This window comes from Theropithecus gelada, chromosome 2 (assembly GCF_003255815.1).
Source record: "Theropithecus gelada isolate Dixy chromosome 2, Tgel_1.0, whole genome shotgun sequence".
Taxonomy (NCBI): domain Eukaryota; kingdom Metazoa; phylum Chordata; class Mammalia; order Primates; family Cercopithecidae; genus Theropithecus; species Theropithecus gelada.
This window is the reverse complement of record NC_037669.1, coordinates 187,911,623-188,055,801: the sequence shown is the minus strand read 5'-3', so window position 1 is coordinate 188,055,801 and position 144,179 is coordinate 187,911,623. Positions and strand designations below refer to the sequence as shown.

Genomic DNA, 144,179 nt, shown 5'->3' with positions numbered 1-144,179 from the left:
TTGGTTTCACAGGTGGGTATATTAGTAAAGTATTTGGGGGTTGACATTTGGGCTGTGATCCAGTAGATGGTGCTTAAGTGTAATGGCCGGTAGACAGGCTCATACTCAGCCATGTGGCTTCTCTGTATTTCCTAGAATTTGCAGCCATGCTCCCTTTCAATGCTCTGTGTGGGCTCTTCTCACACTTGAGTGCTGGCTACAGATCTCAGCTTGGAACTCCTGAACTAGGTACTGTAGCCTTGGGGTGATCTCAGGCTTTTTGTTCCCTCTCTAACTCGAAGGACAGCAAGGCTGGGGACCTTGGTAGTGGCAATGGCAGAGGGCCTTTCATTTGTCTCTTGGGGCTCCTCCCCAGAGAAAGGCAGAGCTTCTGCCAATTGGAACAACCAGCTGGGGATGGGGCAGCTGCACTGTGAGCCCAAGCCATGAGGCCCTGCCCAAGAAAAAAAGGGTTGGTGTGGGTGGAGGGTCAGTAGGGAAGAAAGTCTGACCTTTTCTCTAGGGTGGCTATGGCATGCGGGAGGTGCAAGTAAATCACTCAGGCTCTTTGTTCCTTCTTTAGGCTGGTGGCGGCAAGAGTAGTACTGCCCAGTACTGCTGCAGTGTCAGTGGCAGAGGGGCCATCATTTGCCTCTAAGGACTCCATCCCAGAGTGACAGAGAGCTGTTGCCAATGGGAATGTTCAACTAGGGGGAGAGTTGCTATGCTCTGGGACTAATGGGCATGGGGGCAAGGGCCTGTCTGTTGAAGGGCAGAAGGTGGGGGCTCACAGGCTAGAGAGACTGTTCCTTTTGTACGGTGGCTGTAGCATGCTGGAGGTGCCAGCAAAGTGATGAGAATCCTTATTCTTTTCCCAACCCAATGGTCAGAAAGGGTGGTACCACCGCAGAGGCAATAGCAGAGTCTGGATCGTCCCTGGAATTTCCTTCCCAAAGAAACACAGAGCCATCACTGACTGACATGATCAGGCAGGGGCAGGGCAACTGTGCCGGGGACCCAGGTCAGGAGGCCTCGCCCAGTGAGAGCAGAGTCAGGGACCCATGTGCAAAACAACTTGGCTGCTTTTCTACAAGGCAGCTGTAGTGTGCTGGAGGCCCACAGTAGTTCTTGGGCTCTTTGCTCCCTCCCTAGCCTGAGGACAGTAGGGGCATGGGCTGCAGAAGCAGCAAAAGCTGTGGGTCTGTCAGTTACCTCTGGGTGCTCCATCCTAGAGAAATGCAGAGCTGCATCTGGCCCAAGCGCCCAGTCAGAGAAGGGGTGGCTTCACTGGGTTCCCGGCTTGTGGGCTTTGCCTGATAAATTGTAGTGGAGGTGAGGCCAGTAGTCTGACCACTCCTCAGCACCATGGATGGGGCTTCTATTCTAGGGGCATGCAAGAGAGCTTGGCCTCTCTTGGTGAAGCTACCACAGCTAGTGCCAGTGTGCTCAGGAGTCCAAAGCCCTTGGGCTTCATGTGAACCTGAGTGGTGGCTCTGGTCAGGCCCCAGGCAGCTCTGTGTCAGTTTGGAGGCCCCAGAGGGACGGATCAGGGGAGATCACCAGTGCTCAGAACTGCAAAGCTCTGTGGCAAAAGTGTAGCACCCCAGGCGCTCCTGCCCACTCACCATTTCCTTGTGATAGGGAGCCTCCCTTGCTTTCATGCCAGTCCTGAGTGGGCAGCTGTCCTGTCTCACTCCTCTCTGCTCTCCATGGGTCATGGTGCTTCCTTGATGAATACCAACCAGCGTGTCTTCCTGGATAATCCATTTGAAGACCTAGTGTTTACTGCCCACTGGATCTCCTCTCCATGAGAGTAGCACACACTAGCTGCTTCTCATCAGTCATCTCGGCACCTCCCTGTCCTGTATATTTATATAATATATGTAATAATATTCACTGCGTCTAGTCCAAGTGCAGTGGTGATTCTAACTGATTAGTCGCAACGAGTTACAAATTTCTTTGTTCCTTCTCCACTCTCAGTGCTTCACTTGACCATATATATATATATGCACGCACACACACACATATATAATGTTCATCATATATACAGTTCATCACAGATATATAATGTTCATCATATATACAGTTCATCACAGATATATAATGTTCATATATTTTATATGCAATGTATATTTATATACAACAAATGCAGTTGTAAACACCACTGCATTTGGAGGAGACACTGTAAATATTATTGAAATCAAATGTAAAATATTGTATTTTTAGCACTCTTTTATTTCAGCCATTAGTTGACTACAGCGTTCATTTCTCCTCTTCCCTCATTCAGTTTTAACTATTTTTTAAAATAATGTGGGATTTTAAATTCAGCCAGACGCCCTGGCTCACACTTGTAATCTCAACACTTTGGGAGGCTGAGGTGGGTGGATCACAAGGTCAGGAGATCGAGACCATCCTGGCTAACACGATGAAACCCCGTCTCTACTAAAAATACAAAAAAATTAGCCAGGCGTGGTGGCGGCGCCTGTAGTCCCAGCTACTCGGGAGGCTGAGGCAGGAGAATGGCGTGAACCCGGGAGGCGGAGCTTGCAGTGAGCTGAGATCTCCCCACTGCACTCCAGCCCTGGCGACAGAGTGAGATTCCATCTCAAATAAATAAATAAATAAATAAATAAATAAATAAACAAACAAACAAATAAATAAAATTGTGGGATTTTAAATTCTTTTGTAAATGTTTAGTCTGTAAATTGCACTTGTACACACCATTGTTATTAGAGATTACACCATCCCTATCTTGGGCTCTTAAATTTGCCTTGTCAGTTATTTAGAGTGCATTTTCTGGTTTGTTTAAGAAGGACATGCAATTGTCATTTTTTTTTTCTGGTGAATACATTTTTCAGAGTCTTTCTGTTTCCTTAATTCAGAAAGAACTACTTGGCAGCATATGAAAAATCTAGGATGACAATAGTTTTCCTCAAAACTGATTATTTCTCCTAGATGTTATTAATATTGCTGAAAATCAGAGGATACACTTATACATTTCTAATTTCATTCTTTTAAATTATCAATGTATATAGAATTTTTTATGTATTGGCATAAATATCTTTCCCATTGTTTAACCTGCAAGATAACTATTATTTTTTGATCTGCATTGTCAGATCTTAGGTCAAAGAAACTATTTTTCTGCTATTGTTTTCAATTCGTTTATTTCAGACTTTCATTCAAAATCTTGCATTAGTTTTCCAAAATAAAATTTCTACAATTGTGATCTTCTTTTACATAATTTTAATATTACTTTTTCAGCGTATTCTGAAATCCCCAAACTGGCACTTCATGCTATTGACACATATGCCTTCAGAATAAATTTTGATTTTTTTTTTTAACCATTTCCAATGCTAATTTATTTCTTTTACTACATTTTACTTTCTTTGCAATCCCTTTCCTGTGTCATCCATTTATCTTTTGTATAACATTGAGTTGCCCTTTAAGTTCAGACCATTTTTTATGTCTGTTTCTAATTCATGGAGTTGTATATCCTAGTGCTATATTATGAAAACCACGATGAGATACCATCTTACGCCAATTTGAAGGGTGATTATTAAAGGGTCAAGAAACAACAGATGCTGGTGAAGCTCTGGAGAGATAGCAGTGCTTTTGGTTTGTTTGTTTTGAGACGGAGTCTCGCTCTGTCGCCCAGGCTGGAGTGCAGTGGCCGGATCTCAGCTCACTGCAAGCTCCACTTCCCGGGTTCCCGCCATTCTCCTGCCTCAGCCTCCCGAGTAGCTGGGACTACAGGCGCCGCCACTATGCCCGGCTAATTTTTTGTATTTTTAGTAGAGACAGGGTTTCATCGTGTTAGCCAGGATAGTCTTGATCTCCTGACCTCGTGATCCGCCTGCCTCGGCGTCCCAAAATGCTGGGATTACAAGCAGGAGTCGCCGTGCCTGGCCAGGAACGCTTTTACACTGTTGGTGGAAATGTAAATTAACTCAGCCATTGTGGAAGACAGTGGGGCAATTCCTCAAGGACCTAGAACCAGAAATATCATTTGACCCAGCAATGTACCCATTACTGGGTATATACCCAAAGGAATATAAATCATTCTATTATAAAGATACATGCACACATATTCACTGTAGCACTATTCACAATAGCAAAGACATGGAATCAACCCAAATGTCCATCATTGATAGACTGGTAGACCGGATAAAGAAAATATGGTACTTATACACCATGGAATACTATGCAGTCATAAAAAGTAATTAGATCACGTCTTTTGCAGGGGCATAGATGGAGTTGGAAGCCATTATCCTCAGCAAACTATTGCAGGAACAGAAAAACAAACACTGCATATTTTCACTCTTAGATGGGAGCTGAACAATGAGAACACATGGACACAAGGAGGGGAACAATATACACTGGGGCCTGTTGCAGGGGGGCAGGGGAAGGGAGAGCATCAGTGAAAAATAACTAATTCATGCTGGGCTTGTTACCTAGGTGATGGGTTGATAGGCGCCGCAAACCACTATGGCATACGTTTATCTATGCAACAAACCTACATATTCTGCACATGTACCCCAGAACTAAAGTAAAATAAATTTTGTTCAGCTTATAAATTATTTTCAGAGGAATTCTGTAATTGTGAATCTTCATTTTTCTTGTTCTGTAGTTTTTAATTGGCCCCTTTAAAAAAATCTTTATGTATCCTCAGAGAATATGGAATCTATACAGATGTTCTATTTTTAAACAAATGGGGTAGTGGATTGCTTTTGTCTCACTCTCAGCCTATTGATATGGCTGCTAAATGCAATTTACAGGTCTCCAATGGAGAACAGATTAAAATGTACACCTCCAAGTTTCCATCAGCCTTCTATCCAGGTTATGTCTGCTCTTCGGTAGTGCTATCCTCCTCTTGTCTTCACGGCATGACTTTCTAGTACTCTGGAACAGCCTTAATTCCTAGTGGTTATTCCTGCCAGGGCCCTTTCTGTTTCTGCCTTTCCCTATGATGCTTGTTCAGTACCCGATAAATATTCCACAAATATGTAGTTTCATTGTCTGCTGTGTGCCAAGTATTCTGCTCGGTGCCAACGTACGGTGCTGATCAAAATAAACAGAGTACATCATGTCCATAACCTCATCAAGAATATTGATCACAGGGGGATGCAATCAAATAACTACACAGAGAAACATAAACACAACTCATAAGGCTCTGATGAATGCCATTTAATCACTAATTCAGTTAGTCAATGAATATTCACTAAATGCATTCTTAAAAATAACCACGAGTCCAGGTTTCGTGGCTAGATTACTAAAGAAACGCAAGTTTCCTGCTCCCATTATAAGTGTGTTCTTTCTGGACTAGCTCATTGTTAAGATAAAATATAAAAAGTTATCTGATCTGCTTTAGTCCTTCGTAAAGGCTTCTCTTAGGATATGACTTTTGTACCTAGATACGAAGAATCAAATCAGTCAAACCATCAATCTGTTAAAAGTGAGTAGGGTAGAAGGAAGAACATTCCAGGCAGGAAAACAAAAACGCAAAGGTCCTGAGGAAGGTTGGAGCAGAAAGCTATGTAGCAATATTTTTTTTTAAATTCTGAGTTGAAATATCTATTAATTATTTCCTCTCAGATTCAATAATTAGTTTCCTATCAATCTTTGTTTTCAGTATTATAAAAATGGTTATTTATAAATTTTTCAGTAAAAAATTGAGCAAAATCTATTAAGGTTCTTCTAGCCAGATGACATTTTAAACAACAGATACTAGCCCCTTTGTAATAGCAATTTTAGTTTCTTCACGCTGTTTCTTATCTCATGTGGTTCTCTCTTTATTTCTGCCTCTCAGCCAGCTGCCTTTTCATCTCAGTCTGTTTTCTCAAATTGTTGCTTTATCTCATCTTTGAACTTGTTTCATAGATTCTATGTTTACTGAATTATATCGGCAGCAAAATCCAGAAGCTGTGTTAAATTGCTTTGTTTCCTAATGGAAATCTACAAATAAATGTTCTTCTTCTGTCATCCTTTAGTATTACATGCATCTCATTCTTTTAGATTGCAGAAGTTTTTCATAAATAGCCTATCAGTTGTACCCATTCAATCAATCTCTAACCATTTAGAAAAACAAATAATTCAACCTGGAATTGAATTATTGAGGACTGGAGAATCTGATTCTCTTGGAATCTGAGTTTTAGTCTAGCGCTGGATCCCATACCATGAGCTAAAGTAAAACAAGCAATCAAGAGGATCCACTTACCCCTCTGTTGAAATTGATTGATACACACACATACACACACGCACACACACAAACACACACAAAAAATATTTTATTTATGTATATCCGTCAAGTGGTTACAACAACTCTAGGCACTAGAAAGAGGTACTTAAAATTTCACTTCATTTGATGTTGCATGTATTAAGTCACGTCAAACCATTTTTAACAAAAACAAAACAACAAATAATATGTATAAATGCAGATAACAAAGTATGTGTGCATAATGTATCTATATGGGAACAAGCTTCATTCTTGTCAATCTACTGAACCTAGAAAGATAATTTTCAAGTCATCCGAATACTCTGATCAACTCTCAAAAAGTAGATATTAAGATGAGTAATCTTATTTCCCAGGTACTTCAAATACCAAATCTTGAATACCAAAACATCACCTTCTAGTCACTGAAAAGTTAATTTCCCCCATACGTTTGGCTTCTCTCAATTTCAAATAATTATGATTAATGTGAATCAATTTCCAAAAATTGATAGCTTTTGATGGAGCCCATAGATAAACTATCTGCACTTGTAACATTAAAAATAAAACTCTGGGCCATCATGACCTCAGAGAAGAATTGCTCCTGAGAGGAAAACCAGATTTGTTCTCTTTATCATCCTTTTAGCTATAATACCTCTAACCAGAGCCAGCTTAAGCATTGCTAAACTCTGCAGCAGTGCTAAAATCTGTAGCTCTCACACATTGACAACCCTTTAACTGCCAAATATCTTTCTCTTTAAATCATCCTTGTGCTCAAAATGCCACTTTTCAAAACTAATTGATTTTTCTCCCAAGAAACCTCCATTTAAAAAAAAGAATAGACTTGGGAACTATGTTACTACTTTAAATCAATCTCAGATAATAATGGGAACACGTGCACTCAGTAATTCCAATGAGTAATATGATGCTTAACTCAAAATAATCGTCACTCAGCATAGAATTTTGGGACTGGTGTAGTAATATTTTAATATATGTCTAAAAATATTTGTTGAATGAATTTTGGGAGAAGCAGTATTTTGGTTCCAGGCCAAAGATATTCAGGCAGAAGGAACAGAATTGATAATTCCCACACATAAGCAGCTTTTGTTCAAGTAAATAAAATCTATGAATTTCTAAATAATCATATCAAGATAGTAAAAACTTATTTTAATAAATTATAATCTGGTGGTTCCTACCTTTAGATATTGAATATTACTTTATAGGTGATAAACAAGCCCTGTTTTCAGTCATAGAAGAAGTAATATTAGGAAGGGATCTGATTTCTTATAATTGAATTATGTTTCCATCAAAGTTAAAAGTATACTATTTACAGATGCCTATAAATTTTTATATTTCATTTTTCACTGTCATATTCCATTCTATGTATCTTTTATGTCAATGACATTCCACTCTACAATGTAATAAAATTGCTATGAAAACATTAAGTAATCACATTTATCTATTTTATGACTAAATATACTATAAATTAGATTTCATTAAAATTTTCCTGTTTTAGGTCTTTAAAAATATGAATATTCTGTTGCTGTAAGAATGATTAATTTGGTGTGGGTGTTTATAAAAATATTCTTATGCACAAATAAAAGACTTCAGGTTTATATTCATTGTATTCTTTCCTTTAAACGTTTACAAAAATATAAACTTGGCTTTACAAATCTTTTGATTAATGGAAGTCTAAGTTTAAAACTATATACTTTTCATTTTCATAATTGAGATATCAAGAACAAAATAATGTGGCACCTTGTTCTGTTTCACGAAGTTTGCATTAAAAAGGGAAAATATAAAAACCAGCATCCTTTTTCGTTTAATGAACACATATGTTCAATGAATTGTGCTGATATTCTAAGCCACAAAACTGGGAGTAAGGGACTAAAAGAAAGATGAGGGGATTTCATCAGAGGAAAGAATCTCTCTTCATCACAGCTGTCGGCCTAGGTGGATCTTTTGAATTCTGTTTAGTAATTCCCTTCTGAAACACCATCGCTCCAAATCACTTCAGTAATATTTCTCACCAAGCTGTTTGGCCTTGACGAGATTCTCCTGCAGTGTGAAGGCGTCTTGCTGCTACACTACCTGGGGCTGCCACTTCTTTGTCATACTTCAAAGCTACAGTGAGGAAGGTTGGCTTGGATGGCTGCCCAGAAAACCAAATAGGAATTATGCTTTTTTTCCCTCTGAATCACATTTCTGCTTGACCCTTAAAGTTGGGCTGGGTTGTGGGTGGGGAAAACAAAAAGCCTAAATTTCTAATTACTTGCAGAGATACATAAGAGATTTCAGTCTTTGGTACATCATCAGTAAGATGTAAAAAGTAGCTTTCATATTAGATTCCATAGGCAATAACTACTGGATTACTGCTCAGTTTCCTAAAACTTAATAAGTCATCAATATGGCCAACACTTTCATCCTTGCTTATTTGCCACTAAAGACTACACAATATTAATACTGATCTCTTCTCATTTTAATGGTATACTCATTTCACTTGGTACTATTATCTTGATTGGGCTTGCTTATCATAATCAGCTTGGGAAAACCAAAACAATTAGCCTTAATCCAATAGAAAAAAACAAAGAGGGACACTTTATTAGAGCATGTAGATGCGTACAGTCAGGACAGAATGGCTAGTTAAGCAAATGAACAAGCAAAACAATAAATTGCATACTGAAATGCTAAAATTGTACATTACTGATACATATTGCCCTTACGTTAAACAAATGTACAGCCTCCATTACTGGTAGTTAAGAATGCATGCTCAGTGTGTCTGTGTGTGTACATGTCAGTATTTCTATACTCCCTAACACTTAAATCTGCCTAACATTACATCTTGCATGATCCAGTGTTTCAGTTCATTACTTTCGTAGGCAGAGGAAGAGGTGGAGCTTAAACATTTTCACAAAGAACATCATGATATGAAATTTTTCAATTATGGCAAAATAACCAGAGGAAGAAAAACAGGACTGGACTAACTTATTATTATTTTTATTAGCAGTGTGTAAGGAAGGCAGGGAAAATCTTTGTATGGGCTATTAATACACAAGGTACACCAATGGTGAACCTTTAATGGAACAAAGAAGTATTGTATTTGCGGTTTCATAATCACTTCAAATAGAAAATACTTCTGGCTATAAAGGTCTGCTCAGCTCTGAAAGCTCCAGTTCTTCTGGGTAGATATTACTTTCTCTATCATAAGACCTAGAATACTAGCTTCATAAAAAGGAGTAGTGTCCACCAGCCTGACTGGGGATTTATCCACGCCGCCTTGTTGTGCTGTACCTTGTTAGGACTCTGTTAGTCTTCGTTAAAAACAAAAAGTCTGTGAAAATCGACACAGTTTTCTTAGCAGCAGAGGTACCAGAAATCTTTTGATGAGTATCTCTCATTTAATGGATCCATAACCCTAAAAGTTTGGTGCTTTTCTCCCATTAAATTCGAACCGGAACCAAGATCTCCCCAACTAATACATTTATACTTTGCAGCATTGTCCAGAAAACACTTTTGAGATGGGAATAGAGATCTAGCACATTGTGATTCTGATAACCACAGATTTAAACTCTTAAATCCTGGGAGACTCTAAGAGACAGGAGTGCTATGATATGGTGAAATGATCAGGGAAATAAGGTCCAACCAAAAGTCTCAGCTTCTCCACTTATTTATGGCAGATCATTTTATCAGTCTCTAAATTTGTTTCCTCACTTATATAATAGAAATAAAAATCTGTGTTTTACAATCCTCCAGGATTGTTGAAAGGATTAAATAAAGTAATCAAATAAAGACATTTTGCACATCTATGAAACCCTGTCTAAGTACGATGAACTGTTGCCTTGTAGGAAACACTACAAACTATTAGTGGCTGTTTTATTAGCAGATTTTTCTCTCTGCATAAAAATAAATCATCTTCATTGTTTTAAAAAAGGAAAAAAGTGCTTCTTGTAAATAAACTTGATTCACCACCTTCCTTTCTAATGCATGATGCTCAAAGGTAATTGTAAAATGATAATACTCTGTTTCTCTGCATTAGCGTTCTTTTCATTCTGCTGTCCTCCAGTGCCCGTTAATATGGTTGATGTATCAATTAATTTTTGGCCCAAAGCTTATCTTTTTGAAAATATTATTAAAAAGAAAAGATCCTTTTTCAAGCTTAATCATGAGGAAATGTCTAATGATTCAGTACAGCCATTATAAAGCAACAACCGTATGAAGATCTGGACCATTAGAAGTAACAGCACAAAGAAAGGCCCCGAGGTGCCTATAATTTACATCTGTAATTAAAATAAATTTCTAAAGAACTAGAAAAATAGTTCTCTTAACTATTTTTCATGAAAAAATCCTGATGTTTCTGTTATCTCATGAGATAAAATTTATTATCTATAAAATAACTAATATCTGTATTTTAGTATCATTTGTTTACATGAACAATTTTTAAGTATCTCATCCTTTACTGAAATGAAGACTTTTTTAATTTTTATTTTTGAGATGGAGTCTCGTTCTGTCCCCAGGCTGGAGTGTAATGGCGCAATCTCAGCTCACTGTAACCTCCACCTCCCTGGTTCAAGTAATTCTCCTGCCTCAGCCCCCAAGTAGCTGGGACTACAGGTGCGTGCCACAACGCCCAGCTAATTTTTTTGTATTTTTTTACTAGCGACGGGGTTTCATTGGGTTGGCCAGGAGGGTCTTGATCTCCTAACCTCGTGATCCGCCCACCTTGGCCTCCCAAAGTGCTGGGATTACAGGTTGAGCCACCGCGCCCGGCCGAAAGTGAAGACTTTCTAAGGAAAAAGGGGAATCAGGGAAAATGAGATTCTTACCCTGACTGACCACCAGCTTGCTGCCGAAACTTGAGAAGTCCCTTACTTCTGGATATTAGTTGCCTCATTTGTAAAAATGGGCAGCTTAAAATGCATGATTCTAAGTTAAGTGAGTTCTAAAGCAAGTTACAGATCTAAGTTTTACTTCACGTCTTTTATGATTCTGAAGTATTTGAAGAAGAGTATGCAAAAAACAAAATCATTCTGCATATATTACATGAAGTGCAGAAGAAACGCTTTTTTCTTCCTCTTTTAGACAACTATCCTGTGGTTTCAGTAGCTTCTTTTCAACTGTCAGCATTTAAGTATGAAGATTAATAGCTGTATTATTTTTATGTGCAAAAGCTAAGAGCTTCCTAATTGTTTTTAATGGAACATTTTAGAAGAGCTCTGTTTTCTACATTGTAGTACATTTTTTCACCATAAGACCTCTGATTTAACACAGTGCAGTGTCAGTCAGAAAAAAAGAGATCACTTAAAATACTGAACTATTTAAATCAAGCAAATGTGTAATTATTTCACCACATAATTATATCACCATGTATTAGGTTGGTGCAAACTCAGTGCCCAAAACTGCAACTACGTTTGCACCAACCTAACAACTTTGACTCAACTGTGGGTAACATTCAGAATGCAGTTGATAAGACTTGTGTTCTTCCCAAAAGGACAGTTTCATACCAGGACTGGGTAAGACTTTTCTAAGTAGGTAGGTCAAAATATTGCTACCTTATTTTTGGTGAATAGCCTGTAATGTGGAAAGAAAGGCACTAAAATCTACTGAAAATTCAAGATGATCAGAGAAGATTGGCAAAAATGTCATTTATCTGATACATTTCTAAACATAAGTACCCTCTCTGAATGAGCCACAGCATCAATAAGGGCCAGAAAGCATAATGGAGAGACCTGGGAAAGCTTTAGTTAACCATAACGAGGATTGTGTTGAGAATAGAATAGAATAGAATAGAACTGAAGATTAGGTTGCCTCATTTCCATCCTTTTTTCATTTATACAAAGAGTTGTATGGAAAATCACCTTGCAGGGGCCTTTAAAAACAGTATGCTAAGAATAAATAGGGCTCAAGGACAGTATCTCCAATTGAACTTTTAATAAACTCCCGTAGGCGCCAAGAAGGCGGACAGATAAGGAAAAGCATAGAAACAAAGAACTGAGTAGAAGGTTACATGTGGGAAAAGAAAGTTTGTTTTGCATTGCATTCTTTCTGCTGACGTGGGGTTTATGGAGTATAAATAAAGTGAGGCGGAGGCTCTGAACGCGGCCGCCATGTTCTCTGTGTGTCTTTGTCTTTTGTGTGTTCTTTCATTCTCCACCACCCCCGGCACGGACCCCAACATCACCTCCTTTATTAAAGTTGTTTCCTCAACTGGTAAGAAAACTATGGACTTCCTACATCTTATCCCATAGCCTTACCACCAGAATCTACTCTCCAGCAAGCATTTAGCTTCTCAGAAAACCACACAACCATGTACAATTACCAGTCATGACAAGGTCCTATGTCCTGTGACCCTCTGTCGCCTCCTTGCTATCCACCTGCCTGTGCCCTGCATTTGTTATTCCAACCTCTGCACCATCATTTCCATTTCTTGATCATCCCAATCTGACTCTAATCTCAAAGCTTTATCACTTGTTCTTTTTGCTTAGAACACTCTTCCCTAGTAGAAAACATCACTGCCATCTTCTTTTTATATTGGTTTTAATTCAAATATCTCTTATTAAAGAAGCTTTTTTAGCCTAAATTAACTACTTCTTCAGGACTAAAAGTTACATGCAATTATTTATTTAAAAAATCTATCTAGTGTCTCTCTGCACTCAAAAAGTATAAACCCCATAGGAACCAGAACTCTCCCTATCTTGTTCGCTACTGTATCTCAATATCAAAGAACACCACCCAACACATAGTAGAAAATCAATAAATATTTTTGATTGACTAAGGAAGATGAGCTGAGTAACCTGTAAGGTTTTATCTGCTTGATATTTTGTAAATGCTTGATATTTATGTAAAAAGGGGAAATCGTGTAAATGGCAATGCTTTTTCTACACACCTCCACTCCTTGAGGTGTCATTCAGGTCTCCAATTCTGTAATTGTGAAAACTTGTAATTGTTCCTTGGTTGTCTTTTTTACTGTCATCATGCTTATTCCATTTGATTGCTGTTTTAATAATGAATCCAACAAATACTGTAGTAGAAATTGCAGGAATACCAAGAGGAAGAAAGACCATAAAAAGGTAAAATGAGGATGGGAATCACTTCCCTTCTGAAGAAGGGAAGGACATCAGAAAAGAAAGTAGAATTCCAGACCACAATAAGATAGCAGCCACTGGTGAAAGGACTTAGAGAGTTGATACAATTCTATTAAGCCTACAATTGATATGCCTTGGAAGACCAGAAGAAACTAAATATGGCTGCTAGCTTTCACAAGGTAAAACTGAATCCAAAACAGTCCAGGGAAACTAAAAGGTAGAAGTGAAATTGACTATTTGACTGGAATAGAGCTTCAGGATGCATTCTATCTCTCTGCAAGTCACATCTCAAAACAGTGTCCTGAAGAAAACATATAAATCCTAAGCCATGAATCTAGTGCATCTCAGAATGTTATGTGCCATAAAGGAAAAATAAATAAAATGATTTAGGTGAATAGGTTCACAGCCAAAGTTTAGTCTGGATCATCACTCTCCATATGCAAACTACATAATGAAAGTTGATGTTTGTGACTATCCTATTCATCAAAGGATTATATCATTAAGTGAACACATTCAGACGTTTAGAAAAAGGGGTGACACTGCCTGGCAACATCTCAGGGAAGAGTTTCCTGGAAGGAATTCTGAAATATGACAGGACTTAGTAAGCTACCTTGTTAAAGAAATCTTAAAGAGAATGCAAGTCACAAGGCTGCTGGCAGATCCACAGACAGATCATCAAACACTAATCATAGAGGGTTTTCCTGAGAAAAGAACAAAATAACAGTTTACTGAGGAGTGAAAAGAAATATGGGTCACATCTTATCCTTTAGGCTTAAGGTTCCATTTTAAGCTTGAGAGCTTTCATGTTCCCACTCACTGTCAAAATGTTCTATGCTTTGTATAGAAACATCGTTGTCATCCAGAAGCTCATATCTTTATAACCATTAGAGGTCCAGAAACAACTATAATCCCGAATGCTTGTATATTTCTCATATGAACTAGCAGTTTCTGAAAGGCAACTATAGATGGATACTCTTTTAAGTAATACAAACATATTAACCTATTTAATTCTTTAAAAAAAACTCTCATATGTAGGAATATTATTTTCCCCACATTGCGGATGAGAACACTTATGTTCAAAAGGTGAATGACCTATTCTTTACACAGCTCTCTAGGGCTTTCCTCTTAACTCTTTAACACTTGTTAGAGTTTCTAGCTCATTTTTACACAAGTATATGACAATATGTTCCCAGAATCCTTACAGTAGTCCTATGAGGGAACCAAAGTGGGTTTGATGCAGGGCAGGCAAAACCCAGGACTGGGGCTTAGTCTGGGAGAGTTCTTGGATTCACCCAGGAAAGAATTCAAGGGCAAGCAGTGGTGTTAGTCAGCAACTTGTATTGAAGTACAGTACCCAGCAGCAGCAGAGGTACCGCTTCTTGTGGAGTCGGACTACCCCGTAAGCAGTGTGCCCAAAGTAGCAGCTCAGGGGCGGTTCTGCACTCATATTTATACCCACTTTTAATTACATGCAAATTAAGGGGTGGATTATGAAAACATTTTTAGAAAAAGGGTGGTAACTTCTGAGTTGTTGCCATGGTAGGGGGCAGTAACTTCCAGATGTTGCCATGGCAATGGTAAACTGCTGTGGCACTGATGCGTGTGTCTTACGGAGAGGTGCTTTCACCTCTTTCCTGTTTCAGCTAGTCTTCGATGTGGTCCAGAGTCTGAGCCTCACCTCTGGAGTCAAGTCCCATCTCTCACCTTGGGTTTATTCCCATTTCACAACTGAGAAGATAAATTCATAGACTGGAGAACAATATTACTCCCTCCTCCCCCGGGTTTAGTTACTGGTATAGCTAGAAATCAGAAGTTTTAACTTAATAGTTTAAATTTTCTTTTTTTCACTGCATTCCGTTATAATATCTAAAAACTTGCTTTTCCTATTAAGAAAGTCAGCCAGGTCAATGTCATGGAATTCAGTGAGGAAAACTAATAGAGTGTGATTGTAAAATCCCAGAGAATTGCTGAACGACGCAGTCTGCAGTGCTTTCCTTTCCTGGCATGCATTATAGAAATAAATAAATCAGAGAGGCATCCTGTGTTTGCGGAGCGGGGGGGAGAGAGAGAGAGGCAGAAGTGGTGATCCATTATGCATTGTTTCCCAGAGTGGGACACGGATCAGCCAGCAGTGCCAGAGCCAGAACGTAAATATTCATGAGGATGTGGGTGGCTACCCAGAATAGGTCGCACTCCAGGGAAAGCCATCCCACATCTTCTTGTCACAAGATGCACTATGCAGTCACAGAGAAGTAACACTCCCCGAAGGGGCAAACCCTGGGTCCTCTTAGAACAATCTTTGGTAGCTTCTACTCAGGAATAGTAGCAAAGTCTGGGAGAGATGGTCTGATGGAATCTGCAAAGAAATTTCCTTTGCAGAAAGCTGGGGAAATTATGGAATTAGTGTTTCACACAGGCTTTATGCCTATGATTCTCATCATTTGCTTTGCCTCTAAATCTGATACGGCGCTTGCAAAACAGCTTCAGTAACAGAGCCAATGTTCATGACAGTTTCTCAACCATAACAATAGAAAATACATTCTGCGATTATTGTGATCTTGTTATTTTAGAAAAGAAATTATATCTCTAAAATAATGCACTTGGGTCCAAATAACAATATTTATGATTTCATGGGAAAAAAAGGTAATTATTTTATAGGAACTAAGAGAATTCCAATTTTCTCAAATATGATTGATTGGGCTTAAATAAATATATATTCTAAGACATGTGAATAAAGAAGAAGATTACAAAATAATCCTGTAATATACTATTAATAGCTGTCCAAAGGCATGTTAAATATCTTACATTTGTTTTTACATTTGTTATGTACAACAGTTTTAAAAACATTTACATCTAAACGAAAGAGAGAGAAAGAGTAAAGGCCCCAGAGAGAGAGAAAAAAAGAGAGGGAGAGAGAAATAGGCAGAGGGAGGGGAAAGGAGAAAAGAAAATACAATTTTTGTCACTAAACAATACTACTATTATTATGTGTAACGCATGCTGATATTTTCTATTCTATTCCATTTTGTTCTATTTGATTCTATTTCCTAAAATAAGATTCATGACACCTTAAATTGACCATATGATGCACCATTCAGTCCCTTTACATTTCAGTAAAGATATGTAAAAAACTCTCTCAACTAAAATGATTAAATTGCTGAATCACATGTTAAACATATGTATATATTTCTTTATGTGATATATATTCCTGGAAAAGTAGCCAGTGCCAAAGTTTGCCTCCACTTTAAATACATCCGTGTAACTCTGGAGAATTGAGATTTTATTTATGCAAATTTTCAGTGTGTGGATATCAGGAAATAAACCTAAGTACCAGAAAAGGGTATCATATAATAGGAAATGCCCACAATTAGATGAGACCCCAAAAAGTTATAAGCAAAATATAATGGTGACTGAGAACTAAGCAATGGAGCTCAGTAAAGCAAAGCAAGACATACTCATCAGTTATGAGAACAAAAAAGTCTTCCTTGAAAAGCCAGAATCAAACAATCCTCAATCAATATTCCAGTCTGAATTCAGGTACTAATATAGATAAATAAGCCTCTAAAAGATGATTTAAAGTGTTTTAGGTTTTTAATTACTCTCTCCTCACAAGCAACCACCAAATGCAAGTGTAATTCTTAACTTCAATCTAAGACTCAAATCATTTCCACAGAAAAAATTCCTAGATAAATAAACAGGTCAAGAGTCAAGAATTACAAAACCTAATACAAAAAAACAAGCCACTATAGGCGAATACAGAAAAACAAACAAGCAAATAATACACAGTTGAAATAAACCCAAAAGATCTTGAAATACTGACTTTTTTTTTTTCAAATAACATGGATGACAGAATTAGCTAACTAAAAGTTATGTCCAAAGAGACAGGATCCAGAATGCAGCCAGAGAGTAAAAAATTGCAAAGAAAGTATGATGAATTAAGAGCTATGGAGGTTAGAGTAAGGGAATCTAATGAATATAATCAGAATTTCAGAAAAAAAGATAAATGAAAGAATGGGAAAGAGGCAAAATTGAAAGAATTAATGGCTGATACTTTTCCACTGCTGAAAAACACCGACAGATCCAAGAGCCCCAAGAAAGATACATAAAATGAAATCCCCACCTAAACACAGCAAAGTAAAATTATACATACATAACAATATATACATACACATAATGGCAATAATTGGTTATATAATTGGTTGTATCAAATTATAGTTATATTGTCTAATTTTGAGGAAAAGCAGGCTAAAACTAAAATTCTTAATGGCAGAATGTAAATCAGAAAAGGATAATTGGACTTGCAGTTTCCTTGGGCATTTAATGTGTTTGCAAGGACTGGCTTTATATTTGCTAAATCTAATAGATATATGGAAAGGACTGAAGTAATCTCTAAGATAATAAGCAGGAAGTGAAATTTCTAAAAATAGACAAGGATTCAAGCATTTCAGGCAAGAAAGAAAGTAGAAAAAATTAAAAGTAAGACATGTAAGAATAGTATTTGGAAATTTGGTATATATTAATCCAAATATATGAGGATTATACATTTAAACTGGTTTGTGGTGGATTAAAGGTTGCTGCAAATTCTTTATTACTCTCCTTTGGAAAGGTAGCATTTATTTCCTTTCTTATTAAATCTGGGCTGGCTCTGAGGCTGCTTAATAAATAGAATGCAGTGGAAATGACACTGGGCAATTTCCAAGCTTAGCCTTTAAGAGGACCGTCAGCTTTCACTTTCTCCTCCTTGGAATATTCACAATTAGAATGTTCCTGGGCATAGCCCAGCAACTGCATGGAGAGGCCTCATGTAGGCACAGTGGTTGAGAGTCCCAAAAAACTCCTGCCTGACAATCATGTTAGAGAGCTGTTTTGGATATTACAGCCCAGTGGTGTCCCCAAGTGATTGTGTACAGTCAATGCCATGTGGAGCAGAAGAGCTGCCTAGCTGAGCCCGGTAAACCTGGGGAATCATACAAGATGATAAAATGTTGTTAACTCAATAGATTTCAGCATGATTTGTTTCACATCACAGATAATTGAAATAGGATCAAAATCTCCAGTTATTATACCAAGATTATAACACTGAATTAAAAAAAAACAACTCCAAAAATAGACTACATTTTAAAAACAAGTTTAAAACTATACACTCTTCTTAACACTTATTTGTATCATTCATTCCACACAGCACCTCTAGGATGTAAAGGTATTATTATCCTGTTTTACCGATGAGAAAAACAAGAACTGAAAAGTGGTTTAACTTGACCAAGATCACCTGGGTCATAGTTTCAGAGCAAGATTTCAAACCCAGGGCCTGTAATTCTAGATCCTGAGCTTAATCTCTATGTATGCTACATCTTATCACTTATTGGGCACTTAATATGTGTCAGTCTGTGTTCTAAATTATTTACAGTCTTTTTTCAGATGCATATTATGTTCATTTATTTATTTTTTATTATACTTTAAGTTCTGGGATACATGTGCAGAATGTGCAGGTTTGTTACATAGGTATACACGTGCCATGGTGCTTTGCTGCACCCATCAACCCGTTATCTATATTAGGTATTTCTCCTAATGCTATCCCTCCTCCATCCCCCAACCCCACTATAGGCCCCGGTGTGTGATGTTCCCCTCCCTATGTCCATGTGTTCTTACTGTTCAACTCCCACTTATGAGTGAGAAAATGTGGTGTTTGCTGTTCTGTTCCTGTGTTAGTTTGCTGAGAATTATGGTTTCCAGCTTCATCCATGTCCCTGAAAAGGACATGAATTCATCTTTTTTTATGGCTGCATAGTATTCCATGTGGTGTATATGTGCCACATTTTCTTTATCTAGTCTATCATTGATGGGCATTTGGGTTGGTTCCAAGTCTTTGCTACTGTGAATAGTACTACAATAAACATATGTGTGCATGTGTCTTTATAGTATAATGATTTATAATTCTTTGGGTATATACCAGTAATAGGACTGCTGGGTCAAAAGGTATTTCTGGTTCTAGATCCTTGAGGAATCACCACACTGTCTTCCACAATGGTTGAACTAATTTACACTCCTACAAACAGTGTAAAAGCATTCCTATTTCTCCATATCCTCTCCAGCATCTGTTGTTTCCTGACTTTGTAATGATCGCCATTCTAACTGGCGTGAGATGGTATCTCATTGTGGTTTTGATTTACATTTCTCTGATGACCAGTGATAATGAGCTTTTTTTTTACATATGTTTGTTGGCCACATGCAGAAAACTGAAACTGAACTCCTTCCTTACATCTTATTCAAAAATTAACTCAAGATGGATTAAAGACTTAAACATAAGACCTAAAACCATAAAAACCCTAGAAGAAAACCTAGGCAATACCATTCAGGGCATAGGCATGAGCAAAGACTTCATGACTAAAACAACAAAAGCAATGGCAACAAAAACCAAAATTGACAAATGAGCTCTACTGAAACCAAAGAGCTTCTGCACAGCAAAAGAAACTATCATCAGAGTGAACAGGCAACCTACAGAATGGGAGAAAATTTTTGCAATCTATCCATATGACAAAGGGCTAATATACAGAATCTACAAGGAACTTAAATTTACAAGCAATAAACAAACAACCCCATCAAAAAGTGGGCAGAGGGTATGAAGAGACACTTCTCAAAAGAAGATATTTACACTCTTAACCACACACCTGACTACCTTTTTTAAAACAATGAAAATTTAAACATAGAAAAATACATATTATGCCAATGCTACTAAAAAGCATGCTGGAGTAACCTAAATAATGTCTACCAAAATAGACGACAAAAACAATTACTAGAGACAAAGTAAATCATTTGAAATGATAAAAGTTTCAATAAATCAGCAAAATATAATAATTCTAAATTTATAATCACCTAGTAACAGTCTGTAAATATAACAGTAATTTATAGGTTATATTGAAAATTTTAAAACCCAGCATTAGAGTATTTTAACATTAGTTATTTCAATAATTTATACATTAAACAGAGAGTAATTCAGTAAAGCAACAGATTGGAAAAGTACAATTAAAAAAATTAAATTTTGCATAATTCACATATCTAGAATATTACACTAAAATTAAAAATTATGCATTCTTTTCATGCCTATATTAAATATAATAAGTATTAGTCAAATTTGGTGTTAGCCAGCAGATTCTAAGAAGTTGGTGGATTTCAAATAATCTTTTTTTTACCATGATGCAATTAAGACAGAAATCAGCAGCATAAACATAACTAGAGAAAATCTGCATGCAGTTAGCCAGTCTTATGAATAAGCATGGAAGCAGAATCCTTTATAAAAATGAGCAGACTGAACCCAACAATGTACTGAAAAGTTAATTCATTAAGATCAATCTAGATTAATCACAACAATAGAAAATTGATTACACATACTATGTCATTCTATTAGGTTAATGTAACCATTATATATATAAACTTACGAAAATGACAAACTCTCTTAATCATCTGTCTTCTGAGCTGTAAAATGGTGATAAAGCTCACCATTTTCTGTTCTATCTCTGTTCTATCTCTTTCTAAATTGATAAAGATGAGCAAAGGAAAATAGGTTTAATGGTTGTAAATGTGGTTTGTAAACTGAAACACACTGTAGTATTCATATGAGTTATATTACTATGTGCAAAAATTGTTACTAGCATTTCCTTTTTACTTTTCAACCCCTGTTATATAGTTAATGAGCTATATAGAACAGCATTGTCTATATAAGGAGTTTAGTGTGTTCTTAAGATGAAATTGTTTTGAACGATGCTACATTTACACTTGCTGTCCATATCTCATTGTGTCTGAGTGTACATGTACAAGAGTTTATCTGGATTTTACACCTAAAACTTAAACAATTGTGTCAAAAGTTGCCATATTTAAAATATACTAAGAAATTCCCAACTCTTTCCTGAAGTGTTTGTACCTATATATATTCCCATTAGTAACGAGTGAGTGTTATTATACTACATCATCAAAATTGAAGATATCACCCAACTTCTCAATTGTTACTTTGATGGATTTGAAATGGTTTCTTATTGAGGTTTTACTTTGCATTTCCTTATTTACCATTAAGGTTAAGTATATTTCCTTTCTTAATTAGTCATTTATTTTCTCTTCTGTGAAATGCCTCAATGTCTTCTGCCCATTTTATTTATAATTTTTTATTATTAAAGAAAGGTACAAAATAGTAATTAAACAATATGCCTAAGGCAATACCATGAGCACTCCTATACTTTAAAAAAATTATCTTTGAATTTGCCATGTGTCCTGTATATCCTTCCTGATCCCATTCTCCTTCCTCACCCAGCAATGTAACCACAATACTAAATTGTGTCCTTTGGCTTTTGTTTTTAGCTTTTCAGTCTTCTGTATTTTTTAAATATTGTTTTACTATATATACGTGAATAACAAACTTTTCTCCCCATCTTCATGCTTAATAACACTTTTATTTTCTGTTGGCATTAGCTGGACTAGTCAGAATTACTCAGGAGAGTGATTAAACAGCATTAAATAAAATGCTGCTGCTACTTACCCTTCAGAGAATTACATAGATCTGCCGACGTGAGCAGGTGCTTAATTGCAAATCATTGCCAACAGTTCAAAGCCCCAGCTCTTCTGACTTTCAATTTGGGGGTTATGTTTGAACTGAGTTGGTGTTTTATTCTTTCTCCCCTTTGTATTTAATGTGATGTTAACCTTCACGTCTGTCTTTTGACTGGCATACACTCAGGACTTAGATACATCTGAACAATCAATATTGAAGGGTGTATATATTCTCTTCATGTTTTTCTAATACTAAGGTTGAATATATGTTCTCCAAAACAACACGCAATATTGGTTTATTAATTTGTAAAATTTAAGTAAAGATTTTCATGAAATACATTTTTTTGTTTATAGAATGTTCCCATTTAATAGGTATAAAGGCAGTGTATTTATTTGAAATTTTGCTTTTATTATATTACTACCACAACCTATTATTTTCACTTAGTGGACATTTTAAAAATGTAGCTGGCTAGGTGTGGTGGCTCATGCCTGTAATCCCAGTACTTTGGGAGGACGAGGCAGGGGGATCACTTGTGGCCAGGAGATCGAGACCAGCCTGACCGACATGGTGAAACCCCGTCTCTACTAAAAATACAAAAATTAGCCAGGCATGGTGGCAGGTGCCTGTAATGCCAGCTACTTGGGAGGCTGAGGCAGGAGAATCGCTTGAACCCAGGAGGCAGAGATGGCAGTGAGCCGAGATTATGCCATTGCACTCCAGCCGGGTGACAGAGCAAGACTCTGTCTCAAAAAAAAAATAAAAATAAAAATAATAAAAAATAATAAATTAAAAAGAAATAAAAATGACAAATAAAAATAAAGATGTAGCTATAAATGTTTTTAAAAAGTGACATGCAAGACCTTTATGGACGTGTGAGTCAATACAAAGCATCACGCTTTTCATCATTACTGAGCAAATCTCTAAATTATGCCTTTTATTATGAACTCTCATTTATACTCTTGTCAAAATTTGGTGATATTCTTGTGGATACGTTATTGGAAATGTTCTTGCTTGTAATTTATTAGAGGTTATACATATATATACACATATATATCACAATATATTCTACATGTCTGTTAACTTTCTCTTCATATTTGAATTTTTATCCAATAATTGGAACAAATTTGGAACAATCAGAAAATAACTTTAATCTCTCCCCCTTCTACTAATCACATCTACTCTATGGGTTGTAATATTTCCTCATCCTTTGGTTTCCTGTGATCATTCTATGACTACTTTCATTATTCTATGATAATTCTGGCTACACTGAAAAAAATTTTTGAATTTTCTAAAATTTTTTTCTAGTCACTTCTACACACAAAATAATCTAAATCATGGAATGCAAATGACCATTCTTAGAAGTTCTAGATCCACTGTGGCAGAGTAAGCTCCCAGTAGCCCATGACTCCTGAAAAGCACAACTAACACATCTGGAAAAAAGTACAAAATTGACCAATTGAGGATATGCGAAAATAAACAAAAACAGGTGTACTGTCGAATAACAAAATTTGAAGAAATAACTTGATGAGGAGAATTTCCTGCTTTGTTTCATGATGTTTGTTTATTTGTTTGCTTGTTTTTAAGTGGAGTCTCACTCTGGCACCCAGGCTGGGGTGCAATGATGCGATCTCGGCTCACTGCAACGTCCGCCTCCCGGATTTAAGCGATTCTCCTGCCTCAGCCTCCTGAGTAGCTGGGATTATAGGTGCCCGCTACCACGCCCAGCTAATTTTTGTATTTTTAATAGAGATGGGGTTTCACCATGTTGGCCAGGCTGGTGATCCACCCACCTCAGCCTCCCAAAGTGCTGGAATTACAGGCATGAGCCACTGTGCCCGGCCTCATGATGTTTTTCCCTCATGGTTTTGCCCTGAATTTGAGGCCCACTCCCAGAGCTGTGTAGGGGCACTGGAGGCTAAAACTCAGACAGAAACCTGACAACTTCCTGGCCAGAGGAAATGTCCTGAGCCAGAGACTGGGAGGAGAATGCCAGAGGGAAGATGTTTTTTTACTACAATTTAATTTGTAATTGTGGTTTTTTTTTTTGACTTTTCGTTTTCTTTTTTTTTTTTCTTTTTTTTAAATTATTATTATACTTTAAGTTCTAGGGTACATGTGCATAATGTGCAGGTTTGTTACATATGTAGACCTGGAATTGTGTTGTTTTAAAGAGGAATTTCACATACTTTGAGATGTGGAAGCTTGAAATTTTAGTAACATACTATTTTGAAGTTTCCTGTGTACTTCTGCTGGGCTCTTATTCATTTTATTCATGCAATAGTTATGCTCAATTCTCAGCTTGAGATTTCTGTAACTATGTGCATACCACACATTTAGACTTCACCCTCACATATGTTAGAGGTTGTGTGCCACTGGTGAGGATGATTCTTTTTCCATCCAAGGTTCTCCCCCACCCTCTCTGTCTCTCCTTTCCTCTCTCCCCCTTGTCAAACATTTCGCTTTCCTCCATTCTCTCTTTCCCTGATTCCAGGCTTTATTTATTTTATGTGATAATTTAGTACCTACTTCTTTAATGCATGTGCTGTCTCTCCCAGTGGGAAATACATGGTTTGTGCTGGGATTGAGTCATAATCATTCTTTATATATTCTGGATACAAGTTCCTTATCTGATATAGGATTTACAAATACCTTTGCCTTTTCTATGGACTGTCTTTTCCTTTTTTTGATGGTATCATTTGAAGCATAAATGTTTAAAATTTGGTGTGACTCAATTGATCTTTTCTTAAGAAAAAACTCATTTGTGCCTTGGAGTCATTTCTAAGAAGTCATTACCTAATAAAGGGTCACAAAGATTTGCTCCTGTGTGTTCTTCCAAGAATTTTACCTTTTAGATCTAGGTATATGATCCATTTTAAGTTCATTTTTGTATATTGTGTGAGATAAGGGTTTAACTTCATTCTTTCACAAATAGACGTCCTGTCATCCCAGCACACCATTTGTTGACAAGACTGTCTTTTCTCCCTATTGAATTGTCTTGGCACCCTTGAAAAACAAGTGATTCTGCATGGCCGTATGGCTCTATATTTCTGAACTTTGTTTCTGAACTTTAAATTCTATTCCATTGATCCATGTATTTGTCTTTATGTCAGTACCACAGAGTGTCAACTACTGTAGCTTTGTAGTAAGTCTTGAAACCAGAAAGCATGAGTATCTACTTTTATTTTTCAAGATTCAAGATGGTTTTGACTATTCTGGTTCCATTGCATTTCCACATGAGATGAGAGGTTAGTGCCTTTTCAGGCCTTTCCGGAACAGATGACCAATTCTGCTCATTAATGTGGCCTTTTAGAGTCCAAAGAATATGGCAGAGATTTTGAAAGGACCCTAAGGACCTCTCTTTCCTCAGTTCTTTCTTTCAGTGTTTTCAGTCAGCCTCTTTTTAGCCCCAACTAGCAGCACCACCTCAGGCAGCTGCAATGTTAAAATCTTGCTACTGATTGTTTTTGAAAACTTGGCTGGAAATAGGGCTACTAACTCAGAGTGAGTTCTGAACCAGGTCAAATAAGGAAAAGCTCTAAAATGAAACTCTTCAGTGAGCTGCCTGAGAGGTCAAATAGTGACATTTTCTTCTCTGTGGGCAAGGCTTTTGGGAATCTTCAAATCTGTTCTTCCCCCTCCAGTGACTGGTTGACTGCTGGATCCAAAGCCACTGTAGCTGTAATGCTGTTTATTTTCAAGGCTGCTATGGAGCTGGGGAGAGAATATGGAATTAGGGCAAGTTAAAATGTCACAAAACTCAATGTTACTACCGAGATCCAGCTGTTTTTCTAAATAACACTCTGGATTGTTTCAAGTCTTTGGTTAATTTTCAGAGTTCTGAAAAAGTTGATTTTGATAGTGCTCTCATTGCTTTTATGGAGAAGCAGATTTTTCTAAGGTCTTCATTCCATCATTTCAGAAATGCTTCTATCCCTGGTAATAGAATTTAAAATCCTCATACCCAGGTAGCTGGGTCTATATTTAATTTTGATTCCTTATAGGTTCTTTCCCATAGAAATTAGCATTTCTGCTTGCTAATCTTATACCTGTTCATTTGGATCTTTTCCTTTTATTATTATTATATTTTAAGTTCTGGGATACATGTGCAGAACATGCAGGTTTGTTACATGGTATACAAATGCTACGGTGGTTTACTACACTCATCTACCCATCATCTACATTAGTATTTCTCCTAATGCTATCCCTCCCCTAGCCCTCCAACACCCAATAGGCCCCACTGTGTGATGTTCCCCTCCCTATGTCCATGTGTTCTCACTGTTCAACTCCCACTTTTGAGTGAGAACATACAGTGTTTGCTGTTCTGTTCCTGTGTTAGTTTGCTGAGAATTATGGTTTCCAGCTTCATCCATGTCCCTGAAAAGGACATGAATTCATCTTTTTTTTAATGGCTGCATAGTATTCCATGGTGTATATATGTCACATTTTCTTTATTCAGTCTATCATTGATGGGCATTTGGGTTGGTTCCAAGTCTTTGCTATTGTGGATAGTGCTGCAATAAACATATGTGTGCATGTGTCTTTACAGTAGAATGATTTACAATCCTTTGGGTATATACCCAGTAATGGGATTGCTGGGTCAAATGGTATTTCAGGTTCTAGATCCTTGAGGAATTGCCACACTGTCTTCCACAATGGTTGAACTAATTTACACTCTAACAAACAGTGTAAAAGCATTCTTATTTCTCCACATCCTCTCCAGCATCTGTTGTTTCCTGACTTTTTAATGATCACCATTCTAACTGGCATGAGATGATATCTCATTGTAGTTTTGATTTGCATTTCTCTAATAACCAGTGATGTTGAGCTTTTATTCATATGTTTGTTGGACACATAAACAACAAACATATTCATATGTTTGTTGGACACATGTTGGACACACGTCTTCTCTTCAGACGTGTCTGTTCATATCCTTTGCCCACTTTTTGGTGGGGTTGTTTTTTTTCTTGTAAATTTGTTTAAGTTCCTTGTAGATTCTGGATATTGGTCCTTTGTCAGATGGATAGACTGCAAACATTTTCTCCCATTCTGTAGGTTGCGTGTTCACTCTGATGATAGTTTCTTTTGCTATGCAGAAGCTCTTTAGTGTAATTAGATCCCATTTGTCAGTTTTGGCTTTTGTTGTCATTGCTTTTTGGTTTTTAGTCATGAAGTCCTTGCCCATGCCTATGTCCTGAATGTATTGCCTAGGTTTTCTTCTAGGGTTCTTATGGTTTTAGATATTACGTTTAAGTCTTTAACCCATCTTGAGTTAATTTTTGTATAAGGTGTAAGGATGGGGTCCAGTTTCAATTTTTTGCATACAGCTGACCAGTTTTCCCAACACCATTTATTAAATAGGGAATTCTCTCTCCATTGCTTGTTTTTGTCAGGTTTGTCAAAGATCAAATGGTTGTTGACGTGTGGCGTTATTTCTGAGGCCTTTATTCTGTTCCATTGGTCTACATATCTGTTTTGGTATCAGTATCATGCTCTTTTGGTTACTCTAGCCTTGTATCATAGTTTGAAGTCAGGTGGTGTGCTGCCTCCAGCTTTGTTCTTTTTGCTCAGAATGAAGGCATCAACAGAGCAAGAAGAGCTAACTATCCTAAATACATATTTAGGATAGCTCCTGTATTGGATAATACAGGAGCACCCAGATTCATAAAGCAAGTCCTTAGAGACCTACAAGGAGACTTAGACTCCCACACAATAACAGTCGGAGACTTTAGCACTCCACTGTCAATATCACACAGATTAATGAGACAGAAAATTAACAAGGATATTCATGACCTGAACTCAGCTCTGGACTTAGCGGACCTAATAGACATCTACAGAACTCTTCACCATAAATCAACAGAATATACATTCTTCTCAGCATCACATTGCACTTATTCTAAAATTGACCACATAATTGGAAGTAAAACACTCCTCAGGAAATGCGAAAGAATGGAAATCATTATGAACAGTCTCTCAGACCACAGTGCAATCAAATTAGAACTCAGGATTAGGAAACTGACTCAAAACAGCACAACTACATGGAAACTGAACAACCTGCTCCTAAATGATTACTGGGTAGTTAAATAACAAAATGAAGGCAGAAGTAAATAAGTTCTTTGAAACCAATGAGAACAAAGACACAACATACCAGAATCTCTGAGACACAGCTAAAGCAGTGTTTAGATGGAAATTTATAGTACTAAATGCCTACAGGAGAAAGCAGGAAAGATCTAAAATCCACATCCTAACATCACAATTGAAAGAACTAGAAAAGCAAAAGCAAACAAATTCAAACGCTAGCAGGAGATTTTCTTTTGTTTGTGTCAAGGTGAAAAATATTTTCTAATGTGTACATCTCTGTATTTGAGATAGATTGGGATACATTTTTACATAACATCTATCCACGATGTTAAATAAAATTGTGAAAACACTTTTTTAAGTGATGGCAAGAATTTGGTAAAGTGAGATGCTTTAAAGATCAAGAACAAAAATGTAATGTTTACAAAGTAATGGGAAGAGATGGGATCCGTAGTAAAGGTGATAGCGTAATTCTTAATCACGTAAAAAGCCAACTCTTCTAAAATAGAGAGAAATAAGAATACAATGGTAGAATACCGGAAAGTCAAATGTTGGTAGGAGAACCAGTTAAGCAAATTGTTGTCTTATGTCATATTTTCCATGTGAATAAAAGGCAGACTTTTTTTTCCTCAGAAAAAGGTTAAAAAGGATAGAATATGTTCTTGGCAAAATGGATACACGTTAAGAGAACACACGTGGAAGATGGAGGGAGAGACCTAAGGATTCAGAGAATAATTTCTGTCAGCTTTGGGAACTTGGTAGAGTAGAGATCATAAATCGGTAGTGGCAATAATGTGCAGCATTGTGTGATTTAATATAACACTGGAGCTCCAGTAACTGCAGCTACAGCCCTGTGGAATCACTTTTATTTTCATAAATACATCATGTTCTTTCATTCCTTCGTTCCTTGTTCAATACCATTCTGCAGTTCCTCATAATATAGAGCGTCTTATCTCACTTCTTCTCTCATGTGCTTCTCTCCAAGGGAAATCTGTGACTTATCTGATTAATGAGTTGAATGAAGAGTCACAGTTTATGCATGGCACAACTTTATTCTATCTACATCTCAGATCACCCTTCATGCATGTAACCCTACTCTGATGGGGTTCACTTACGGGGAGAGGTCTTCCCTGACTTCAGTGGAAGAAACAGTTGTCTGACTGTGATGTGTTTGGATATATCAGTCATTTAGTATAGCTTGATAGTTAAAAACTCCATTTTTATATCTGATTCAGGTTTTGTTACCAAAAAAATCTATTCATTTGAATCTTTATGTTATGAACAAACAAGTTGGTTCATTTCTATTTATTTTATGTTACTATCATTCTCAAATGCTAGAGACTTCTTTAATAGAAATTCTAACATATTATTGATCATCTCTATGAGCTTATCTGTTGTTGTAAGCTACATTTTAACCACCTTGAGTGCAACAAAAATAATGGTCACTACTGAATACCTAGTACTTAACCAAGTGACAAAACATAACATTCACTGTAATTGTTGCAATTGTTGATTGGAGAAGAAGGCAATTTCCTTATGACAGAAGAAAGAGATCAGACCTGCCATTTTGTACTTTTTAAAAAAATTAATTATCTGTAAGAAACTGCTAAACAAAGCAGTATACTTTGAAAACAAGCTTAAAGGGAAAAGACAAATACAGCACAAATAATAGATATAATTTCTTTCCATGACTCTACAGAAAACATAAATGTCAGAGTTTGAAGAGCCCTTAAAAGTCATGCATTCCAGTTTTTTGTCTTTGTTTTGTTTTGTTTTGTTTTGAGACAGAGTCTCCCTCTGTCTCCCAGACTGGAGTGCAGTGGCACGATCTCGGCTCACTGCAAGCTCCGCCTTCCGAGTTCACGCCCTTCTCCTGCCTCAGCCTCCCAAGTAGCTGAGATTACAGGTGCCCACCACCACGCCTGGCTAATTTTTGTATTTTTAGTAGAGACGGGGTTTCACCGTGTTAGGCCAGGATGGGTCTCAATCTCCTGACCTCGTGATCTGCTCACCTCGACCTCCCAAAGTGCTGGGATTACAGGCGTGAGCCACAGCGTCCGGTTTTTTGTTTGTTTGTTTGTTTGTTTGTTTGTTTGTTTATATATTGTTTGTTTGTTTTAAGATAGAGTTTCGCTCTGTCGCCCAGGCTGGAGTGCAGTGGTGCAATCTCGGCTCACTGCAACCCCTGCCTCCTGGGTTCAAGCGATTCTCCTGCCTCAGCCTCCCAAGTAGCTGGAATTACAGGCACCCACCACCATGCCCAGCTAATTTTTGTAGTTTTAGTAGACACGGGGTTTCACCATGTTGGCCAGGATGGGTCTCAATCTCTTGACCTTGTGATTCACCCGCCTCGGCCTCCCAAAGTGCTGAGATTACAGGCATTAGCCACCACACCAGGCCTCCAGTCTTAAAAAGAAACAAGGAATAACTTTACATACTTCTATGCTGTGATCTCCAGGATATATTGAAAGTGAATAAATGAAGGTGGAGAAAAATTTGTATAATATGCTAATGTTTATGTAAGAAGTCAGAAATATGAATATACATAGGCATACGCTTTTAGTAACAATATATGTAATAAGTACTTAGAAGGTAAACATGTAATAATTAGCCTCCAATTATAACTTATAAAGGTGAAATTTTCCTTACCCTTTATAATAGAGATATCATTTTTTTTCAAATTCATACCCTCCTTTAAAAAACACTTGAAAACGTCACCTTTTTTGATCACATTATTATGTGCAATGAATGTGTGATGTTTTCTTCAAAGAGTGCATGTGTTTGCATGTGAGATATGACACTTGTGTTACTAGGGTGACAGTCTGCTTCTTGGTAACGGAAAATGTAATATTAGAGCAAAAAGATGTGCATATAGACCAGCTACAAAGTACATTTGAAAAAGAAAATGGCTTGTTGCAATATTGAATGAAACACAGGCAAATCAGGAAGTGTGAACTCTCAGACTCACATTTTTCAGCTAATCTCTACATCTGAGGGAGCTTCTCCTACCTCTTTACCCATGTTCCTAATGTTCTGTTGCATTTTCCTTCATTCCTCAGTTAAGCTTCCTCCTTTATTTGCTTAAGGTGTGAACAGTTGTTTACAGCTTCTAAAGTGTAACACTTCCTTAAAAATAATTCACTTCTATTCTAAAAAGGTAAAAGAGAACTTCACCGCTTTCCAATCTAGGACTTTCGAAGAGACACTGATGTGACAGCACTTAACTGCTGTCTCCTCAAGCCAGACACTGAGTTCATTGGCCTCATGAGATTATTGCATGACTATAACTATCTCAAAATCATTCATTCTGAGTTGAGAATATAAATTCTGAAATCCAGAAAGTAATTACCACAGGCACATAAAAATTAAGTCAAAAAAAATAAATCAACTATCTTAGTATTTTATATTTATTATTAATGACTTATCTAACTAAGGAGAAACCAGTACTCTCAAAATTCAGTTCCCTCTTTAAAATGAGATAGAACAACAAGATTCCATCTGAGAGCCAAATGAAGAACACAATTCCATTTAAAATAGCCACGCACAAAAAATAAAATGCCTATAAATACATCGAATCAAGGAGGTGAAAGTTCTCTTCAAGGAAAACTACAGAACATTGCTGAAAGAAGTCATAGATGACACAAACAAATGGGAAAACATTCCAAGCTCATTGATTGGAAGAATGAATATTGTTAAAATGATCATACTGCTCAGTCTACAAGTTCAATGCTATTCCTATCAAACTACTGTTATTTTTCACAGAATTAGAAGAAAAAAACTGTTCTAAAACTCATATGGAACCAAAAAGAGCCCAATTAACCAAAGCAATCCTAAGCAAAAAGAACAAAGCTGGAAGCATCACATTAACCAACTTCAAAATATACTACAATGCTACAGTAACTAAAACAGCATAGCACAGGTACAAACACAGACACATAGACTAATGGAACAGGTTTGAGAGCCAAGAAATAAAGCAACACACCTACAGCCATCTGATCTTCAACAAAGCTGGCAAAAATAAGCAGTGCAGAAAGCATTCCCTATTTAATAAATGGTGCTGGGATAGCTGGCTGGCTGTATGCAGAAGAATTAAACTGGACTATTACCTTTCACCATATAGAGAAACCAAATCAAGATGGATTAAAAATTTACATGTAAGACCACAAACTATAAGAATCCTAAAAGAAAACTACGAAACACCATTGTCCTTTGCAGCAACATGGGTGGACCTGGGCGTCATTATCCTAAGCAAACTAACACAACAGAAACCAAATTCTGCATGCTCCCTCTTATAAGTGGGAGCTAACTTTTGAGTGCACATGGACAAAAAGAAGGGAACACTAGACACTGGGGCCTACTTGAGAGTGGAGGGTGGGAGGAAGGTGAGGATCACAAAACTTTGTATCAGGCACTATGTTTATTACCTGGGTAATGAAATAATCACTACGCCAAACCCCCATGACATGTATTTTAACTATATTACAAATCTTCACATATAATACTGAAACTGAAATAAAAGTTTACAAAAAAAAGTAAAGAAAGCCAGATAAACTCACCGACTCTATCACTAATGTTGGATATTCTGTATTTCACACATTTCATGTCCTATTGTAAATACATATTTTCTTTAGCATCGTCATTGCAAAAGGAATCAGCATTCTCATTCCTGACTACTGAGGAATGATGATGATATAATAAAGTTTGACTGTATGACTAGTGAGCATAAAAACATATTGCTTCTCCTGCTGAGCTCTTACAAAAAGCCAATTTAATTGCATAAATAAAAATCAGCAAAAATCTAAAAATGTTAAAAGTGTTTATCAAATGACTGCTAGGTTACCTGTTTTGCTATCTGCCAGGAGGTCTAGATGAAATATTTGATTTCTCATCAAGAAAAAGTGCTATGCTTCCACTGATTATAAAGTCTTTTGTAGATAGCAGACATTAATTTTTAAAATTAGATAAAGACATATGATTAGAAAATGTGATTTAGAAAAAAACTGTAAAGAAAAACTACAAGGAGCTTAGACATGGTATAATAGAGTTTATACTCCAATGTAAAGATAAATTTGAGAAAATTTTCCCTGAGGAAAGTGTATGTGAAATGAGACCTGAAGCATGTAAGAGTAAAGTAGATGAAGAGCAGAGCTAAAAAACCAAACTTCTAAGTGGGAAGGATGGCATACACGGAAAACTGGAGATGGTAAAGGACTTGGTATTTACAGGAGTGAGAAGAGGGCTTATGTGGCTGGAACTAGGGGCGGAGGCTAGATCTTGCAAGGCCTTTAGGCAAGATGACGAATTTGGATTATATTCCATTCTATGCCGACTGTAATTAGGAATAGGTAGAAAAGGTGGGAAATGTTTCAGGCGATTGGCCTGTACAAAGGTCCCGGGTCATCACACAGCATGACCTGGATGTGAAACTGCACAGGGCACAAAATTGGAGGGACAGGAGTTAAATGGGAAAAGATGAAGCTGGGTGGTAAGAGAGAGCCCGATCATGTAGGGCTTTTGGTGCATGTTGAAGAGTCAGGGTTTTAACTCATAGGTAATGGAAAGACTAGGGAATTCCAGCATGATCTGTCATGTTAATGTCATCATATCTCATGCATTTCAGATGTTACATGACACAGTGTGCACTGCACACTACAGAAGGAAGAGATCTGAGGTAAGGGGGCTGAACAAGTTAGTAAGATATGCAAGAATCTAGGTACATTTTTAAAAGACACAATATTTGTTGAGCATTGTTACACGAAATATAGAAACACTGAAGGGTTGCCTTTTAATAGGTACATAACGTTTATTACAATATTATATTTGAAATAAAACCAGAGGTTGGGTTTTTGGAAAGATAAACAAATTCGACAAACCATTAGCTAGACTAAGAAAAAAAGAGAAAACTCAAAGAAAATTGTAATAGAAAGAATAGACACTACAATTGATATCATAGAAATACAAAGATTTGTAAGAGATTACTATCAAAAATTTTAAGCCAACAAATTGGACAACATAGAAGTAATGGATAAATTCTTAGAAATACATAACAAGACTGTAAGATCACAAACTATAGGAATCCAGGAAGAAAATCCAGGAAACACTGTTGTTCTTTGCAACAACACTGATGTAAATGGAGGCCATTATCCTAAGCAAACTAATGCAGGAACAGAAAACCAAATAGAAAATCTGTACCCCTCCCATCCTTTCCATGGGAGCCCCTAAGTCCCTTGTATCTTTCCTAGGTTTTTGAATTCTAAAGTAACTGAATTCAATTTCTGCATTGAAATTTTGCTGCATTGAGCCATCAGAACTTTCTCAAATTAACATCACACCTTCTAAATTATTTGATCTTTTAAATATATTTTAATATTTGGTAGAACAAATTACATTTTAATGTTTTTTATTCAAAAAAGAAATTATTGTACAGAGTACATTACCAAATACTAAAACAGAAAATAACTGGGAAAGAGATCAAGTTCATATTATCTAAATGAAAATTTGAATGAGATGAGTGAGAGAAATTATCTAAAAAAGTGGATGTGATTATCACATTGCGACCTTATAATCAAATATCTCCATCTCCTACTTCATTTTATTTATTTTGTAAATAATTACAACTTTTATTTAATATTCAGGGGGTACATGTGCAGGTGTTTTACATGAACATATTGTGTGATGCTGAGGTTTGGTATATAAATGATTCCATCACCCAAGTAGTGAGCATAGTATCCAATAGATAGTTTTTCAACCCTTGCTCCCCAATCCTCCTCTAGTAGTTCCCAGTGTCTATTGTTGTCATCTTTATGTCCATGAGTACCCAATGTTTAGCTTCCACTTATGAGTGAGAGTATGTGATATTTGCTTGTCTGTTCCTGTGTTAATTCACTTACGATAATGGCCTCCAGCTCCATCCGTATTGCTGCATAGGACATGATTTTGTTATCTTTTATGACTGCATCGTATTCTATGGTGTATATGTACCACATTTTCTTTATCCAGTCTGCTGTGGATGGGCATCTAGGTTGATTCCATGTCTTTGTTACTGTGAACAGCACAGCAATAAACATGCACATGTATGTGTCTTTATGGTAAAATGATTTCTATTCCTTTATATACCCAATAATGGGATTGCGGGTCAAATAGTAGTTCTGTTTTAAGTTCTTTGAGAAACCACCAAACTGCTTTCCAAAGTGGCTGGACTAATTTACATTCCCACCAGTAGTGTGTAAGTGTTCCCTTTTCTTTGCAACCTCGCCACCATCTGTTATTTTTTGACTTTTTAATAATAGCCATTCTCACTGGCATGACATGATATCTCATAGTGGTTTTAATTTACATTTCTCTGATGATTAGTGATGTTGAGCATTTTTTATATACTTGTTGATTACATGTATGTCTTCTTTTGAAATGTGACTGTTCATGTCCTTTGTCCACTTTTTAGTGGGGTTGTTAGTTTTTTGCTTGTAAATTTACTTAAATTCCTTATAGGTTCTGGTTATTAGCCCTTTGATTGGATGCATAGATTGCAAATATTTTCTCCCATTCTTTGGGTTGTATATTTACTCTGTTGATAGTTTCTTTTGCTGCACAGAATTAGATTTGACAATTTTTGCTTGCATTGCCATTGTTTTTGGCTTGTCATGAAATCTTTACCAGGGCCTATGTTCAGAATGATATTGCCTGGGTTTTCTTTGAGGGTTTTTATAGTTTGGGGATTCATATTTAGGTATTTAATCCACCTTGAGTTGATATTTGTATGTGGTATAAATAGGGGCCCAGTTTCAGTATTCTGCATATGGCTAGCCAGTTATCCCAGCACCATTTATTGAATAGGGAATCCTTTTGCCTTTTATTATTTTTGTTAATTTTGTCAAAGATAGGTGGTTGTAGGTAAGCAGCTTTATTTCTGGGCGTTCTATACTGTTCCATTGGACTATGTGTCTGTTTTCATAACAGTACCATGCTGTTTTAATTACTGTAGCCTTCTAATATAGTTTCAAGTTGGGTAATGTGATGCCTCCAGCTTTGTTCTTTTTCCTTAGGATTGCTTTGGCTAATAGGTCTCTTTTTTGGTTCTATATGAATGTTTGAATATTTTTTTCTAATTCTGTGAAGAATGTCATTGGTAGTTTTTCAATAAGTTGTATTAATAACTTGCAGTTAAGGAAGTAATCACTTAATGATTAAGTGATTATGATTTTCTTATCACAAAAATGTACAGTAGGTCAATATGCCTCAAAATTTGCACACTTATTTTAAACAGAAACTCAGTGACAGATTAAATGAGCAATACATTTCAGCACCTTGATTGGCTCAGTATTTAGCACATCATTGGAATTCAGTTCTCATCACTTATCTTGAATTATCTTCTCTCATACAATGTAAAATGATGAAGATTTAAATAAAACAGTCCTTCTTTTCATTGTAATTGCATATAAAGTGTTGTTGGTAAGGGATTTAAGAAAGAATAATAAAAAACATTCAGTACTTTTTTCTTTGAAAAAGCAAAAATCATGTTCAGAAAGTGATGAAAATTAGAATTTTGGTCTCCAGAACAATTGAATACAATTTTAGCAAATAATCTTTGTATGGATATTAATTTCTGCTGTCCTTTAAGGGTGATCAAATCTGTGGACTTTTTATTGCCTACATGTAATTGTTCTCTGCTCAAGGATGTGTTAAGTATATGCACAGAGCCTTAGGTTTCTTTTATACAAGTTCATGTTTTCTTTTGCAATATTTTAATGGAAGTTTTGCATATTTGACTGTGCAACAAACATATTCTCCATGAAAAATGCAAACAACTATTTCATTTTCAAGGAGAGAATGGCTCTCCCTAGTTTCAGCGTTGTTGAAGAGTATATCTTTTTAATTTCATACAACAAAATTTGCATGTTGATATAAATCTTATAAAATATTCTGACATTTCATATCTTTTTGGATCTTCAAAAAATCCTCAAGGATTGTTAGACAGGGTATATATTTCTGTTTGACTGATGAAGAATCTGAAGCCCAGAGAGACCTGATTTGCGAAAGGTTGTTCTTACAGTATTGAATATAAGGTTGAGCTATAGCCTTATTTTCTGCTCCTGCCTAGAGTCTAGCATGATATATATCTTGAACTGTATTGCAAATTATAAGTATGTGCATATATATTTCAAATAGCACAGACTCCCTTCCCTAAAAAGTGTGGGTCTGAGTGTGCCATATTTCAAATAGAACAAACACTCACTTTTAAAGAGTATGCGGTCTTGGCCGGGCACACAGGCTCATGCCTGTAATCCCAACATTTTGGGAGGCTGAGACAGGTGGATCACCTGAGGTCAGGAGTTTGAGACCAGCCTGGGCAACATGGTGAAACCCTATCTCTACTAAAAATACAAAAACTAGCCAGGCATGCTGGCGGGAGCCTGTAATCCCAGCTACTCAGGAGGCTGAGGCAGAAGAATTGTTTGAACCCAGGAGCCAGAGGTTGCAGTGAGCCGATATCGTACCATTGCACTCCAGCCTGGGCAACAGAATGAGCCTCTGTCTCAAACAAACAAACAAAAAAGGCAGGGCGCCGTGGCTCACACCTGTAATCCTAGCACTTTGGGAGGCTGAGGCGGGTGGATCACCTGAGGTTGGGAGTTCAAGACCAGCCTGAGCAACATGGAGAAACCCCATCTCTACTAAAAATACAACAATTAGCCAGGCATGGTGGCACACGCCTGTAATCCCAGCTACTTGGGAGGCTGAGGCAGGAGAATTGCTTGAACCTGGGAGGTGGAGGTTGCAGTGAGCCAAGATCACAACACTGCACTCCAGCCTGGGCGACAGAGCAAGACTCTGTATCAAAATAAATAAATAAATAAGAATGTGGGGCTTCAAAAATCTTGCTTTCAATTGAATTTTGCTCTCTATTGAAATATAATTGGGGAAATGTTGGTTTTGTGGTTAGAACACTTCTCTTCCTTTACCTTTTTAAAAAGCCAAATGTTTATTTCTCATTCCACGGACATGCTTTATCTGTGTCTTACTTTAGTCTGTGGATGTGTTTTATCTCTGACCTTCAAGTTTTTGTATTCTGAGATCTATGCAAAAAGTGCATCTCCCATGTGGGCCCTGTACATTCTTATGACCAAAGACTGAGGGGCAAGAGAGCAGATAGGGACTTGAAATGCCTTTAAGAGCTTTGATTATCTGTGGAGTACACCATGTTTACTAGTAATCTTGACCAAAGCATGCTACAAGGCTACATTCCATGTCAGTGTATTGCAGATGTAAATTCCTCCCATAGGCCAAGCGCGGTGACTTACGCCTGTAATCTCAGCACTTTGGGAGGCCAAGGCGGGTGGATCACCTGAGGTCAGGAGTTTGAGGCCAGCCTGGCCAACATGGTGAAACCCCATCTCTACTGTATATACAAAACTTAGCCTGGTGCAGTGGCGGGCACCTATAATCCTAGCTATTCAGGAGGCTGAGGCAGGAGAATCTCTTGAACCTGGGAGGCGGGGGTTGCAGTGAGCCAAGATCGTGCCACTGCACTCTAGCCTGGGCGACAGAGCCAGAGAAAAAAAAAAAAAAAAAAGGCCTCCCATAGGTGCCATTGACAAGTAACACAGTAATTGATGAGCAAGTATAAACCTCTCACAGAGAAGAAGTTAATAGCTGTGAAAAATAATGTGACCTACCAGAGACTTCACAAATACTTACATCTCTCTTCTGTGCGTAAAATATTCTACTTCTTTCCCCAATGAATATTCTCTAAAATTTTAACCAATACCCCAAATCCCATTACAGCTCCTCTTAATCAGATACCTATGTGCTAAAAAGACAAATTTTGCATCCCCATACACACTCATATACAAACCATTTTGACATGTGGAAAATGGGAAGCATCAAGAATAACTTGACTCTGAAAGTTCTTAATTTCTTTTGGGCAAATATTAGGCAATTTCTTACCCTAAAGATTGGTAATGTGCATTGATGGAGCCCAAGTTCCACTTCCCATATCATTATTCTCTATGAATTCATTATTCTCTATGAATATTTAATCCTCTGAGAGTACCTTTCCTTTCCATTATCCTTTTCTGAATTTGAAGAGAGCAATGGAGAACATGGCTTCCTTGGGAACTGAGAAATGTTCTCAGCCTCCTTTACTCCTATAGATATTTGGGAAACCAATAATTGTTTCACATTCAAACAGTCACAGTCTCTTTTAATTTAGGATACACCTGCATGTGTATATTATATATTTTATATAAAATATAAAATATTTTATGTAGGTATACATTGAAATAAAATATGTAAGTGTATAACAATATATATATTTAATGCAGTCAACTACATTTGTTATTATCTACCCCTACAATACTTTTTAAATTCTGCATTTCTCTATACTGAAGAGAGCACTTTTAATCTCTTCTTCTTGAGCCTTTGGGTCCAACTAAAAAGATTCGCTGGGGTCAGTGTTAATTCATGCACACATCAAGGAGCCACATCCTTGATTCTGGTTTATGCCTTGAGACTGAGTATGATTCTTTGTATAATTTCTCAGTTTTTTTTTCTTTTACATATTGGATAGGAGAAGTTGCAACTCTCAGCCCTGAAAGTTTGAGAATTTCTGGATTCTTTGCTTTTCCTTATTGCCCTGCTTGCAGGTGAGTCAATTCTTTTCTGAGCACATACGGTGGTACTTGTCTTGTAGTACTTGCTTAATGTGACTAACACACAAAAACTCTGAGAAAATTTTGCTTCTCAAAATCTAGCCACTAGATCTCACAAGCTTACTAAGTACATTGCTTGCTTGTAGTACTTACTTCATGTGACTAATAAACAAAACTCTGAGAAAATTTTGCTTCTCAAAATCTATCCCCTACATCTCACAAGCTTATTAGATACATTGCTTGTCTTTCAGGTTCTTAAAATCTTCAGTATTTTAAGGTTTACATTTAACCAAATGTTCACCAGTGCATGATATCTAGTGCCATTTTTCCATTCTCCAATAAAATGTCATCACTGGCATGTTACACATTTCTAATGATATAGCTTAGGTATTTTGTTAGGGCTGCATCTATTTCTGATACTACCTTTTGCATAGCAATTAGTTTTGCTGTATAAAAAATAGCACTAAAACTTCAATAGTTCACAGTAATTAACTTTCTTATTCATGTTACATGTAGGCTGACTCTTGTTGCTATGGCTTTATTTATTGCTGCTCCATATGAGTTTTCATGCTGGAAAATAGTCTTTAGGAGCAGCATCTATATAGAACATACTCATTCTCATGTCAGAGAGGAAGAGGAAGAGGTATGATAGCATTTTTAAGCAGAAATGAATTTTTCAGTTCTATGATTCGGATATGTCTCCCAGAATGTTGGAAATGTATGCATATGTTGGAAACGTAATACCCTTTGTAACAGTGTTAAAAGGTGGAGTCTTTAAAAGTTGATTAGGCTCTTCCCTCATAAAGGGATTAATGCTGTTATTGCTGGAGTGAGTTTGTTATTGCAAGTGTGGGCTTCTAATAAAAGGATACGTTTGGCCCCATTTCTTTCTGTCTTGCACACTTACTCTTCATGTGATGCCTTCCTCCATTAAATGACCTTCCATGTCATGCCCCTGGACTTTCCAGCCTCAAGAACTGTGAGAAATAATTTATTTTCTTTATAAATTACCCAGTCTGTGGTATTCTGTTATAACAGCAGAAAATAGAGTAAGACAGTTTCCAGGATAGGGCGCCAGGTTTGCTCTGTTGACAATCTTGTTTTGCTGTAAAAGAAGCTCTTGTGGCATTACTCTGAGGGAAGCTCTACAATAGTGCCTGTGTGCTTTGCTTTGCTGACATCCATCAAATCTTAGGTTTGTTGGAGTTAGTAGATCTCCAGAGATTAAGTAGGCAACATTATTATTACAGATGAGTACATCCAAGGGTAAAGAGGTGTATTTCAAAGAGCATGGCATTTCAAAGAGTAATGCCATGAATTAGTATCTAAACAAGGGATGGAATTTGGCTCATCTCATAAATTAGTATAGAGTTTTGTCTACTATTCCACTTTATGCTTCCTCAGAAGAAATATAAACCTATTTAGTGAAACTATTGCTTTTTATTGTTATTGCTGTTTGTGTTGTTAATACATAGAGGGAGTGGTTTCATCTCCTCTTCTTCAGTCTCAGACTTACACATAACTATCTGTCAGCTTAGGCTAAGTTACACAGCATGTCTGTGCCAGGTAATTTAGGCTATGTTATGGTAACAAATTATCTCACAATCTTAGACTTAAGACAACAAAGACTTATTTCTTAGTCATATTCATATGCATTGGAGGGTGTGACTTCGCTCCATGTTCATTTTTCTTCCGGAATGAAGGATAAAAAGAAGATTCTATCTGAGACATAATCGTTTCATGGCAATAAGAAAGTAAGATGGTAGGGCCATGCAATAGATATAATTTATTTTGCTGGGAGGTCACCCAAATAACTTCTGTCCATGTATTATTGGTGTATTAGTCCATTTTCACACTACTATGCAGAACTACCTGAGATGGGATAATTTATAAAGAAAAGAAGTTTCATTGACTCACAGTTCCGCATGGCTGGGGAGGCCTCAGGAAACTTACAATCGTGATTGAAGGTGAAGGGGGAGCAAGGCACATCTTACATGGTGGCAGGAGAGAGCAAGCTATGAGGGAACTTCCTTCCCCCTACCTTTAAATCATCAGAGCTCATGAGAACTCACTCACTATCACAAGAACAGCATGGGGGAAACTGCCCCCATCCAATCACCTTTCACCAGGTCCCTTCTCTGACACGTGGGGATTACAGCTGGCCATGAGATTTGGGTGGGGACACACAGCCAAACCACATCAATTGGCTAAGCCTGATGTCACTGTAATGGATTCAGTAGTCCTTTTATAGGTAAGGATTCAGAGCAGAACAAGGGAGGGCAGCAAATATTTTCACTGTAATACAATGTGCATGCACATACAATATCTCAGAGAAAATGATGTGTCCATCTTCATTATTTCATCGGAACAATAGATTTTAAAGAATGTTTGATCAAAAAATGACTGAAAATATATAGAAAATGGAGTTTTTATTGGCTTTATCATGATATGTGTATGAGGATTTCTGCTTGAAGCATAGAGGAGTGAGCTCCTAATAAATTAACCTTCCCACAAATAAGAGCTATTGACTCTCAAAAAAGAGCAACCTGAAGGCACCGGACACTGGAGATGGAAGCTGCGCAAGAACTTTTTGAAAGGGAATTGGAACGTGGAGCCTGTAACCAGCGTGGGCATTGAAATTTGGAGTGTGTATGTTATTTTTTAACTGCTCGACACAGAAGGCAATCACAGCAGTCGTACTGGGCATGAGGTGGCTCTAGCTCTGATAGAAAATAACTCCCCCTCTTTTAGGCAGAGGAATCAAGGAAGAGAGTTGAAGTACAAAAACAGCTTCTGAAAAGGAAGAATCCAGAGAAGAAGAAACCTAACACCTAAAATCTTGACATCTGATGAATGCATGAATAAGCAAGCTGAAAGCAATCAGGAGTTAAGATTTAAAGAACTAAACTGCACTCTGAGCCTCTGCCATCACAGATAGACAGTCTTTAATCTGAGCTTAAGTCATTTTTCTGCTAAACAATAGAATCAACACTTTTTAAAGTGATATGAAAAAAGTCAGAGCCTAGATTTTTATTCATAATTACATTCATAATGTCCACAATTCAATCCAAAAATCACTTCATATACAAAGAGCCAGGAAACAATGACTCATTTTTTAGGGGAAAAATGACCAAATTATCAGACATGAACTTTAAACAGAGTTAAAACTATGCTCGATCAGGTAAAGAAAGATACACGTGGAAGGAACAACAAAAAAATAGAAAATACCGGCATAAAAGTAGAAAACATAAAAAGGCATAAAAGAAATTTTAAAATTGATAAAAACACAAAAATATAAATTTTCTGGGTAGGCAAAATTATTAAAATAAAGATGTCAAAAGAATCTAAGTAAAACCGAATATAAATCAATAGAAATCATGCAATTTGAAAAAGAGACAAGTTTATGAACAAATACAGACTGGGACAGGTGCGGTGGCTCACGCCTGTAATCCTAGCACTTTGGTAGGCAGAGGCAGGTAGATCATGAGGTCAGGAGTTCAAGACAAGCCTGGCCAACATGGTGAAACCACATCTCTACTAAAAATACAAAAATTAGCTGGGCATGGTAGTGCGTGCCTGTAATCCCAGCTACTTGGGAGGCTGAGGCAGGAAAATTGCTTGAACCCAGAAGGCAGAGACCACGGCACTGCACTCTCCAGCCTGGTGACAGAGTAAGACTCTGTCTGAAAAAAAGAAAAAATATAAACTGAGCCCCAGAGAACAGTGGAACATTTCAAAAGGTCTAACACCTTAATTAGGTAATTGGAGTCCTAGAAAGAAAGGAAAAAGTTTGAGACAAAAAATATTTGAAGAAATGATGACCAAAACTTTCCAAATCTGGTAAAAGGCCTACATTTATAGATTACTAAAGGGCAGCAAACTCCAAATAGGACACATTTGAAAGAAGTGTCTACACAGGTATAGGTACCTCACGGTAAAACTGCTGAAAGACAAAAGGAACAAGAAAATCTTAAAAACACCCAGAAATTAATACTTTACATATGGTGGAACAATGATCAAATGATGGTGGATGTGACATCAGAAACCATTAAGGCCAGATGACAGTGGAGCAACAGATTTAAAATGCTGAAAGAAAAAGAAAATAATGGTTAACCTAGAATTCTAGATTTAGTGAAAATAGAACAGAGTTAAAGACATTTTCAGACAAAGTAAAACTATGGGAAATGCAAATAAAATTATTCAGGTTTGAAGAGGGAATTGATATAGAAAAATTCATATGTTAGGAATGAATAAAGTTTAAACGAATAAAGATGAAAGATAGTGACTGTATGGTTAAGTATAAACATAAAAATTTTCTTATAATGTTTAAACATAGAACATTAAAACAAAATTAATTGCATATTATATACTTTCAGCAAAGACATAGAAGATAAAATTTTAAGAATTTAACATACATTTACCCCCCCCCCAAAATTATGAAATGCTTACATAAAAACTTAACAAAATATACACAGGACTTTTACACTATGAAATAGAGAATAAAAGAAATTAACAAAAACCTAAATAAATGGAGGAATATTACTCATTAATGCATTGGAACAATCAATATTATTAAAATGTAAATTCTCTTCAAAGTGATCTATAAATTCCATGCAATCTCAACAAAATGTCTAGAAAGTTCTTTTATACAAAGTGACAAGTTGATTTTAAAATGTACGTGGAAATGAAAATGTTGTAGAATAGTAAAATGAATGTTACACAAAAGAAAACACAGAAAAAATACACTACCAGACTTCAAAAAGTACAATAACACTGTAGTAATCACAACAATGTTATATTGGCATAAGCATAGATATGTATATTGCTAGAGCAGAATAGAGTATCCAGAAATAGACCCAAACATATATAAAAAAATGATTTTTGACAAAAATGCCAAGGCAATTCAATAGGGGAAGAAGTACTTTCCAAAACATGCCACTGGGAGAGGTGTAAGGACTCACATCTGTAATTCTAGTGCTTTGAGAGGCCAAGGCAGGGGCATCGCCAGCCTGCACAACATAAGAAGACCCCATCTCTACACAAAATAAAAGAAACTAGCTGGGCATGGTGGCACACACCTGGAGTACTAGGTATTCAGGAGGCTGAGGCAGGAGGATCTTCTGAGCTGAGTAATTTGAGGTTGTGGAGTTATGATCGCACCACTGCATTCCAACTTGGGTGACAGAGCAAGAGTCTGTCTCTAAAAAGAAACAAAAAAGGCACTGGAACAACTTGATGTCAGTAAAAAAATAAAAATATCTGAATCTTAATTCACATAAAATTAATCTAAATGGGTTATTCACCTAAATATAAAAACTGAAACCATATAACTACTACTTAAAAACAAAGCTAAACTAGACATAATCTTGGAGACTTAGGGATAGGCAAGCATTTCTTAAATCAAACACCTAAGGAAAATCACAGGAGAAACTTTCACAATTGGGCTTTATAAAATTTTAACACTTTTGCTCTTCAAGACACAATTAAGAAAATAAATACAAAGAGAGAGAAAATATTTAAAACACATATTTTTATAAAGAACTGTGCCTAGAGTATATCAACAACTCTTATATCTTAATAGTAAGAAGACAACCCAACTTTTTAATGCTCAAAATATTTGAACAGGCATTTACAAGAGAAAAAATATGAATAGCCAATAAATACATTAAAAAACACCCAACATCATTAGTCATCAGGAAAATGCAACTAAAACACAATGAACTACTCCTAATCATCCATAAAATGGAAAAAAAAATTAGAAAGACTTACAAAGTATTATTAATCAATAAAGTGCAAAGTAAATGTACACATTCAATGGAATGCTAATCAGCAATTCAAAGGAATAAACTACTGATACATACAACAATATACATGAATTTCAAAATATTTTGCTGAGCTAAAGACACAAAAGACACAGAAGATTATCATATGATATTATTCTTATTATAAAACATGCAAACTAATCTACGTAACAAAAATCCAGTAGATTGTTGCTTGCAGTTGAGGATCAAGGGAAGGACTAACTGTGAAGGTATAGTAAGGATCTTTGAGAAATGATGAAAAATGTTACTTTTTTATTGTGATGGTGGTTTTACTGGTGTATACAGCTGTCAACCTCATTGATTTTACACCTTACATAAATGAAGTTTCTTGCATAGGCTTTTTTCTCAAGAAATTTGATATATTTTTACATACCACTGATTTATGCTTTGTTTTGCTACCATAAAATCTAACAGTAATATTTTTTATTCTTGTCAATGATAGTCTAGCATATTTCAGATCAGCTATTCTTCTGAGACAGCTATAAAACATGAAAATAATATTGAAAAGGATTTATGTGAAGGTATTCAATATCTTCTAAGGCCGTCATCAGACTTGGCAGGCCAGCATGTCAGAGAAAAGTCTAGAAAGGTAAATGCAATATTCAGTACACTGATGCTTTTTCTTGGTGAATTTAAAGATTTACAAGCTACATCTAAGAGGCTAAGAAGGCAAGCAAAATTTCTGGCATTCTAATGGAAGCCACTGAAAAAAACGAACTCATGAACCACCAAGTAGGTGGGTCTCTGGTAAATGCCCTTGGTTTGCCTGTGGTCCAGAACAATTGCTATGTACACACACAGCAAATATGACAGTATTGAGAAAGAAACAATAATTCTTCTTGGATGGAAAATACATATGATGTATAATAATGATGCTGGGCTTTGAAAATAAGTTGTATTTTTTTCACTGAAAGAGCGGAACGGGCATTTTTAAGCAGAAATCTTTTAAGATCCAGTCCTTCAAAAGGTTTCTGAGAGAGCTTTCTTTTCTCAGTACAGAGCAGGGGGAAAAGACAAGGGAAATTCAGGGAGGTAGAGAAAAGGTTCTATGCTTTTCTCAGAATACATAATTAATGCTTTTGCTTCCTCAGTTTCTTTCCCATAGTTAATCTATATTCTTCCAAAAGCAGAGTAAGTCCCAAAGACTGTCTTTCTCACTATTTAATAGCCTCCAGGAAAAAATTTAAATACCAGGAGGATGAGAACCCCTCTTTTAGACCTCTGTCTCCAATATCATTCTTCAAAATAAACTAATTTTGTGACCAATATTGTGCAGGAAAAATGTCATTAGCTGGCTTTAACCAACCTCTATGCTGCTCTTGGGGTAAAAAAAAAAAAAAAATCATGTTTTTATCTTTTTTCTGCTTATGCAAGACTGTGACCAGTTACTTCACCTCTGAACTTTTGATTCTGACAATGCCATCAGACTAGGATATCATGCCATTGAATGACATGCTTACAATAGCAGAAGAAACATGAAAAATGGTAATCTATTTACTATATACCACACTGCCTTTAATAAAACTCAGTAACATATATTCTGCCTACTCCATGGATAGTCTCATGCTAAGCCTCTTGTTGGTGTGTAAGCCTATATAATGTTGCCTGTATCACAATAATTTCTGTGAATCTTAAAATACTGCTGACATTTTCTTGTATTAAACATTAGAAACAGATCCAGAGGGAACTGTGCCTCATTATTTTTCTTTGAACTTTTCTTTCTTTCTTAAACTTCCTCATTAAATTAGCCATTTTCTTCCTTGGATTTAAAAGTAGCTGACACAAAAGGGCCACACTGAAGGTATAGTAATGAGTTTTAGAGAATCAATTTTTAATTTTAAAATGACTAAATTGGAAGGGAGATAAAGCATGCAATTAAAACAAATTAAAACTGATAATGATTATCTGTAGAAAAAATTGTGTCCTGGTTTTTTCCAGTATGCCATACCCCTTACAAAACTAATTCCAGTCCCTTCAAAGTTACTTGTTATAGGTAAATTTTTTTTAATACTCTCCTGTAACAGAAAAGCTGAATTCCTTGGCAAAGATCAATTGTATGATATGAGTTTTGAGCCATAGTTTATGGTTTATTTTTAATTGCATATTTCCAGAATTTTGTGAAATTTTTTACAAGTAATTTCTAAGTGATAGTCACAAACACATGTGAACACACATATCCATACACAATAATCCACAAATCACAAATGCATCTTGTAAGGTGTGGTGAAAATTTATGATGGTTATTTTTTAATGTTTTCAACTCTGTTCAGGTTGTAATTCAAATTTGCTCATACCAAAATCCTGAGCTAGTTTTAGTACTCTCTTTTCTCAATTCTTTTTTTTTTTACGTGCTAACAGCTGTCTACTTATTTATTATTATTATTATTATTATTATTATACTTTAAGTTCTAGGGTACATGTGCACAATGTGCAGGTTTGTTACATATGTATACTTGTGCCATGTTGGTGTGCTGCACCCATCAACTCGTCAGCACCCATCAACTCGTCATTTACATCAGGTATAACTCCCAATGCCATCCCTTCCCCCTCCCCCCTCCCCACAATAGGCCCCAGTGTGTGATGTTCCCCTTCCAGACTCCAAGTGATCTCAGTGTTCAATTCCCACCTATGAGTGAGAACATGCGGTGTTTGGTTTTCTGTTCTTGCGATAGTTTGCTGAGAATGATGGTTTCCAGCTGCATCCATGTCCCCACAAAGGACACAAACTCATCCTTTTTTATGGCTGCATAGTATTCCATGGTGTATATGTGCCACATTTTCTTAATCCAGTCTGTCACTGATGGACATTTGGGTTGATTCCAAGTCTTTGCTATTGTGAATAGTGCCGCAATAAACATACGTGTGCATGTGTCTTTATAGCAGCATGATTTATAATCCTTTGGGTATATACCCAGTAAAGGGATGGCTGGGTCATATGATATTTCTAGTTCTAGATCCTTGAGGAATAGCCATACTGTTTTCCATAATGGTTGAACTAGTTTACAATCCCATCAACAGTGTAAAAGTGTTCCTATTTCTCCACATCCTCTCCAGCACCTGTTGTTTCCTGACTTTTGAATGATTGCCATTCTAACTGGTGTGAGATGGTATCTCATTGTGGTTTTGATTTGCATTTCTCTGATGGCCAGTGATGATGAGCATTTTTTCATGTGTCTGTTGGCTGTATGCATGTCTTCTTTTGAGAAATGTCTGTTCATATCCTTTGCCCACTTTTTGATGGGGTTGTTTGCTTTTTTCTTGTAAATTTGTTTGAGTTCTTTGTAGGTTCTGGATGTTAGCCCTTTGTCAGATGAGTAGATTGCAAAAATTTTCTCCTGTTCTGTAGGTTGCCTGTTCACTCTGATGGTAGTTTCTTTTGCTGTGCAGAAGCTCTTTAGTTTAATTAGATCCCTTTGTCAATTTTGGCTTTCCTTGCCATTGCTTTGGTGTTTTAGACATGAAGTCCTTGCCCATGCCTATGTCCTGAATGGTATTACCTAGGTTTTCTTCTAGGGTTTTTATGGTATTAGATCTAACATTTAAGTCTCTCATCCATCTTGAATTAATTTTCGTATAAGGAGTAAGGAAAGGATCCAGTTTCAGCTTTCTACTTATGGCTAGCCAACTTTCCCAGCACCATTTATTAAATAGGGAATTCTTTCCCCATTTCTTGTTTTTGTCATGTTTGTCAAAGATCAGATGGCTGTAGATGTGTGGTATTATTTCTGAGGACTCTGGTATATTCCATTGGTCTATATCTCTGTTTTGGTACCAGTACCATGCTGTTTTGGTTACTGTAGCCTTGTAGTATAGTTTGAAGTCAGGTAGCATGATCCCTCCAGCTTTGTTCTTTTGACTTAGGATTGTCTTGGCAATGCAGGCTCTTTTTTGGTTCCATATGAATTTTAAAACAGTTTTTTCCAATTCTGTGAAGAAAGTCATTGGTAGCTTGATGGGGATGGCATTGAATCTATAAATTACCTTGGGCAGTATGTTTAATGTAACATAACTGTTGACATTATCCTTAAAATCTATCCAATCTATTGTTCATTATCCCAATTTCTATCACTCTAGTCTAAGTCACTAGTATATCTACTTTGATCCCTGTCATGCCTACCATTCCTGTCTCTGCTTGTATTGTGCTAAATTGCATACCACACATAGGAGCTAAAATGATCCATTTAAAACATAAATCATGTCATGTTGCTTTCCCGCATAGACTTCAATGACATTTCACTGAACTTAGAATAAGGTACAAACAATTATCATGGTCTACGAGAGACTATATAGTCAGACAACTACTCAAGACATTGCCTTTCTCTCCTTCCACTCTTCTCTCATTCATTTGACTTCATTAGTACTAGACATGTTGGTATTTCTTGGAAATAACAATTCTGTCCTGGCTAAGGCCCTTTTGTGCTTGGTGTTTCCTTATCCTGGAGTATCCTTTGCCCACACCTTGGTCTGAATTGCTGCCTTTCTTCGTTAAGGGATCTGTCTAAATATCTCAACAGAGAGAGTGTCCCTTAATGATCCTATTTAAAGTGGCATGAGACAAGTAGAAAGTAGTCTGTGTTGTTTAAAGTGCTAGAAAATGTTGAAACTTGGTATTTTGGGGAAAAATCACTGAAGATTTTTGCCTGATACTTTTTCTCATCAGCTAGAAAAGTGGGAGAAAATAATGTATCTTCACAGAGTGCGGCAAAAATCTGAGGGAATATCTGCAGGATAATGGCTCCTTAACTGCATAACACAGTAAAGATAAAAAATTCCATTTTATTGGTGATTGTAAATAATTGGGGGCAGTATTTTTTCTGACAGTGCTGATGTGGGAAAACCATATATGCAGCGCCTATATTTGTATGATGTTTGGATTTTACAGCTCACAAATATTTGTATAGTTTTCTTCAAAGTCATCCTGTGACAATAAAAAATAGTACTACCTGTATTATCATAATTTATATATGAGAAACTGAGGCCCAAAATAGTGAAATGGCTTGCATTCACAGCCTACAAGTGTTAGATTTTGCACCTTATACCAACTTTTATCACTACAAATTTAGTATTTTTTCATAGCACTGTATAACAGAAGGGGTAAATGCTAGAGAAAAATATATAAACCCAAATAGTCAATCTAATTAGATCCATGTTGAAGAATTATCTATTAATTATCTAGTAATTTTGATAAATTATCTATTAATGCATTTAAACAAATAATGAACCATTTCTCTTTGATAAATTATCTATTAACGTGTTATACAAATACTAAACCATTTCTGCTTATGCAAGGAAAGATACTTTTTCTATTGCTACAGTTATAAAAGCAAAAAGAAATTACAAAATGGTTGGAGAGAGTTAACAGTAGTTGAGTTCCTGAGTTTGTCACCACAAATGGGAGGCTTTCATAGACCTTAAAATTAACTTCCTTCATTGCCAGTTGACCGGCTGCACAAGACAGCCTGCAGATCTTCATTAATTGGATTAAACAAGCTTGCTATGTTTTTCTTTCTAGCAACACAAGCTATATAAAAATCTCCAAAGAGAATGCCCTTCTTGACAAGATTTATTCCTGACAAGCTGTCAAAGCAGTATAAAGCCAAGGCTTCAGTGAATGAATATAAATGAAGATCACCACCCTATGTACAATATCCAAGAAGGAGATGTCTCCAGGTCATAGATCCTGGAACTGTATGTTTAAGAAAGTTTTTAATCTGTTAGAATTCTAGGTATGAAAGGCATTGTGTGGCCACTCAAACCTTATTTTATAATTACAGAGGGAGCACCACACTTTAATTATGATGGTTCTAGAAGATCATTTTCATGACCACTGCTTCAAACTTTAACGTGTTATCATCAGAGAAATCAGCACAGAGCACAAAGCTTTCAGTTTAAAAATGTATGTTATGGTTTATTGTTTAAATTTTTATTAATTGCTACTATTTTCAATGTTCTGTGTTAAATTCCACAGAAGACACAGAGAAAATTATTGATTTTCTGCCCTATCATGGTTATTGTCTAGAGGATGGATGAGATATTTATGCAGATGACCAGGGGATGAAGAAGAAAGTAATCATTTCTATAAAAAAATACTAAGTTTGGGAGTTTGGGAAAATGCTTATTCTTATCATAGAGTCTGAATTTCAGAGCTGGGTAGTTAGAGATTATTTAGTCTATTATTCTCATTTTAGATATGAGGAAATCTAAGCCCTGGTTGGAAAAATTAGTTTTTTAGTTCATTTAGCTACTTAGTAACAGATTCAGGAGCAAAATAAGCTATCTGAGTTCCCGGTCTTCTAATATTTATAGGAATGGATGTACACAATAGTTAAGAATAATAGTTAGCCTTGGAACTCAGGAGAATCGAACACCCGGATGTATTTTATACCAGGCAGCCAACTGGTGGCCACATTCACCATTTAGAATCCTGGCTAGCTTCTCACGCCATATCCAACTATGGCTTTTCCAGTGAGAGCTCTTCAGGGAAATGGGCCAGGGCTTTAAGAAAAGAAACAAACAAACAACAACAACAACAACAAACAATTCTAGCCTTCAACAATCTGTACAATATCTAACTCTTAAATTGCTCAAGATTCTGCCTCATCACAACTCTCTCTACAACCTTTAACACCAGTGCCTTCAACTACTGTCATTGACACAATATCCTGACCGGTCTTCATCCAGAACCCAGGTTCATACTGCCTTTTGGACAGTTACACCTTAATATCTAAATAACATATCTAAATGGAAATATAACTGTAATAAAATGGGAAATCTCTAAAGCTGAGGTCCTTACCTCTGTTGCTGTGGTATATTTCTCCTGTTCTATGCTCCCTCTCTCCATGCAATTAAACCTGCAAAATTTTAAAATCATTTGTCAATTGCGTTTCCACATTCATAAGTCATTTTCTTTCTTGCCTCCTGCTCTCTAAAAGCTTCCCTGGCTTCTCTTTTCTCTGTGCTCTACCGCTTACTAGAGCTGACAAATTTCTTAAAATCCCTGGGGGTTAGCATTTGCAATTGTAAAAGAAGGATGGTCATTTCAGTTACCTTAAAAAAGATTATTATACTGGGATCATGGGGGTTATTGGATGACTTTTTCTGCTTATTTTTCTTTTGTGTTACTTTCTACATTTTCTGTAAAGAGCATTATTTACTTTAATAATAGCCAAATAAATGCACAAAATTAAAGCAAAAAATAATAATTTTTTGTGCCACTTTTGCATTTTTATTTGAAAACTATATTTTCCTCTTTTAAATTCAAGCAGTAATAACTAATTATACAATGAAAAATCCCTTCATCTGTGGCAAAAACTGGTAACTATCGAGCAAAATTTTTTGCCTCTTACCATGGCACGCAACCAAATTGCCGCATTGTCAGACTCACTGGCACTTAGGTGTCACCACGTGATAGATTCCTAGCCAACAAGTAAAAGTAGTAATGTGCAACCTCCAAGCCTTCCCATAAAAATCTCCATCTGCAATTCTCCATGCTCCTTCTCCTTCTTCCAAATGAATTTTGCTATCTTTGAGAACTTTGGAAGTCAGTGGGAAAAAATGTTACAAAGTCGGTCATCCTGGGTGACAACTGTACAACATAAGACACCCCCACCCTCATCATTACAATTAATGTAGAATCTCAATGAAGCGATATGTGAGCAAAAAGAGACTTCTATTGCATTTGAGCCATTATGTAATTTGGACTGTATATGTTACAGCAGTAAGCCAATTTTAAATATATCTGACTTCCCAAATTGACCACTTACAACAATCAGAATAGAGTAGGTTTATTTGGTGGCAAACAAAACCCAAAATTTACAACAGTTTAAAACAGTAAAAGTTTATTTCTTGTTTCTGCAAACTTCTTGATAGTCCTGGTGACTGTCAGCCAGTTGTCCTTGTATATGAGTCAGCCATTCAAGCTGCTTTTACCCTGTGGCTCTACATTTTCAACACAAGACTCTGTGCATGCATACTGGCAGAATTTAAAAAGGGCTTTTCGTTTTTGTCAGCTCAAAAGTCAGTCGCACTCATTGTATTTGCCAGACCTAGTTTCCTGGCTTCAGTTAACTGCAAGAAGTATGGGAACTATAATCTTCTGTATGTCCAGGGAGAGAACTAGCTGTTAGTGAACACAGTCATGTCTACTACACAACTGTTATCTATTTCTAGAGAAATGAGGGTCTACTATATAGACAGTGTTTGAACTTTTGCTTTTTCATTTAACATATTTTGCAGATTAATATATAAATTATTCCTTTCTAATGGCAGAATTTATTCAATATGTCACTCATTGTCAGAAATTTGACTTATTTCCAGACATTTTCTATTGCAAACAGTATTGCTGTGAACATTATTTGAGTATATACTAGAATATCTATGAGATAGATTCCTAAAAATAAAATTTCTAGGTCATATTTGCATTTTTAATTTTGATATATAGTTTTATGATACATATATGTAATTTTATCCAATGAGTTTGCATGAATTTACATCATTGGCAACAACTTAAAAAGGAAGTTGTTTCAAGTTTGCAATGACAGTATATTATTAAAATCATGTGAGGGTATTAGGTGTAATCTGCATAGTAGCCTATCACATTCAGTCATGCGTTATTGAACAATGGGGTGCCTTCTGCAAAGTGTGTCATTAGGTGATTTCCTCATTATGTGAACATCACAGAGTATACTTACACAAATGTAGATGGTATAGTCTACTATGCAATTAGGCTAGATGGCATAGCCTAGAGGCTACAAAACTGTATAGCACATTATTGTGCTGAATAGTGTAGGCAGCTGTTGCACAATGTAAGCATCTGTGTATCTGATCGTAGAAAATGAACAGTAAAAATACAGTGTTATACTCTTATTGGCCTGTATATGTCACCTGTCTTGACTGAAACATCCTTATGTGGTACATGATTATATTTATATTTAACAGAGTAAACGTTACTGAATATTGATTTTGTTTCTAATACTCAAATTACATAAAACATTACACACAAATATGTACCCACATTTTAATTATGTTATTAATTTTCCTTTTAGAAGTGGAATTACCATATCTACAAGTGTGAACTATTTTAATTTTCTTGATATTTTATCCAATTGCTTTACAAAAAGGTTTTACCAATTTACACTTCCTCCAGAGTTATGTGAAGGCCCCTCTCACTTCACCTCCACCAATACTAGGTTTTATCATTTTTTAATCTTTGTAAACTAGTAAGCTGCATAAGGGCAATACCGGAAATTGACAATGCCACCTCTGTAACAACTAACTTATGGGACATTAGCATGGCAAATTCCATTATCAAGAATATTCTAAGGGGTACGTTTTCTTAGCGTTGCATTTTTTTACAATGTAGCATCTTTTGAGAGGTAGAATCACTATTCCCCAGTGGCACGTGGTTTTTGTGAACATTTCAGTCATGTTATCTTGTTACAGGAATTCTCTATTCCCCTGTTCCAACAAATATCCTAAGCTGTGCCAATTCAAGACCTTCCTTAATATTAATCTACAGAACCTGGAATAAATAAGCTGTTGCCCTTTAAGGGAAAGGGCAGTGTTGCTAAACTGAGAGGAAATACTACTGGAATGGCCAGGGGCCGTATCTTATTTAAAATATGAAGAATGAAGCTAAGCACAGCTAACAAAAGAGAGAGATAAGATTTTAGCGATTCTGAGTGCATAATTCCTGCCCTAGGTGCTGTGTTTTTCTATAGCTCTTGCTTTCCACTTGAAGCTATTCTTTTCTTCCCAGTCAGTGAGTTTCTTTTGTATAAACTAATTTGAGCTGAATTCTTACCTTTTGCAACTGAAATAATTCCTACTAATACACACATTAAAGCAGTACCTTTACATACTTCTCTGCTACTTTGCATTCTGATAACCAGAATGGTAGTCATCATAGACAATGTAAATCTTATTAAATTTCATAAAGAAAGCAGTATTAGATCCACAAGTGTCTCCCAAATATTCAAAGATACTTTTCAGAACTTGATATAATTTTAATATTACTGTATTGATTTGATTACAATATATTATTATAAACTGGAGATCCTTTTCTTGATATGTAATAGATGAGTCCAAAACCTATTAGCTTCCAACCCTGCTGAGTACCTGTTACAGAATTTTACTCTTTCGTGTCCCTTGAAATAGGAGTCAAAGGCTATATTTTGGAGTAAGAGGCAGGTGCTTACATCTGGACATCTAGCCAACCTTTAAAGCTGAACTAATCTAGAGTAGCTAGTCTTACAAAATTGAATAGATTGTTTTAGTTCAGTTTCCTCACCTATAATAACCTCATTTGAATGACTGCTAGAATCCCTCCTTGTTCTCACATTCTAATGAATTTTATAGTAAAAACGAATCAATTTTATAGTAAATTTAACTTCAAAGTAGCAAGTCTGACCTTAATCCAGTCCAGAGTATGTTGAATAAATAAAACATTGCTTTCATTTATTCTCCTGTTGATGTAAAAATGAACTAGACACTTTACAAATCTTCTGCTTTTATTTCTTTTATACAGTCACAGTGACTTAGGTGTTTCTGAATAGCCTAGATCAATTAAAGCATTATATATCATTTGACATTTCAAAATCATTAGTTAAAAAAAGTTACATTTCTGGTGGATTGATTATTCTGTGATTATATAAGGTCTATAAAATTTGTTCCTAGTTATATTAATAAATAATTATATTTGTAGGTTTATCATAAGAACTGTAGTTCTAAATACCTTTTATTTAAATAAACTCATGATTTTTCTGAATGGCAGTTAAATAGATATGGACATCTTTTTAGAAAACTATTAAATCAAGGTTTCCTTTGGGCATGCAATTGCTTGGCCTTGATATGGATTTTTAAGTAAGCATCTTAAAACTGTGGGATTCTCTTTCTTTTCTTTATTTTTTTTATCAAATCAAGAACCCACAAAATGAAATGATGTTACAGTAGAAACTACATTTGGCAAATAGAATGAGAGTAACAGCTCCAATTTTCTACTTTTTTTTTTCTTCCACATTAACATAATTCCATTAAGAATATCTACAGAGAATTTCTGGTGTGCAAGACCATACATCAGATATTGCAGAAGATAAAAGAAATGAAACAGAAGTAACTCTATTCGAAGGTGAATGCCTTCTCCAGCAAAATGAATAAAATGCACACATGCAAAAAATTATCGTCGTTACTTACATATTTATTGGGCATCTTTTGTCTCCAGGAAACTTACATTTTAATGAGAGAGACATACATAAAATAACTTTAAATACTGCTATGAAGAAAGTAAAACATCACAATAAAATAGACAGTAACTGGGAAGTTACTTTACGTTAGATGATCAGAGAGCTTACTGCAGCAGTAGAATATAAACTAAGACCTGGATAACAAGAAAAAGCCAGTCAGAAAGATCTGAAGAAAGTATTTCAGGATGAGTGAATAGTTCAAGGCCTTAAGGCATTAATATAACATATTACTAACAAAGGAGGCTTATGCTGAGGTGCCCTAGGACAAGAGGCCAAGAGAATTCAGAGGTGTAAGAACATAAGTAAAAGCAGATATAGGAGATTTGTGAGAAACAAATTAAACCTACCTCAAATTTGAGCGGGTTTCATTAAATGGACATGTCAAGGTCAAGGAAGAGAACCCAAGATACAAGGAAAAGCATAAACTAGGAATTTCTAACACACAGTTACAGTCTTAGATTAATACTTTAGGAAATAAATCTGAGTTTAATTATTAAAACTTGAAATTACATATTTTATTCTCCTGTCCTGTGTGATTTTTTAAATATTCATTTACAAAAATCCTTCTCTAAGAATTTTCCAAGGAATAATTATAATTATTTGAGAAATAATTTGTATAATTAAGAGCTAAAAGAAACTTTAAAGCTCACCTAACCCAAAACTCTAAACTTACAGATGAAGAAGAGATCCAGAGAAGTAAATCTTGCCCATTGTCACAAAAATAATTGAAGAGATAATCAAGATTTGAACCTAATTCTGCATTGATTCCCAATCCAATACTTTTTATTGTTTCCTTATTTTTCATTATGAGCATAATTACTTGTATAAACATATAACAGTAAAATTGTATATATAATGTAAAACATAGTATGTGTGTACAATGTGTGCGTGGGATAATTAAATCAAGCTATTTAACAAATATTTTTATGGTGTGAAGGTTGTTGGTCAAAGGACACATAATTAGTCAAAGGGTACAAAGTTTCAGTGATGCAAGATAAATAAGTCCTGGAGATTTACTATACAGTATAGTGCCTATAGTTTATTTTACATTGTATACTTTCCAATTTGCTAAAGGGTGTATCTTCTGTTATCCCTTCTTATGACAGAAAAGTAACAATAAATAAAGAGGGCAAGAGGAAACTTTTGGAGGTAATGGATATGTTTATGGCATATATTGTGATGATGATTTCCTGGGTGTACACTTATCTCCAAAATCTTCAAGTCATATAGATTAAATAGGGATAGCTTTTTTGTATGGTCAATCATATCTCAATAAAGTAACTTTTAAAATATCTGAGAAAACTCAGGCAACTAAAACAGAGTAAGATATGAAGTATATCAGATATAATTTGCTTAAATGAAAATTTTAAATATCATATCTTTGGATGCCTTTAATATTTTACAACTAGAGATGATCCAAGTTTTTTTTCTTTAATGTCACAATCCTTCACTTGCATGCAGGTATGATTTCTAAAGAGGTCAAAGGAAAGGGTGGAATTTGTAAGATATCTTTTTTTTTTTTTTTTTTTTTTTTTGAGACAGTCTCGCTCTGTCGCCCAGACTGGAGTGCAGTGGCTCCGTCTTGGCTCACTGCAAGCTCTGCCTCCCGGGTTCACGCCATTCTCCTGCCTCAGCCTCCCGAGTAGCTGGGAATACGGGCACCCGCCACCGCGCCCGGCTACTTTTTTGTATTTTTAGTAGAGACGGAGTTTCACTGTGTTAGCCAGGATGGTCTCGATCTCCTGACCTCATGATCCACCCTCCTTGGCCTCCCAAAGTGCTGGGATTACAGGCGTGAGCCACCATGCCCGGCTGAATTTGTAAGATTTCTTGACAGAAAAATTTCAATCTATCTGAAATATCACACTGTCCTATCACTCACTCAGCATTTTTGAAATTGAGCCTTCTTTTTATCTAAAACCACAATGTAAAAATTTGTTGATGCAGCTTCTGAATATTTTATACCAAATCCCTAAGTATTGTTCAGGAATTAGAGAAGAAACTTTAAGACCTTTGTATTTATCTTTACTAGATTAAGGATGATTACAGGCCAGGAGCAGTGGCTCATACCTGTAATCCCAGCACTTTGGGAGGCTGAGGCGGGCGAATCACCTGAGGTCAGAAGTTCGAGACCAGCCTGCCCAACATGACGAAACCCCATCTCTACTAAAAATACAAAAAATTATAGGCATGGTGGTACATGCCTGTAGTTCCAGCTACTCGGTAGTCTGAAGCAGGAGAATTGCTTGAACTCGGGAGGCGAAAGTTTCAGTCAGCCTAGATCGTGCCATTGTACTCCAGCCTGGGCAACAGGAGTGAAACTCCATCTCAAAACAAAAAACAAAAAAACCAATGGTTTTTAATTAACTTTTAAATATAAAAATGTTTACATGAAAGTACAGCAGGTGTATTCTCAAAAAAGGTTAAACTCTGTTTTTTTAAAAAAATCTCTCTCTTAATGCTATTAATGCTATTTGCATATGAAACTTGTACTCAGCTGCCTAATTTTTATCTTATTAAATGCAAAATAGATCTGTAAAATCCTACTAAAATAAAACTCAAAATGGACACACTGCATATACATACTTTTTAAAAACTCAATGTATTAGTTACCTTACAAACTGCAGTTTGTGTGTGAATCATCTCATTCATCACTTAACAATCAGTTATTTTTGGATAGAATGCCTAAGCCCAATAGTGACAACAACATCACAATTCAATTTAATGAGAACGGCTATTTCTGAGTGAAACAGAGAAAAGTGAGAACAAGAACAACATGACTAGTTCCTAAGAATGCATATAACTTCCAATTATGCCGGCTAATGGATTTTTAAAGATTGTCCTAGATCTTTCCTTTAATTCCATTGATTTGATTTTCCATTTCTTTCTCTGTTCTCTGTCAGATTCATTTTTGTTGTGAGCACAATCATAGCAGCACTCAAAGCCAAAAATATTTTCTAGCAAGTTGGGCTAGGCTTCGATTGGCACTGGTTGCTCAAATATAAAAAACAAATGAGAAGATGAGAGGTATATTAGTGAAGTGCAATAGCACCAAATGGGAAAAGGATAGACTTGTTGAATATGAAGGAGACACCTTAATTCTCTAACGTTCATTTGGCACAACTGTAAAAGTAGAATATTAGATTTACCCTTTATCCTCTAATATGGTTTTGATCTTATTACTACTGTATAAACTTTTAGAATTAGATGATCTCTAAGTTAACTTTAGCGATCACCCAAAGTAGTCCATACATCATTTGAGTTGGATGAAAACCTTCGTGCATTTATTTATATGGAGTGGCTCCTTAGAAGTTTCTGGCAAATCAAAGAAATGTCCTGAATCACTCCTAATCTTTCAATGGTTGGGAAATTCAGGACCTCATAAGAAACCTGACTTCTCTACTTCACATGCTCAGCATCAGTAATTGAGAAAACCTCACAACCTCAATCATAGGCTAATATTTTTTATTTGACATCAGATGATATTTAGTCTTTCAACTAAAATTGTTGATAATACTCAGACTCTTCAATTCAATGTGGTTCAGTGTCCCAGCACAGGACTTCTGGAAGATTTTGGGGAAAAAAACAAAAGCAAACAAACAAAAAACCCTCTTATTATTAACTCAGCCTGTTTTCTCTCAGCACAGGTAATTTACTGGAGCTCAGAATAACAGTATTCTGAAACAGCTCTTATAGATGATATATGACTGCTTATGCTTCTGTCAGTAGCATTCCTTCCATACTTTCCCTGTACCCAGATATCTGCCTACCTAATTATTTAACCAACAATAAACCCCAATATGTACAGTGAAGGTGAATTTTGAATGGTCTTGTGATTCTGAATTCAGTTTAAGTGAGGTTCTCGCCAGCATGGAAGCTTGTCCTTAACATAATTTCCACGAAAATGTACGATATTAAACACCTTTCTCTGTCTCTCCTTTACCTACTCACTAAACTCTCTTGTGGATCAGACACAGTTACAAATTACCGCTTCTGATTTATAAATATCTAACAGTTTTGCTTTATCAATCTCAATTAACTTGCTTTAGAAGTACTAACCAGAAAGGAGAAGCAAAGGGAAAGAGATTAGGAAAGACGCTTATGTTGAATTTTAAAGAATGCATTGCTGGGAGGTCAAAATTAATACTGTATTCCTTTCAAATATGCTATTCCTCATGGGCATGAAAACACATTAGTAGTTAACACACACTCTCCTCAAGATAAAATAAAAGTTTCAAAAATCAAAATATTGATGACATTGTCCCAGTAGTTTGTTTTCAAAGACAGGAAACACTTTTCTAGTGACTTGGGCTAAGCTTGGGTTAGCACTGGTTGCTCAAATACAAAGAACAAATGAGAAGATGAGAGGTATATTAGTGACTTGCAATAGCCCCAAATGGGAAAAGGATAGGCTTGTTGAATATGAAGGAGACACCTTAATTCTCTAAGGTTCAGTTGGCACAACTGAAAAATTAGAATATTAGATTTACCCTTTATCCTCTAATATTGTTTTGATCTTATTACTGCTGTATAAACTTTTAGAATTAGATGATCTCTAAGTTAACTTAGGACAACTAAGTTATCATCTGGGATCCATGGACCCGAAGTAGTCCATACATCATGTGAGTGGGATGAAAACCTTTGTGCATTTATTTATTTGGAGTAGCTCCTTAGATGTTTCTACCAAATACAAAATTTCCAGAATCACTCCTAATCTTTCTATGGTTGGGAAATTCAGGACCACACAAGAAACATGACTTCTCTATTTTACATATTCAGCATCAGCCGTTGGAAACCTCATACCCTTAATCACAGGCTAATATTCTTTATTTGATATCAGACGTTATTTAGTCTGTCAACTAAAACTGTTTCTTGATAATACTCAGACTCTTCCACTTCAATTCCGTGTGGTTCAATGTCCCAGCACAAGATTTCTGGCAGATTTTGGATAAAACAAAAACAAAAACAAAAACAAAACACCCTTCTTATTATTAACTCAGCCCAGATGGTGATGTCTCACACATTGTCCTTGCTGGGTTCAATAAATCTGACATTTGTCCTACTGAGCTGATGTCATCCACATCTCGTCTCTCTTCAATTCGTTTGTATTCCTTTGATCACAATTGCCATGTATTCTGATGCTTTTATTCATAACTAAGAAAAACACTTTGGATACTGCCTTTGGCTTTCTCCCAGAAAGCCAACAAGATGACACCTTTTAATTCAACAGCCAATCCCTCTGTAGCTTAACCATTTCGAGTACATTCTAATATTGATTTTTATATATTTTTCCATTGATAATGATTTTCTATCTTTAAAAATAGGTACTCTCTTATTTCTTGCAATCAACTTGCCTGTCTTTTACTATGCTAGAAGTTGTTATTCATCTTGTAATAAAGCAAGGTGGTCTAAAGCCAAGAAAGCCAAAGTAGCATTTCAGTCACACCACATTGACCTACGAGATGCATTACCCTAAAATATGACTTTAAAAGATCCAGATAGCTCAGTTGAGGTCTTGGGGGGAATCTCCTACAACTCTTCTGTTCAGGCCACAAGTTTTCTCTTAACTTTGTTCTTAATCTTTTAGATAGATATAGGGCCTTGAGATTCTGTAAGTTTCCCAGCTCTTGTTATTGAGAGAAAGATGTCTTCATAAATCTCTCACAGATAAATATGGAAGATCAAGCTGTCAGAACTAGAAATTGTGTGCTGCAAGTGATTTCTTGTATGACGTAAGGTAAACTTCTTCACTTTTCTTGTTCTCATCTATTTTTTTTTTGTTTTGTTTATGTAGTGAATGTTAATTACACTTATGTTTTCTGTTCTTTCATAGAACATATGACTGGGACAACATGAGAGAAACAGCTTTGTGGGCTTTTACATACTATAATACTGTGATTATTAAAAACGAAAATGCAATAGAAACATTAGAAATAACAAGTAGAACCTAAATGGTCTTCAACAGAGGTGCTAAACAATTTGACTGCAGTAATTGTACAGGCTTTAGCTAAGCGTAATGTGACTGATTATCAGCTTTAACACAAAACATTTTCAGGCTTTTCTTAGTTGATGTGACTGCATCAAGGTGAGCACCTCCAATGTTAGCTCACGAAAGTTTTCACTGGCCGGGTGCAGTCACTCACACCTGTAATCCCAGCACTTTGGGAGGCTGAGGCGGGCAGATCACCTGAGGTCAGGAGTTCGAAACAAGCCTGGCCAACATGGCGAAAACCCGTCTCTACTAAAAAAATATAAAAATTAGTTGGGGGAGGTGACAGGCACCTGTAATCCCAGCTACTAAAGAGGCTAAGGCAGGAGAATTGCTTGAACCCGGGAGGCAGAGGTTGCAGTGAGCTGAGATCGCGCCACTGCACTCTGGCCCAGGTAACCAGAGCGAGATTCTGCATCAAAACAAACTAACAAAAAATATAGTTTTCATTTAGCATACATGGTTATTGTTTCTGCCTCAGGAATCATCATGTTCCAGAAAAATAAATAAGCCAGGTCTAAATATATCCCAAGAAATTTTGATAAGAAATAAATAGCATCCTTAGTTCTGCTATGAAGATATTATTAATCTTATACTATATTTAATGAATAAATAAAGTTATATATGAAGTTTTTGTGCCCTAGCATTTGTAGCATTGGTTGTGTTAATAATCAGAATAATTATTAGTGATAATTATCAAGATAATATGCCAGGAACATTTCTGAATTTTTTTAGTTTACTTTGAAAATAAAGTTAAATAAAGGAAAAAATGGCCATTGTCATTGTGAAGAAACTTAGTAATGGTTTTCTCCATCTGTAAAACGCACTAACCTGCATTTTGTTGTACTAATTTCTTTAATAATTATATAAAAATTATATAATTTACATTTATATGATAGCACATAATATCTGACTTTGGTTGGTTAAAACAACCTATCCAAAATCAGACGTTACGTGCCATTGTATAAATGTTTTTATCTAACTGTTACTACTTGTGTTGGTTATCCTTAAATACCACATATAGAGTATGCTCAACAATTTAAAAACTAAACATAGAAAAATACAAAGACTTCCATTATTTTGCAATATGGCAAACTAAACATTAATGGAATCACTTCCCATAACCATACAACTAATTTTGATGAATAAAATGTGAAAACAACAAAAATCCTGTGTACAGAATAGGAGAGAATACTGTGAGTGCTGGAGCTGACATTAACCTGGAGTCAAGTGTCCATCACTGATAGCCTAAAGCCTCTATTATAATCAGTCAACTGCACTGGAGAGAGGAGGACAGTGACTAGGGTGCTGGCAGAATGGCAGCTCAGTTAAGAGAAATTCGGAGAAAACCAAGGCTTCTGAACAATCATAAGTTAAAGTCAGTTAAAACCTGACTGGAGAGAGTTAGCAGAGATATGTTTACCAGTCTCTGATTCCCAGTGAAGCTGAACAAAAAAGAAAATGTTTACTACGAAAATTCTTTAAGTATTATTTTGTTTATAATTGACACACGATAATTGCACATATTTATGTGGTGCAGTTTGATGTTTCATTGCATGTATACATTGTATAATAAACAAATAAAGATAATTAGCATATGTGTCATTTTAATTTATCGTTTCTTTATGGTGATAGTATTCAAAATCCTCTCTTCTAGTTACCTTGAGATATACAATACACTATTAGCTATAGTCACTCTACTGTGTAATAGAACACCATAACTTATTCTTCCTGTCTAACTGCAACTCTACACACTGAGCAACTGTTCCCCCTTCCCGCCAACCCTCTATCTCTGATAGCCTCTATTCTACTGTCTATACTTTTTTTTGTTTTGTTTTGTTTTTTGAGACAGAGTCTTGCTCAGTCACCCAGGCTGGAGTGCAATGGTGCCATCTCAGCTCACTTCAACCTCCCTGTCCCGGATTCAAGCGATTCTCCTGCCTCAGCCTCCCGAGTAGCTGGGATTTCAGGCATGTGCCACCAGGCCCACCTAATTTTTGTATTCTTACTAGAGACGGGGTGTCACCATGTTAGCCAGGCTGCTCTCCAACTGCAGACCTCAGGTGATCCACCCCCCTCAGCCTCCCAAAGTGCTGGAATTGCAGGAGTGAGCCACCGTGCCCAGCCTCTACTCTCTACACTTCTATGACAGTAACTTTTTTAGGTTCCATATATGAGTAATTTTATGCAGTGTTTTCGTCTATCCAGGCCTGGGTTATTTCGTTTAACATAATGTCCTCCAGTTTCATTCATGTTGCTGCAAATTTCTTTGAGAATTCTTAACAGCAAGTTTGCATTTATATGAGTCTGGGGACAGATTTACCATCACCTTTGGGACAAAAATCTCCAAGCTGAAAATTTCTTTTAGGGTGGTTCCAGGTTGGTTTTACCCTCAGACTCCCAGAAAAGGTTTAAAAAAAAAATCCAGAAGAATGTGTATTTTCAAAACAAGTCTCAAAGAATTCACATAAAATTCTAAGTTATATGATAAGCCTAAAATTAACATATATATATATAAATAAGAGGAAAATATTTAAACATTTCTCTCCATATGAATTAGCAGAAAATAATGAAATGTTAAACCCATAAAGTCTGCAAGTATTAGAATTATCAGACAAGAATATAATGTTGATATGTTGAATATGATTTTTTAAAAATACTTTGAAAAGGCCAAGTAAATCTGAAAAATAATAAAATGTAAAATGCAGACATTAATGTAATAACAGGATTTAGAAACTCAATGCACAAAACATACAGCACAGTAGAAACATCGGATGTATCCTCCATGAATAAAATGGTGAATAGTAGTAAAGTAATTAAACCAACTGCAGAACAGAAACTACATGAAAAATAGGAGAGATTGGAAGATACATTGAATAAGGTAGGAAGATTTAACATAATCTATTTTTAGAGTACCTTATGCTTTAGGAGGCTTAGGAGGGAGAATCCCTTGAGGCCAGGAGTGTGGAACCAGCCTGAGAAATATAGCGAGACCCTGTGTCTGCAAAAAGAAAAATAAAACATTTAGCAAGACATGGCACACACCTACATTTCCAGCTACTCAGGAAGCCGAGGCTGAAGGATCCCTTGAGCCCAGAAATTTGAGGTTGTGTTGAGCTATGATTGTACCACTGCACCATTCCAGCCTGGGTGACAGAGCAAGGCCCTGTCTTTGGAAAAGAAAAAAAAGGTTTGGGGGAGTGGTGAGAATAAGCAATAATTAAAAAACATAGCAGAGAGTATGAATACTGATGGAAAAAAATTATTCCTCAAATTGGTAACATAGATACTTCAAAAAGTAAATATTTTTTAAAAATCCAAATGAGAACATAGTAAAATACCAAAGACAAAATTAAAAGCAGTCAGTGACAAAATATAGACTAACTGTGAAAGGTCTATTAGATATTGGCAACAATAAAATTTAGAATATAATGTAATTACATCATTACAGTGATTAGCTAAAAATATTTAAAAATAATCTTGGAAAATCTATGCCCAGTGAAATTATCTTTCAGTAATGAGGATAAAATAAAAGTATTTTTAGGCACACACAAAGTAAAAACATATTCTACCAATAAACTCTAAAAGAACTTCTAGAGAAATTCTTTATTTAAGAAAATCAATTCCAAAGGAAGGTCTGAGGTTCAAGAAAAAATACTGAACGAAGAAAATGATATTATATCAGTAAAACTAAAGGCAAAAATTAATTATATTAAACAACAGTAATAGTTTAAAAATTAATCAATTAACATATATATAAATCCTGACCAAAAAGTAAAATAGTGGCAAGTGAGAGGAATTCTTATAGGGATAGAGTTAATATAATTCTTCCTGTTAGCTTTAGAATTTATTAAAATGTATATATTAATTTTAAAAATTATAGAAAAACTACTAAAATATAGATTTGATATAAATTCTAAACCAGTAGGTGGAAAAATTACAATGACTGAAAAAAAGGAGAAAGAAAAAATACCCTCAAATGGACGGACAGAATTTATAAACGAATCATAATCAACGTAGGGCTGAAGTAAATATTGTATTAAAATAAAAATAAAAATTGTCACACTGTATTTTAAGAATATATTTTTAAAAGTATTTCTATAAAGAAGAGAAAAAACACATAAGGCAAATTCAAGCAAAATAAATATATTGGATGTGTCTATATTAATATCAGATAAAAGGTACTTTAAATCAAAATACAAATAAACAGAGTAATCAGACATTGAGAAAAGATTCAATTCACCAGAAAGATTATAAAATTGAATGCAATTAACAACAAAGTTTCAAAACTTATAAAAAAGAAAAATTATGGAATCCCAGGAAAAGGAAAAATTTATCATCATGAGAGGTTTTAACATATCTCTATCAGATATTAATGAAAAAATAAGAGATTAAATTAATAAGTGGAGGATTTGAAAAATTCAGTAGAATTTTCTGTGTCTTTTTCCCCCCTACTCCCTCTAGAAATCCAGTTACAATGATTCTAACGGAATAAGTGGAATTAACCTATCACCCGAAAATAATGGGAGACATTACGTATAGTGGATGATTTAATTTAACACATTTATGGAAGACAGAATGTGAAAGGAGAGACAGAATCACAGAAGTAACAGACTAAACTATACATAAGGGAAAATGTAAAGGGAGAAAGGAGATCATTTTCCAGACAGAAACCCAAAGATGCGCTAGCATAAAAGTTCACAGGTACAGAGAAAGTCCAACAGAAAACAGGAAGTTAAAGACTCTCTAAAAACCTGCCTCTGACTTAAAAATAAATTAAAAGTCTTTCATTATACTTTTGTAACTATAAATTTTCTCCATTTTTAGAAACAGTTAACCTAAAAAAAGATATGCAGGAAAAGCATACTGTGAACAACATGATGATAATTTTTAAAAAACATTTCATGAAAATAGAAAAAAAGACACTGCTCACAAAACTGTAGCTCATACAACTGTTCTTTACCCTTTTGCTAGCTAGATATGCTGAGGCATAAAATTACAAATCCACATTTCCTTGCAACTAGTTATGTGAATATAAAATGGAATCTGTACATTCTTTTTTCCGTGTGTCTTTAAAGTAACACTGCAGCCAGTGGCATCTTCTTGATCAGCTGCGGTTTTAGAAATAGTACTCCTATGTACTATCTTTTCAAAACTCAGAACAGTTTTGCCTTGTTCTGAGTGACAGCCCTGAAGGCCTAATCTACAACCTAGACCGGCAGTACTTTTAGTGATTTTCTGACTTGCCATATCCTTTAATCAAACTCCTTCCTTCTTAAAGTACTTGCAGAATTTTCTGTTCACTATAGTTATTCCTGACTGATAAAGGTATCCACTATCATTGCTTCTCACTAACTGTTTTTATTTGAATATCTTAGCCAATACAATAAGGTCAGAAAAAAAGAAATAAAAAATATGAGTAACAGAAAGGAAGTAAACTATTATTAGGTGCAAATAATATGATTGTGTATATCTATGTCCATTAAATCAAGCTTGTTCATTGGGTGGTGTAAAATCCTCATTCTCACTCAATTTTGTCAGTAAGATCAATTACTATAAAAGGAGGGCATATTAATGACCCCATTTTAGTTTTATACTTGCCTACCTGTCCTTGTAGTAGGATCACTGCAACTCAGCAGAAATATGATTTAGAGTGGTCAGAGTATTTTGATAAAAATACTTTGTTGCCCACCTGGTGAAACCCCATCTCTACTGAAAAATACAAAAATTAGCCGGGCATAGTGGCAGGCACCTGTAATCCCAGCTCCTCGGAAGGCTGAGGCAGGAGAATCACTTGAACTCAGAAGGTGGAGGTTGTGGTGAGACGAGATGGCACCACTGCACTCCAGCCTGGGCAACAGAGTGAGACTCCATCTCAAAAAACAAAACTGAATAGACAACAACAACAACACAACACTTTTTAATTGTCTGAGCTTTTTTTTTTTTTTTTTTTTTTTTTGAGATGGAGTCTTGCTCAGTCTCGAAGGCTGGAGTGCATTGGTGCCATCTCTGCTCACTGCAACCTCTGCTTCCTGGGTGCAAGCAATTCTCCTGCCCCAGCCTCCCAAGTAGCTGGGATTACAGGAACCCGCCACAACATCTGGCTAATTTTTGTATTTTTGGTAGAGATGGAGTTTCACCATGTTGGCCAGGCTGGTCACGAACTCCTAACCTCAAGTCATCCACCCGCCTCAGCCTCCCAAAGTACTGGAATTATGGATCTGAGACACTGCTACTGGACTGTCTGAATATTTTTATAAAAATTGGTCTTGGTACACCATTTTGGATTGATTATTTTTTTCTCACAACATTTTGAAATAGTTATTCTATGTTTGGGTTTCCATTGTTTCTATTAAGAAGTCAGCTAGCAATCTATTATTTGTTAATAGCAATCTTTTTTTTTCTCTCATAAGTCTTTTACGAACATTGCCTTTTTAATTATTTAGTTTTATTACAGTGTGACAAAAGGAATTATATTTTATGTATCTTACTATGATTCATTTGGTTTCCTGAGTCTAATGATTGGTGTTTTGTAAAAATTTATGGCAAATTTTTTAGGCATCATTTGTTCAAATAGAGCTCTCTCCATTTCTTCAATTTTTAAAATTCAGGTGATTCAATTATGTTAGATTTTCTGATTCTCTTCTTTATGTTTCCTAATGTTTCATGCTTTCTATTTATTTGTTTTTCTGTTATATAGTCTGATTAAGTTCCTGAATATATTTTCCAGTGCATTCTTTCCTCAGTTGAATTAAAACTACTGATAATGCCACATATTGAATTATTTAAATGATTTTATTTTTCACTTTCAGAAACCTTATTTAGTATTTTTTCAAAGATATTTTGTCATTTTCATTGTCATATATTACTTTATGTTTTTAAACTGCATTAACAAATTTGATTTTATGTCTATCAATTATTGAAAATGTTTTCTCTTTCTATCCAATGTCAAGTTGAGACAGAAATTCCTCATGCCTATTCTGAATATGAGATTTGTCCGTTGTCCTCTGTACTTCTTGAGGTCATTAAAATCTAAGCTCAGATGTATTTGGTTTGGCAAATACCCTCAAGTAACCACCTGTTTCAGTTCTCTACTTATAACTCTGAGTTTCTACTTTCAATTATTTTTTGGCATCTAAAAATTTCTATCTTTCTTGCAAGATTGTCTGTGTTTTGAGAGGAATGGGTTTGTAAGAATATTTTATCTAGCAATTGCAATTGATTTCAACAACAGTTTGTTCAGTTATCGAGTCTATCATACCATCTGAAACAAGAATTGATTTTTTCTTATTACTTCTTTCCCCAAATGGAATGAGGTAAAAGGAAAGTCTGGTACTTGGCCTCTCTTAATCAGCATTATATCTTGTGCATATAAAACAGTTTCTGATATGTATTAATATTTATTGAGTAAATACAAATTATGAGTATCTCCAGTTCATTTATTTTAATATTTATTTACATTTTATGATTTCAATAAAATATAGAAAATTATTAACAATTACTATAACCTCTAAGTGTATTTACAATGCTTTTATGTATTTCCTCATTTTTCAACTGTGAGTATGCATTAGTTTTTAGTAAGAAGATTTTTTTAAGAATTAAATATGTCATATGATAAATACATTTTAAAACTGCTAACTACCGAAAGAAAAAAAGTTACAGGTAATAAAACTACAAGTTAACAGTAGCTATCTATGGGTGGTAAAGTATAGGTTGTTTGTTTTTTAAAATTTATTCCATCTTTAAAATGTTCTATAATTATATATTGTTTTCAATAAACAAAATGTTTATTTTAATTCGATAGACACTTTAGATGGCCTAGAGGCAATTATTTTCTTTAAAATTCTATGTAAAATTTAAACATCTATTTTTAAACTGAAATATATTAATTGATTAATATATGTCTGACTAATGCTAAGTACCTTATGTATATTGTATCCATTTTTACAAGCCAATAAAATCTTTTATGCATAATGAAATTAAATACAGTTAAGGAACTTTCCATGGACATACATGTGTGTAAAAGATTGTAATAGCAGATAAATGACAACTGCCAGGGAAGACATAGAGCTGAAACCCTTTGTCTGTGACTTTTATGGAATGTCAAAGCCATGTCTTTAAATATTGGCCTAAACTTCCTCACCCCCTATGAAGAAGTAGTGTTCCCATCTATGAAACATCAATGGAATTTCATTAAAGAAGCGGTACTCTGGCTGTATTAGTTTGCTAGGGCTGCTATAACAAACACAGATGGGGTAACATAAGCAACAGAAATTTATGTCCTCACAGTTCTGGAGATTAGAAGTCTGAGCCCAAGGTGTAAGCAGGGTTGGTTTCTTCTGAGGCCTGTCTCCTTGGCTTGCAGATGGCCACGTTCTTGCTGTATCCTCACATGGTATTTCTTTTGCGATCATCATGCACCACGGCTGCCTCCCCATTTGTCACTCTCCTCTAATAAGGACATCAGTCATAGTGAATTAGGACCTACCAGAATCACCTCATTTTAACTTAGTTACATGTGTAAAGCTCGTGTCTCCAAATATAGTCATATTTTGAGATACTGGGGGCTAGGACTTCAACATATAAATATTTAGAGTAAGATAATTCAGCCTATAACACAGCCATACTGAAAGTGGGCAAAAATGTAGTTCTATGTTAATAATAGTGCTCTATAATAACTTGAAGCTAAAAAAGACAAAATCCTTGCAACTCTGTAGAATACAGTCTCTGATTAATACATACGGATATTTCTGGCTTGATTATGTTGGCATTTTCCCAATATATGGTTAAAATTTGTTGTCATGAACATTTGTTATAATTTAGTAGTTAAATTCAACAAGGAGCTATTGTGTTCCAAGTACCATGGGACATTTCTAGTAAGAATCCTTGATGCAACACCAAAGAGGCTTATGATATTACTAGTGTGGGAAGAGGAACCAAAAAAGATGTATATTAACTATTGTAATAGCAGAGAAAGCACTCAATAAATGACAGCTGTCAAGTAAATTATATAGGTGAGATACACAGTACATTGGATTTTAAAAGAATAGATTTCATTTTAGGGGCAATATAATATCAGTGTGCTTATTATTTTAATTGTGTGGTGGTTTGTGTGGACCCTTTTCCTCTTTGATTTAAGCATATGAGGTAAACATCAACATAGCTTTTGGGAAGACCATTGTTTCGTTCAGACATTATTAAAATCTATTTGAAAACATTTAATGTTTTTGTGGTATCTGATCATGTGACAAAGAAGGAGCTGCTTTATAAATTAATCTTATAGAATAAAGTAAGATTTCTTTTAGTATCTCTTGAAAAAAATAAATAAGAAGGAAAATGATTTCAGTCACATAACTAATATATCAATGCAAAAAATTCAAGGGTAAGATGTTATGGTTTTTAGAGATACAAAAAAGCAACAAAAGCTAGATAACTAAAGTAAGTGCAAGACACGATATAAAAATAGAAGGGAAGGATTACAAATTAGTACTTTAAACAAGGGTAACATTGTCTCTCAAAATTTGTCTCAAATGGTGTGCTTGACAATGTCTTAATCGCATAAGTATCAGTGCTAAAGCAATCGAAGATGCCAATAAATTCTAAATCTCAGGGAAATTTCTGAGAAGCTGCCAGTGGAACTCTCATAATATGCATAATCTATTTGAGATTTAGTCGGTTGACAGAAATCAACTGATATAGAGAGGTCTATTTTATTATACCTATATGCCTGCTTTCCTACCTTATGTCCTCCTTTGATTAATGCTATTGTGATTCTTATGCTTTAGAACAAAACAGAAGAAATCTATGTGTTTTTTTGTACTTTAAAAGCAGTGGTTCTTAAATTGAGTAAAAGTCCCCTTTAGGAATTTAACAAAAGCTTAGACTTTTAGAAATATTTATTCATTGACTTATTCCTTCAATACACATGTTGAATTGCTATTACGTGTTAGGTATTATTTGAAGTATTATGAATACAGCAACGAATTGAAAGATAAGATATCTTATATTATAGTAATAGGAACAAGGCCAGTCAAAAATAAAATAAAAAGATTATTGCAGGTTGTAATAATGTAATGAAAGAAATAAGCAGATTAATCAGAGATGAGACTAACTGTAGGATAACTGTTGTAGCTAGTGCTTCAAGGAAGCTAGTGCATCTCTGAGAATTTTATCTTTGAGCTGAAACCTGAAAGGTGAGGAGAACTCCAGGCAGAGGGAAGAACAACTTCAAGCACCCAGGGGGAGAAGGACTGAATATATTCAAGAAACAGAAAAGATGGCTGCAGTCATACCATAACAGGTAGAGGAAAAAGTACAAGTATGGAGCTTAAGTAGGGACCACAGTGTTTCAAGTCTTGAAGACAACAGTAAGTAACCTGGGTTTCAACTAAAGCTTAATGAGGTGCTTCTGACAGTGTATAGGCATAATCCTATTAACATTTCAAAAAGATAGCTCTCTTTGTTGTGTTGAGGGTCAATAGAAGCAGCAAGAAGATCATGAAGTAAATGATTTTAACCCATCAGACACGGGAGGATTGTAGCTGGGGGGTAAGGTGGTGGCTGTAAAAATGAATATAACTATAAATAGAACTGGAAAGATTTAGAATGGCAGATAACCAGGTGATTTTCTGGATTTATTTGGAAGGTGAGACAAAGGAGTGATCAAGATAATGTCTAGTTTTTAGTCTGTAGCAAATATGTGATAGTGATGGTAGTTCCATATATAAAGATAAAACAACCTGGTAGAAAAGAGAATCAGGGATTTCTGTTTTGCATTTATTGAGACATATAGATACATAATAATATGTATGTACAAAAAAACCTCAATAGGTCTACAAAACAACTGCTAGAACTAATGAGTGAGTCTAACAAGGTTACAGGATAAAGGGTTAATATTAAAAATGCTTTGTACTTGTATATGTTGGCAGTAAATAACTAGAAAATAATAATTGTTCAAAATCCATTCACAATAGCACTAAAATTCATAAAATACTTAGACAAATACAACAGAAAAAATAAAGATCTCACACTAAATATTATAAATATTCTTGTGAGAAATTGAAGGTCTAAATAAATGGGATGATAAATTACATTCAAGAATTGAAAGTCTCAATATTGTTAAATGTCAATTACTCAAAAATTGTCTATGCTTTCAATGCAGTTCCAATCAAAATCCCACAGGTTTTTTTGGCAAACTCTATAAGCTGATTCTACAATTTACATGGAAGTTCAAAGAACTTAGCATTACCTTGCTAAGCACTTTCTTTAACAGAAGACAAATTTAGAATAATTACCATACTTGATTTCAACACAAAATAAAGCTTACAGAAATCAAGACACGTTAGGAGCGGCAAAAGTTTAAAGATACAGAGGGATGAGACAAAGTCACAAGTTCAGAAATAGACCCACACATATTTAATTGATTTTTTTACAAAGGCGCTAAGACAATTCAATAATCAAAGAAAATACTTTTCAATAAATATGACTAGAACAATTAAATTTCTCAATGGAAGTAAGATAAGAGATTCGTATCTCATGCCATAAAATGGAAATTGATGACAGACTTAGATGTAAATCCTAAAGTTATAAAATTCCTAGAGAGGTTAAGAAACGTTTTCTTAGAACACGAATATTATTAACCATTACAAAAACATTAGTCAATTGTTTAATCCAAATTTTTGCTCCTTGGAAGCACAGGTAACAAAATCAAAAGGCAACCCACAGACTGGGAGATAATATTCACAACACATATACCAGATGATCTAGAGGACCCTTAAAATTCAAAAATGAAAAATGGAAACACTGTATAAGAGGTTCTGTCAATTGAAATATGGAAAGTCAAAGCAATAAAACATACAAAGTTAGGAAATAGGAAGTAAAACTCTCCCTTAGGGAGATAAAACTTTGCATATGCAAAACATAAACCCAATAAGTTTACATATTCACCAACGCTTGATTTTTTTCAGTCTTTAATCCTAGCCATTCTGAAAATGCATAGCGCCATTCATTATGGCTTTAATTTGCATTTCACTGATGACTAATGATGTTCAGAATCCTTTCAAGTGCTTAGTGGCCATTTGTATATCTTCTTGTCTGATGTGTCTGTTCAAATCTTTTGCCCTCTAATACACTGCTAGTGAGAATTGCAGGCAATTGTAAAGGTGGGGTCACTGTAGAAAGAGAAAGTGTTGGAAGCATCCAGGGTTATTTTTCACAAAACAAAACCAAAAACAAAATTAAAACAGGTTAAGAAAAAAGAAATTCCTTTATATCCTAGCTCAAATATAATCTTTGTTTTCATTTCTTTGCCACTCATCTTTTCCACAAAATTACAAAGTGCATTCCCTGTTCTATCTTTTAAATACCTACTATGTGTCATCATCTTGCTAATCAACATAGTTAAAAGCAGTAGCCAAGACAGTGGGTCCTGGCTGATTTGGGACTTAGAATCTGTATGTTTTCAAAATACATAGTTGATATTTCTATTAGAGCACATGTATGGTATTTTACACTTAGCATTTGTCTGTCTTCCCCATGAGGTTGCTCGTTGACTACTGAAAGGTTATATGTTAACTTGTTTTATTCTACAACACCCAGCATAGTTCTTTGCACACACTAGGTACAGGGAAAGAAGAAGGAGGAAGGGAGGGAGGGAAGAGGAAAGAGGAAAATGATAATCCATTTGGTTTACTCTTTTATTTATTTGAATACTTCTCAGAATCTGAGATAAACAATGTTTCTATAAGATTACGAAGCCAGCACTGTTTAAAGAAAAATAAATCTCCCCAAAATCTACTGTTGGACATTGAGTTCACATTGAGGTATAATTATCCAGTTAATTTGACATTTATCTGGAAGACTGGCTACCCAGCTGAAAGCCAGTTTAGACAATATTCGCAGCTATTTCATGGAGATTTGCACAAGTGCTCATTTGTGCTTGCATGTGTGAAATTCCTGCTGTGAAACTGACTTCAGGACCAGATTTCAAGATCAATCTGTTCCATGTGCAACATCCCAGCTAGAGTACTGTCTTCTGAAGTCAGTCTTTCAGCCAAGTGCTTAAGTGAAGGAGGCTAATTGCTTTAGGTTGAATACCTGACTTAGGCCCCTCTCAGCCTACAAAACCGGAGCTAGCAACATGGACTGCCTGTGAATTCCATACCATGGTTACACACAAAACCCAACGCCTGAGTCTGCTTTGTGAACCCTTCTTAATATTCCCAGAAATATTCTCTTTCGAGGTGATATAGTTTGGGTATTTGTCCTGTCAAAAATCTCATGTTGAAATTTGATCTCAGTATTAGAGGTGGGGCCTAGTGACAGGTGTTTGAGCCATGGGGCACATCCCTTATGAATGGCTTGGTGCCCAGATCATGAGTTCTTGTTTTATTGGTTCCCCCGAGACCTGATTGTTAAAACAGTTTGGCAACTTTCTCCTCCTGCCTCTTTCTCATGCTCCATCTCTCAATATGTGACATGCAGGCTCCTCATTTCTTGGGCCATGATTGGAAGTTTCCTGCAGTCCTCAGCAGAAGCAGATGCTGGCACCATGTTTCTTGTACAGGCTGTGGAAGCGTAAGCCAAATACACCTCTTTTATTTATAAATTACCGGCCTTAGGTATTCCTTTATGGTAAGGCAAAATGGACTAAGACATTTGGTGTTCTGGATTTAGTAAGAGAGAGAGGATCTGCTGCAGCACATTCCTGACCACTGGTATATGAGAGTTTTACAGTGTTGCCTCAAAATTAGAGTCATAACTGAAACAGAAAGAACCAGGTAGTCACAACTTCAGAAATCAAAAAATACAGAGAAAATACTAATAATAAAAATAACAACAACAATAATTTTCTTTACTTTATAATGTTCTAATCAAATATATCAATATAAATTCATAAGATCAAAACATTCTATTTTTTATGCAAAGGAAGTGCTGCTAGGAGAGCAGAGAAGCATTTAAGTCATACTAGGGCAGCAGTTCAGAGCTAGAACAATCGTTTTTTCCCGAGTTTAACTTCATTTTAAAGATGAAGAAGGAAGCTTGAAAGAGATTAGAAATTTTATTGTATTATATAAATCATTTAAAACACGATCTTTACGACAGAAACATTAATAGTGATTTCACCAGTAAAAGGGACAGGCTAAACTAGTTCTGCAAGAGAGGTTAACCTGGGTTATACTTTTTGTTCTCTAAAACCTTTTCCATTGCTGTTTCCTCTGCCTGGAAACATATTTTTTTAGATACGTACATAGCTCAATACCTCACCTCTTTTATGTTCCTGTTCACCAAATGTCACTTCACTGGGAGGACATTTCTAATCATCTATTGCAAAATTGCAACCCCATCACTTTCTATTCCTTTTCTCCATTTTTCTCACTGTACAATGCCTATCACATTCTAATATCATACTTCGCATGTATTTCCTTACCTGTTTATTTTCTGTTTCCGCCTCTAGTATGTAAATGTCGATGGCAGGAACTTTGTCTTCCTGGTGCCTTCTAACAGTGCCTGGCATGGATTAAACACTCAGTAATTGCATGGGGGATTGATGGATAGATGAGTTTTCTCAGAAGCTCATCAAAGTCAAGCTTCTCCTTGTACTCTATCACTATCTCCATATTGCCCCATGCAAACACACACACACACACACACACACACACACAGCACCTACATTAACACACATGCACATGCAACCACCACACATACACAAGAATTTTTGTCTTTACTAAATTCAGCAAGCTCTAAGCCGCAAGATCTCCACTAGGTTCTGCTAATTTGGGTGCAGTATGTTAAGGAAGGAAAATGGGCTCACGATTTGGTCATAGCCTTTAAAGAACCTATTGTCTGGTTATAATGAATTGGAGAAAAGTTCTCTGACACAGTGACTGTTTACGATGTTTGAGGACACAGAAATATAAACTACTATATTTTGCTGTGTGGCACCTTGAACGTCTGGAAAGCTTTCAGGAAAAGGGAAATGAGCAGCATTCCAACCAGTAAACAAATATGTGTAAAGGCGTTCCAGATAAAAGAATCTATGCAAGAAATGACGTAAAGGAATGAGAAGGCAAGGCATGTACAGAAACAATGTCCAGCTTCCTAAAGGACTGAGTACAGCAGGGGCAAGTGCACTGAAAGAACATGTTGGTTCCAGTTTGTGGCATGATTTGAATGCCATTGGTAAACATTTGGAATTTATTCTCTTAGTGATGGGAAGCTATCTGTGGTTTTGCTTGGGGGAGAAACGTTAAACAGCGATCTTAAAATCTTTATTTAATATCAGGCATCATGCTAAAATGTAATACGCATCATCTTGCTTAAACCTTGCAATAAGTCGGAGAATAAGATTGTAAAATTGAGGAAACAGATTTTCAAAAAAGATAAATAAAATGAAAAGGTAAAACAGCTTGAAAGTACAAGAAATCGTTTAAAAACAAGTATCCTAATTTTGGGTTCCTGGTTTATTCCAGTTCACCTACCCGGTTAAATCTGCTATTTAAAATATTTCTTTGGGACCATTATTTATGAGATACTCTATTGAAACAAAAAATTCAGTTGTAGAGTTCATATAGGAGTTTTCTGCAAAAAAAGAAAGAAAAACACATGAAACAACAAGGGCCTGAACTAGAAAATGGGATGGAAATAAAAGGGCAGATGAGATAGGTTGTGTGAAGTTATTATACAGACCACTGGACAACTGGGTATTTTCCCTCTGGGCTAGTTTAATTTTGAAGAAGAAAATAAAAACTAAATTGCATTTTATTATTATTTATTTATATGATCAACTAGCTTAAGGGAAGAAAAATTAAAATAGCAATAGAATATAAAACCAAGTGCCAATAAGGCCTTTTAAAAGAATGGATACTATAATATCATTTCTTCTTTCTTTTCTGAAAACAAACAAGAAATAAAAGCTTTCAATATTTTTAGGTTTTCAAATCCACCCACTTACACCTGTTCAGAAACATCTGTTTTCCTATAAAATAGAGACCAGAAAAAAACAAAAGGCCAACTAGTAACAACATATGGTGAAGAGAAAAAACTTCTTTGTTAGTTTATTTAGTTTTTGTTTGTTTGTTTTTGATTTTTAGAATATATCTTTAAAACTAAACTGCACATGATTGATTAGGTATGAATATGGGAATCTCCCCCATTATACTTTGGATTCCTGGCACTCCCTTATTTGTTAATGTCATTAGTGCATCACTTATTTTCATATGGTTTTACAGATATGTGGTTATTCTGGGTATTTCATGGTGTTAATTTACTAAGATTTGGCTATCTAGAGAATACATTCCATTATCTTAGAATACAGCTAAAACTCCTGACATCTTTGATTTTGGAACTGCAATGACCTTAAGCACGTCTGAATTAATTACAATCTAGCACAACAATGAATCTTAGCAAGGTACTGTCTGGCGAAGAAGATGATACATTTGACTTGAGAAATAAGTAAAAGAGACAAGCCGTACTTAAGATAGGGAAGAGACTATTCCAGACAAAGTTAACAATAAGGGAGAAGATTCTGAAACCAAAACAAGCCTGGAATTTTCAATGAATAGAAAAAAGTCCAGTGTGTCTGAAGCCAGAGGAGATGAAAGAAACAGTGAAAGAGGAGCTTGAAAAGAAGGCAGAAACAAGATCAGCCTTGCTTTGGAGGCCACGAAGAAAATATTCTTTCTATTTACAATGGGAATTCATTGGAGTGTTTTAATTAAAAGAGTAACAGATCCAATTTACATTTTAAAAAGTTTACACTGATGTCTCTAGATAATGAAAGTGGGAGTGCAGGGACTGAAGCAAGGACACCAGTTAAGCAACTTTAACAAATCCAGATAAGAAATAATTGAAGTCTTGGGCTGGAGCATTGGAGATGATAGGAAGTGTTCATAGTTGGGATACAGAGTAGAAGAATAACAGATTTGGGTATAAATGAGCACGGAGTTTATGTCACTGAATTTATATTCAATTAGTGTATGTTGTGTAGAATTTATTTTTAAAATCACAAAGAATAATCGATGATATTTTTAACAATGATTAAATGAATAAAGCTAAAAATTGGAATTTCTCTATTTGGTACACATGGTTTTTAGAATCAGGCTATTAAGCCATTTAATTTAATTTAATTTAATTTAATTTAATTTAATTTAATTTTTTGATACAGGGTCTTACTCTGTCACCCAGGCTAGAGTGCAGTGGCACAATCACGGCTCACTGTAGCCTTGACTTCCCAGGCTCAGGTGATTCTCCCACCTCAGCCCCAAGTAGCTGGGACTACATGCATGTGCCACCACATCCAGCTAATTTTTATATTATTTGTAGGGTTAGGGTTTTGTCATGTTGCCCAGGCTGGAATAAAGCCATTTTAATTCATAAAAGGACACTGACAATATACCATTTATACCAAACACAACTGTTTATTCACATGATTTATTTTTTATAAAACTTCTGAGTATCTTACTGTGTCATTTATCTGCTCTTAAACTTGTTGAATTATGTTATTATAGCAGAGGTTTTATTTAAGGAAGCTGTCATATACAAAAATTTCAATAAAAATAGGTAATTATGCAAAGAAATGTATAAGAGTTGATTTTCAGTGTACATGAGACTTTGGTTTTTCTGTACACTAGTAAAATATAACTGAATCATTTAATAGTAAACATGGCCAATACTTCCAAGCCTAATTTCAACTAGAGAAATGCCTATTTGGTTGGAATTGTGTGAACAGTTTACATTTTCTGCTAAAATATGTTCAAACTCAAGTAGTGTTTGTATAATGAGATAGTCTACCTTAAGCACTAATAATGGTTTGCTGCATGATCATCATACTAACAATGTGTTGTCATTTATCACACCTGCCATTGACGGAACTCTAAGAATTTCACAAACAGCCCCTCATTAATCTATTCATCTAGCTCCTTTCTCCTTCAAAGCTTTTAAGCTATTTAAGAAATTATGTAGCAACTATGGGAAAGAGATTTTGGAACATTCAATGAAAAAGAAAGGACTGAAACAGGGTTTCAGGGTTGCAAAGATGTAAATTCCATGTGAAACAATCGGGAGAACTGACACAATTATATATAATTATATATTATATAAGACATATATTATATAGATAAGATATATATTATATATAAGATATATATAAGATATATTATATAAGATATATAAGCTATATACATATATGTATATATTAATATATTATATATAAGATTATTATATATATTAATTCAGTGACATAAACTCCGTGCTCATTTATACCCAAATATATATATATATATATATATAAAATCAATTTCTGTTTTTTTAATGGGAAACACTCTAAATATTTAGATCAAGTTCTTCATTTTAAAAATTGAGCATCTCTGTCTAGTTTCTTACTCATCTGTTTTCCCTGGCAGTTTGGAGCTTACGGAAGACCTGGGGAGTCTGTCACACTAAAACAAATTATGGATTGCACCAGTACTATATAATTATAGCTAAAGATTGTTTCCCATGAAACTAAATTTGATGCTATATTCATATACAATATACTCAGTATTCTAAAATATTCTGAAATATTATTTGTACTGTTGAATAATAAAGCATAAAGCCTACTCTGAATATCTTAAATAGGTATATGTTCTGATTGTTTGGCATAAAATGTTAGACTAGTTAGAATGTTAGTAATTGTTCTTTAATTTTATAATCTCTTTATAGATCTACTTATATCATTAGATTATTTATTTTATAAGCACTTACAGAAGACCCTCGTTTGATAGCTGTTATGTAATTTCCCCAAAATACTAAACCTTAAGCAAATATTTTTTATAGATAATAAATAACTCTGAAAAATATTCTGCTGATAAAATGAGTTAACAGTCACCTGAATTTAAGGAATTGAAAAGTTTTAGAAAGATAATAGAGAGATAATTTATATTTACAAAGATTAATTCCCACAACAAAAAGATACTTCACATTACAAAAACATTCACATTAGGATTTGTATAGACATCCCTTTAGATATCCCTGTGTAAACTGTATATTTTATGTTAAAATATTATTTAAAGTTCATACAATGGAAAACTATTTATACTAGGAAAATATTTAGGTTCTTAAAAGGTAATAGGTTTGGATATAGTTGAGAAGCTGCAAAGGTTCATGAGAATGTAGTAGCAAGCAGACCCACCCAATTAATTGTGTAAATGTTAAATCAAGCATTCATCTATAGGTGAAATAGGCAAGTCAAGATAAAATGTCTTCTTAATTAGAAAATGGCAGTCATATTTCCAAGTAGCATATATAGATGTAAATCTCCTTCTGAATAAATGGAATCAGGGCACCTAATTGGATTGAAAAATAATGTCGCTTAAACCTGTCTCAGCTTAAGCACAAACCATGCCTTCCTTATTTTTAATGAAAATCAGAATTACCTGTGGAAGAAAGACTAAAAAATGACTCAAAACTTAGTAATTATTGGTACTGGCTAGAAACCTGGGGATGTTTGATCCCAATTAATCTTAATTGTAGAAGGAATATTACAACAAACACCTATGTAGACACTGTCTCTGTTAAAATTCAGCCACTTTATCATGTTATCAAAAACTAATTTTTAAGTGTTACAAAATATATAGGTGGGGTTGAAGCCCCTCATGCTCATCTTGCATTCCATGACCTATCTGAAAAGGTACTAAATATGCTTAATTTTGCATTTTTTCAAAACCATTCATGGTTGCATATATTTACCTCCTATATTTGTCTTTATGGAGTAGGAACATTATTATTTTGTATGCTTTAGGCTTTATATAAGTGCTATGTCCTATATATTTTTTTCTGCAACTTGCTTTTTGCCATGATCTTACATTCTTTAATATTTATCTTTGTTGATATGTATAAATATAGCCGATTCATTTAAAGTACCCTGTAGTATATCACATTATGGATATATTATAATTTAATCATCTATTCACCTGTTAATGAACATTCAGATTTTCTTCTATCATAATATAGCAATGTTCTCTTCTGTTTACTCCTTTTTTTTTTTTTTTTTTTTTTTTTTTTTTTTGAGACTGAGTCTTATTCTGTAGCCCAGCCTGGAGTGCAGTGGCACGATCTCTGCTCACTGCAACCTCCGCCTCCCAGGTTCACGTGATTCTCCTGCTTCAGCCCCCCAAGTAGCTGGGATTACAGGTGTACACAACCACGCCCGGCTAATTTTTTTGTATTTTTAGTAGAGACGGGGTTTCACTATGTTGGCCAGACTGGTCTCGAACTCCTGACCTCGTGATCCACACACCTCAGCCTCCCAAAGTGCTGGGATTACAAGCATGAGCCACTGCGCCCAGCCTATGCCTTTTTAATCACAGGCATGTTTCTCTGAAAATTATTTTCACATCTTTAATTTTACTAGATATTATCAAATTGATCTAATTGTATTTACTATTATCTGCTCCATCAAAGAGCAATCATTAGTGGTTTCATTCATAACTATACATATTATTGCCAGGGGTTTAATTTTTGTATCATATTGGTGATGTATTATTTTATAAAATATAAATGATCCTATTTCCTAGGAGGCATGAGCATCTTTCAGTGTTACCTGACCATTTATCTCCATTTTGTGCTGCTATGACAGAACACCACAGACTGGGTAATTTATAACAAACAAACAGAAATGTACTGGCTTATGTTTTTGGAGGCTGAAAAGTCAAACATCAAGGGGCTGGAATTTGGTGAGGGTCTTCTTGCTGCATCATCCCATAGCAAAAGAGCAAAGAAAGGGCAAGAGAGAGAGAGAGACAAAAGGGTGCCGAATCTGTCTTTTTATGAAAAACCCAATACCAAGATAACTAGCCCATTCTCATGATAATGACAATCCATTTATAAGGGCAGAGCTGATAAGGTTTGGCTGTGTCCCCACCCAAATCTCATCTTGAATCGTAATCCCCATAATCCCCTTGTGTGAAGGGAGAGACCCAGTGGGAGGTGATTGGATCATGGGGGCAGTTTCCCCCATGCTGTTCTCATGATAGTGAGTGAGTTCTCATAAGATTTGATGGTTTTATAAGTGTTTGACAGTTCCTCTTATACACACTCTTCTCTCTTTCCTAACAATGTTCCTGCTTCCCCTTGCACCACGATTGTAAGTTTCCTGAGGCCTCCCCACCCAGCCATGCGGAGCTGTGAGTTAATTAAACCTCTTTTCTTTATAAATTACCCAGTTTTGGGTATTTCTTTATAACAGTGTGAAAACAGACTAATACACAAGAGCCTTCATAGCCTTATCACTGCTTAAATGTCCCATCTCCCAACAGTGCTACATTGGGGATCAAGCTTCTAGCACATAAACTTTGGGGGACACATTCAAACCATAGCACCATTTATTTATCCTCTGATATGAACCTTACCCATTTTATTTGAGATTGTTTTTAAATCTTAAAGATGTTTTAGTTAAGGATATGAATAATCACATCACAGAGAAAGATAATTAAATAGTCAAGTAACATGTCAAAAACTGTTCATTCTAAAGAATGTTCCAGGATATAAAACCCATCTTCTTGGTATTTGGTATGAGTGTCTGTTTGGGTTTATTCCTGATTACATATATTACTATTAAATTTTTATCTTTTACTTAATGTAAAGGAAATTATATCCTGTTTAGTGAGCAGAAGCATCATTCAATTTTCATAAAACCCTAAAAGTTAAGAATAATAATATGACATTTCATTGACTTAGACCTGGAAAAGTCCATCAACGGGCTCAAATTCACCTAGTCAGAAATGAAAAATGTCAGGTTTGAAACTGAGGGGTATCGTTCTACGCTGTTATTTGTTTAACCATTCCACTAATCCTAGTACCTCTTATTTCTTTATCTTTTACTTCCAGACTCGTTAAGAACATGATATAATGTTAATAGAAGCTCTGGTATTAAGAATATTAAGAAATTTTTATCTATTCCTACCTTTAAATGAAACACAATTAACATATCAGTTTTAGTAATAACATTTGTTTTTAAATTGGTAGAGTAGCTCTATAGCATAGTGATTAAAGAGAGTAGACTAGAGCCAAGCCACCTAAAATGCAAATCCAAGTCATATGGTTTGGCTGTGTCCCCACCCAAATCTCAACTTGAATTGTAATAATCCCCACAGGTCAAGGGCAGGGCCAGGTGGAGATAATTGAATCATGGGGGCAGTTTTCCCCATAATGTTCTCCTGATAGTGAATAAGTCTCACAAGATCTGATGGTTTTATCAGTGGGAGTTCCCCTGCACAAGCTCTCTTGCCTGCCACAATAGGAGCAGATAGGAAGACACGGGCTGTTACCCAGGCACTTACCCACCCTCCATCCATTGACAAGAATAAGGTTTTCATTTCCACATAGTGTGCTCTGGCCTGTGTTTTATTAGCTTCTCCTGTAAAATAAAGGGGATGAAGTAGATAATTTATGGATCTTTCTAAAACAACATGTAGATAGCAATTGATAAATGAAAGAGGTAGAATAACTAGTCAGAAAGAAAAGAGTTTTCTAATCAAACACTGATTCTGAATCAACTGACTACCCCTAAGAAAAAACAAATAATATTTGCTATTTTACACTGTATACAACATAAATTTCAAAGTAAAATCTTGAAAAATAAAGTCTTAAAATTTTAGAGGAAAATATTTTGTATTACCTTAGTACAGAAAAATAAATTTAAAAACAGGAATTGGAAAGTATAAAACTTAAAGAAAAATAGAATTAGAATTGACTATCTTAAAATTACATCTATGAAATACTAAAATATCAATATATAAACATTAAAGTATAATTAAAATATATAAAACGTTAACACATAAATTTACTAATAGTTATCCATAACATATATATAAATTATATAGATACATACACAACAAAGTGGAAACAATGTCTGTGATGAGCAGAATATAAATATACTAGTATCAGTAAGTTAAAGACAAAAACAATGAATGCAGAATGGGAGATTTTTGGTAGACTTTAAAAGACAACTAGAATTTTCCACATGAAAATTATTTCAGGTCAGGCACATTGGCTCATGCCTACAAATCCTAGCACTTTGGAAGGCTGAGGCAGGAGGATCACTTGAGCACAGGAGTTTGAGACCAGCCTGGGCAACATGGTGAAACCACATCTCTTCAAGAAAAAAAAAATAGCCAGGCATGGTAGTGCACGCCCATAGTCCCGGCTGCTTGGGAGGCTGAGGTGAGAGAATCACCTGAGCTCAGAAGATTGAGGCTGCAGTAAGCCATGATCATGCCACTGCACTCCAGCCTGGGCAACGGAGTGAGACCTTGTCTCAAAATTATACAATATTCTTTAAAATTCAAAGATGATAAGCAGTTACTCTGTTTAATTTCCTTCTGGGGTAACAAAAACATGTTAGAACTAGATAGAGGTGGTTGTTGGACAATATTGTCAGTGTACTAAATGCCACTGAACTGTTAACTTTAAAACGATTTTTTGTTATATAACTTTCACCTTAATAAAATCAAAGACATTAGGTAAAAGGAATCTTGTTAATTTGATCACAGAACTTAAAATTAAGTTATTATGGTTCTCTTAAATTAAATTATATCATTAAACAGAGAACAATTTGATATATTTAAATATAGAATGTGGTTATTGTAATGTACTAAATATGGAATAAAAAGTTATGATTCTAAATTCCTGACAATATGAAGGACAAAGAAAAGTTAGAACACATCCTCTTTGCCAGATGTCTAGCACAGTAAGCCAAGGTGTTGCTTGAAACAATATTTTACACACTGCAGAAAATGTTTTTGACTTTCACTGAGATTTATCAAACTGACTTATTCGTTCTCTGATGGCTGCATGTTCAAGGGGCAAAAATTATTCCCATTTTCTCTTCTTTTAATTCTTTCCCTTTCCTTTTAACATCAATTTACCAGTTTACAATTCCTAAGCCACAGATAACTACACGAATATTCCCATTATCTCATTTCTACTTCCTCCAGAGGACTAGCTGACACGGGAGTAAATCTGAGATCAGATTGTTCAGGATGAACATCATTTAGAGAATTGGTCTGGGAGTGGAAAAACACGATGGTTAGAATATGCTCTCAAGGTGCCAGGCTCCCTGGCTTTAAATCACAGCTGGTAATTGATGCAGACTCCCCACATCAACTATGTGACCTTGGAGAGGTGACTTAAATCCTATACACATTAGTTGCCTGATTTGTAAAATAAAAATGATGATAGTAATAGTACCTACCTCCAAGGGTATTTTTTTTAAGAGTTAATATAGAACATTTAGAACAGTTTCTGTCACATGGTAAGATTACAGTAAATTTTAGCTATTGTTATGATCATCATTAGTAGTACAGCTTGAAAGCAAAGTTTGTTTCTCATTGGACATCTAATTCTGTTCATAAGGAGTCTAATGGTTTTTGAATTATGAATCAATGAGTATTAAGAGAAGAAACTGCAGCACTAGTAGTCACACACCAACACTCACTCTTTGATTGACTATAAGTATTTGACGGTATACAAGTGTGGGAGCTGATTAAAAATACATGTAAGGCTGCTGTCCTTGTGTCTGGTACTGAGGCTGAGCTCAGAAAGGGAAATGAAGCAACAATAATATGCTTGTTACATGCAGGGGGGCGGGGGTTAGCCAGGGGTCCTATGCACTGTTGCAACTTGCTCACATTGTCACTGGTAGCTGACTTACCTTGTTAGTGTGAGGCAGTAGTCAGGCCAGTTGTTACTGAGGTTCCAACCAGATTCTTTTTTAGTTACTTTGATTTTTGTCACAAGTGCCATTTACAGCTCTGATGAAGGACTCCAGCATTGCCTGCAGGACAACCAAATCATTCAAGTTGGAGACTTGAACATATTGAAAGATCATTGTGAGTCTCAGTTCATCAGGGATCCAGACATTGATTATGGGTTTGTCCTCACTCTCACCACTTACATATCTGACTGCCTTTTGACTCAGTAGACCTTTCAAAATTCATGCCAAACTCCTTTTGTTCCAAGTTTCTTCCAGTAACTTGGAACTCTTCAGTGAAGGGGTTTCTTAGAAATGTAGCTGCAGATTTGCTATTGAGAGAATACAAACCCATCACAGTCAACCCCTTTTTTAGCTGGCTTCCAATTACACCTCTTTGAGCCATACTGAATTTCTAAATAAAGACAGTAGCAAACCCATACTTTCACCTAACATAAGGCAATTATCCCTCACAAAACCAAAAACTTGCTAGCCCTCTCCCCAAAAGACTATATGAATTTTCTTCATCTATTTCAAACTGATGTTCATTTATCTTCTAGTTGAGTCACATTCCCCTTTTGATATTCTGAAATGTAAGTACTAAAATATGAAATTGACTGCTATTAATACACTGTATTGTAGACAGTAAGGAACTGGGAGAAGTAACGATAAAAAATGCTACTATATACACAAATCTATTCAGATCAAAGTAAGGAAGGTTTTGCATGATCAATGCAGTGTTCATTTCTACAACTGGTTGTGTCAACTTAATTAGGATTTATTACTACCTTTTTCCACCGCCCATTCTATAACCCCTTTACCCTCAGCAAATACCTCAGCTGGTTATGGTTTCTTGTTGTATAGAATGTCCCACATCATCATTCTTGAAGGATCTGGACCATTATCAGGTCTGCTTACTTCAGGCCATTGTAATTTTTTTAATTGATTTTAATATTGGGATATGTGAGTATTGGGAGGCATTCCACGGGATCTCCCTAGATTATTACAGAAACATTTTTCCCATGATTTTGTATTGTATTTTCTATATGTATTATATTAAATGCATACATATGTATTTATATTTACATATATATCAAACAGGGTATTTAGTATAGATGTTTGACCTAATGCCATTGTGTGAGCTGTTTGTTTAGTCTCTGTGAAGCTGTTATACACAGCCTGAATTCCACAGACCAGTAAGTATAAAAGGGAAGATGGGTAAGAAGTTGGTAAGAGCTAAGACAGACTGGAACTCACAACCACATGGTGGAACCCCTGAGGACAGAGAGGAACCCCCATCAGTCTTTACCACCTCTAAGCCTCCAACTGTGATGCTGCAAGTGTTCTGCAAGACACGCTGATGCCTTTCAACAAAGAGCTAAAAATGTGCCTCCCTGGAAGTCAGATAAGTCAAGTGAGGTTTCAGATGAGCTACATTAACTAGGAATTATGCATGGAAGGCATTCTGAAAAACACACTTTTAGCCTACCTAAATTGGTGCAACAGGGTACCGCAATATATTCCAAGTCAGGCAAGCAAACAAACAAACAAACACTCTATCAAAACGCAAGAGGTTTCTAATCTTCTAGAACTCATCCCCAGTGGTACTTTTGTTTGTTTTGTTTTGCTTTTTTCAAAATCAGAGATTAAGTTCTTATGTTAAAAATGAGAAACACTCTCCTAGAAGTTAATGTTCTACATTCCAGACTTGGTTTTGTAACTCAGTAAGTTTGTGACATTCAGGAATTTACTTTTCTAAACTAAAGCTTTGCCTCCCCACCTATAATTGGAACAAATAACCCAGCCTCTTCTTATTCACCTATTCGTTGACATAAACAAAGGCAATAATGGATGTTGAAATGTTTTGTAGCTTACAAAAAGTAATATACAGACTACTAACAGAATTATTAAATTTGTTTTTGCTTTTGTGAACAACAAAGACAAATGATGTCATCAACTACGGAGAATATAATTGATCTCGATTCCTTATGTGTCCTCAGCCCAGGTCCTTATGACAGTTTTTTCAACAGTTCAACAAGCTGCCTGCTTTATGTGTGAGGCATTTTCCTTCCATGTGGCCAGCAGCAGGAAATGAAATCCATCACAGCCCCATGTAGGTGGTTAATTTGTTTGAATTGTCATTTAGCTAGATCTTCAGTATCTTCCTAATGATCTCCCTGGTGCAATGCAGTGCGAATCTTCCATGTTACTTGTCATCAAAGCAGCTGTTTTCAAAGATGCTATTTGCTTTTATTTTATGGATTAGTATCCTTTTTTACTTTAGTGACAAACACATTATCATATACAGGATATTTGGCCAAGCACTGGAGATGAAGTTTGGGGAGGGGGTGATTTTTTTTTTTTTTTTTCTTGAGATGGAGTCTCACTCTGTCACCGGGCGGGAGTGCAAAGGCATGATCTCGGCTCACTGTAACCTCCATCTCCTGGGTTCAAGCAATTCTCCTGCCTCAGCCTCCCAAGTAGCTGGGATTATAGGTGTATATCACCATGTTCGTCTAATTTTTGTATTTTTTTTTTTTTTTTTAGTGGAGATGAGGTTTCTCCATGTTGGCCACACTGATCTTGAACTCCTGACCTCAGGTGATCCACCTGCCTTGGCCTCCCAAAGTGCTGGGATTACACACGCCACCGCACCTGGCCACAAATCATTTTTCTACCTATAAAAATCTCCGCCTACTCTAAAAGAAAGACCACAAATAAGATGAGAGAGAGAAATTTCTATTGGAGTCAAAAGAATGGGAGTTTGTTTCAACTGAGGACAATTAGAATAATATCTTGAAGATTCATTGGAACCAGGCCTCAAACTATACTCCAGATTTCCTTACTTAGAGAGGGGTGTGTGCTTTTCGGAGGTAGGGCAGAGGGAAAACTAGAGAGAAATGATTACGTCTGTAAGAAAAAGTTGTCATGAGCCTGGTGAGTATAAAGTTGAATAACATAAGAAAATGATTTGTCCATGTCTCAGATAGCAAAGGCCACCTAATCAGTTAGAACCTATCCCAGGAGCAAAAGTAAGCCATGTGAATGGGCTCGTGATACAATCAGAGAAGTGCTTAGAGGGTTGCTCTGCTTTTCCACCTATAAAAACATAAATCTGGACCCAGAGTCGAAGTCTTGGAAAATACTTGGCTTATTTTTGTATTAGTGCCTGTATGGGGAAAAGATTCAATGAGGATACAGATTTGGTTGAAAAAAAGAAAGGATATGAAATGCAGACAAAAAAAAATAAAGACATTGTGTTGTATCAAATCTCTGTCACTTAAAATTATTACCTTCTCTCCTTTGAAGTAAGACATTCTTTCTTCACACACAAAAAGTTATGGTGACAGGATTATCTAACACAACAACATATTTTGAAATAACACTACTGGAAAAAATCTTATAGGCAATCATGAGAGAATTAGGATTCTTCAAATTCCCCTATGACCCTTCTCCCCATCATTTCAGCTCTAAGAGATTTGGAGGATCACTTTGGGATACAGAGGTAATAATTGAATGCAGCTGTGCTCAGGGAATGGCTTCAGATTCTCCACGGGCGAGCTGGGCCGTCAGCTCACCTCTACAGTCAACAGTAAACCTGGTGGCTTAATTGAAAGTGGAATAATTCACATTCCTTCCCCAAAACACAACATACAAAGATGTACTCACTGATGCGCATCATCGACTTTTCTAGCATCAGGTGAATGCAGCACAGCTGGCCAAAGGCCAGCTCCCATTTTACCCCCATCACTTGCTTCTTCCATCACATGTTTATCTTTTTAATTTTGCAAACATCCATGCTATATTAATTATGCATGCTTCCATAATTTTGCACATGCCACATGCTTTTTTCTTTGCCTCGAGTACTGTAATCCTTCATTCACCCTGTCTGAACAGGGTGAATATTTTCTTACTCAGAAATTCAAGAAAAAATATCACTTTATCTCTCTAACACTAAAAGTTTTGAGAAATATTTAGTTATTCACTCTCTTATCTGTTAAAATTGTACCATGTGCATGCCTCTAGTGTTACATTTAATCACACACTGAATTATATCAGTTCATATATAGTATATCCCTCAGCATGTATATACAGTTCCATAGCCTGCATTTTATGCAATAACCTATATCTAGCCTTATTTTATTGCCCTGTTCTTGATTATCCTTCCCCATAACTTTCTTACCTACTTCTAGCTTATATTATTGTATAGTCTACGGGGTTTTATAGATTATCTAAGTCATATTTGGTGCAAGACAAGGTATATATCAATGCATAAATGTGTGAATAAACAAAACAATAATCTCTCCTCGCTTACTGGCCTGTTCAATCCTTGAGGCATCCATTGCCTTTGGGGTGACCTTTGATGTTTCTGAAGGTGGCAGAATAAATGGCATTCAACAAGTGCTCACTGGAGTTTGGTTAAAGAAGCAAACGGTAACTTGTTGAGAGCTACTTCTTCATACTTTTAAACAAGTGAATTAGCATTTCCATCATAACTGATACTTTTGCTGAAAGAAAATGTGCATGCTTTAAAATGTGAATAAAAGGTTATTCTTGTTATGTGGATTAGTAAGAATTTTTTTTTCAAGTGTCTTTCTCGGTGGCATCTACAGACCAACTTTAGGCATTCTATATAACAAGTCTATTATAGATCTACATGCTAAAGACAACGGGTAAAAAAAACTGTCAGAGTCATTTTGTGTTAATCTAAACTGACTGCCTCCTGCTTTAATCACTTACCTGCATCCTGCTAATCTCATGGCTTCACCTTTTTGACACTAAAAGAGAGGGGAAAAAAACTAAATTTCTTTGCATTGAAATACATAGAACACTGAAGTTAGATAAAGTATAATTTTTTTTAATTGACTACTTGGCTTAACTAGGTTTTATTAGTTTTTTATAACTGGCTCCTTGTGCAAATGTATTTGATGGACTAAACAGTATATACCTGTACAAATGTGCATGGGAACTTTAAGAAAGGTGGTAGATTAGATATTCATAATGGTTTAGTCACATTGTACATAGCTTTAAAATAAAATAACTTTAGTAATAACAGTTAAAGTAACTGTTTAATAGTCTAGTGAAGTTGGTAATCTACAAATGAACAAGTAATAGATATGTAACAATGATATGATAAAGAATAAATTAGTGCAAGGGAATGGAGTGAGCTGTTGTGCTGCTGTAGATTTGTTGGCCAAGAAAAAGAGATCTCCCTGAAGAGGTAACACAGGAGAAGGGGAACATCTGGGAGGCAGGCTTTCCTGGCAATGGAAAGGGCACTTTTACAATGCTGGACCAAAGATTCTCTGCAATCTATCTCAACTCAGTTGAATGGCAAAAATCGTCAAGAGGTGGTTGACAATACAGATAGCCTCCTCAGCTTGTGAGAATCTCAATGCTCCTGAAAGAAATTCCTGCTTTTTACTAGTTTGTTGTAGCTGTTACTGTTTCTGTTAAATTAAAAGTCCCCAATGAGATGGTTGTTGAGATCAGTAATTTTATATTGTATGAGATTTGAAGAGAGTAAATGCTTCTTTTTCGACATCTTGTTTACTTAGTCAGTTGGCATCATTTTCAATGAGAAAACAGGCGAAAGTAAAAGTGTAAATAGAATGACATAAAAAGTATGAAAGAATCAAATGCAATATGACGAAAAAGTTAGTGTTGGCCCCAAGCACTGATTACTGAAAGTTTTGAATGAGCAAGTGTTTACATGAGAAGTGAAACCAGTGAGTGGAAGTCAGACTATGAGTTATACGTCAGAATCAAGCCCCTCTGCCTGCCTCCAGAGTCTGGCAAGCCTCATCTGTAACAGCTGATTCTAAAGGGGTCAGTGCTGAAAAAGGATTTATTGTTTGTGATGATGACTGTGAGGTTAAAGTAATGGAGAAATTCAAAGTTGCTTGCTTAATGGAAAAATATGCAGAATTGCAACTTAAAAAAAATACAACTGCCACCATATTAGGACAAACTGGAACCAAAATCATTTCAGAGATTGATGACATGTCGTTACAAGCTTGAAATATCCATCTTATTCCTTTAAATTCATATTTTTATCAACCACTTAGGTCAGTGACATAATAAAATCTATTAACCTCAGTTATTTTGTCCTCTAAGTAACATTGGATAGTGCAAGAACAATATTAAAATTGAATGGATTTCTTTCTGCACTATAAGATATGCTGTTTGACCTTTTATGTTTTTCACAGAAATGCTTAGTTATTCTAAAAGTGGTTTGATACACTATTATATTGGCCATAAAATATTTCCTCCTGTAATGTCTCTTTTGTCCTTTATTTCATATTAGCATCTATTTTATTCTTTTAGTCCAATGCCTGAGATCATTTCAATGGAGAAAGACTTCTAGACCATTTGTAAATTGAAATATTACACCCAGGACAAATGCATTGATAAGAAAAACATTTAAAAGCTTGAAACATCTTTTTATCGATCTTTCCTAGGCTCCAGATACAGATATAAATAATAAGAGAGATAGGAAAGGAAAAAGATTTTGAGCCAGAGGGAAAACCTTGCTGAATGCCCAGTGAGTACAGAGGACAGTGAGAAGAGAGTCCTGGCAGGCACAGCTCAGCTTCAAGGGAAGAGGAAGTGAGTGAGGAGGCCAGAGTGCGCAAGAGGCAGGCAGCAGGGGCTGCTGTCCTTTTGAACGCTGTGAGCCTTCTGTATAGGTCTTACCAACTTAATAATGCCACGGTCAAATCAATTGACATGGTTTGGCTGTGTCCCCGCCCAAATCACATCTTGAATTGTACCTCCCACAATTCCCATATGTTGTGGGAGAAACCTGGTGGGAGGTGATTGAATCACGGGGGTGGGTCTTTCTCATGCTATTCTTGTGATAGTGAATGAGTCTCATGAGATCTGATGTTTTTAAAAATGAGAGTTTTCCCTGCATAAGCTCTCTCTTTGCCTACTGCCATCCACGTAAGACATGATTTGCTCCTCCTTGCCTTCCGCCATGATTGTGAGGCCTCCCCAGCCACGTGAAACTGTAAATCCATTAAACCTCTTTTTTTTTTTCCCAGTCTCAGGTATGTCTTTATCAGCAGCATGAAAACAGACTAATACAGTAAATTGGTGCCAGCACAGTGGGGCACTGCTGAGAAGATACCTGAAAATGTGGAAACAACTTTAGAACTGGGTAACAGGCAGAGGGTGGAACAGTTTGGAGGGTTCAGAAGAAGACAGGAAAATGTGGGACAGTTTGGAACTCCTCGGAGACTTGAATGAGGTTTCACCAATATGCTGATAATGATATGAACAATAAGCTCCAGGCTGAGGTGGTCTCAGATGGAGATGAGGAACTTGTTGGGAACTGGAGCAAAGGTGACTCTTGTTATGTGTTAGCAAAGTGACTGGTGGCATTTTGCCCCTGCCCTAGAGATTTGTGGAACTTTGAACTTGAGAGAGATGATTAACGGTATGTGGTGGGAGAAATTTCTAATCTGCAAAGCATTCAAGACATGACTCGGGTGCTGTTAAAAGCATTAGTTTTAAAAGGGAAACAGCATAAAAGTCTGGAAAACTTGCAGCCTGACAATGTGGTAGAAAAGAAAATCCTATTTTCTGAGAAGAAATTCAAGCCATTTTTCTGGCTGCAGAAATTCATGGAAGTAACGAGGAGCTGAATGTGAAACCCCAAAACAATGGGGAAAATGTCTCCAGGGCATGGCAGCCCCTCCCATCATAGGCCTGGAGCCTTAGGAAGAAAAAATGGTTTTGTGGGCCAGGCCCAGTGTCCCTGTGCTGTGTGCAGTCTAGGGACTTGGTGCCTGCATCTCAGCTACTCCAGCTATGAGAAGAGTAGACCAAAGTGCAGCTCAGGCTATGGCTTCAAAGAGTGCAAGCCCCAAGCCTTGGCAGCTTCCACGTGGTGTCAAGCCTGCCGGCGCACAGAAGTGAAGAATTGAGGTTTGGGAACCTTCTCCTAGATTTCAGAGGATCTATAGAAACACTTGGATGTCCAGGCAGGAGTTTCCTGCAGGGGTGGGGCTCTCATGGAGAATCTCTGCTAGGCAGTGTGCAATGAAAATGTGGGATTGGAGCCCCCCATACAGAATCCCTACTGGGGCACCGTCTAGTGGAGCTGTGAGAAGAGGGCCACCGTCCTCCAGACTCCAGAATGGTGGATCCACCAACAGCTTGCACCGTGCACCTGGAAAAGCCACGGACACTCAATGCCATCCCATCAAAGCAGCTGGGAGGGAGCCTGTACCCTGCAAAGCAACAGGGGTGGAGCTGCCCAGGACCATGGGATTCTACCTCTTGCATTAGTATGACCTGGATGTGAGACATGAAGTCAAAGAAGATCATTTTAGAGCTTTAAGATTTGACTGCCCTGCTGGATTTCAGACTTGCATGGGGCCTGTAGTCCCTTTCTGTGGCCAATATCTCCCATTTAGAATGGCTGTATTTACCCAATGCCTGTACTGCCATTGTATCTAGGAAGTAACTAACTTGCTTTTAATTTTACGGGCTCATAGGCAGAAGGCACTTGCCTTATCTCAGATGAGACACTGAACTGTAGACTTTTGAGTTAATGTTGACATGAGTTAAGATTTTGGGGGACTGTTGGGAAGGCATGAATGGTTTTGAAATTTGAGGACATGAGATTTGGGAGGGACCAGGGCCAGAATGATATGATTTGGCCGTGTCCCTGCCCATATTTCATCTTGAATTGTACCTCCCACAATTCCCATATGTTGTGGGAGAAACCTGGTGGGAGGTGATTGAATCACGGGGGTGGGTCTTTTCCATGCTATTCTTGTGATAGTGAATGAGTCTCATGAGATCTGAGGTTTTTAAAAATGAGAGTTTTCCCTGCACAAGCTCTCCCTTTGCCTACTGCCATCCATGTAAGACATGACTTGCTCCTCCTTGCCTTCCGCCATGATTGTGAGGCCTCCCCAGTCATGTGGAATTGTAAGTCCATTAAACTTCTTTTTCTTCCCAACCTTGGGTATGTGTTTATCAGTAGTGTGAAAACAGACAAATACATACGTGGATAATGGAAAATATGGTATAAGTAAGATGTAATGTTACTCAGCCTCACAAAAGAAGGCGATTCGGCCATGTGCAACAACATGGATAGACCCTGAGGACATTACGCTAAGAAAAATAAGCTAAACTTTTTAAAACTACAGTAAAATACTGTATGATCTTACTTACATGAGGAATCTAAAATAGTCAAACTCATAGAAGCAGAGACTGGAATAGTGATTGCCAGGGGCTGGGGGAAAGAGAAATATGGGCAGGTGACAGTTAAAGGGTACAAAGTTTCACTTAATGCAAGATAAGTTCTGAAGATCTATTCTACAGCACAATGCCTGTAGCTAATGTTATGTTAATAATATACTTACAAGTTTCTGAAAAGGTAGATCTTAAGTGTTCTTAACACACACACACACACACACACACACACAAATAATAATAGAAAGGGTGAGAAGGAACTTTGGGAGATTATGGGTATGTCTAAGGCCTTGAGGGCGATGATGGTTTTATGTATGTATACACATCCCCAAGCTCATTGAGTTGTATACATTCAAGATGTACAGCTTTTTACCTGTCAATCATACCTCAATAAAGTGGGTAAATAAATTATTTTCATTAAAAAATAATCATCATGGCATATTACGTTGAAATATAATTTTAAGTGTTCATTTTATGGAAAAATGAAGAATTTTTCTCTATCACCTCTGTACCTACACTAAAAGTTACTTCTGAAACCAGGAGATCAAGTTATGGGCCTTGAAAGCTATCAAATGTTATAAGAAGGAGGGAAATCAGTTTCTAACTAGTTCAAGAAACAAATGCCAAAGCCCTGAACAAAGGCAAACATGAAGGAAAAGAAAAAAGTAAGACTGAAAAACCTTGGGGACACGTAGATAAAAAGTTTTAGAAAAAGCATCAGAAACTGAAGGTACTACTAGGAGCAGGAAGGTCACATGTATCATGAGCGTGGCCTGGTGAACACATATCTCATCAAAACCTTCAGCTGATGGTTCCATTCAGAGACAGGGTGAAAGAAGTCAGAAAACTAAGGTTTATTTAAAAACTCCCAATTTTTATAATGTTGACATTTAATTCAAATCAATTTAAAATATTAGGTAGCCAAATTGAAATGGACCTGATGGTCATATCTGACTATGTTTTTGACTTCTGAGTTAAAGTCATATGAAAACAACTGAATTGCAAAGCTCTGCATAACTGGGAACTGACAGCTAACATGAGCTGTGCAGGTTAACATAAAGACAACTCAGGAAAATTCTTGAAAAAATTCCAGCATTTGGACTGACTGGCAGATAACATTGTGTCCAATTAATTGGGTGCATCAGATTAAGTCAATTCATAACACTTATTTTGAAGGACTTTTTTTATATGTGGAAAGATGTTCATAGTGGTTTTATACATATGAACACAGAAATAAATTATATCATTATTTATGTGTGAATACAGCCAGCATTAAAGCTCATAATAGAACTAAATCATGTGTGTATACATATATGTGTGTGTGTAGTGTATCTGTTATTAGGAGCATTGAATCAAAAGTTAGAATGCCTGTAATGGAGTAACAATTACACATTGAACGACCATGGAATCCAAGTTATTTCACTTTTTAAATCATTACTGCAATAAGGATCCAGTTATAGTACTGATTAAAGTGTTTCATCAGATATCATAATGTTCTAAATAAGCCTCAACATTTAGAAAAGTCACTTTTTATTATTCAAATAATTTATTCTTGAAAAAAGTGGAAATATAAGACCTATAATAGCTGGCAAAACTAATCAGCCTTATAGCAACAAACCACAGCAGACAGGACATTGCTATACAACCTAACCTTACCAACTTGTCGATGTGAAAGTTAACTGGCTGTGTTTACTCGCAATATATATCAGTATCATTTGCTTACTGAAAGAAAGCAACTAAAAGAACTCACTGATAGGAGCTTGGAACAGTTTGTCTTACATGATTCCGAAAGAACATCCTGCAAATCAGCTATCCTTTATGTGGGATCCTTAAACATAAAATACAGCCTGCAGTGATGCAATATTACATAATTATCCTAGTTGAATAACCTCCTTCTAAAAGCACAGCTTTAAGGAGAAACTCAGCATGAATTTATATGATACTCATTATTCAGTGGTGTCAACTCTATGGTCAGCCATCTCCAGAATATAGTCACAACAGAGAGAAAGCTCCATTAGCCTTGGGCGTCATGGGAACTTGTCCCTCCACCTCTCACAATTCATTGGGTGGGACACCATAATAACACTTAAAATTTTATCCACAGCTGTATAACTAACCATTACTGATATAGGATCAGACTCCTGTATTTGCAAATTTCATGCTTTCACAACAACAAGGATTAAAACGGAATTACCAGCTGGGGAATGTAAAGAAAACTGGATATTTAATTCCATTAAGACTATCTTTAAACTGTCATGTGAGCTTGGACAATCTAACTCCTCACTTTAGTTTCCTTATCTATAAAATTAGAAAGTTAGACTAGGTGATCTCTAAGTCTCTATCAAATTATAACATCCTACTATTTATGTGGTTTATTAAATAATTCCATTTGGAATTGAAGAACAAAAGTTGATATCAAGTGTGTGTCAGAGTTAGGTACATGGCAAAGATCCTTGCAATGCCCACACAGAAATGGATAAACTTGGACTGGCTTAACAATACCAAAAACTGCAGAGTCAGGTAATAGCTTATGACAATCAACTGAAGTGATGTGATTTTTTATTTAATGTGGAACTTCTTCATAAATAATGTCTTAGAGGAAGGCATTATTTAAAAATAACAAACACCCAGCCAGGCACAGTGGCTCATGCCTGTAATCCCAGCACTTTGGGCTAGGCACGGTGACGGCCACTGTAATCCCAGCTACTTTGGGAGACTGAGGCCGGAGAATCACTTGAACCCAGGAGGCAGAGGTCACAGTGAGCCGACATCGTGCCACTGCACTCCAGCCTGGATGACAACAGCGAAACTCTTGTCTCAAAAAAACAAAACAAAACAAACAAACAAAAAACCATGTCATTTGTTTATGTATGTATTTCCATATGGTGGAGAATAGACAGCTTGTCAAACAACTTCATAATACATTATTACTCTATAAAACTAAAATTTATAGCCACATTGTTCTATACCTTTCAAAAATAGTTAAGAAATTAAGTTTAAAATCCTTCCTACGAGATGGTTAAGATTGCTTATAAGCTACAATGATTGATTGAATATATTTTACCTTTTTAAAAGAGTCTGATAGGAGGAGGAGTACGAAATGTAAGACAAGTCCCGTCCCCTTCACGTGCCTGGGAAGACACAGCATTGCACATGCAAGTGTACTCACACACATACACATTTACACACACACAGAACTACAAAGTGCTCAGCTGTCACACACGTACACATTTACACACACACAGAACCACAAAGTGCTCAGCTGTATGAAATTATCCATGTAGTAAGAAGTTAGAAAAGGAAAATATTGAAAGATAGTCGCCAAGGAAATCTCCTTTGAAACTGGTAGGACTTGAACTAGAACATGAAAGATGGCTAGGATTTGGAAAGGCAGAAAAGAGAGTGGAAGGAAATTCTCAGGAAATACAAGGAGGCTATGCTTTGACCATCTGGGGACCAGCCCTCATAAGGAGTTAGAAAGAGAGGAATCATCAGGAAAATTGTTTCTAAAGTTTTAAAGATAAAATATAGTAATGCCATGAAAGATGAACTAACCCCGAAAAACAGGTAGGGGCCAGGAGATCAGTTAGGAGCCTCTTAAAAAAATTGCAGCACAAAGTGAAGAGGGTCTAAAACGAGTCTAGAGAAAATTGGCAAAACATAGCATTTAAATGCAGAATTGCTACATGGAGTGAAGGAGCAGTTTACATACAAAGGTACATACCTGTGTTCCAAGGCATGTGCCTCATGACTGAGGGAAAAGAAGCATTATAAAGAGAAATAAAGCCTTTAGGAAAAAGAACCAAATTGGGATAGATGTTGAGATAGAAGAAATTAAAGAATTATAAGCTGGAAGTTTGAATCTTAATGCAGCAAATATAGAAATGGGGTATAGAACTAAATTTGGATATGATGAATGTATTTGGAAACTATCAACGTGGAACCATGAAAGTAGATATATTCTGTCTGAAAATAAATATAATGGTGGTTTGTAATACTTTTAAAGTTGCAGACATTTGGAGAATACAACAAAAATTATAAATCTTCTCCCAAAGTAAAATAAATGTTTATACTGACATTTACATAATTTTGTACATATTTTCAGAAAGTATGTGGGCCCCATTTACCTTACCTAAATCCCAGGATGGCAAGACAAGCATAATGAAAAGTTAAGGATAAAAAGTTACTACGAAAAACTTGATCAAATACCAAGGGCAGGGGGTATTCTTGTTAAGGCAGGACAATGTAATCAAATATCTAGAGTGGGAGGATTCTTAATAACAAGACTCTTAGCTAAAACTGGATACAGCAGGTCAACAGCAGGTCCCAAATATGAGGCATAGTCAAAAAGAGATGGCTCAGAGAAGCTTGACTAAAGTTTGGAGGGAGCCTTTGTTACCCTCTTTACTTTGCATTCATGTCTTAAAAATATTTATTGAGTTCTAATTATATGACAAGCACTGTGTTCAGTATCCTGAGATCAGTTATACAGGTCTGTCCCTGTACTTTTGGAGCTTGGATAATTGCTACTCCTTCTTTATGTTTCAGCTCAGAGGTCTACTCCCTTGTGAAGACCTCCCTGAGTTCACCTCACCTTGATCTACGTCTACCGACATAGGCTTACCTCTATAGGCTGTAACCTCCTATTTACATGTCTATGTAACCTTTTATACCACAAGTTCTATGAGATTATGGGCTATGCCATCCTTGTTCACTCATCCCCAGTAAACTAGCACTAAAACCGCCCAAGTAGTAGCTCAGTAAATATTTGACGAAATTTGTAGAATAGAGATAGTAAAGTCAGAAGCCAACAAGTGATGCCAAATGCTAGTCAAGAAAGAAGCCAAGGATGCATCGTTTCTTAGATACAAGAAATTTTAGAAAAACCCAAATGCGTAAGGAATTGAAAAGATGCTATCAAAAGGACGACTCTAAGAACCTTTTGAGCTACCCAAGATTTGATGTTCTCAGCAGGCCAAACAGCTAAGAGTATGAGATTTCAGATACAATTCATTAGAGCACAGAATATGGACTTGATCCTGCGGCAAATGACTCTTGACCCTGGAAAAAACTGTAATACTTGTAGCTGATAGAAGCACCCATAGGTCAGTTTAAGTCATGGTTTAGCACATTTCTTTCTGTGGACCTCATTTTCACCATTAGTGAAATCTGGGGGCCAGGGGACAAAGAGTGGGATGTCTGAATACACAGGGAAATACATATGAGTGAAAATTCTAAGAGGCGGTGACTCTATGGCCTACAAGTGTGTTTTTGAGACAGTAGATGCTTATCAAAGAAGTTCATTAAAGAGACGGTGACATATGGGTCATGGTAAACAGGCCGTCTAATTAATGGTATATCATATTTCTCTTTGTTCAGTCAATTCCAGGCACAACTATTATTTCTTATTTTTAACTGAATATCAAATTATAAAAGAGCTTTGAATCAGACAGTAAGAATAGTTTTTTTACTGAACAGCAGTGGACCCTGAAGATCACACTGGACTCTGAAGATGAACTGCCTGGACTTGAGTCTGAGCTCTGTCATCTGTTAGTTAAGTGGCTATAGGCAAGTACTTAAACTTTCTATACTCTAATTTCCTCATGAGATAAATGGGAATGACAGTACCCTCTTCATGCAGTTTTTATAAATATCACACAAACACATTCCTATGAAGGGCAAGTGTTACCTGGGACATAATAAAAGTTCCACAATCGCAGCCGGGCGCAGTGGCTCACGCCTGTAATCCCAGCACTTTGGGAGGCCGAGGCAGGTGGATCACAAGGTCAAGAGTATGAGATCAGCCTGGCCAATATGGTGAAACCTCGTCTCTACTGAAAAGAAAAAAGCAAAAATTAGCCAGGTGTGGTGGCGTGTCCCTGTAGTCCCAGCTACTCCGGAGACTGAGGCAGAATTGCTGGAACCTGCGGGGGTGATGGAGGGGGAAGTTCCACAATTGCTTGACATTACTAAAGAGGAAGAAAACCAAAATGGTTCATAATAAGTGTCACACACCATGTCAGGCATTTTTACATAAATTATATTGTTTGATTCCAGCTATTACAAAAACTATAGATCAGAAGTCTAACAGTCAAGCCTTTCCTCACATCTCTGTGTCTGAGTATATCGGCGAATCCAGTCATCTGAGTATGTGGGACTGTACTTGGTATCACCCCAATTCTGGGTATCATATGAATCTTATGATTCATACTATGAGAAAAGGACCAGGTTAAAAACAAAAGACATTAAGAAGTCTGCTCATCACGAATCTGTATGGTTTTTGCCATGTTTTGTTTATCTCTAAATTCAATACCATGGGTGACTTTTTTATGCCTAATTAACCTAGTTGAAATGACAACTCAGTACACAATCATATTATGAAGATCAAGAACATGCTTTTATTCCGCTTAGTATCTCTGAGAGACCAGAATGATATCTCAATGTTAAACAGTTTTAATGTTTGCTATTAATAATTCTGATTCCCGATGGATTTCCTATTTAGTCCAAGTTCATAAATAAGACATATTTCTAACCCATCTATTCAGCACAAATAACACAAATTTAATCTTGTTAACCCATGTCTGCATAATGACTTTCACTTTTTACGAATAATGACACAATGATAATTTATACCCCTACAAATAAAATCATCTTGAGTGGTATAAAAAATAAAGTAGGCCGTGGGCGGTGGCTCAAGCCTGTAATCCCAGCACTTTGGGAGGCCCAGACGGGCGGATCACGAGTTCAGGAGATGGAGACCATCCTGGCTAACATGGTGAAACCCCGTCTCTACTAAAAATACAAAAGAAATTACCCAGGCATGGTGGCAGGTGCCTGTAGTCCCAGCTACTCAGGAGTCTGAGGCAGGAGAATGGCGTGAACCCGGGAGGCGGAGCTTGCAGTGAGCTGAGATCCGGCCACTGCACTCCAGCCTGGGTAACAGAGCGAGACTCCGTCTCAAAAAATAAAAATAAAAAAAATAAAGTATGGCTGGATCAGGATGGAAATTTTTTTTGACTTTTCTCCCATCTCTGATTTCCTCCCAAATGATCATTTCATGTTAAGGATTGTTCATCAAATCTCAAACAAACAGTTTTAAGAACCACTATCAAGCACCTGCACACTTGAGAGCAGTGATTACAGGGGAAAAAATGATTGAACAACATCAGTGTTATTTATCATCACTCCTAGGGTACTGAATATAATGTTCCTTTAATTTTTGACATTTGTATCGCACATTTAAGCTTACAACAAAGTGATGATATATATTATGTCCTCACACAACCCTATACATAGTTGCCATTTTTCCCCCATTTGATATGCCATGAAACTGAGATGCACAAAAGTGTGTCAATAATAGAACAAGGGCCAAAACTTCTGAGTTCCCTCCCATCTCACCACCATCCCCACTGCCGGATCATGTTCTCCTAATTCAAATGCCACTTTCTTTACACGAGTCTACAGTGATTTTATACTAATTTTCTGGGTTTTCAGTGAGAATATCTGTAGCCGCGTATTCACAATGCAGACCTGTAAGGGATCGCTGAACTCAAGTGCACTGACTTTCAACAAAATAATAGGATCCTCTCTTCACAGGTATTTATTTTTGAAAACCATTTATTTCAGAAAACAAAATAAATCCATTTTATCTCTTCACTTCTAAACTAAAGATGAAACAGCTGCCCTTGTTTGCATTGATACTGCAGGATTTGTAGCCTGATGAGCTACATACAGGTTGTTAAATTTCAGTAATTTGACAATGGAATAGTATGTGCACCTGGCTCTTAAACAGCTTTAAAGGCTTAGACTTCCTCTGAAATTATCTCTTCAGCCAGGACAGAAGAAATTTTTTTAAAAATCTAAAATCTCTCCAGGTAAGGAATTCCAAACTTTACTGCACATTAGAATCACCTGGGGAGTTTTTGAAACATGCCTAACCCAGGTTCCTCCCCTAGAGAGTCTTATTTAATTGATCTGCCATGCTGTCTGAGCAGGTGTAGTTTTAAAACCTCCCTGAGTGATTCGAATATGCATTCAGGGTTGGGAAACACCAACTTAAGACATAGCCCAGAGCAGTGCTCTCAGCACTGGCCATGCATTGGAATTTTGGGTGGGGGGCAGGGGAACTTTTTAAAATACTGATACCAATACCTGATTAAATTCGAATCTAAATATCTGAATAGGCTCCAGCGTTGGTGACTTTTAAAGCTCTATAAGTGATTCTGACGTGCAGTCAAGTTTGGAAATCATTTATCTAAAAATAATTACAATTTAGTATGTCGTCTACAAATGAGCAAAACCAAATAATCAAGCAAACAACAACAAAAAACAACTAGAATCTGAAAACTTGCTAGAATTGAAGAGTTTCAGACTCCCCTCCAGAGGTACTCAGTCAGAATCTGCCTTTTACCAAGGATTCCAGGTACTGAGTATGCACAATAAAGTATGAGCAGCTCTGTTCTCGACTGCTTTTCTAAAGCCCTGAGGACAGTGTTAACTTCCATTTCTTCTTCTCCCATTTCTTCTTCTCATTTGATGCTTCTCTCAAGTTTGGGTGAGTATGTTCTACTGATAGGGACCATTGGGATAAATTGCTACCATGTATTCCTAATGGCCACACAGCACAAACATGATTAATTATAGCTAATTATCACTAATTAGCTATCTACTAAGCTAACTGCTGAGCCTGGAATTCAAGACCCTTCAGAATCTAAACAGATTTATTTCTTGCCTTTTCCCATTTATTCCCACCCTACACTCTACCCAAATATAGAGTGCTCTGTTCCACGTATGATCCACACCTTCTAGCCTCTTTACCTATATATCCATCTCTCCCTAACATGCTTTCCTTCCATGTTCAAGTATATCGGCTAACGTTCAGTTAATGCTATTGTACTGTGAAGATTTCTAATTCCACCCCATATCCAGCTGGTAATAATTTGTCCCAGCACAGAATACTCATAGCATCCTATCTGTATCTCTCTTCCGGCCCATTTAACAATCTTCTTCATGTTTTCTAAACTTATTTTCTATCCTCTATCAGATGATAAGTTATGTTAGAAAAGGATTCATGCTGATGCAGTTTGGAGGTGTGTCCCCACCCAAATCTCATTTTGAAATCTAATGCCCAGTGTTGGAGGTGGGGCTTAGTGGGAGGTGATTGGATCATGGGGGTGGATTTCCCATAAATGGTTTAGCACCATCCGCCTTAGAACTGTCCTCATGTGAGTGAGTGAGTGAGTTCTCTTGACAGCTGGTCATTTAAAAGTGTGTAGCATCTCCCCTCTCTCTCTCTTGCTCCTGCTCTGGCCAAATGACATGCCAGCTCCCCGCTTCACCTTCCATGATGATTGTAAGTTTCCTAAGGCCTTCACAGAAGTTGAGCAGATGTCCCACCATTATTCCTGTACAGCCTGCAGATTCATGAGCCAATTAAACCTCTTTACTTTGTAAATTACCCAGTCTCAGGTATTTCTTAATAGCAATGCAAGAATGGACCAATATACATGTGCAATTCACTTCTGTAATATTCACACAAGCCTTATCAGAGCTGTGTGTATAGTATGTAATTTTTTTGTCTTTCTTCTCACAATTTCTTATGCTTAACCAGGTCAAGTCAGTATTCTTAGTATAGCCAGTATGTTTATACTGTCTGCTTTCGATAGCTTTAGATCAGATTTTCACAAAGAGTAGTCTTTGCAGAATGTGAATTATGAATCTCTAAAGAAGATATTGTACAGAGAAGTTTGGAAACTTTACATGCCCAAGTAGCTTTTTTAAAGAGCTTCTTACAGGTATCATTTGCTCTGCATGTCACACTTTGGGATATTTTTAATAATAGGGAGTGATAAGTCACTCAAGATAAATTTAGGACAATTTAGGCTTTCAGTGCCTACCTAGATAAATCATCAACATTTCTTCCTTTTCAATGGGAACACAAGAATCCTAGCCAAAAGAGACAGAACACCACAATGGTATTATTCTCTGGCTGGATAGGTGACAATCTAGAACCAAACAGCATCATAAAAAGAAAAAAAAACAAAAACAAAAAAACACTGTGCTGTTATTGCTAAGGAAACTCCTGTTTTATAGGTTGACTAACTAGGGATCTTTAACATACTGTCAGTTATGTCTGAGAAATAAGGAAGCACCTATTAAGTTCAAACTAGTCTAGGAAAACTTGCTTTAGTGATGGTCTTGGATGTAGTGTATTCTATTCTACTTCCTTGAAAAATATGAAATAAAATGGGGTGAGCAAGTAGAAAAGTATTTTTATTATTTCTTGAAGTCTTAGAAGCATTTATAATTTTGAGAAACAACAAAGAAAGCCACAGAATCCACTATAACAGATGGTTCTAATTAGCATGTTAGAATTCATTGAAAACTATGTCAAAGTTGATTGGCTATTTGTGAAAATATTTCTGACCGATTGTTCTTAAACTATTTCCATAAATATATTGGGACATCTTATATCACTTTATTAATGTTGAGAAATTCAAAAGAATAAGACACGGTCATGTAGACACTATTTTCTTATTATATCCCAGCAATGTTGGTTTTCTGTCAAAGTCAATGATAAAGCATCCCTCTATTTCCTACTGGATGACTTTAGAATGGAGTGGAGGAGAAAAGTAATCTTTATGGCCAAAGACTTAAAAGAAGATGGCAGGTATATTTATTTCATGAATTCCTGACATGTACTTATCAACATTTATCTGACATGTTGACTCCATATTCCAATCTCTATGACTACATCTTTCATTTTCTGCTTCCTACCAAAGGACAAAAATATATTTCTAGAGTATTTCTTATTAATGGTTCCAGAAATATATGGACTAGAATTTTAGGATCCTTGGAACAGAAAAGTTTCATAATGACTTACTTTATGGTTTTTCAAATGTTGTTTAAATATTGGTTACAGTGATTGAACAATCTCACCTTTAACACAACTTTCTCCAGCCATAAGTTTTATATTTAAATTGTTTTAAATGTTCATAAAAGTCTTTGCCAATTAAATTGTCAGATAATTTGACAACACTTTTGGTATCATTCAGACCCGTGATTTCTCAATGTAGCTATATGCTGAAATTACCTGGACACATAAAAATATTGATGTCTGGGGCCCACTTTCAGAGACGCATATGTAATTCATCTTGTATGTGGCCTGGGGATCGGCACTTTTTAAATCTTTCTACATAATTCTAAGATGCAGACAAGGTTGAAAAACAAGTATTGTGACCAAATTTTTCAACAATGAGTTTTAATAACCCTTTTAAACTGAGATGTACTAATGGCAAGAATCCTAGTCTCCACTTTTCCATTTTATTTCAGATTTTTCTTGTTGGAAACTCTCCAAGTTCATGAAATCCTTCTGAAAATGAGACTTTAAATCTGGACACAGATGACCTATTTAATGAGGCATTGATAAATAATAGTAAATGACCTGCCAAAGCCATTTCCAGGAAGAGAAGGAAACGGAAATGCCCAGTTACCACCATCCAGAGATACTAGTCCCATTACCTCTCATAGCCATCTAAAATGTTGACCATTTGCTCCCATCCACTATGAATATAGCTACACTTTTCCTTCATTATTTTTAGACACTCCAACTCTTCTTATAATATACTAAGATTGAATACACGTTTTCTACTTTCTTGCTTCTAATATTTCTATGGAAGTCATAACAAAAGATTTTAGATAGCTAAGTGATAGCTATCTAAAGGCATGAATTTGTAAATCAAATTATAAAACCTGTTTAGAAGCCTAATGCATAAAAACTAATGTATAAAAATGTAAATTAAGGCAAAAATCAATTAGCTCAATGTGACATTCATGTGGCTTCTCTTTCTGGACTCCATGTTCTCTCCAGTGAAACACTGACTATATTACATGCAACAAGGAAAATAGCCAAGGTGGATGGCCCTATAAGATATAGTTACAGCTGCCAGAAAATGACTCTCAATTGTTGAAAAACAGCTCAAAAGGTGAAAGAAAACCATTTATCTTGGATAGGCTCAATACCAAAAAGGGGACATAATTATGAGCCATAGTATTTACTGGTACATAGATATATTCTCCACTCACATGCTTAATTATTCCCTCTTTCAAACTGTAGAGATGTTCTTTTGAACTGTCGTCAGCCTATTTGTCATACCCAAGCCCAAGGTCTTTTGGTAGGGAACAGTAGCTGCTAAACAAGTTAGAGTTTGGTTAGCTCTCATCAACAACCTTGTTACCAAGTCATAAAGAGAGCAAATCTCAGACCAATTTGCCTACATAGTGACATTTATTAATTACACATTTATTAGCAAGTTAGCACAATATAAATTATGCAATCTGTATTAGGGCTTTAAAAAATACAGACTTCTCATTCTTCCAGCAATCAAAATGCCATAGGACAAGAACAATTCACTGGATATAGCCATATCAAGATTCCAGAAGCAGGATTCTGTTGCCCTTAGAGTTATTACCCCTACAGTTTTCACAGGGCTTGCAGAAATCAGAGTTTCCAGCTAACTAACAGATCTTTGGGGATTTCTTTGATTAAGAATGGTGGCCTTGGGCTGGGCGCAGTGGCTCACGTCTGTTATCGCAGTACTTTGGGAGACCAAGGAGTATTGATCGTCCGAGCTCAGGGGTTTAACACCAGCCTGACCAACAGGCAGTGAAACCCTGTCTCTACTAAAAATACAAAAATTAGCTGGGTGTGGTGGTGGGTGCCTGTAATCTCAGCTACTTGGGAGACTGAGGGAGGAGAATTGCTTGAACCCAGAAGGTGGAGGTTGCACTGAGCCAATATCGTGCCATTGCACTCCAGTCTGGGCAAAAACAGAGACTTAGTCTCAAAAAAAAACAGTGGTCTTGCTAGATTCTTAGACACGGGTCATGTGTGGACCTGAAGTGTCTCTTAAATATACTTGACAATCAATTTCGTTTAGAAAACTATAATTTTACTAATACAGGACTCCTTCTAATATTCATCTACTAATCATATTAACTAAGAGTACACCAAATTCACCAGGAAAACCCATTTCTGGCATTCAGCATGAAAACTAGCAAAGCTTTGGTTGTAGCCCAAGTTCTATATAGCTGCCTATGGAGGAGAGGCTTACTGATGAGAATGATTGCTATCCCTTGTGTGTCCTTGATTAGGATTCGAGATGTAAGTGGGGGCTGCTTAATTACGAAAATATTTATTTGCTGTTTATATAGATAAACAAACTAATACATATTATCTCTATATAATCATATTGTCTTTAAATGGCTACTCGTTATAACAAAGCTGCTCTGACTCTATTCTGGCAGTTGTTTCCTTTCTGTTTCTTCATTATTTTTTACATGTCTGCTTCCCTTACAGAATGAACAATTCCTTGAATTCAGAAATATGTTGTATATTTGTCACCTCCACCTCCACGTTTTTAGCATGAAACTTCACATAAAATACGTTTAATAAGTATTTTGAATAAACTATTTTCTAGAAATTTCTAATTCTTGTTCTATGTTTAACATTTTGCCTCTCAACACATCATATTCTTTGAAATCATGTCTCGAGATTTGTATCTGAAACAAAGGGTATCTAGGGAGAATTGCTTATTTTATTTGAAAAAGAAAGGAATCTAGGCAAAAAATAGCTTTGTGGCCAATTAGACTTCAGAAATTAAATTATCACTCTTTGTCATTTTTAGGGGAAGAAAAAGAACCGCAAGTGGCCTCACATGACTCAACATCTCAGGAGAAAACACATTTTCCAAACCAAGCCCATACAGTTGTCATCACTAACAAACAGCCCCACCGTAATCTCGAACTCCAGCATTTATTTTGTGAGAGAGAAGATAAATTGGAAAGATGCAATCATCATTACTCATCTACCTTGCTGGGGTTTCCATCTTTTTTGCTCCAGTTTCTGCCTCACAGGCACGCTGGAAGATAGATGTTAGACAGTTTGCCAGATTCATTTTGAGAAATCACGGACTGGGAGATTCAAACTGACATTTATTTTTGCTTCTATAATGGCTGAGTTTTGAGATACCTAAGCATTAAAGTACTTTAAGAGTGAGTAACTCTTAAAAGCCCCTGACAATTTGTGAGGCTAATTGTTTCTCCCATGGTTGTATCCATAATCTGAACTTGGCAGATCTTCCTCTCAGCAGAGAGCCTGTTCCTCAGAAACAATATAGATGGATACAATGAGTAGATCATTAAATTCTTCTCCGTGATCATCAGAGCGTATCTGTGGGCCAGGATTATTACACTAGAGAATGAAGGCCCTAGTTCCTAATGCTGCAGCTACTGCGGTCTCCAGATGCAGTCACCGCATCCAAGAAATTGGAGCCATTTTTTTCAGAGCTGAATTTCAAAGTCACCTTCTCTGGAGATGTACATTGTTTAGTTGTCCCCAAAGAAGCATGCACCAAAAACAGTAAGAAATATCATTTTCTGGCTCAGTTCTTGTATTGTTCTATCTTTCCAAGCACCTCACAATTAGAGTTACCAGATGTGTCCTTGAAAGTAGAACGAGGCAGAGTTTCCACTGTGACTGAGTAAATAGACATCATCAAGGCTAAAGAAGTTAACAAATTTTGCTAAAATTCTGAATCTTTCTGAAGTTTCTTTATTATTGCTCTGAACTAAATAGAAATACTACAGCTCAGTTTTATAGAGGGAACAATACATACGCCTGGATGTGAGTCTCTGGTGAATTCTCGCACTGTCTGATTTAACTTCCATGACACTCTTCCATCTATTGACTTAAATACTGTAAATATAAAGGGTATTGTGTAAGAGACCGTGAGAGACAAATGTATAAACTAAATAGGTTTTTCTTCTGGGAAAATGAATACGAACAAGAGTTGACTGATTTAAGCAATTATAATGACATGTAGAAAATACATAAAAATGAAAATAGGTATTGTAAAAATTTGGAATTATCTGAAGTGTATTAACTATACAGAAAACAACCTCAGATATGATTATAAGAATAAAAATTGTAAAAGGAAAGAAATGTTATTGGATAATCGAAACACTAAAAAGATAATAGAAATTAAGGAACTGAAAATCCTCCTCGCTTAGGTCAAATAAAGTTGATCTCTGAAAAATGGAAATTATTAAAACCTCTTTCAACTACTAAGTCATGGCACATGTTCATGATTTGTATCAGTTGTGGAGTATATTACAAATAATTCGGGTACAGTAATAGCTAAAGCGTGAGAAGTCTTTTTTTTTAATGCTGTGTCTTTCCTTTATAAATTGGAACAGATATAAAGCTTCCCTTTTAATAACTTCCGTCACACTTTCTTGCCTTTCCGTTTACTGTCTTATAAGGGAGACAAACTTAGAGCAACTCCTTAGGTGTTGCACAACCTCATCTATCAGATGTGCCAGAGCAAAACACAAGAAGCAAACAAACCAATGAACCAACAGGAAAGGTCGAGAACTTCTCCATAATCGATATTCACTCAGACAGAGACTGGCCTTGGTAGAGGGTAATTAACAAGTGCTCTATCTATATAACATGTGCTTACAATTCAGGAATCTACTCTCTACGGAAACCATGTTGGTATTATTTCTTAACTTCTCTGGCTTTATAGTGCAGAAATAGATTAATACGGAGAAGTTCACTCTCCAGAGGCTGAAATTTAATAAAAGAGATGATGAAAGTTTACGCTGCTACAATTTACTGAGCATTTATTCTTTTTCAGATTGGTGCTAAACACTTTACATATATTATCTCACATAAGCCTCATAAGAACATGAGTTTGGTATGATTGTCTCTATTTTATTAATGAAAAATATGAGGCTTTAAGAATTTAAGAAAACTAATCTGTTATGTAAATATTGGTCAGAGAATTGGAATTTCATACCAAATCAATCTAATATCAAAGTCAACGATTATTATTTTATATTGCCTCAAATAACAATAATGGAAGTCAGAAGATGACAGGTGCCATGAGAAGATAGTAAATTAAGAACTGTTGGATTGGGAAAAGAGAGAGAGAGAGAATTCTCTGAGATAGAGACATAGAAAAAGCTTTAAAATTCAGGTAGTATATAAGAAAATTGTAAAGTCCCTCGGTATACTCAGGGAATTGGTTCCAGGACCACCTACATAGACTCGAATCTGCACACACTCAAAGCCCCACAGTCGGCCCTCCGGATCCTGTGTGAATGAAAAGTTCGCCTTCTATGGGCATGGATTTTGCATCCCTAGAATATAGTATTTTGGATCCACATTTGATTGGAAAAACTTCTGCCAATAAGTGGAACCATGCAGTTCAAACTTGTGATGGTTAATATTGAGTGTCAACTTGATTGAATTGAAGGAAGCAAAGTATCATTCCTGGGTGTGTCTGTGAGGGTGTCACCAAAGGAGATTAATATTTGAGTCGGTGAACTGGGAGATGCAAACCCACCCTCAATCTGGGTGGGCACCATCTAATCAGCTGCCAGTGCAGCTAGGATAAAAGCAGGCGAAGAACGCGGAAGGACTAGACTGGATAAGCCTCCATCTTTCTCCTGTGCTCGATGCTTCCTGCCCTCAAACATCAGACTCCTAGTTATTCAACTTTTGGACTCTTGGACCTACACCAGTGGTTTGATAGGGGCTCTCGGGCCTTTGGCCACAGACAAGGCTGCACTGTTGACTTCCCTACTTTTGAGGTTCTGGGACTCAGACTGGCTTCCTTGCCCCTCAGCTTGCAGATGGCCTATTGTGGGGCTTCACTCTGGGATGGTGTGAGTCAATACTCCTTAAAAAACTCCCTTTTATATATACATCTGACCTATTAGTCCTGTTCCTCTAGAGAACCCTGAGTAATACAAAACTCATATTGTTCAAGGGTCAACTGTATTAGTCATGATTCTCTAGAGAAACAGAACAAATAGATTATCTATCTATCATCTATCTATCTATCTATCTATCTATCTATCTATCTATCTATCTATCTGTCTATCTATCTGCTTGTCTGTCTATACACACATACACACACACACACACACACACAGAGAGAGAGACAGAGAGAGAGAGATTAATTGATTTCTTAGAAGGAACTGATTTATGTGATCATAGTGGTTGAAAAGTTCCACCATCTGCCATCTGCAAGTTGGATACCCAGGAAAGCCAGGCCGAGTCCAGAGGCCTGAGGACCATGACTGCTGACGGTGTAAGTCTCAGACTGAGGGCAAGAGGAGATATCCCAGTTCAGTAGTTAGACTGAGAGAGGAAATTATTCCTTCCTCCATCTTTCTGTTCTATCTAGACCTTCGAAGGATTGATGACACCACCCATGTTGGTGAGGGGGAGCTGCTGTACATAGTCTTCTGATTCAGATGCTGATCTCATCTGAAACACCCTCAGAGACACACCCAGAAATAATATTTAACCAAATATTTGGGAACCCCATTGACCAGTCCAGTTAGCAAAATGAACCATCACAGAGGAGAATCAAACTAGCCTAAAGGCATAATTCAATCCCTGTGTCTTAAAGGATTTTGTTCAATCCCTTTGGCCTCTCCCTTGAGCCAGGCAAGTTACCAACTGAATTATGAATATGGCACTGCCTTTGGGACTTATTTACAGAGAAGATACAAACTTAATGGAGGACTTGCTATCCCCTCATTTTCTCCAAGAACTGCAAAAATCCGCAAATTTTATCTGAAACTCAGGAAATCATTTATAATGAGTTATTTTCCTACTCCAGGGCTTGAAGGAACACTATATTTGCATTATTGATTGAACTGTAATTTAAATTGCCTCTGTTCTAAGGTAGCTTGTGAGTTGAAATTTTTTTTAAAGAATGTCTTGGAAAATGGCCATAATGTCCATGTCTCATTAGCATGATCAAATCACAAGACAGTTAATGTGGCCTCGCCCATCTTCAGACTATAATCTGGTTTGCTGTGGGTTGATGGAATAGGGATAGAGTTCTCAAACCTGCATTCTTTATTAGGGCACCTGGGTAGCCTCAGATCCACACCAAGAATCTTAGAGCTTCTCCAAGCCTGAAGCAATTCAAAAACTCTTGTGTTTTTAACAGTTTTCTTTTAAACAGAGATTGCTATTCATTTAATGATCAAAGTAAAACCCAATCCTGTTTTCCTTTCATTCTTAGTTCCCAGAGGACAAAGCCATTTTAAAGTTTATTTATTACATAAACATAATAATTACATGAGGATTTTGTCAATCATAGCAGAAGCATTTTTCATGTCAATACATATTCTTCATAATTAACATTTTAATTACTAAGAAATAATTATTGAGTCACTTGTTGCACATGATTTCTTTTTAAGTTTCTGTCAAAGTGAAATAGAATATTCAATTTTATAACCATTGTATCCCAGGATTTTTGAGTAATTATTGTGTGTTTTTCTCTGTATGATTTCTAAATCTGTATTGCTATCTATGTATGTTATTTATATGCCCTATTTTAAGTATTCTCAAATTATTCCTGAAAGGATGAGAAATCTACCTAATTAGATGAGATAAGCAAATGAACATATCCTAAAGATCACATGCTTGGATTTTGTTCTAGGTGAGGGATGAGGGAGGTAGCAGGCAAAAATGGAGAGGGGATCAGTATTTTTCACTCTGAAGTCTTCATCTCATTGGTGTTAGATCTCTCTCATTTTATCCTGGTGACAAGTCTTGGCTTTCAGAATATAGTGCAAAGGACAACAGCTTTTTTTTTCTTTTTTTCTTTTTTTTTGAGACGGAGTCTCGGCTCTGTCGCCCAGGCTGGAGTGCAGTGGCCGGATCTCAGCTCACTGCAAGCTCCGCCTCCCGGGTTCCCGCCATTCTCCTGCCTCAGCCTCCCGAGTAGCTGGGACTACAGGCGCCGCCACCTCGCCCGGCTAGTTTTTTGTATTTTTAGTAGAGACGGGGTTTCACCGTGTTAGCCAGGATGGTCTCGGTCTCCTGACCTCGTGATCCTCCCGTCTCGGCCTCCCAAAGTGCTGGGATTACAGGCTTGAGCCACCACGCCTGGCCGACAACAGCTTTTAAAAGGGTTATTTTCTAATCATGAAATTTCCATCAAGTTTACTTCACAGAGAAATACTTTTAAGGACTTTCTTCAACCACTGAAATGTGGTTACAACTTTGTCCCAGTTACTTTTCTGGCATTTTGGAGTGGGTTGGGAAAGTTTTCATCGTCATGACGTCTTCCAGGCATTTCTCAAACTACAATTCTCGGGTCTATTCTGCTCTGGGTTCCATCACATTGAGGACCCATTCCCACCACAAGATGAAGTACATGTTTACCCTATTGAGTCCTAGAATTTCCATTGGTTCTATATTATAGCTTTTATTTCTCCACTATTATGTCCTATCTTTCATTTATTATGAGCGCATTTTCCTATATCTCATTAAGCATAGTGTATTAACTGCCTCGAAGTATTTATCTGCTTCGTCTAATATTTGGGCCATCTCAGGTTTAGCCTCCATTGTTTGTTTATTCTCTTAAGAATAGGTCAGATTTATTCTTCAAAAGAATGATAATATTCTTCTATGGTAGGTGATTACTTAGTTGGTCATAAACTGCAAACTTTGTCTTCTAAACAGTAGCTCAACTTAACCCAGTTTTTGTTTTTTGTTTTGTTTTGTTTTGTCTCAACAGGGCTTATAGTCTGCCCACACATGGGTGATTCAGAAGTTAACCAGAAATGTGAGCAAAGTTTCTACACTGAGTTAGAGGTCCTCCTCTCTGTCTTTCTATTTTCTGGGATTCTACCCTCACTCTCCAGATTTGTAAATACACTAAACTCTATCCTCTGATTGTTCAGGTCAGAAAGTCTGAAGTTACTGGGGTTGTAGTCTTTACGTGTGGCACTGCCTTCAGGCTGAAATACTAGAACACTCACTCTGTGAACGCCCTTTCTCCAACTTTCAGTTCCCCTCATGTTCACTCTCCAGATCTCTTACATAGTTACTTTTCATATTTTGCCCAGAGTTTATAGTTGTTATCTATGGGAAAGGAAGTCTGGTATGAGCTCATTTGGCCATTAGAAGAAGCAGAATCTTGACTTATAAATCTCTTTATAAATCTCTATATAGACAAAGGAAATAAATTTGAATACCCCAAAAGAGTCCAAACTGAACCAATCACATGAAGATCCCTCAATTTATGCTCAACTTGGGCCTGAGAAATTTCTTTATGAATGAAGAGCAAACTCCTTCAAATAAACCTTATGACCTTTCAGGAGGCACCTACCTGTAGCCTGACCATGCCAAGAGTTCTAGAACAATACAAATACAGACCTCATACACGCAAGCCTGGACTTTGCAGTTGCTTTCTAAATTCTCCCTTACAGCTTATCTCTCCTTTCAATCTAGGCTGAACATTAGTTTTGAGCATCTCTCTGTTCAAACATTTTAATTGGTTATTATTTACCTAATTAATTCTAAGCTTCTGTATCTGATCCTTTTTTTCACTTTTCACTTTATAACTGGTAAGTTTTAAAAAATATACACAACATGGACTGAGAAAATCAGTGCATAATTCCACATTCTATAATATATGCGAGCTCAGAGAAGTAATTTCTATAAGGAAGCAGCGAAGTCATCTAAGCTGGTTTGAGTCTGAGCTTTATGCTTGGTAATTGTGTAAGTATGGATACGTACTTTAACCTCGGTAGCTCAGTTCCCTACCAGTAAAGTGGGTTTAATATAATGCAACTTCATGGGGTTGTTTTACAGATTAACTAAGAGAACACTTGAAGGCATCTTAAGATAGTGCCTGGCACCTGATGCCCCAGTCACTGTTAGCTACTATCATTATCTGTATCTTGGTTGCATTCTCCATAAAATATAGGACATAATTCTATTTGAAAGATTAATGGTTCGCATGCAATGAATGTTAAAAAATTGAAAACACTGTTCCAATGTGAAGGCATAGAACTCAGCTTTAGCCATACAGACCTAACTGTCACTTCTTGCTCTGTATAATATGCAGTTTATACCTTCCTACATCAAGATGATTTTCATGTGTGAAAAGACCATCTTACATTTCTATCTGTTGAAATTCTTGCCTTTCTTTATGGCTAAGCAAACATAACACCAACCCACCCTAAAATCATGTATGATCTCATCCAACTAATGATCTCTTCTTCCTCTAACCTTCCAAAGAGGCACATCTTACATTTCTTATGTAGATTTTCAATTCATGCCATATTCTTTAGACTGTGGACTACTTGACAATAGTCACTGCAATTTATCTATCATTGCATCTGTAGCTATACCTATATATAGTGTCAATAAATATCTGTTGAATTGAACTAAAACACAGTACTCAAAAATTACATGAGCACTGGGAGGCTGAGGTAGGAGAATCGTTTGAGTTTAGGAGTTCAAGACTAGCCTGGACAACAAAGTGAGACTCTGTCTCTAGCAAAAATTTAAAAATTAGTCAGGCATGGTGGTGTGTATCTGTTGTCCTAGCTACTCAGGAGGCTGAAGCTGTCTGGAGGATTACTGGAGCCCAGGAGGTCCCATTACAATGTGGGCCCATCCCCATCACAAGATGAAGTACACATTTACCCTGTTTAGTCCTAGAATTTCCACTGGTTCTTTTTTTTTTTTTTTTTTTTTTTTTGATGGAGTTTCACTCTTGTCGCCCAGGCTGGAGTGTAGTGGCACAATCTCGGCTCACTGCAACCTTCGCCTCCCAGGTTCAAGCAATTCTCCTGCCTCAGCCTCCCGAGTAGCTGGGATTACAAGCTTCCACCACCATGCCCATCTAATTTTTGTATTTTTGGTAGAAACGGGGTTTTGCCATGTTGGCCAGGCTTGTCTCAAAGTCCTGACCTCAGGTGATCCACCCACCTTGGCCTCCCAAAGTGCTGGGATTACAGCTGTGAGCCACCATGCCCGCCCCACTGATTCTATTTCATAGCTTCTATTTATCAAGACTGCAGTGAGCCATGTTGCAACACTGCACTCCAGCCTGGGTGACAGAACAAGACCCTGTCTCAGAAAAATAATAAATTATATTAGCAAATAAAAAAGTAAATTTTAAAAATGCCCATGTTTATACCAGGAAAAATAAATTGTCATATTTCTTAAGTGATAACCCAAATTAATAATATCTTTTAAAATGAGAAAATTTCTCTTTGGGGGCATATTTTAGAACTTCAGTTAACAGGCAGTTGAATTTCATGGTATAAGTAATGACGTTATTTCAAATTCCAAAGTCCAGCCACATGGCCCCTTTGGCTCAATGCAATTCACAGCTAGCAAAAATTGCTTAGTGCTGGATTTCACACCTGGTCTCCTGGGACAGGATGGAAGTGCAGTAAATAATACTGGAAAAGATCATAAAGATGCCTAAGAACCATCTGTGCACAGTGGTATAAATGACAAACCAAAGCATTTCATCTGTCATCCCCAAAGTTAACCTACTACCTAGGGGACTAAGACATAAACAGAAACAGAGTCTCTTTCTGCTGGTCTGACAGAAGCTTTGCCTTTGCATCTAACTGAAAGCAAGTGCAAAGTGTGCAGGCAAATAAACCCTGCCCCATTACCGAGCGCTTGTTCTTGCTGCAGTGGTGTGATTCTATAAGGCTACCCTTTCAAGCTGTTCTTCTGAGATCCATCTGGAATTGTTTACACAAGGGCAAATCTTATTTGTTTACTTCAAAACATCACTACTTGTCCTCTACCTAGCCTACATACTGCTCAGTAGACACATAAAAGGATACTGATACATAAATGCTCCAAATATATAAAAGGAGACTGCTTTAGTGGGTTGAGAAAAATAAAATACAGCTTGTATTTTTTTAAATCCTCAAATGTTAAACTAGAGGTACGCTGAGAGATTGTATATCTCTTTCCTTTTGTTTTATAACTATGAAAATCAGATTCTATGCCACAATAATGCCAAAAGTACAAAACAATGAGAGCCCCACAATGTGGCACGTGTTGCCTGGCTCTCTGTTCCCCCAGCTTTACGTGTCAGTGGCTTTACATGTCTCTGGTGGTTTTGTTCTCTGTTAAATAAGCAGATTGTGTTAAGTTGTCGAAGGCCATTCTAGCTCTAATTCCTTAAGTCATATCACCTACAAGTTTTCTGGACACTATTTAGGTTGTTTACAGAATTCATTTCCTTGGAATTATAGGATTGAAGTTCTCATTTTCCTGTCAATTGTTGGGTAGAAACAGCTCTCAGTTCCTCAGAGGATAAAATGGATTAATTCATGGAGATCAACTTCAGTAGCATCCAGCGCCTAGCCAGTGCTCGGTAATTTCTTATGAACAATGATGATGCCTTTGTACCAACCACCTTATTGGTCTCCTTGATAAGTTTTTATAGTTTGAAAACTGCATAAATATGTTCTTAAAAAAGTAATAAACATTGTATTTAGTCCCTTCCAATTCTCAGATTATTATCTTTAATATTGTATGACCTGGTACTTCCATTATAATGTTGAGTTTAAGCAGCTATCATAGATACCTTGTCTTTTTCCTGACTTTAATAATAATCCTTCTAATACTTATCCTTCAATGTAATTTTTGTAAGGATTTCACAGATACATTTTATCAAGTTAAAAGTTTTCTTCTGTTTTTATTTTATATTATCTCAAGAAAATAAATCACCAGTTTTCCCTCTTTGCTCTCTGAAACTATGTCTATAAGATCTATTTCTTGAAATTTAAAAGAAAGTCATTTATAAAATTATCTAGACTTGGTATCTTTTTTTCTGGGATGTTATAATAGTATAATTTTGATTACCAATGGAACTTTTAATATTTTCTTGACTTATTCCCTTTTCAACTTTTCTTGAGTCAATGTTTATTTTCTCTAGAAGTAATTTTACAGATAAGGTAAAAACAGCCCATGTAGTTTCTGCATATTTCTCTTGGGACCCTCACTCAGAAACTTTTGATTGAGCTGCTATTCAAAAAGAAACAGTAAGTTTGAGGTCACCATGAAGAGACGACCTAAAGACTGATGCTTGAGGAGGTCCAGCTCTTCCAGCACACAGACGTTGGAGTCCTCCCAGCTGTGGTAGGCAGAATTCTAGGACGGCCCCAAAGATTCTCACCCGCTGGAGTAGATGCCCTCTGTAACTCCAGCACTAGCAGCACGACCTGAGTATTAGCGGGACTATGAATATGATGACTTAACTCCTAGCATTGGATTCTGTTATATGACAAAGGTCAAGAGATTCTACACATGTCAGTAAGGTCCTAAATCAGTTAACTCTGAATTAGCTAAAGGGGACATTATCCTGCCTAAGCTTGACCTAATCAGGTAAACCCTTAAAAGGAAGAGGACCCTTCCGTAAAAAAGTGGTTGTAAGGATGCCAGACTCTACCGCCGACTTGGAAGGAGCACACTGTCCTGTTGCAGAGAAGGCAGTGTGGCAAGGTAAAGTGTGCCCTGCAAGAGCTGAGAACAACCTGCAGCTGACAACCAGCACAAGAGAGAGGAGAGCCCCGGAATAGCTAGGCACTGAATTCTGACAATCACTGTTGACCTTGAAAGAGAACTTTGATCCTCAGATAAAACCCCAGCTCTGGCCAGCATTTTAACTGCAACTTTGTGAAAACTCTGAGCAGGAAGCCCGGTTTGTATTTGCAGTTTTATTTATCTTATTTGTATTTTTACTTATGTTTTTTGGCTGTTGATATATATTGAAGCTTTGTGACTCGTGCCTTTCTTCAATTCTAAATCATAATCTGCCAATACTCTCTCTTCAAATATTGCTTCATTGGCATTCCTTCTGTTTTCTTCTTCTAGAACTTTTATTAGACATAAACTGAATCCTCTCAATCTGTCATCCGTCACTTTTTTAACGTCTTTTTATTTATTTGTATTTAGTTTTATTTATTTATTTATTTATTTATTTATTTATTCTTTTTGAGATGGAGTCTCGCTCTGTTGCCCAGGCTGGAGTGTAGTGGCGCGATCTCTGCTCACTGCAAGCTCCGCCTCCCAGGTTCATGCTTTATTTTGAATGAACTTATTAGTGTCATAATAAATAATTAGAACTAAATAATATGCTTAAAGTCTTTGTAAAATTGGCCAAGTGTGGTGGCTCATGCCTGTAATCCCAGCACTTTGGGAGGCCAAGGCTGCAGGATCTCTTTAGCCCAGCAGTTTAAGACGAACCTGGGCAACATGGTGAAAACTCATCTCTACAAAAAGTAAAAAATTAGCTGGGTGTGGTCGCACATGCCTATAGTCTCAGCTACTCAGGAGGCTGAGATGGCAGGATGCCATGAGCACAGGAGGTCGGGGCTGTAGTGAGCCATTATTGCACCAGTCTGGGTGACAGAGTGAGACCCTGTCTCAAAAAAGAAAAAGAAAGCCTTTTTAAAACTGCTAAACAAAACGAATACCTTGTAGAGTGAATTAATGATCTAATTGTTGATTTTCTTGGCTGTATTTCTTACCATTAAATACCTTCATGCCATGAGAATTAGGAATGTCAGGTTCCTTTTAAGGGAGAATTTTCTACTTTCCATTTGTCCTCACCTCTCACTGTCTAGGAGTGTCCACTGACATCTTCTAACCCATCAATCTAGAACATTTATAATAAGACTCCCCAAGTCTAACCATGCAACCATATAGGAACCCTGCAGATCCAGTCATTCAGCCAGCAAGTGATTTGATTCAGCTCTTATTCTCAAGACTGTCTCTTATTATTCTTTCACCTCTCAAGTTCAAGACTCCACAGAAACTGTGGCCCTGGTTACAATATGTAACTGTTACATTCAGCCTCCTCAGATAAAAAAGAATATCACAATCTATTTCTGATACCAAGTAACAAGACTAGCTCCAAGCACCCAACTTACATGGAACTCTCTTATTACTTGTAACCCTGCAAGAGCCAAGCCTTCAGTTACTATTTGCTTGTCAACCCAGACCACAGAATTCATTATAGCTCTTTTGCTGCTAACCACTTTGTATGCCTCTCTGTGTCTCACCCACTGAGATATTCATGTTGTTTTTATTACTCTGGCTCTGTCTTATTGCCTTATTTGCTTTATCTTGATCTATCCATCTGGTATATAAAAATTGGTTGCTAAATATCTGGAACCAAGGGGGCTTGCAATATATGAATTTACTGTACCTTTTGACCCAAAGATACCATGATTTTTACACAATCCAGAAATTATTTAGGAAGGTGTTTTATTGTTTGTCCATGTATACTTTTTGGTAACTTTGTTTCCAAAGCTATCACCAAATACAGTGTTTATTTTGCTCCATACAGTTTTCATTTTGACAATTCTATGTATCACTCCTAAGATTTCTATTTGGCCCATCCACAGATGTATTTCTTAAGTCTATTCTCTTTGAAATCTTAATCTTAATTTCTAGATTATCTTTTTTTTTAAATTCTCTTCTTTGTCAAAATTTAAACATACTTAAAGTTTCTATCAGGTAAGTCCATATTCTCTGCTACCTAGAGAGAAGTTTACCTATGTGTTATATCCACTGGCTGTTTCTCACAACTGTGTACATGGTGGAATTTGTGCCTTTAATAATATTTTTAGTAGTCATTCTCTTCCACCCTGAAACATAGTTTTCTAGTGGTATTTACTCATGACTATGGGGCTCACTGGTTGCACAGCAATTTTAAGTTTTCAATGTTTATGTTTCTTTGTTATCAACATTGAATAGTGAGTGAAATTTATACTCTATATCTTCATTCAGCAAAAACGGAAGGTTTTGAACATGCTCCTCGCCCCAAATAATTATTTTTATACCCAAAGACGGGGCCGGTAACTATATCCTTAGCCATTTGGCTAAGTTCTTCTAGGATGATGATGGTGATTGATGATGGTGGTGGTGATGACCTTGCAGATTCCTAGTTTATGAAGGAAGCCTACTTAGAAAGCCAGTAATGATCCTGACCTCTTCATGGACTTCAACATGCTAGGAGCCATGATGGCTTTGTTCTTCTGTTGTATCTGAAATAAGATGACTACTCCTACTCACTATGGAGCTACGCATTCATCTTCGACACTTGAAAATTTCCCTTCCTTTCTTGGCTCACAGTGTTAGTTTGAACAGAAGCATCACATTTGATTTGTATTGCTCATAAGTAGCCAGAGGTGGGAAGGCGTTAAATAAGTGAAAGATAACTTTTTAACATTGAAAGCTGTCTAATAGTGAAACAAATCTTGAATAGTAATGAGTTCCCATTACTATACATGGCAAATCATAGAATAGAGGATTATCTACTAGGGGTGACTGAAGCAATTTCTTTTTGTGTACTAAGTGTGACAAGGCTACTTAAAGTCTTAAGGTGAATGGTCTAAAGATGTAAGTGTTATAGTAAGACATTTTATAAAGCTATATAATGGATCCTTAGAGCCTCAGCTTTCCCACCTAAAAGCTGGAGGACTCTGGGTAAGCCACTTTCCTTGTAAGGGCTACAGTTTCATCATCTGTAAAACTAGATATGGATAAAATTATGCCTAAGCTTTAAAATTCTTAATGAATGTATTTCTATCACTTTCCTTCAGTTATATATATATATATATATGTATATGTAACAGAAGTCTGACTCTTGAACTGCTGACTGAAACACTTTTATGATTTTTCATGCCCATAAAGTATATTAAATTGCTGGGATAAATGGCTTTCTCTGACCATGGGATTATATGTCACACTCATCTGATGCTAATATAAATTCAGAACCTCTACATAGCTCCCCAGCTTGAAAGTTTAAGCTGCTACTAAACTGGTGGGCATAAAAGCAGACGTTTTCTGATACTAATGATCAGTTGATATTGGCAAGAATACACGAAACTGGTGACTAAAAGGAAAATGCTTGTTATAGAGAAACCACTTAAGCGCACCTCTATCACAATGAATTCTAATTATCTGTTTTTTTCTCTGACGTCTCAAGTAGACTAAAAGGTTCCTGAAGATAGTAGTTGCTATATATATATATATATATATCTCCCTATACCTGATATAATAAAAAAATACTAGTTTTGTGGCATGATCCTGAGCTGCTGACATGTATTATCTTATTTAAGATGGTATTGTAAATAGGATTATCTAACAATCACCTTTTAAGAAAGACACAAATATTATCCCAATTTAAGAGATGAGATAATCAAAAACAAGAGAGGCTGAATAATTTATTCAAGTAATTTAAGTGATAGAGAAAAAATTCTTATTTTGCCTGAGTCTAAAGCCTACAACACTATATTTTATAGTATTTTATAGTAGTTAGGATGTAGTTACTTATACTTATTAGCCTATTAAGTGTACTATCATTTACATTGAAATGGGTCTAGATCTCATTAGAATGTCATTCAATTTAATACAAAAAATAATTTTGAGCACTTGCCAGAAGACAGCTATTTTTCTCCGCAATTCCGAAGGCACAGAAAGAAGTAGAAGACAATCTCTGCATACATAGTTCCGAGTTTAGAAGAAAATATAAGATTGAACACAAATAACCTTATTACAAGTCAGAGAGATTAAGGGCTGTGAAGAAAGCACTAAGTGCTTCGAAGATTCGAATAAAGGACAGACAACAGTCTTACCATAAGAGACTCCACAGAGAGGATGACATTTGAGAAAAGTCTTGATGACAGATAAGATTTTGATAAGAAGATAGTAATATTTTCATTAGAAGAAATATTATGAGGGTGAGGAATGAAGATGGCATAAGTCACAGTCAGGCAAAAGTGCAGAAGTAATAGGTCAAGGACACCGCGTCTGCGCCAAAGTTAGTGGATGGTAAGGCTTTACAAAGGTAGCTAGGACATCCAGCTTTTATTTTTCTCCCCCTTCCCTTATGCAGAACTTTACTGGTGATCATTTCTCTTCAGGCAGAAATACTACACAGTGTCAGCTGAATTTCTAATTCTAATTGTACCATATCCAGAATTCAGATGTTATCTTTGTCCAAGAATTATGTGTCATGTCCATTGACAAAGCATGTTGTCAGAACTTGTATTGTTTTCTGAATTATTAACAAGGAAAAAAGATTCTACACTCATCCATGTACTGTATTTTCTCTTAGACCCACAGACTTATAAAAATAGGGGAGACTTCAAGAATCATAGACATTCGAGGTAGAAAGGTAGTTTGAATGTCTTCCAGCAAGTTCCTTTTCCTCGTCTTCCAGGAATTCTTTCTGTGTCTTAACTAAATGACTACCTAATCTATTGTTATATCTCTCCAGAGGAAAAGTATTGAAGGCATCTCTAGGTCATATGTTTCTTTGTTTTCAAGTATGAAAATGCTCCTATTGCCCCAATTTGGAGTCATGCATTAGTGCTTCCCTCTACCAAGAAATGTCAAGTGACACCAAGGATGTCAAGAAGGATGGATGGCAACCTTGTGATTCTGTGACAAATAGAGCACGTTATTTGGAGTGGTATTAGATAGGAAGAGTGAACGAGAACTTGAGGCCTAAATCTCAAGAAATTTTCTTCTTTTTATGAAGGTAGGGCAAGTATTCAATTTATTAGTGCATGAGTTTTCCCAGTCCCCAAAATGGAAAGGCTAGTTTCATATTATAAAATTCTTTGAGATGCTTCCATACCTTAAGGCAATAACAAAAATAAAAGTTGTATAGCAACAAACTATAATTTATACATATAAAATTCTGCCATTTTATGTGAATCACATTTTATGGGTTTAATTCTCACTCTTTGCTTACTTTTCATTGCCTAACTGGAATCTAAATTCCATGAGGGTGAATCCACAGCTCACAGAGGCCTGTCTCCTCCCAGCTTTCCACACAAGTTTTGGTCTCTCCTCGCTAAAAACAATTAATAAATTACATTTTTTGCATTTTATCTTGCCAGAATGGCCATTTAGAAAGCTTTTATTAAATTTGTATTTTATATGCATTTTCTTTTTTTATGTAATTCACAATGATTGCATCATTACTTGGCTATAAGAATCACGATTTAATTATAGAATAAATGTCAGAAATTTTGTCTGCTTGCAAATAATTCATAAACAAAAGATTGCATTCCCAAGATTATTTAGAAATTCACTAGAATCTAAAGTGAAAATAATTATATTAGGACTCTACACACACACTCACACACACACACACACAAGCAATTTATTCCTTACAATTAAATAATGTCTCCTTGAAAACAGGTTGTATAATAAACCAGTGAAAGGCAATGAGTTAACCTGAAATATTACAAGAACAGCAAATAAAATTGATGTGTAATGTTTAGGCCACGTGTGTTTTCCAGGACACCAAAGGATTTTGGCACTTAAAGTCACCACTTCTCTCTTTTCACCTGCTTATAAGATTATGCATGGTTGCATTAAATTGTTTTTAAGTTAAAGAAAAGGAAATTAAAGAATATACGAATTCCCCTCATTTGTGTGTCCTACAGCTATTTCCCTAGTGAAATCATGCTGCTAAATATATAATGAAGCCCCTGCTTAGCACTCAGACACTCAAGTCAAATCCCAGAAGACATCCATTCGCTGCATACGTAACTGGCCTCCTTTGAAGGAATTAATCATGGACAACCCAAGAAAATGTCTTAAGTAGCAAATTCCTATGAACAGTTTCTTTATTGAACTAAAGTCAGAAGAGTGAGCCCAAGGTGTTTAAGCTGCTTGTTTTGTGTGTATCTAGAAGGCTGTCCTTTTTTTAAATGTTTGCCTTTGGATGTACTCTATCTTCATGTTATTGGTAACCACAGAATTATTGCTTACATACAGAAAGCTACTTTTATCCAGAATTCTAAATAACTGTATGATTATAAACATAAGACACATTCGTCTGGAAATGTCATAAGTTCTCGAGGCAGCAACTCTCCTCCCTCCATCCTCCATAATGGTTGGAAGTAGGCCAGATACACAGGAAACTTCAGTCAGTCCACAGGTGATCACTTCATTTAAGAAAGCCCATATTAATCGATATTTTGTCAGCATGTCCAAAGGGCCAGCAGCACACTGGCCCTTTGGAGAGGGATGTGTGAACATCCTCTCCATTTACACAGGGTGTACCCCAAGTAACCGATGGAATCCTCTGGGGGAAAACTCCCAAAAATTCGGTAACAGGGCCTTTGAGCCCCTATGCTCAGGCCTGCTCCCACACAAAACCCTTCTTTCTTAAAAAAAAAAAAAAAAAAATAGGGAGTAAGCTTTCAAACAGCGGCCTTTTATTTTACAGGCCCAAAATATTCTGAGAAATCTCCACCCGGGACATATTATAACATCCAATGACATCCAATGAAAGAAACTTCACTGAATTACATGGCAGCTAAAATGCATGGATATTTTTTGTGTAATTTGATCTGCAACTAACACCACAACTCTGTATTGTCAACAGTGATTATCTCTACATGGTAGGAACACAGATAAACTTTATTTTCCTATTTGTACTTTTTTTTTTTTGTATTTTAAAGTTCTCTAGAACAAAACAAGAGATGAGACAATTATTATTTTGATGGACTATAGCATGTAGTGGGGAGGAGTGCAGACAGCAGAGCCAGACCACCCAGTTCTAATTTTTCTGTGTAAGCACTTACTAGCCGTGTGACCTTAGGCAAGTGATTTATCCTCAGTGGGCAGCAGGTTTTTCATTCACAAAGCAGAGATGATGACAATAAGAGTAACTACCTTACACAAGGTTGACATGAGGATTCAATAAGTTAAAATAAGTAAAGCAATTAAAATAATGCTGGCATAAAGTGAGCACTTTATAAATGGAAATAATTATTTTTAAAGCACATTTTCAATAACAATGCTGTTTGTTTACAGTGTGTGGCAGTAATGTCAGCTCTATGGTGCACCTCAGACCCTGGATCAAAACAAACCTCTCCAATTTTGCTAATAGATGAAATTATGTTTTCAATTGTCAATGTCGATCTACGTATTTCTAAGGAAAGAACAATGTGAGTACTAGACACAGGATTCCAAGTAGAGGCTTCAAACTGATTTGAGCTACCCAAAGGTTAACAGGGCAGCAACTGGGATGAGGGCACCTCATCCTCAGTGTCAGTCCTTTTACTAACTGTGTGTGACTTCAGGCACATTAGTTGCTTTCTCTGAGCCTTCTCACCTTCATCTGCGTTATTGTCCCTTTCAGTTCCCTCTTATTTATCTCTTCTCCTGTTATCAGAAAGATGGAGAGAAAAGTGCCGACCTGCTGAGTAAACAATAAGCAGTAAAATCTTAAAAATAGTATCTTCATGCAAAATATTTTAGAGCCTTGCACTCTAAGAGCTGATCCTCAAAACACATCTGTGATGGGCATCATACCTCTGCCTTGAAAGTTAAATAACTGACGCATTGGAAGTCTAAATTGAGATGTTATACAGCTCTCATCAAAATCAGAGTGCAAAGGAGAGCAATTGAGCATCTGTTAAGTGGATATGAAAGTGTGTTGCTCTCTCTCCACAAGGGAATTTAGAAGACTCATCGTCTTTGCCTAATAGTCTAGCACGACATATTTCTACTCCATCATTTCTCCCCTTTTCTAGGTAAGAGAAATGTCTAATAATCCATCACAAAAGACAATTGTACCAAGTTTGTTATCTTTGACGATGAAATACACGTTGATAAAAGGCGGTGGGGGTGTTCAAAGATTATCTTACCCTTAAATCCAGTAAGAGAGGTTAATGGGTACATCAAAGACCAAATTACAAAAGTTGAACATTGCAAATTCCATATAACCTTCAAGACTCTAGAAACCCTAAATGACTTTAAGAAGAAGAAATGACTTCTGCTTCAATTTACATAAACTCAAAATGACTTTCGTCCATTGGTACCATCTCCTAAAATAGTGCTTCTCAAAGGATCTACAGTGAAATAATGAATTCCCACAAAACAAAAGGAAAGAAAACAAAAACATATCAAAAACTGCATCATCACTTGTGTTTCCAGACTGAAAAGCCAGGCTATCGAATGCCAGAGATTCAAGGAATTTAAGTTCCTTATTTCCAACCAAGTTATTTGACACTTATGGACCCCAAGAATCACAACAGAAAAGGATTTATCCAAGGTCACACAACTCAACTTGAACGGACTTGGAACAAAAACTCAGATGTTTGGATTTCTACATAGGAGTTTTGGAGATGGTTCTTGTATCATCCCTGTGACTGGTTTTGTTCTGTATTTCCTCATTCTTACTGTTAGAGTGGTTGATGCTAAAAGATAATCTTTTCTGTCTTTCCTCTTGTAAAAATGTTCTACCTTAGATAAAATCAAATTCCTAACTTACTGACAAAACACTCTTTTTTCAAGTTGCCTATCTTAACCTTCATTGTGGTCGCTTACTAATGTTGGTTCATCTTCCTCTGTACTTTCAAATAACTTCTAAAGTGGAATAGCTAGATAAGAAAAAAGTGGAGGAAAATATCATTTTAATGTTGCAGAATACAGCCATTTCTTATCTATTACCTCTTCAATTATTCAAAAAGTTAATACCAACATCCACAGCAATTCTATCTATAGAAAAATAAAATTATAAAAACATGACTGCACCTTCAGAAGATAAGTCCTGTTTCTGAATTATATTACTATTCTTTCCTGTTTCCTTGTTTGGTTATTCTTTTGATATTCAGGTATTAACTTTAATTTAGAAAATAAATGTGGAACAATCATTTCATGCCATAGACCAAGGGCATGTCATTTAATCATTGAAACACTAGTGTGGTCATTATCACCTGACAATTCTACTTGATCTAAAATGCAGAATGCTTGTAATATTTATATGCTAAGGAAAATAGATTGGGACATCTATTTTTAATCCCTGAGATTCAATTACCTCCTGATGACTCTGTAGCCTATGCATGACTATAATATTCTCAATATTGTAACAACGCAAAATAAAACTATATTCCCTCAATGTAAAAATTATGCTGTTGTCAACTGTTTTCTTAGTTCATTCAGGCTGCAATAACTAAGTACCATAAGTTGGGTGCTTATCAACAATAGAAATTAATTACTCACAGTTCTGGAAACTGGAAAGTCCCAGGTCAGGGCACTGGCAGATTCAGCATCTGGTGAGGGCCAATCATTCTCTGCTTCATGCATGCCCATCTTCTCTGTGTGTTCTTACATGGGGAAATGCAGAGAACTCGTAAGGGCATTGATTCCATCCTTGAGGGCGCCACCCTCACGACCTAATCACCTCCCAAAGAGCCCACCTCCAAATTCCATCACACTGGGGGTTAGGTTTCAACATAGGAATTTTATGGGGACAAACATTCAGTCTATAGCACCTGTTCCATCAGCACATGTTTCTAAAACCTACTGAATAATGTGTTCAACAGGGGAGGTCCTGTGTATTTTTTTTCAATTCTTTAAATCAAGAAGTCCAACATTTTTGAGAAAGGGTTCCTTTTCTGTCTGTAGATAATGTGCATGTCTGTGAGGAAAGCAGGAGGGACCCACTGCTATCAATTTGATCCTCTTCCTTTAGGAATCCTGAAAAAAAAAAAAACAGTGAAAGAAGAAAGGAGAATAATGGTAGGGATAGCACAAGGAAATTCTGTATAAGATGTACAGAGAAATCAATGTGAGACTGCTTCCCCGAATTATTTCTTCCTATAAGAAAATATTTGTATATCTTAGAGAAGTTAATATTTGACTATTAGGCTGACACTGGGTCCTTAGTATAAAATTAGAATCCTAATAATTTCTAACAGATTATACTTATTTATGATCACTAAATGCCATATCCAAAACAGAACCTCTCATTTAAACTTCAAGCTTTAGAAATAATTTGAATAAATGTGTTGACTGTTCATCCCTTTCCTGAACATTATCCCTCCTATTATTTTTAGGCGCAACATGTTTTAAGCTACGGTTCAATTCTCTATATTGCATCTTCAATTTACTTCCATTTATACTATATTAACAATTTTCAAACTAACCAGGCAGAAATACACTGAACTGTAGCCCCAGAAATAGTTGAAATGAAATCAATGTTACTAAATCTGCATGCAGTGATTATAGATGGAAATATTGCATCGTTGCCATGACAGTGCCATGACGCCTTTGATTTTTTTTTTCATGGAATGATAAAATATGCATTTAATAGGTATGTCTGATTGTCTTTCATTCTGGCTTTTGCTCACCAGTGTAGTAACATGCTTTTTGTTAAACGTTATAGTATTGGAGTTCCTCTGCCTCCAGCTGCCATTAACTGGCATGGGGGACAAACATTCAGTCTATAGCACCTGTTCCATCAGCACGTTTCTAAAACCTACTGAATAATGTTTTCAACATGGAGGTCAACAGTGAATCTAATCCTGTGTATTTTTTTCAATTCTTTATATCAAGAAGTCTCAACATTTTTGAGAAAGGGTTCTGAAGTTAAACCATCACCTTCTGAAGTTAAACCATCATCACTAAACCCCTTTTCTAGTTGAAGTTAAAGGTAAATGGAAGCATTAACAGATTAAGATGATTCAAGGACTGGCTCTTTCCTACAATTAAAGTTACAAATATCCCAATTTCCTTAAGCAATTTATAGCAGCTTTACTGTTTCATAAGCTTTTCTAAGCTCTAAAGCTTAGAGCTCTTTTAGTCCTTCCAATAAATGTGGAACTTTCCTCTACAGCCAAACCAGTAAATGGTTGTACTCAGCCACCTTGACGCAATGTGGGCCAACGCGAACCTGACCTAAAGGTCTATATGCTAGATCTTTAAGCATTTAAGACAGCTCTCAGGTCCCTCATAAAACTGTTTGTTTGTTTGTTTGCTTTTTCAGATGGAGTCTCACTCTGCCTCCAGACTGGAGTGCAGTGGCGAGATATTGTCTCACTGCAACCTCAGCCTCCTGGGTTCAAGCAATTCTCCTGCCTCAGCTCCCTGAGTAGCTGGGACTACAGGTGCATGCCACCATGCCCAGCTAACTTTTGTATTTGTAGTAGAGACAGGGTTTCACCATGTTAGCCAGGATGGTCTCGATCTCCTGACCTTGTGATCCACCCACCTTGGCCTCACAAAGTGCTGGGATTACAGACGTGAGCCACTGCACCCAGCCAAAATTATTCTTTTGTTGACAAGTCAATCCTAGGTACTTGAATAATATTCATATTATTGCACACCCTTCTAAACTGACTGCCTCTATGTGTCAGTTTCTTTCTTAAATTAAATTTCTTCCTTAAATTAGGAATCTAGTGTTCATATACGGTAGAAGCAGTCTATACTTTCATAACTTTGCACTATATCCCAGACCCTCCCACACACTTATTCTCCCCAAATTCCAAGAATAGGAACTAAGATTAAATGGTTTGGCATTTTGGTAAATGTCTTATCAAACCATCAGTCTGACTTGTATTAGCTCTGATTTCTTTTAAGGATTAGGCAATGCTTTCTGACATGGTCAACTTTTGGTGGAAAATTAATTATCAGCTAAAAGACTGCTCATGGGAAGACAGTCTTATGGCAATACCATCTTGGCATTTCGAGAAAGTGTCCTTTTGAGATAAAATTCAGGAGAAAAAAAAAAACACGCCACATGAAATAGAAGTCTTATCTACAAAAAAAAAAAAATCCTTACTGAAAAGCAATGGTACTTAAAACTGTAAACTGTCAGGCCTATAGTGATGAAGGAGACACAATATGTTGTGAACCCTCCTAAGAGCCTTGGTTTATATCATTATTTCTATAAATCTTCTCATGATCACACCGTAACTGAGGAACACTCAAGATTCAAACTCAAGGCTGTGGTTAAAGCCTGTGCACTTTTCATTATACCCAGCTTCCTTAATACCAAGACCTCCGGAAAAGGGAGAAAAGGCAATGAATTCTGCTGCCAGCCAAGGAATTTTCTCATTCTATTTACCATTTCAGTTAAGGTATCAACTAGCCCTGTAATCTGGGGCATGAAGACATATCATAAAGACTGATCAAAGTCTATTCTAAATTACTCACTGAGCAGAGTGTTTCAGGACAGAATGGGACACCAGGAAGTTACCAGGGGACTTTATTTTTGTGGATCTATTATTTTACCCTCAAATTAGCATCGTCTTATAAATTCTCTATTTCTGTGGATATCACCATCCTTCCCCTTCCATTCTAAATATGAAAAAATGAGGAGGCTGGATTCATGGCCTCCGAATGGCCATTGGTCCACCTGAGCCACTCTCCTTCACATACCTCATTCAGCTCCATGGTGTTACCCAAGAAAACATTCCATCTGGTGTCACTCTGTCTTTTCTGGATGTTCCATTTCTAGGATATGCTGCCTAGTTACTAAGTTAATCTGTTTAGAATGTGCCTCCAAACATGTCTACTACCTACGCCTAAGCTTCTGGATACCCCCATTACCTATAAGATAGTCATTTGCTTGTCATTTAAAGAGCTGTACAGTATTTCTCATTTCTATTTTTCTAGTTTCATTTCACATAATCCCACATTTATGCCACACATGGCAGCCAAACTGACCTATTTGATTTTCCAAACATACGCTGAATTTTCTTAGCTCTAGACTATTATCTTAAGATGATGGCTTTCCTAATACAGGGTTATCCTATTTTACTTCAGCTGATCATTGAAGACTGACCACCACTGAATCTGCAGTCCTAAAGCCTGTTCTTGTTTTGCAATATCACCATATTGAGATTTTGACCATCTTTAAGTTCCTTCTAAGATGTCACTTAAAATATTCTTATTATAGTATGTATCTCTCTCTCTCTCTCTCTCTCTCTGTCTCTCTCTGTCTCTCTCTCTCTCTCTCACACACACACACACACACACACACACACAGAGAGTTGCCCTGCATATCCCTTCTAGATTCAATTACTCATCTTTCATTCATAGTATGGGGTTTTAATAACAACAAGTACTTTGTAAGTGTTGCTCGCAATAAAGAAACATAAAGGCCGGGCGCGGTGGCTCAAGCCTGTAATCCTAGCACTTTGGGAGGCCGAGACGGGCGGATCACAAGGTCAGGAGATCGAGACCATCCTGGCTAACAAGGTGAAACTCCGTCTCTACTTAAAAATATAAAAAACTAGCCGGGCGAGGTGGCGGGCGCCTGTAGTCCCAGCTACTCGGGAGGCTGAGGCAGGAGAATGGCGTGAACCCGGGAGGCGGAGCTTGCAGTGAGCTGAGATCCAGCCACTGCACTCCAGCCTGGGCGACAGAGCGAGACTCCGCCTCAAAAAAAAAAAAAAAAAAAAAGAAACATAAAGCACCCTTTGTAAGAGATTGAAAAGATGTCCCAATGTTTGCATACCAGTATACTTAGGAGTGAGTACTACAGTACTTTTCTATAATCATAAAACTGCCTGACTTCATTTAATGTAAGGTCAGAAGTAGAGGCGAGCTTGGTGCGATAAGTACTTTCACATAATCATCATTCCCACTCCACCATACACCGAGGGAACTTTGTTTTTTTCCAAGTCACAGATGGCATAAAAAAGAAAATGGAAGAACAGCTGGGAGTTTCACAAAGGTACCTTTGGCTCTCTCAGAAGCTCAGTTCAAACTGTCCCCACAGCCAGAACAAAGCAGTGAAAGAAGGAAAATTGCCCAATATTAAAATGCTTTATTTCACTTGAATTGCCTCGAATTGCTTCTATCCTCTCTTTAGCTTTAGCTTAGGTGACCTGGCAGGTATAATTGCAGTGTGTGGCCTCCTTGAATAACAGCAACAAAGGCATAGCCCTTGGGAGCTGCCGACAGTGATGGCCTATAGGTGTCGCTGGCCAGCCTGAGCATAGACAGGAAAAAAAAAAAAAAAAAAAAAAAAAAACCGAAGACTGGGATGAAAGGATGGAGAAGTCAGAAATATAAGACAGAGCAACTCAGTGGTGAAATGGAACACCACAGGCTCACTCCTCTGCAAAAGAGTCGTATTTGTAAAATGGGCAAAACTCCTTCAAAATTTAGTCCTATTTGAGTAGATGTTATAGTTTACATTTCAATCAGGAGAAAGTAAAATAATGAGACATTTAATGCAGAACATATTTTATACATATGTAGCATATTCACCAGAAAAACAAAGGGTTTCTGTATCAGATTTGGGGATTGGGTGAATAATTATTTATGTGTAATTCTAGGTTAATATATAAACCTGGACTTTCTCTGTTCTTGAAAATTTCTGTAGCTGGAGCTTCAGTCTTCAAAATGTAACCTCCTACTTAACACCTTCACCCAATCCTCCTAGGAAAAATGTATTTATTTATAAAATAAACATCAAGAGCTTACTATATACCAGGCAATATTTTAAACACTGTGGATACAACTGTCAATGAAAGATGCACAGTCTGTGACCTCATCGAACATGTATTTTAGTAACGGGAGCAGGGGCCAGTGAGTAAAATGGGGAGAGGAAAGGAATACATAGATAAACATAAATAAGCCTGATGTTTTGGAGAATGTGAAACGACCTAAAGAGTATCAAGTGATGTGATAGAGAAGAACTGCCAGCTGTGGATGGGGTGCTGTAATTAAGGTCATCAGGGAAGGGTTCTCTGAAAAAGAGATATTTGAATTGTGATCTAAAGGCAAAACTAGTCAAATAAGAGGGAGAGAGATAAGGGGAAAAGAGAGGAAGAGAAGAGAGAAACCTTGAACCCAGAGCATTCTAAGTGAATGGTCCATAATGCTAGAATATTTCTGGTCCAAGTGTACTAAGGTACAGAGGCCCTAATATGGTTTGGCTGTGACCCCACCCAAATCTCATCATGAATTGCAGCTCCCATAATTCCCACATGTCATGGGAGGGACCCAGTGGGAGGTAATTGAATCATGGGGGTGGTGCTTTCCCGTGCTGTTCTCGTGGTATTGAATAAGTCTCAAAAGATCTGATGGTTTTATAAATGAGAGTTTCCCTGCACAAGCACTCTCTCTTGCTCACCACCATATGAGAAGTCTCTTTCCTCTTCCTTTGTTTTCCACCATGATTGTGAGGCCTCCCCAGCCATGTGGAACTGTGAGCCAATTAAACCTTTTTCCTTTATAAATTATCCAGTCTCAGGTATGTCTTTATTAGCAGCATGAGAACAGACTAATATAAGCCCTAAAGTGGAAATTAATTGGAATAAGCTTGCGTTATTTGCCAACTACAAAGAAAGCCACGGTAGTTGGAGCACAGTGAACAAAGTGAAAAGTGCTAAATATGGAAAGGTGGAATAGTTGGCAGAGGTCAGCGGTTGAAAGGTATAGTTGGTCCTGAAAGGGGGACTGAATTTGATTCTAAGTTCAGTGATAGAAAGGATTACTTTTGAAGACTTTACACAGAGGATTGATATGTTCTGATCTGCATTTTAAAAGAACCTACTTCTGTGAGGTAAATGGACAGTGTAAAGCAAGACCAAAGAAGAGAAAGAAGACAGAAACTGTAATAGTTCAGGTGTGAGCTGCTGGTGGCTTTGAGTCAGAACAGAAGCAATGTTACCTTCATCATCCTCCTCTAGTACTGAGTGAACCTATACTATAGAATTATCACACTGAAGGATATTCTAATTTATATGTGCCTGCCGCCTGTGCTGGACAATGAACAACTTGAAGATTGAGGCTATATTTTATTCATCTTCCTAGCCCCCATCGTTCGGGGTGCAATGCAGAGCTGACCCTTAAAAAATGTTTGTAGCAAAGATCACAGTAGAATGGTCTTTTCCCATGATCCTGAAAAGTACCATTGATGTATCAGTCAAGAACCTATGATACCAACCTTAGTCCACGACTTATAGCTCTTCATCTTGGGTGGATTATTTGACCACAATATTCCCCTAACCTCAGTTTATTCACCTGTCAAGCTCACAGTCCTATTAATAACAAACTAGAAATGAATGAGAAAGGGCTTCGTAAAATTACATTGCAAAGTCCCATTGATTGCAAAGCATTATTATCAGTTCTGTTTCCTCTTCTTAAATATTATCTCTTTATATTAGAAAGAAAGATTTTTTTTTCTTCAAATTAGAACTCACCAGATGTCTCTCTGAAAATCTTAGGAAATGTCCTGGCGATTTGGGAGTGCAGAATGATCCTTTACTCCTCCCAACCTGCTGTAGGTGGTGGTGGTTTAGAAATCACAGATAATTCCTACTCCTTATAAATTTTCCAACCACCCTAATTCTTCTCTCATGCAGAAGACTGGGTTCTATTCATGAATCAAAAGCTGACACATAAATAAATGTGTGGAATAAAGGCAGTGTGGTGTAAAGAAAAGACCACAGCACTTACAGTCAGAGGCCTGAAATCTCTTTTTGGTTTTATCACCTTCTAATATAGTTTGCAGCATGAATTAGGCATATCACTTACCATATCTTCTGTCTAAACTTTCTATCATATTGAGGAGACTAGAAAAAGGGTGTTTGGATTTCCTACAACATCCAATTCTCTTGTTCTCCAACATTAATTGGTGCTGGAATTCAATTCCGATACCAACTACCCAGAATTAACATCAATTCAATTCCGATACCAACTACCCAGAATTAACACAGATCCCACAGGTTAAGGGTTCAGTCCTGCAAGCCTGCCCCCACTTCAGATGCCAGTCACAATGAGGTCTTCAGGCCACCTGCACTTCGGCCTAACAACTATAAATCTGGAGGCTCTTCACAATCCCCCTTCAGGCTGCATAATTTACTAGAATGACTTACAGAACTCAGGAAATCATGATACTTACAATTACCGTTTTATTATAAAGGAAACAATTCAGGAACAGTCAAATGGAAGAGGTGTGTGGGGGAGAGGGAGCATACAGAGCTTCCACGCCTTCTCTGGGTACACCACTCTCCCGGCACATGGACATGTTCAGCAACACGGAAGCTCCCTTGGCAAAGTGTGTGTGTGTGTGTGTGTGTGTGTGTGTGTGTGTGTAGAGACAAGGTCTTGTTATGTGCCCAGGCTGGAATGCAGTGACTATTTATAGGCATGATCATGATGCACTACAAACTCAAATTTCTGTGCTCAAACAATTTTTCTGCCTCAGCCTCTCAAGTAGCTGTGACTACAGGAACGTGTCACTGCACCTGGCTATGTTTCAAAGTTTCTATAAAAGTTTTGTTACATAGACATAATCGATTAAAGCATGAGTTATTAAACTCTCCAGCTCTTCTCCCCTCCACGAGGTTGGAGATGGGGCTAAGAGTTCTCATTCTTTAACCACGTGGATGGTTTTTCTTCTAGCAACTAGCCTGCATCCTGAAGCTATCTAGGTGCCCAACAAGTGTTATCACATAGCGTAAAATCGGGAATGGTCAAAAGGGGCTCATTATGAATAAAAAAATTCCAAGGGTTGTAGGTGGTTTGTGTCAGGAACCAGTGACAAAGACCAAAGACATACTTTTATTATACCACAAATGGCAATCAATTAGGTTATTTCTAATTTTTCTTCCAGTTCTAAATATTCTGCCATTGGTTAATTTTTATTTATACTCCAGTTCCTAAAGTCAGTTCTGTACTATTGAGCACAAAACCACATGGGTATAGATGTATGTGGATTATATTAATCTTAACACAATGGTAGGATAAAAATGGTTAGCTCTTCATTCCTTACCACCATCGCAAAAGGAAAAGATTCTCGATGCTAATAAAATTACCCAAGATTAAGAAGAAAGAGACATCTAAACAAAAATAACAATTTGAGAGGTGGAGGAAGAAAACAACGCAATAATCTCATTAATTCTGACTTCCTTCTAGATGTCATATCTTAGACTGTACATAATAGCAAATGTTTTTTCCACAGCTGTTCAAGTAAATAAACTACCTTCTGAGAGGACTGCTTAAAATCAGGTAGGACAGTGAAGTTAAACATCAAATATATATATATATATATATATATATATCCATATTTGTGAACAAAAATATAAGTAATGATAAGCTACTCACACCAATTTACCCAATCATCAAAACACAAATTATAAAATTCCAAATTTAAAAATAAAGTTAAAAAGAAAGAGAAGCAAGGAAAAAAAGAAACTAGCCTTAGTTCCTATAAATCAAACACAATGAGAATTTTCTGCTCTTGCGTTTTGGTCCCATTATTATTTTTGTGAGAATTGTAACTGGAGATTTGTCTCTTTGGGATACATAAGCAACTATGGTAAGGGTTTTCCTCTCCACCTTCAGATCAAAGTAGATGCCACGTTTTTCTCCAGATGACTTCCTGTACATTCTGTATTCTCTCATGGCCAATAACAAGTGATCAGAAAGTCACTAACAAATGCTTTCCTGTTACCTGCCAAGAAACCATAAAGCAGAGGGTCCGGCAAGCTAAACTTCCAATTATTCCAAAGCAACAAAGGTTATTTTCAGTCAGTCAAGGGAAGTCACATTTACAGCACCACTTTGTAAAATAATAAGGAACAGGCTTGCCAAGGTAAGGAGCCAAAAGCGAACCTTTCTAAACTCATTAAAGGAAATTTTTCAAATGCTTAACTTCTTTTTCATTATCTATTAGTCATTTCACTATATATGTGTATGTACATGGACAACTCAGTTTGGAAAATTTTTCTACTTATTTTCAATATTTTTCTCTCAGTACAATTATTTCACTATTAATCATCAGAGCCACATAAAATAAAGGCTGTATGTATTGTGCCTACACAAATAAATATGGTTTTATATGCAAGCAAAATACTTATTATATTCCTTTTCTGTATCCCCCTCTTCTCTCTCTTGAACCTCTTTTCTTATAATGCCATAGATACCAAGATGCTCCTTTTTTTAATAAATGGAAAAAATAAAGGCCAGGGAATTCATGTCTAATAGTTTATCACAGCAGGGCATAAATCAGAGCAACATAAATAGTGTGTGTATTATCTAGTATTCCAATCAATATTTGTTCTACAAATTAAAAATGGAAAACACATGGATACTGTGCTGCTTATTATTAAGTTGGTTTTCTGAATTTTAGGAATAAGATTCCCAAATGATTTACTCCTTAAATTGTGCAAACTGTCATTCTAGATGTTTTCTTTTTCTGTTTATTTGCAATGTGTAAAATTAAGTAGCCTGGTGGTTCCAGATTTTCGTGTGCATAAGAAGTAACTAGAGTATTTTTCACTCATTACCAAACCCTATTCCCAGGCTTTGGTTCCAGACAACTGAAGTGGGAGCCCTCTAATCTGCATTTCAACCAGTTCGCAGATCATTCTAAAGTGGGTGACCCATGGCCACACTTTGAGGTATAATGTTCTGATTAGAAACGATCTCATTTTGCCATTTGAATTTTTTGGCCTCTTGTGGGATTTCTGATTTGTGTGTACCTTCTCCCTCCCCCATTTAATCAGTTAATTTTCCTCTCCTACCATGTTTTCCATGTAATATTTTGTCCTTGGATCTATTTCTATTCTATTTTTATATTACTCAATCTTCTGAATTTCTTTTTCAGTCAGACACTGAAAAATAAATCTATATTATACTCCATAGTAATGTTCCCTCCACTGTATAGCAGACAATCTAGGTGTTTTAAAACTAAATAACCTTACGGCAATTTACTCATTGTTGTTTTTAACTAATGTGCAATTCTGTTCAGGCTGACTTTCCTAAAACACTGAGGATTTCTGAGTGCTGATACCTCTCCAGTCCTATTCTGTGACCTCCAGCCTCCTAAATCTAATTATCTCCAACTTCAAAATCTGCCTGAGTAAAATCTTTAAGCAGAAAGAACAGGCACAGCTGTACTCTAAGCATAGCTCTATTTACTACAATTGTTTTAACTTTTCTAATTAAAGTTTCTACAGTTAGGCATTATAGAGTATTTGCAGTAATTTTGTTTTCACCACACTGAAGGTAGGTCACTAGCCTCCACAATTTGAAGAAAAAATAGGTAGGGAAAAAGCATTTTATATATATATATATATATGCATACACACACATATACACAAACACATAATATATAGGTATACATTGTATATATAGTGTACACATTATAAATGTATGTAAACCTATAACACACATATGCATATAAATAATAGAAAGCCACATGGTGTGGTAGAGAGAACTCTTTACAGTGGCTGTTGAGCAACACCTTGATTCTGCCATTAGCTTTTGCAACATTCCTTTCCTTCCTTAGGCTCAGTCCTCATATTCCAAATTGGGTTTGAATTTGACAGTTTAGAGGGGTCTGAGATTCCTTCCAGACCAAGTGTCATGGGAATCGTAAGGTCACAGAGGGGTCAAGTTGCGCGCTTTCTAAATGATCAAATAGGCACCGTTTTAAAGCTAGAAAGTGATCTGTCCATAGGAGAGATTGTACCATAATTCCACATTCAGCCCATTTCTAGTCTGCATTGACAGCTTCTGTTCTGGCACAGGAAAGTGGGAACTGAGGCAATTACTTACCTTAATACTCACAATGGCTAAGCCTATTCCTTTCATCTCCCACACTCTTCATTCTAGCCTGAGTTTCAACGTCACTGAACTTCTGTGTTTCCAAAGCTAATCTAGTTCATAGACATTATTGTCATCTCTTGGTTTCATAGTAGTCACCACTCTCTCCTCCCTTCCTAACAGGAAGGTCCTTTCTCCCACCTTCAAAAACCCAGCTTGGAACCTTTCACAAAAGCATATTGTGTAAACCTAGAACTGAACTTCCAAAAGTTAATAGGATGGCTAAAAAAAAATTCAGCTCTGCTACTTACATTCTCTGAGACCTTGAACAAGCTTTTTAATTGTATTGGGCCTCTGTAGTTGAGGATTACAACACCCACCTCACAAAATTTGTGTTGGCATCGAAGATGATGAGGTGCAAAGACTGTCCCAGACCTGGCTCGTTGCAAATGACTGGAAACCATTAACGCCTCATATTTCCAAGGAATGTGTGAGAGATTAATTCCTTTTTACATCATTTAAAGTCTGTAAAACTATAATGTTATTGTCGTTATTTGAGAAACAAAGTTCACCGCTGTGCAAAGAACACATAGAACACTGCCCACGCACATCCTGCCACTGTCATTTAGAAAAGAGTTTTAATTCCAAAAAAAAAAAAAAAAATACATAAATAAATAAACAGGAGCGAGGAAGCTATGCTGCTGGACCTGATTTCTACCTGATTTCTGACATCGCATGTGAGTACATCTCTTGCCCTTTGTGGATGTCCAGGAGTCCATCTGTGAAGTGCCGAGATGGAGCTGTGTGACCTCTAAGTGTCCTTCCTGTTCAGAGATTGCAGTGGTACAGTCAGAAAGAGGCTCTGCCATGACAGCCCGGCACCCCGGGCGGGCAGGCAGGCGGGCACTGTGCCAGAATGACTCCCTCCTCGCCTGGGAAGGGTTTCCCTCGGCCGCAGCAGCAGCAGCTCCAAGGAGGCTGCAGGCAAGCGGGGGCGGCACTCCCACGCAGCTCCTCAGAGACAAGACAAGTGCTGCCTTCCAGCCATCAATAATGCAGTGTTTTGTCAGCAATACATTCCCTCCAAAATTAATGAAACAGCCCTTTTAAATTCTCCTGTCACTGCCTCATACAGCAGAAGCTGGGCTAGGCTTCCTGCTCTCTAAATACATATAAAAGCCATCTAAATTGTCTGGAGGCAATATCTAGCTTGCTGGGACACAATCTAATCTTTTCAGCCGCCTACAGAAACAAGGAAAAGCAAAGAAACCCAGCACCAATGTGTTTGATCTTTATTGCAAAAGGCACTCACTGTATCACGCACACAAGAGCCCACACACCTGGGCAAAAGTCTACGGACATCCATCTTCTCAGTCACTTCCACTTTGCCATTTTCTGCAATGTGACCTAGAGGATACCCTTAAGGAGTATTAGAGGTGAACTTAACTGCAGATATTATCTAGGCACTCCCCCTGCTTTTTACAGGTGAAGAAACTAAAATCCGGAGGAAGAAACTAAAATCCGGAGAAAGAAACAAAGAGCTGCAGTCTACAGTCTAGGGTCCTAGTATTCTGAATCGGCTCTTCTCTTCTTAATGGGCATAAGATTCAGTGGGTCTCAGGTGAGACCCTACAGAGTGTCCATTTCTAAGAAGCCCCAAGTCCTACTGATGGTGGCGTTCCACGAAGCATATTTTTAGTATCAAGTAGCTAGAAAATCATAAGCCCCACTGAGGCGAAGCCAGTTATTTTTTACTGTGTTCCCTGCACCTGACAACATCAATCCAGTAGGTATTTAATAAATGTTTGTCAAATAATTACTTAGTACACCTAAGAGGCAGCATTGCATTGTGGCTGGAAACATGGACCCCGGAGCCATTCTCCCTAGGTTCCCATCCTGACAATGACATCAACAAATTGTGTGCCTTGGGCAAGTTATTTAGCTGCTCTGTACCTCAGTTTTCTCAACTATAAAATTGCATTACTGATAGTATAATGTCTTATAGGTTGCTGTGAGGGAGGGAAATGAGCTAATATGAATAAAGCTCTTAGAATAGTATCTGGAAAGTGAGAATACAGAAATATGACTTACTTATGGTCACATAGCTATTTAGAGATCTGGGCAATTTATATTTTTTAACATTGTAGTTCAGTAATCACCATTCATATCTTTTAACATTTTAGTTCAGGATCATGAAGCAATACCTGGCAGAAGAACATTCTATTCACTTAGTTATGAAGGATGGCATTTCTACCCTACAAACCTTTAGAGCTATAAAATGTAAGTGTAAATCACATAAAAAGACATTCTCTGATTAAAGGTAGCTGATAATTGAACATACACATTTAAGCCAACCAGAAACTGAGCTCAAGCCTTATAGAGCTGAGTTCAAATTCCAGGTCATTCACATCTAAACAGTGCACAGGTAAACCACTTATTCTCTCAAAATGACAATTGGCATATAAATAAAATGGAG

The 144,179-nt window shown here is 36.4% G+C and overlaps 1 long non-coding RNA gene across 1 annotated transcript; it reads right to left on the bottom strand.

Annotated features, from left to right (window-relative positions):
* Window positions 1-52,071: 52,071 nt before the first annotated feature.
* LOC112619724 lies at window positions 52,072-96,555 on the bottom strand. The gene is made up of 6 exons (XR_003118285.1): window positions 96,496-96,555; window positions 87,268-87,390; window positions 84,896-84,972; window positions 74,526-74,749; window positions 70,867-71,030; window positions 52,072-53,322 (listed from the first exon to the last, which is right to left on the bottom strand). It is a non-coding gene; the product is annotated as an uncharacterized LOC112619724 (long non-coding RNA).
* Window positions 96,556-144,179: the final 47,624 nt, after the last annotated feature.